Source organism: Orcinus orca, chromosome 13 (genome assembly GCF_937001465.1).
Source record: "Orcinus orca chromosome 13, mOrcOrc1.1, whole genome shotgun sequence".
NCBI classification, from domain to species: Eukaryota; Metazoa; Chordata; class Mammalia; order Artiodactyla; family Delphinidae; genus Orcinus; species Orcinus orca.
Genome location: NC_064571.1, coordinates 15,462,673 through 15,606,851, shown reverse-complemented (window position 1 = coordinate 15,606,851; position 144,179 = coordinate 15,462,673). Strand labels below are relative to the sequence as shown.

Sequence of the window (144,179 nt, the reverse complement as noted above, 5' to 3'; positions counted from 1 at the left end):
AAAGTCACCATCTGTCCGTGGGAAACTGTGGAATAGTCTGGGGGACCCTCTGTCAGAGACTGAAGTGGGAAGTCCAGTTCTCAGAAGAGCTGCAGAGTATAAATGTCCTTGGACTTAGGATAAAATACTTTGACTTTGAAATGTTGAACTATATATAAGCTAAGATGCAGCAACCAGAACAAAGAAGCGTCACTGAGCACAATGGGAAAGCTGCCCCATGCCAAGGCCTGGCCAAGGATAGTGTCACTGGAGCAGGTGAGGACATCTCACTAAGCCCAGAGAAAGGTGGTGACAGGTATCCTCAGATTTCTCCTCCCTTGGGACCAGCCAGACAGGACAATACAATAGGGATCAAACGGTATTCAGCTCATGAGGTTATTTCTTTAGCAATGGTTAGATGGAAAGTATGAGGTTTAATATAGTCCAGAGTAGTCAATGTCTTTGTTAGAATTACATGACAAATCCATTTCCCAGTATCTAGTGAAGTGTCTCCACAGCAGAGAGCATGACATTTAGCAAGGATTTCCAAAGTGTTCCTTGGAGACTCAGCCATGCCCTTGGTGGGGGGTAGAAGAGAGTAGAAGGAAGTATGCATATAAATCACGATGAAGGGTGGACTTCCAGGTAAGATTCTGTGTTGACAAATGTTACTGCAATGACACTTGTTTAGAAAGAGAATCACAAGAGATGGTTCTACCACCACCTCTGCCACTAGAAATTCTGTAACTACAAATGACTCACTTTACTTCTTTGTGCAGCTCACATTTCATTTAGACAAGAGCAAGAATTAAATAGTTATGAAAACATTTTATAAAAGTAACAGCATGGCCTGATAACAAAGCATTATTGCTAACATTAGTATCATCGTCATCATCATTGTTATTGTCATCCTCACCATTGGCCCAATTTGGCATTTAAGGTTTGTCTTGCTTTGGCTGCTCTTCCTAATCTCACTAATTTCATTTCTCCATTACTCCCTTATCCAGAAATTCAGTTCCAGTCCACATAAGTATAGTTCATTCATGTATCCACTTTCATATTTACTTGCTGGTTTGTCTGTTGTCTGTCACTGGACCGTAGTATCAGAACTATGCCTGTTTTGTCCCCTGCTGCACACCCAGTTTCATAATGCCAAGAACAGAGTAGATGCTCTGCAAGGATTTACTGAACAAATAAATAAACAAGTGAATCTAGTATGATCTGGGACTGGGTGATTTAGTGCCAGTTTCTAGATTAGTGATCTTAGAACTCAAGTCACAAAAAACTTAATTAAATTTCTGATGACCTGAATGTCACTTTGGTATCTTGAAAGACTTTTGATCATCAAAATAAACAACCACAGCTGACTGGCAAAAATAATAAGGATCCACTAGCTGCTTTTCAGTATCCAATCTCTTCTCCACCCAGTATATCCTCCCCTCTGCCACTAGAGATAATCCCCTGAATGAAAAAGTTGGATTTGCCAGTCCCTTTCTTAAAATCCTATGTGCCAGGCACTCATTTATTTATTCCTTCCTCAAATAGGTATTAGAAAAATTAAAAGAAATACAGAAAAAGATAGAAAGAAAGAAAAAGTATAGTTTTTAGAGTATTAGAGATATATGGATGACAGACAGTCAGAATAACCAGCTTAGAGAGTGTCATTGAGGTAAAACTTTAGGAAAGAAGCCATGAAATGAAATGAGTACGTCAAGACAAGGCCACATGAGGTTAACTCTCCTGGCAGATAGATCATCTGACAGAACTGTAGCCTGACTCCATAATCAATAAGGAGCCCAGAAGGTATTTCTCATGAAGGACCATTGCTTTCAGAATCTTCAAAACCCTTGATTGTGAAGTAATTCAGATTTCTGGCAGTCTGCTTAGAGAATAGTCTTCATGTTTTACAATGAACAAATAAATGAATTAATGAATAAGATGCTGGTCATGGTGAAGACAATACAAATGGAGAACGAAACACTCATCAGAAGTGGCTCAGATCCCAGGTCTAAAACTAGAAATCAGAGGGGCAAAGAAGTAAGAAGAAGTGGGAGGAGGGGCTAACATGAAATGTGAAGCCAGAAACCCTCATTTTTAGATGATTCACTTACTAGTGGAGTGGCTAACCTGAGACTTGGGTTTCTCCTCTGCACAATGGAGGTGACCCCATGGTCATAGCACACACTCCCCTGGTTATTTGAGGAAAGGATGAGATTGTATATGTAAAAGCCCTTCATAAACAATCATTTTACCTTTTTAACAGCTTTGTTTATTCATTCACATATACAATTGACCCATTTAAATTATGCAGTTTAATAGTTTTTAGTATATTCACAGAGTTATACCATCATCACCATGAACAATTTTAGAAGATTTTTATCACCTAAAAAAGGTGCCCTGTAATGATTAGCAGTCATTCTCCCATTTCCTTCCCTCACCACATACATACACACACCCCCACACACATACAAACACACCACCACCACAACCACCACCACCACCACAGCCCTAGGCCACCACTAATCTACTTTCTGTCTCTATAGATTTTCCTATTATGACCATTTCATATAAATAACTTCATACAGTAAGCGGTCTTCTGTGACTAGATCCTTTCATTTAGCATAGTTTTCAAGGTTCAGCCATGTTTTAGCATGAACCAGTACTTCATTCTTAGCTAATTTATCAACTAATAATATTCCTTTCAGGGATATACCACATTCTCTAGCCACTCATGTGTTGATGGACATTTGGGCTGCTTGTACTTTTGGCTATTATGAATAATGTTGCTATAAATATCTGTGTACGTCTTTGTGTAGACTTACGTTTTAATTTCTCTTGAGTGCATACTTAGCAGTAGAATCACTGGGTCATATGGTAACTCTATGTTTGGCATTTTGAGGAACAACCAATTTATTTTCCAAGCAGCTGCACCATTGTACAATTTTACATTTAGGGTGCCTTTGAGGAACGCCCAGGAGACCAGTATTCCTGGGCAGAGTGGGCAGTGGGAGGAGTAGAATTTGAAACATGTCCATAACAGGGGTCAGATCATGTAGTTCACTACAGGCTATTGGGATAATTTTATTTTTACTCTCAAATATCTGTGAAGCCATCAGAAGATTTTGATCAGGAAGGTAACATGATCTAACTAACATTTTAACAGGACTTTACTGGAAGCAGTATTGAGAGCAGACTGAAAGGGGAAGAGGTTGGAGCACAAGCTTGTTACAAGACTATGACAGTGATCCACATGAGGAATGCTGATGACTTGGACCAAAAGAGATGGAAAGAAACATGATTGGAATCTGAATATATTTGGTAGGTAGTACTTCATTTCTCTAATAAAGCTGAGAATCATTTTATAACTACCTCTACACTACATCTAAAATGTGATTAAAATTTTATTGATATTCTATTAATGTACTGAATTGGAAGGAATTCACTGAATTTATAGATTAACTTGGGGCACATCTGTTACAATATGGTTTCTCCTGCATAGACATTTATTCCCATCTTCTTTTATGCACCATGGTAAAGGTTTGCAGTTTTCCTCATGTAGGTTCTGTAAATTTCTTTTTAAGATTTTTTGTAGGAGAGGGGTGTGTGTGTGTCTAATTGGCTATGGCTAATCTAGAGAAAAAATACAGACTTTTGTGTATTTATTTTTTAATGGCCATTTTACTCAACTCCCATTAGCTCTAATATTTTTCCTAAGTTTTTCAGTTTAATATTCATATGCTGAGAAATTTATTTACCCATTTCCAATATTTAGGCATGCTAGTTCTCTACCTGGATAGGTGAGTTTTGGTGGTAAAAAGGATCTGAAATGGATCTTATAGGCAATGAAGGGTGGATTCCAGTGGTACATACCAACAGAACTCCAGGCTTTGGGGAGCAGCACAGGAACACCAGGTAGTCAGAATAAGAGTGCAGATGGGGGCAGGGAATGAGGGGTGGGAAAAATCCAGCAGAAGGGAATGCTAACAAAGGTCCTGACATGAGGACTTAGATATTTAAAGCAAGCTTGTAATTGTAATAGGTAAAAGCAAATCTGACTCCATATTAGATCTGTTCCTTTTACTTTAACCCTTGTTCTTTGTTGCCTGTTCTTAGTCATGCTGGCTCTGCACCTTTTGTAAAAGAATATTGCCTATAGCCTGAAATATACAGGATTGCCTATTCTCAGGGTTCTGAGAGTCCATTCATCTAGAGATAAAAAGTTGCAGAACAGAGAATAACATTTGTCTTGTTGGAGTTTTACAGGAACATCATGACCTGACCTACATGAATAGCTGTAAGAGCAAAGTATTCCGACACCAAGAAGTCTGCAACAGCTAACAAAGCCCCTCTCTCTCCTTGCCTTTAGAAGTGCTCTGCTGAAACCCTTTGGGGAGTTTGGGGTTTTTTGAGCCTGAGCCACCCATCCCCTTACATGGCCCTACAATATACCTTTCTCTGCTCCAAACTCTGATGTTTTGGTTTGTTTGGCTTTACTGTGCATCAGGTACATGAACTTGTGTTCAGTAAAAGGTTCACTTGGATTAGACTTATTAGGGAACTTGGAAGTTATAAGGCTGAGAGCCTCATTAAATCTATGAAGACAATGAGGTCCAAAGAGGAGAAGAGAATTTTCCAAGGATGCAAGGTTAACGGCTAAGCCTGTGCTAGAATGCTATCCAGGTCTCTTTCCATTTTCACTGTACCGAACAGTAGCCACCCTCACAGAGGAGGGGCCAAGCCAATAGAAAGTCAAGAAGCAGGGTCTTTTGCCCCATCCCATCACTTTTCTTTGGGAAGAAGGTAGAATACTTTATGTTCCCATGTCTCCACAGAGTGTTGGATTGGAAAGAGGGAGGGAAGGAAAACAGTATGCTAAACCATCACCTACTTGCCCTTCTACAATTACTGGACCTTGGAGAAATCCACTCATTTTGCTGGGCCTCAGCTATTATCACCTTAAATATACAGGAACCATTTAAATTGGCAGCTACATCCAGCTCACAGATGTGTTTTGTATTTTACTGGATTTGAAAGCAATTTTAATTATTTGACAGCATTTAGAAGTCATAAAAGTTTACATAAAATCCAGATTTCTGGCTTTTCTTGAAAAATGTGAAAGTCTTGCAACACCAGGACAACTTGCTGCATATTGTCTGTAATCTATTGTCTGTGTGCAGGGTTATCACTCACCATCTGCCATCATCCCTACTTACTCACTCATTTAGGCCACCCACATTCCCTCCATGGGCTTTCCAATATGATCTCACAATCTTCCTAGCTCCAAGGGTCTGTGACTCTGTGATGCTGTGATTCCCAGCATGGTCTTGGCAAACACATCTCAAGTAAGGTTAACCCACATGTCTGTCCCTCTGGATATGCCCTCCTCTGTGTTGTTTCAGGCTCAGCTGATTTCTCCACTTCCCTATTGTCTTAACACACTTCCTCTTCCTGATGCCCAGGTCACTAGGTCTTTGGCAGTACAATTCCAGAGCCTTTGCCAGTCATTTGGATGTTCTTTATTTTTCCCCTAAACTAAATGGCCTGGCTTCTGGCTTCTGCCCAGCATGGCTTGGGAAGAAGGAAGTGACAGACCTGCCTTCCCTGGCTCCCTCGCAGAACAAATCTCTGTGATCTCTCTTTATCCCTTCATTCCACAAACTCCAGGGTAGTAAATGAGTCAACAACAAATGGTGGACATTGTATATCTAAGGAAAAGAGCTTAGTGTTGACACTGGCTGCTCAGCCCGCTGGAGGCTCCTGCAGGAGTGGGAAGCAAACAGGAAGAGAAATCGTCCTAGTGCAAATAGAGGCCAGTGCCATCTGACAGAGCCCTGGGAACAGCCTTGTCCAGGGTGTGCTTAGGGAAAGATGAGACAACTTAGGATCAGGAAGACAGGAGACACTCATGCTGAAGTCAAGAATAGAGTTCCAAGAGCAATTTTTATAGTCTGGGAAAGGGTGAGAGTCTTAAGGACATCCAGGCAAAGACAGGAAGGTAAAAAGCACATTAAGAGTGCCAGGCCGAAGCAGTTATTGAAATAAGAGAAAATAAGTTCATTGCATTGAGTGTAGGATGATGTAATGAATTATGAGAAACAAACCTTAGCCATGAGGCCAAGGAACAAAAAAAAGTAGACACATTTGAGGATCACCAAGTAAACAGGTTGGGATCAGAGTTAAAGCCCCAAGATGGCATCTCCTCTATGTAAAATAGGCAGACACAGCTGGCAAATGCTCTAGGCTTCCCAGGGGTCTGAAAATAGTCCTAGTTCGATAGTGTGGCCAAGCCTCAGCTCAGCATGAATTCTGTGACTTCTCTTCTTCAACTTACCATGTTCTTAAGCTAATTTGATGCACATTCCTCCCCAAAACTGTTCTTTCCATTGTGATCTCAAGAATAAAATCCTAATCCTCCAATTACCTAAATAGGAACATTGTTTACCATCCTATCTTCTCTCCTTTACCATAATATCCCCAAGTTGTATAATTTTTACCTTTCTTATATCTATCAAACCTCCCCCTCCTTCCTACAGTCTCTATTCTTATGAATTAAGTTCTGAGTTTCATCATTCCTTGTGTGAATTTCTCCCGTAGCTTTCTAGCTCGACACTCTGCCCAGAGTTTATACAAATCCAATCCTCCCTCTCTGCACAGGAGGCTGAGTGATCTTTCAGAGATGAATCTAGTGTATTACCCCAGCTTAAAACCCTTCCAGGCCCCATCCTAGTTTTTAAGTGAGGTAACCATCTGACTTGGGACCCCTTTTTCAACCATTCTCCCCATTTCCTTCTCATGGTACAAAACTGCTGAAAATCTAAAGGACCTTACTTCTGCTGTGTCTGCATCTGGAATGCCCTCCATGCTTCATCATCCAGATAGCTCTTAACCCTCCTTCAAAAAGCAGCTCAGATTTCTCCATCTCTAGGAAATCATTATTAAAACTCAAGCCCATGTTGGATTACTTTAGCACTTGGCCACATTTTCCTGTAATCAATGCCTTCATGACCAGACCATCTTCCCACCAAGAATAGACATGTTACTGGTCCAATCACTTATCAACCTGGATGTCTTCTATACCCAGCATTGTGCCTGGGCAGAATCAGGTATAATTGTTGAATGAGTGAATAAATAAATAAAACATTTGAGTAAATGAATGACTCAATCACTCCATCATCAGTCTATCTACTCCTCCCCAAGGTCTCAGGCTGAACTGAATTCTCTATTAGTGGAAACTTACTCTGGGACCTTTATAAGGCACTTGGAGAGCCAGGTGAATCAAATACAATCAAATTACTACTCAATTTATTCACTTCTCCCTTCTCTAAAATTAGGAGCATGGGAATGAATATGTATGAACATGTGTAATTATAGACACTTATGCACATAAATTATCTGGCAGGGCTCCTGGTGCTATGCTCACAGTAGTGAGATGTTTATCTTCACCTGTCTTCACTGTAGAGTTGTCTCTGAAACACCGTACTCCAAAAGGAAAGTGGCTAAAGACTCTCCCCACTTTTATAACTTATTCATTGTGTGTTCTTTGATATTCTGCTCTCAAAAGCATCCGAATCCTCCAGTGGCACTCTTGGGTGGGGTAGATCTATGGGATTTGGGGAGATGAAATGTGATGTTGCTGGCTTTGAAATTTCATCACAAGCCCAGGAAACTAAATGTTCCTCTCATTGGTCTTCTTTTCAAATGATTAGTTGATGACACTTACCAAGTTCTCCACTCCTTTGATTCTTAAAAAGAAGATAGAAAAAAAATTTTTTTCCTTGTGTTGTTTTGTGGAAATTCTGGAATTGGTATATTCTATTTTTTTAAAAAAGTTCTCAAGGAACTCACACCATGTGCTAAACCTGAATGCTGGCCATTCATGGCTGCAGTAGTCTCCAGACCATGAGGAAGATTATGGACGAATCTATTCTAACGATGGTAAGAATGTTGAAAAGTACGTGTACTAAATGTTGGGGAAAGAGATCTGTCACCTTTGTAGGATCAATAATATGAAAAGAACAGACTTTTGAAACTGAAAGATACTGCTTCAAATCCCGGGTCCAAGACTTACTAGTTGTATGAATTTGAGCAAATTAAGTAACATTCTGAGTCTCTGCTTCCCAGTCTATAAATCAATACAAATAGTAAATATCTCATGGGATTGCTTAAAAGATTAAAAAATGTGACATATGTAAAACATTAGCAAAATTCCTGATATTTAGTGAGAAATTAGTAATATTCCCTTCCTCTCTCTCTCTCTCAGGTAATTACTAAATTGAAATCATAATCTTTGGTAAGTACTTGATTAAGTCCCCATTTCTTGGAATTAAGTGATCCACTGAGAGAGAATATGATTCATTTTACACTAAAATATAGTCTCATACGGAACACAAAAGCTTCCACGTAAAAAACATTTAAGTACTATTAACCATCAGACAATTAGTCCACAATAGGAACCTTGACATCTCTCTCCTAGTCTACAAACTTTCTTCAGTTGTAAGGTGAACGATAAGCCATTCTGTAGTAGACTCAGGTTTGCAATGATGAAGATGACTTAGAACTACTGACCTCCTATGGTAGTTATCAAGGGTTAATAGAACTTGAAAACTAGGGTATTACAAGAGTTTACTGGAGACTATATATAATTCAGTATTCTGCTAAGCCTTTCTGCTCTACAATTCTTGGTGATCCTGTGGGTTTATACGTGAAGATCATCAGTAACAAAGCAAAAGTGTTGTCAATATATTATCAGTGCTGTCTTCAGTAGGCCATGGTTTCCATTTGCTGACATTCTTATTTCTCAGTGTTGAAATATTATGAGTTTTATTTTATCATTATCAATTATGTTTGGTTTTAGTTTTCTTTTTTGTTTGTTTGGTTTTTTTTGTAAATCTACCATGCAGAGTGGTATACATGTTTATCAGGATTTTTGACTGATTATTTTCAAATAACCGGGCTTTAAGTTATATTTTCAAGTAAAAAATTACATATCACCAGGTCCCACTGCTAAGAGATAGATATGTAATTTCCCCAAATCTGCTTGTACAGTAACACTTCTTCTGCAATTAAACAAAGGTGAATTTTTTCCTCCTTTTGAAACAGAGCAAATGAGAAAGGTGGTTTTCATTTTTTGTGTTTTGCTTCATGTAGCAAACGTGAACTTCTGACAAAGAAGTTTGAGAGCTGCTATCCAACATGGTGCCCATTATCTTCGGAAATATCTAGGGAATTGGCCAATTCATCTCCTGATTCAGAGTGAGAGTTAATTTTTCATGGGCTCCTAATGAGTTTACTTTACTATTCAGGGAGCATTTATCCAATCCAACAATTTACAAAATCCTGCCCTGAGAACCTGAATGAGAATAGGTTATCTATGACCATGAACTCATAAATGGCTCTACTCCTGTCGTGTAAATCCAGCTAGATTTGTGGTTCATCAAGTGGTCATTTGAAAACCTAGCAAGAGGCATCATAGAAATATCTAGCTATTTTTCAAGCATAAACTTGAGAAATTGTGGTTCTATGTCAGCTAACTTTAGAAAAGGGTGCTGTGGGGTCAAGCACCCTTTTCAGCTTCAATTCAAATGCCCTTAGAGTTTTGCATATGTGTGAAGTAAGACCAGCAACTTTCTAGTGATGAAATCCTCCCTCCACTAGCACAGGATTTATTAGGTTGCCAGTGGCAAACCCCATAGCAAAAAAGAAAGGCATAGAGGATACTTTTCCAAGGATTTAAGGCTACCATTTTGTCAGATCATAGGCTGTTTGAGCTGGAAGGGTTCTTAGAGTTTATTTATCTAATTTCCTCTTTTGTAAAAAAAAATGAGACCACTGTGACCCAAAAAAATGAAGCAACCCAGCTAATTAATAATTTAAGTTAGTAAGTAATCCAATCACCTTTCCCATTTATTGCTTAATATACAAAATGCTATCCTGAGGTCCCTACTTAACTCTTGATAACCACATGTGGTAGGCTAGGCAAGTGAGATGGTCATTTTCCAGGCTGGGGAATGAAAGGTTAAAGGGCAGACAAAGGGAAAGAACACAGAGCTTTGGACTGTGATTCCAGGATTTTGGCATTTTCCTGCTACTATGTAAGATTTCCTTTGTCAAGTCTAGGACTCAGATCTCTAGAATAAGCCCAATGGGAATTAGACTGTGCTATAGAGTAAGCAGGCCAGAATTATTATTATTTTTTTTTAAAGCTTTCAATTGATGTATGTGAGTGTCAGTGTTGCAATTGTCCTGCTGTATCCAAATGGGACCTGAATATGGAGAAGTAGTGGAATTTGGTAATAACAGGTAACTACCCTCCAGCCAGCCATAGTAATATTGGAGCATACTCTCCCTCCCCCACCTCAAATCTGCAAATCCTATGATTCTTAGGGATTAAATACATGACATGCAGGGTAGAACCTTGTGCCTTTAGGCAAATTACTCTCCCTCTGTGGGCCTCAATTTCCCTGTCTGAGAGGAGGGGCTGCCCAGATGCTCTCTAATGGTCCTATTGTATTCCCAAGTGATTAAGTTGCACCCTCATGGTTTACTTCCTTCCATCCATGTCTCAGGGCCCACTCTCTCTGTAATTTGACTTATTGTGCTGCTAGTCTACATACCCTATGCCTCCTTCCCACTACAAGCAGTTTGGTCTTTTGAGCAGTCAGTGTAGAACTAACCAATCAGTGCAGTAATAGAAGCTATTTGACAATTTAGCGAGGGCCCCACATAGCCCAGTCCTACCATCCCCCATATTTATTGAATAAGTTCTTGAGAATTATCACTCAGGATAGACATACTTTTCCCCCATCTTAACAAGGCTGGCCTCTTTTTGTAGTTTGCTTCTCAACTGAAATGTCACTTCCTGAGGGAAACCATGTCTTACTATCTACTCAGTGTAAATCAGTCACCAAATCACTATCATATCCCATCACATTTTAATTTTTCTGAAGAACCCTCATCGGCATCACACATTGTTCATATTTATCAGTTTATTTATTGACTGTCTTTTACCTCCAAAGGAGAACAAGATCTAGGACATTGTCAGACATGTAGTAGAGACTCAAAGAATATCTGTTGGATGGATAGACACATGAATATATGGATATTATTGCTGGATAGGATGTTAAAATCTATTGAATCAAAACCTCTGATTTCACAGATGAGTATGTGATGCCCAAAGCAATAAAAGAGATTGTCCAAGGACTTAAACAAATCATTGTCTTAGCAGGATAGCAGCCAGGAACTTCTGATTCCCAGTCCAATAATCTTTCCACTATAACTTAAATTAGGAAGAGATAAGGTCTGTTTAGGAGCCCTAAGAGATCTAAAGAGAGGATCTCATTGACTATATCCAGAATAACATGGAAAGGGAACCTTTGTGATGAGAAGGGATTGGTCATAGGAGGGATTTTTATAGGTAAGAGGCAAAAAGTCTAGGTATTGAACAATTCACCTGCTTAAAAATAATTTTGACATGAAATTAATGAGAATTATCTCCATTTTGTGATTTTTTTTCACTTTCATAAAACCCAGAGAAAACCATAATTTAAAAAGACACATGCACCCCAATGTTCATTACAACACTATTTACAATAACTAAGTCATGGAAGCAACCTAAATGTCCATTGACAGATGAATGGATAAAGAAGATGTGGTACATATATACAATGGAATATTACTCAGCCATAGAAAGGAACAAAATTGGGTCATTTGTAGAGATGTGGATGGACCTTGAGACTGTCATACAGAGTGAAATAAGTCAGAAAGAGAAAAACTAATATTGTATATTAACGCATATATGTGGAATCTAAAACAATAGTACAGATGAACCTGTTTGCAAGGCAGAAATAGAGACACAGACATAGAGAACAAATGTATGGACATGAAAGGGGGAAAGTAGGGTGGAGCATAGGGGGTGGGATGAATTGGGAGATTGGGATTGACATATATACACTAATATATATAATAGATAACTAATAAGAACATGCTGTATAGCACAGGGAATACTAATTCACTTTGTTGTACAGTAGAAACTAACACAGTATTATAAAACAACTACACCCCAATTAAAAAAAAAAAGTCATGGCTTGATATCAGTTTGAGAAACTACCTCTCCTAAGAGAGCAGAGTAGAATAAATGAGAACACACAGAAAACTTGAAAAAAAAATCTATCATTTTAATTATTGCTACAATGGATTTGCTTCTTTCAGGAAAAAATAAACACTTTAAAATTTCTTCTTAGATGTCTTTTGTGCATACAGGGCACTCTTTCTTATGCCTATGATCATTCTTCTGATTCCTTTATTAACCTTCTTTGCTCCAATCAGGGCCCAGATACTGAAATGCTAAGTTATGGTATTTCACACTTCTGAATTGTTGTATTTGATATTCTTTCTTCTGGAATACACTTACTCCATTTTTCCTCCTAGAAAATTCCTATTCTTTGGTCAAAATCCAATTTATAAGTCACTTTTCCAAAAAGGTCATGCTTGAACATCAACCCTGTATCAGTAAGCATTGTCGTGGAACAACAATTCCATATCTAATTGGCAGACAATGAGGATTTACTTCTTACTCACAAGTATGGGGGTCAACTGTTCTAAGCTTGTTTAAAAGAGGTAACTTCTACTTCAAGCTTCAGATCTGTGGATCTGGCTCAGCTCCCTGTGTCTATGTGTCTATACACCTTCCTGCTGAGACAATCAGCTGAGCAGGACATGCTCTTCTCTTAGCTAAGCAAAAGTGCACAGTTCCACAAGCACTATTTAAGCCTCTGCCTTATGTTTGCTGACATTGTTGGTCAAGGCCAATAGCATGGTTGACCAAAGTTAAGGTACAAGAAAGTATAATTTTCCTATAGAGATGGAAAGAACTGTGTAAATTATATGTCAAAGGTCATGGACACAGAGGGGGTCAAGAATTGATATCAATACATGCACCTGGATGCTCACAGCAGCACTATTTACAATAGCCAAGACATGGAAGCCACCCAAGTGCCCATTAATAGACAGTTGGATTAAGAAGATGTGGCATATATATATAATACATATATGTTAAACATACACACACAATGGAATATTACGCAGTCACAAAAAAGAATGAAATACTGCCATTTGTTGCAACGTGGATGGACCTAGAGAATATTATGTTTAGTGAAGTAAGTCAGAGAAAGACAATACTGTATGATATCACTTACATGTGGAATCTAAAAAATAATACAAATGAATGCATATGCAAAACAGAAACAGACTCACAGATATAGAAAACAAACTTGTCATTACCAAAGAGGAGAGGAAAGTGGGGAGGGACATATTAGGGGTGTGGGATTAACAAACTACTGTATATAAAATAGTTAAGCAACAAGGACATACTATACAGCACAGGAAATTAGACCCATTGTCTTGTAATAAACAATAATGGAGTATAATCTTCAAAAATACTGAATCACTATGCTGTACACCTGAAATTAACACAATATTATAAATCAACTATACTTTGATTTTTAAAAAAGAATTGGTATCAGTAATTCAATCTACTTTCAGATTCACTATATCTCTAATTCTCTTCTATATTAATGTTGTATCTTGTAGATGTTTCTATGTTGCATTTAATCATGATGTAACTGTTTTGATAGTTGGTCTTCCCAGTTAATAAAACTTTAAAGATAACAACTAGTATTTTAAGGGGCACACTCTGTGCCAGGCAGTGCACTAAAATCTTTGCAGGTATAATCCCAGCTTGCTTCCAGACAACCTATGTACTATAGATATCCCAATTTACAGGTGAGGAAATTACACTGAGGTAGCATGTCTGAGCTTACAAAATTCAGAGTTGAGCCTCGAACTCCAGTCTACTTACAAAGCCTCCTGATTCCTTCGTTAGATTATACTCTCCCTTATTTGATTTAAAGATCAGTCAAGACCTTTAACTGATTTGCCTTTCATCAACCCAGTACCTATGGCAGTGCCTGGCACATAGTAGGAACTTGCTCATTGAATTGAGTTATACCAGCCCTAACTTGTCTTTCCAGCATTATCTCCTGCTTCTCTTCTAGGTAAACACTGCTCAGGATGACCTCAAATGTCATATGTCTCTGTCCTTCTTCCTGCCATTTCTAATAGTCAATCATTCAATAACTAATACTAAATCACTCTTCTAGAATTCATTCATCCCTATGTCATATAGACAAAACCTAGGAAGCTAGACTGGGAAATACATTGTTTTGCTTGGTTCTATCCGTGTCAGAGCCGAGCTTATCCATGATTCTGAGCTTCCAAGGCTACACACAACTGAGAGCCCCGAGGCCTTTATTGAATTCACTTTGTCTATTAAGTGACAAAGAATGATATATGGTGAGATGAATGTTTTGTTTATGTCATGATCATTCTTTCCAAGGTGACAATCATAAGGACCAGAATGACATGCCATATTTGATAAACATAGAAGTTTTGTTATAATAGAAAAATCACTGTATTTAAATTATCAGATCTGTATTCTGATGCTCAGCCATTATCTTAACACTGCCTCCTCTCACTAATCACCTCAACTCTCAGTTGTGTCATCTGTTAAAATGAAGGGTTGTTTGCTCCCCAATGGATAGGATTAAATGCTCCATGTGAAACGAGCTAATATATAATATGTTTGTGTAAGCAAACATACATGGAAAATGTCAAACTCACCAGTTATTAAAAGTAAAAACTATGTTTGTATAAGTGTACACATATGGTGATTATATAGTGTGCATGTATATTATATATATTGATATATACTTTATATTTTATTTATAAAGTTTAAATATAATGTTTATAAATATATAATTTATAGATAGTGTATTTATGTATAAAGTATCATATAATGTCAAGTAAATTTTAAAAGGGCAAAAATTCTCAATTTTAGAAAGGTGGATTATAACTTATACTCTTGAAATGGCTAGGGGCAATATAAACTGATACATGACTATAGAAAAATAATTTATCAACATAATTCTAAGGAAATATATTGTATGCAAAAAAGATATTCCCTAAGAAGAAAAACACAAGAAATGTCCTATGTAATATTTGAAAAATGGTGATGTTACTTTGACACATCACTTAACATGGACTATTCTTCAGGAATTAAAATCATAATTCTGTATCACATGCAAGACTGCATAGTATGTAGAAACTCTATATCCAGTAGCATCAAAATTTTTAAAGTAGAATAAAAAATTATAACTAGCTATGAAATTAGGTAAAATATATGTATCAAGGTAAGCCAAGTGCTGTAAAAATAATCTCAAAATCTCAGTAGCTGAAACTAATAAAGCTTAATTTCTCATTCACATCACAGTCTGATTTATGTCGGCAGGGAATGGTGGGTGTTCTCTGCTCCATGCAGTAAGTTAGGGTCACAGGATTCTTGTAACTAATAGTTCCACCACTTGCTGGTGCCTCATTGCCTGGATCCTTTTCAGTTGGAGGGCAGGTGGAGGAAATGAGACGTGAAGAAGGCTTACCTGCTCTTAACTACCTCTTCTTGAAAGTGACTAGCATGGCTTCCACTCAAGGACACTAGCAAGAAAAAGTCACATGGGCCCTGGTCAAACCTAGAAGAAGGGGGCTGGAAGACATGATATAGTCAGTACTCAGGAAGAAAAGAGGGTGGGTATGGTGAGCATCTGGCCAGTCTGTGTCACAATATGTATATGAATGGATAGTAAGAGGATATAAAAAGGGAAAGAGTAAATTTACTAAATAGCCAAGTTTACTTGATAAGTAAAAGGTTTATTTACTTAAGAGATAGGCAATTTTTCTTTATTATTTATATTACCTTGCATTTAAGAGCCACAAATATGTAAAATTTTAAAATATCATCCTAAAATACTGGAATTAGCTTAAATGGTGTACAAGGCTAATTCCATCTTTAATACCCAATGACTAGTAATTGCAGCATACTGAGATTTTATAATCCAGCCTCATTTTTGTCCATACCTTCTCAAGAACCTGGACCTCAAGAAACGTGGTCTAAGTTTTGCAGACCATTTGACGGAAGATCTGAAGCATGGACACTCATTAATAGGATAAAAGATTTTAATTAATTTCCATATGCAATTATAACTTTGCTGGTTATTAACATTGATGAGAAAAATTACACAGTTATGATCACTGGCAGGGCTATTAATGTGTTTCTTAATGATATAACATTTGTTTAATGGAAGTATTTCCTTTTATGTACAAGAACCATCCGAGGGTAATTTGTCATTGTTATTAATTCAAGATCGTTTATCTGTCACTCAACACCAGGTCCAATTAAGAGGGAGAGGATGGCATGAGACTCCACTGAGTATCCCTTCCAGGGAGAGAGGTCTAATAATAGAAATGAAAATGAGACAAATATCAAAAGTCTGTTTAAAGGGTCAGGCCCCTTATAAGACACAAAAGACCAGAAGATCTGTACAAAGAGAAATCTGACTTTTTTTCCTTCCAAAAAGATGAAAGCTGTTTATGCAGCTTGGGTCATTAGCAATAAAATTCTCTGCGTGAAAATTAAAGTGATAATTTCTTTCCTGCAATAAAGAGATGAGAGTCACTTTGGGGATGGCCAAGGCCAGACTTGAATGTTCTTTATTTACATGCTGCCACCAGGCTGTGATGGAATGAACACATTGAAAGCAATCACCTTTGAATAGATTTATAGTGCAAAGGTGAGTGTATTCATTTGCTAAGGCCGCTGTAACAACATGCCACAGACTGGGTGGCTTAAAAAACAGAGATTTATTTTTTCACAGTTCTAGGGGCTGGAAGTTCAAGATTAAGGGATCAGCAGGTTTTCTTTCTCCTGAGACTTACAGATTGCCACCTTCTGGATGTTTCCCCACATGGCCTGTCCTCTGTACAGGCATTCCTGGTGTTTCACCATCTTCTTAAGGAGACTGATCATACTGTATTAGATCCCCATTTTTATGACCTCATTTAACCTTATTAACCTCTTTAATAGCTCTTTCTCCATGTACAGTCATATTGAGGGTTTAGGGTTGCAACATACAAATTTGGGGAGACACAATTCAGACCAGAGTAGTGATTATATTATTTTTTAATTCCAAACACAGATGAAATGAAAGAGATCTACAAACTCCGGACATCCATCACAAACTGAACCTAGAAAGATAGGCAGAATAAACACACCCTCTCCCTCCTGCAAGGAAGTGTATCCTCTGTGATGATGATTTTTTGTCTACTCTACTTTTACACCTCATGCCTTCCTTCAGAGTCTTAACATTATCTCCATTTAACAGATGAAAGGATCAAGAAGGGAGATTTGCTAACCTCTCCAAGGTCCCACAATCACCAAATTTAGTTTCAGATTCTTCTTAGAACTGTAATCCTTTTTGGCAGAAGTTAGGACTGTGATAGAAGCAAAAAAGCACTCAGGAGAGAGAGAGAGAGGTTGTGAGAGAGAGCTTGGATGTTAGCTATATATGCCCTGTAACCATGCTTCTGCCTGAGGAAACAAGTCTCAGATGGGAAGTGGGAGTCTAGTTTGGGACACTGGGGGATGCTGCTGCAGTTAACCAGGCCCCTGGCACAAAAGGAAATGCAGATGTGAGGGCATGTGGAAGAGTCCAATTTCAGACATGTTGAGTGAGGTATCCATTGTTGAACCAGGAAGTACTCAAGTCACAGGGTTAAAGGGAAACACAATGAGCTGTGTGCATTATTTTGTGTAGGGGAGGAATGAATGTTTCCTCTACCCATCCTAGGTTCTTGGTTGTGTCTCTGTAATAAAAGACAGATTAACAAGAGAAAAACAAACAAGCTTATTAGTATGTATATATCATATATAATTGGGAGGGACTCAGGAAAGAGTAACTCAAAGAGGTGGTCTAGAATTCAAGCTTGTTAGCCTGAATAATAAATAAATAAGTAAATAAACTTGTAGACAAAAGGCAAGACAGAGGAAGGAGTTTTTGGGCTTCCAAGAATGGGAAACTGTGAGAAAGTAAACATATGGGAAACTGATAGTAGATAAAGGCTAGTTAGTAAGGTTGTTTATGTAGCATCCTCTGGTGCCATCTCCAGATTGATCAGAGTCTAAAATTGTCTCCCCTGGTAATTAACTTTTGCCCTTCCTGACGGAAAGGGAGGAAGGACACCTTTGAAAATGTAAGTTCTTCTTTTTTAGGCAAATAGGGGATGGGCAAGCAGATTTTCTTTGATCTGCTTCCTCTCAATTGTCAATTACATATTCAATATAGTCTTTATGCCAAAGTGCCATATTTTGGAGTGACATAGTCTAGTGCCCTTCAATTGATAGAGATCTGGAAGTTGAAGGCAAGGTAGGAAGAATCAAAGAGGAAAGTATAGAGGGTAAATAAGAGGGACCAGGACACTGAGAAAAAATATCTGGGTTCACCTCCTACTACCTTACATCAGAGGCAGCAGGACATAAGCTAAGGAATACGGTGTCCAATGAAGGCCACCTTGGGCAAAGTTCTGGCTCAATTACTTCCTAGATGGGAGAGGCTAGAAAAATTACTTTGACATCCTGTGCCTTGGACTCCTTTTGCCTTTCTCCCATGCCCTTTACTTTAAAAAAAAAAAAAAAAAAAGGACTGGGGCTTCCCTGGTGGCGCAGTGGTTGAGCGTCTGCCTGCTGATGCAGGGGACGTGGGTTCATGCCCCGGTCCGGGAGGATCCCACATGTAGCGGAGCGGCTGGTCCTGTGAGCCATGGCCGCTGAGCCTGCGCGTCCGGAGCCTGTGCTCCACAATGGGAGAGGCCCACGTACCACAAAAAAAAAAAAAAAAAAAAGGACTAATTATAGTATCTCGTCATAAGATTGTTGAAAGAATGAAAAGAAATAATAGAGGTAAACCACACAGCAAATGTACAACAAGCGTTTTCTACTTATTACTAGCTTTCTAGCATTGGGCAAGTGACCCAAGTTCTCTGTTTCAAGCACCTCATTTGTAAACTGGGGGTAATGATGCTTTTTTCAAAATGTTATGATAAACATTTTTATTTATATAACTTTATTCATATATTTATGTATTTAGTATAAATATATGTATAATTTACATATAAATATAATTTAACCTATTATATAATACATAGTATTCGTATATACTGATGGTAAATAATTTTATTTACATACACACTTACTTTATAATTTGGATGATTTACTTAAAAGCAGCAGCAGCGACATACCAAGTGGTAGCATGGGGATGGGGCAGGGTGGGAGTATAGAGTTTTGTTTTTGTTTTTTTTTTTTTGGCTGCATTGTGTCTTTGTTGCTGCACTCAGGCTTTCTCTAGTTGTAGCGAACAGGGGCTACTCTTCATTGCGGTGTGTGGGCTTCTCATTGCGGTGGCTTCTCTTGTTGCGGAGCACAGGCTCTAGGGGCACAGGCTTCAGTAGTTATGTCTCACAGGCTCTAGAGAGCAAGCTCAGTAGTTGTTCCATGGCATGTGGAATCTTCCGGACCAAGGATCAAACCTGTGTCCCCTGCATTGGCAGGCAGATTCTTAACCACTGTGCTACCAGGGAAGTCCTGAGAATTTTAGAATAATAATAAAACCAACCAAAAGTCAGCCTGATTTTTATTATCACCATGCCCCGGCGCTTCTAAACACAACCAGTGATGAAACACCCTCCCCACTGCCACTTCCACCATCCCATCATCTACCCCAACCTTCCCACCCCTGTTCCTGCTTAAGAGAGATGCCATACATAATTGTTTCTCTAGTCAGTGGTATGAACAAAGAAGACCCTGGATAAGTACTAGCTTAACAAATAGCAAATAGAATTTCTTATATGTGTGGAGGACTTAGTTTTGAAATGCATTTGGGCACATTTACTAATTTGGTGTTGTCAAGGTTGAGTCACCCTGATTGAGATTCAACACAAGTTCACTGCATGTTTGCTGCCTATTACTACTCAGCCCTGGCTGCCCCACGAACCTCCTGGGGAGCTATAAAAAGGATCAATGCCTATGCTTCGCTTCAGGCCAATCAAATTAGAATTTCAGAGGTGGGGTGGGTAGTGCTTGGTCAGTGGTACCTTTTAAAATTTCTTCCAATGATTCTACCATGCAAGCAGGGTTGAAAAGACCTAAGTCAGGCCATGTGCGTGATGGTTATATGCTTAGACTCTGACATTGGTCTCGAAGGTCCAAATGGGGTGTCTCTCCATGCCTCATTTTTTCATCTATAAAAGGAGAATTAAGAACCCACCTCAAAGGGCTATTGTGAGGGGTAAATGAGATAATCCATGTGGTGCACTGAGAATAGTACCTGGAACACAATAAGAATTCAATAAACACAGGCTATTATAATTATAACAGCACTTTTGCACATGACCCTGGCAGGATGCCATCACTGTCCATTATATGCATGAGGAAACAGGTTCAAAGAACTTAATTGCTTGTGCAATCAGAGCTTGTAAGTAAGAAAGGAAGAAATTGTTTATGAGCTTACAGCCCAAGAATAATTTGTACAATACAAAGCCAAGATACCTTGAGATTTATTACACCTACCAAGCACAAAGATTGGTATATGACTATCAAGCCTTTTATTTCAAGTATCTTAACCGTTCTTTGCCTATGGTATGTTTCCATCCAGCACCACACTTTAGACTCAGGTAAGCAGAATTCTGCCTGACCCCCACCTCAGGCTGCCCCATGTTTTTGAGCACCTTCCAGTGGCTGGGACTATGAGGGCTGGATCAGGGCAGTTAGATGGGGAACTCTGAGCCCACCTGGGTCCTGTGTCACCTCCAGTTCCCATTTGGACCAGAATATTCCTGCTATCCAGGGTGATTTTCCTTTAATGGAATTGCACAAGATTGGGTTGCCAGAATGGAGCTGACATGCCGATTTGGGGTGAATCAAATTGTTTCTCTAGACAGGAACCCCCCAAAACTTTTTGCTTGGCCCCATTACACCTTAAAGGTGGCCTTGTTTCCAATGATAAAAACTGTATATTTTAACTTTAAACAAGCAAACGTTTTTACTGGAGCTATTGATCACTATATTTCCCTAAGTCTGCATGGGGTTTTTTTACATAAGTCAAAGAAAACAATCCAATAAACATTATGCATATTCAGAAACAAAGTTACAGTGCCATGCAAAAATAGCAATACTATGCACGCTAGTGGATGTTAAAAGGTATTTGTGCATCTTATAAAAATACATTTCTGTATTTTATGACCTCTCAGACTGGTGAGATAGGCAAGTGAACACTGTGTGGGTTGATACCTGCATGTCGGCATCCATTTAATCTCAGTGTCCTCATCTGTAAAGTAGGGCTAATAACCCACCTGATGGAATTGTTGAAGGACATGAATTAGATAAATAGGTAAAAACTAGTTTAGCATAATGCGACCGTTAGTAACATTGTAGTATCAATTCTACTAATAGTTTCATGACTAACACTGTACATGCTTCCTAAACAGTGGCCTCAGAGCAGTCTGTAATAAGTAGGATGATGAAGCTACCAACAGTTTGTGCCAGGAATGCGTAGGAGAAAACAGCAATTTCCATGGGGATAATAGGGAATGACTTCTTGGAAACAGTATTTATAGGCTGGTCTTAGAAGAAAAAGCATAGTTCTTCCACAGTATGAATAACAATTTGGAGGTGGGATGGTAAGGAGAAAAGAGAAAAAGTCCCCATGGATTACCAGGAGACATGATGGGGGTGGAGAGTGGCGGGGGTGTGGGGTTGGGTAGGTGGCTGCACTCATGGCTGAGCGAAGACTTTAGGAGCAGGCAGGTCAGTAGATAACCCTAAAAACTTACTAGAGAAATCCACAGACAAGCTTCAATCTTTCCCTTACAAGTCTGCAATGACTCCGAGGGCAGAGCGAGCGCTTATAAAGTTTGACACCTGCCATGTATGTGATGAGCAGAGGAATTACGTTTCTGACACTGCAGACAGACATCACTGCCCAAAAGGCAGTCAAGCCTCCAGATACCAAGTAGACCATGTATCAACTAGGAAACCAGGTAAAAGAACGAAGAAAGGAGCCCACTCAGTCCAGGTGGGAGAGCTGGTGAAATTCAGGACTTGGTCTGAGCTCCCACATCCAGAAGCCTCAGCCAGAACTTCTGTCACTTTTTGGTGCTACTCCAGCTCCTATAGCCCTGCTGGCACCACTCAACAGGAGGCAGGCCCTGGTCTTGTGAGGAGCTGTTTCAAACACAACCTTCCTGTGCAGCTGAATTGCCTTCCTTCAGCATCCTTGTCTCACGCATCTTCACATCCTTTCTTTCCCACCCAGATCAGTGAGACTGAGTTTCCTGCCCAGCATACATCTGTGACTAACCAAAATGTGGCTAAAAGTTGCTTAAGCCAAAGTAGCAAAAGAAACAGAGAGAGAAACAATTTGTACATCTTAAGAAGCCTTCTCTCCTATAAGCTACTCAGCCTAATTTGGACCATAGGTGGGGATTCAATCAGATGTGGAGACTAATTATTACATGATACAGTAAGACTCTGATTCTCTAGCAGGCTCCACAGGAAGACTGTCCCAGGTAGAGCTAAAAATCAGATGCTACATCTCAGGATCTTGCTCCCCATTTCTAACTGAGGCATTTAGCAGGTCCTGCCAGGAGATTAAATTAGAATCAGTGGCTGCCAACATTGTGCCAACATAATCAGTGGCTGGACATACATTAGCATCCCCTAGGGAGATTTAAAATCTGTATGCCCAGACCAATTACAATGGGGTCTCTAGTGGGGGGGGAGAGTTAGGGCTCAGGGCCCAGTATTTTCTAAAGCTGCCTGGGTGATTCAAGTGCAACCAAGGTTGAGAACCTCTGTCTTAGCTGGGGCAGACAGCAGCCTCTGGAAATGGCATCCTCTCCTCCAACCCCTGATAACCCTAACCAGAGAATCCAAGCCCATCCTGCTATAACGTGGGAGTGAGTAAACCCCCCACCAAAAACAAATGCTCTTGAGAGAAGGAATCAAATGAATACTACTCACTGAAAGAGAATTGGATGTGAACAAAGTTTCTGGTAGAAAAGAATATACCTGATTCTGGGGCTCTGAAGAGATGACATGAGTGCACAGAGAGGAGAGGTGTAAGCAACATTAACTTCATTTGTTTGACACAGAGCCCCACGTCCCTGGAGAAGGCAGTCAACCCACCATAGCCTTTGGAGAAGCAGCTCAGTTTGAGGAGGATGCTCCTCGCTGGGAGTACCAGACCATAGCCTGTCACTTAATCACTGTGTCATCTTGTGCAAGCTGCTACTTACAAAGCATATTTTTTGAAATATAGCACATACACAGAAGACTGAACAAATGGTAAGTGCTCAACTCAGTTAATCATCGCAAAGTGAACACACACACATAACCACCATGAAGATCCAGAAGGAGAACATTGGCCAAGACAGTTTTGATATATTCTGAGCATCTCTTTTGTGCTGGGGAGCTACACATGCACAGATAATGACATGGAAATGACACAAAAGATCTCAGCCTTAAAAGAGTTCCTAGTCTAGGAAGAGACTAATATATCAACAACTGCAACACTGGTAGCCACATAATTTTACAATAAATTCCTTTTAGGAATTTAGTGTAATGGATGACAATAGATTTATTTAAAGAGTTCCCCATAAAGGAATTATCTATTTTAGGTTCATCCTATAGAGTGCCAGAACTGTGCTTAGGAAAGTCCCTTTGAGTATAGTAGGTGAGACCATGATTCAGAAGATGACAGTGGGTCAAAATGACAGCTAAATAGTTTTATATGAGAAAGGAACAGAAACAGTGGAACTTGAAGAGGGGGGTGGTGGGATGGGAAGGGAAGAGAGAAAGGCAAATAAATATTGCAAAAGTTTGGCTCCACATGAAAGTGACCAGTCAGAAAATCTCAATGACAAGGGTAATCAAAGGACTTTTAATAATAGGGATATTTAATATATCAATTTAAATTATTTATGTTACTACAAATCACCTTCTCTCCTCCTCTATGCTTCCATAAACTCTGTGACATTTGTAAATGCTTTGTGTGACTGGTTTAGGAGAAAAGCAAGGGGAAATGCTGAGTTCTAGAGGTGGATAAACATAGAGCAGAAGGAACGGAACAAGAAAATGAGATTGAAGGAGACTGAGGGTTGGGGAGACAGGTGCTCTGATTCAGAAGTGCCCATGAGAAGGAAACTCCCAGAAATGCACAGAAATCTTGGGGTGGACATTGAATTTCCCACAGGATGTTCAATGGGGTGTTAAAACAGTTTTACTCACATCTCAAAGCTCAGAGTGGCAGCAGCTGACAACTGCTTGCACATGGCATATCCTTGAATGATGTATTTGCCCTGCCCTGCTGTCCTGAATGCCAAGTACAATAAGGTTAGAGTACACAAAATGCTATGTATGCATACACTTCAAGGCCTGTTTGTAATGCAGGTGAGCACTGAAATTTCTCAGGTCACTTCATCCTCTGGTTCACTGTTAACCATTCACGTCATTCTACACAAAAATGGAAGTATGTGCTTCTTCATGATAAAGATCTCTGGTTTTCTGCTATCCCACAATACTTCTGATTAAGGCCCACCCTGGACACACTCCCAGGTATACTCTTCACAGCCTCCCCTCAAACCACAGCATCCTCCAGTTCCAACAGATGAGCAGAAAACCCATCCAGCTCAGCAGAATACACTCTCCCCGGTACACCGAGCAGGTTTCCAGGTATTTGTGATCTGCATCACTTGTCACGTTTTAGAACACAAAGCCCGTGCAGCCCACCATCTGAAATATGCATTAAAAGAATGTCAAGGGCAGGTGTGAAGGAGGAAAAAGTCTAAGGAGGACAGTATTTATTTTTGTTTGAGAGAGAGGTCAGGGTCTGAATCTCAGCTGACTGAGACATATGCTGCTTCCCAGCAAAGGGAAAATAGAAAAACAGAAAATAGAATGAGACCAAAAAAGAGCTGTCAGAATGGTCTATCCTATATAGGGCCAGAACTGAGACCAGTGGGAAGCAGATTTGGGTTCAGTTTAAGAATATTGTAATGGCTGCAGCTGACAGGAGTGGGAAGGCTTCCTTTACAGAATAGTGTGAAGCGGGAAACTCAAGAAAAAAGTCTGAATTGCCATTTGTCAGAAATTCTCTGGGGAGGGGCTGGACAGTCCTAGATGCAAGTCAGAGAGATGCAAAGGAGGCTTCCAAATATACCATGAAGCAACTCCAGCTCCTTCCATGCACCGGACCAATCCTGGTCAACCGGATGGTCCTGAGGCACTAAAAAATTCAAAGTGCTCTGTAACTGTCTTAAAAGGGAAAATTAAGTGGTCTATGAACAGATTATTCACAAAGTGAGCTGTGAAGAAATAATGAGAAGGGCAATTAACTGGATTCTAGAGCTTATGAAACCCCTAAGATTAACCCTCTATTTCCTTGGGGAACGCAGGCACAAGGCGGAGGTTAGGATGTTGTTTGCTGGGCCAAGAAGTGTTTAAGAGGAGTGTGATAGGAAAAATTCTAAAGATCCCCTCCACCAAGAAAATTTCTGTCCTGATATTATTCAATCAAACTAATCTTGGCACTGCTGTGAAAATATTTTATAATTGTAATTAAAGTCCCTAGTTGACCTTAAAATATAAAAAAAATCTGGATAGTACTAATCTGATCACATTAGCCTTTGAAAGCATAAAGCTGTCTCCAGCTGCTTAGTGAAAAGGAAGGCAGAGGGAAAATCAGAGAGATTCCAGATGTGAGAAGGACTCTATGACCGTTACCGATTTGAAGAAGGACAGAGCCATGAGAGTGATGTGAATGGTCTCTAAGAAATGAGGGTAAACTCTAGCTGACAGCCAGCAAAGAAACAGGAACTTCAGGACTACAACTGCAAGGAGATGATTTTACAAACAATCTGATGGAACTTGGAAGTGGATCCTTCCCTGGGCCTCCAGACAAGAACCCAGCCCAGCCAACACCTTGACTTTAGCACCTCATAAGACCATAAGCAGAGAACTCAGTCAAGAGCTCCTCAACTGCTGAGCTACAGAACTCTGAAATAATGAATGGGCATTCTTTTTAGTCCCTAAGTTTTTAGTAATTTGATACAAGCAATAGTTAATTAATTCAAGGAGCCATCATTCCCCATCAGAAAGGAACACGACAGTTCTTAAATTACAGACTTTTCCTAAACATCCCTAAGGAAAAGCTGACTCTGGTCAATATTATAATGTAGGTGAGTTTTTTGTACCCCGAGCTTTCCTTTTTGGCCCCCCCTTTCCCATTTTTGGTGATTCTCATGCTGTTCTATTTCCTTCCCCTAATTAGAGGTTTCAGTCAGGTTAAACTGTAAACAACTTAGCATAACCCTCCCAGGGAATTTGTGCTTTAACTGGAATCAAAGTTAAGCTAAAAGATTGCAGTTTAACAGTAGGATAGCAGCTGTCATTTTCCCAGGCACCCTTAAGATCACAAAACCTTGGCAGGCCCTGAATATATGAGTGACATAGGCAAATGACAAATTAAGAAGAAATAAGGTTCAACCTGGCAGTTATAATAGAGTAACAATAAGAATCTAGGTGCACCATATCCTAAGATCAGTTTTCAGCATCTTAGATGTCAGCTATGTCAAATGTTAACTTTAAATGTTTTTTAAGTAAAGTATGCAGAGAGAGCCAAATGAGGGAGGCAAAATGCATGAAAAAAATAGACTTTTAATTAGATTCTTCTCATTCAATAGACTATTCACCCTATTTCACCCTATAACTTCATTGATTTTTCTTTTAGAAAAGGAACAAAGACCCCCAAATATCAAAAATACCTTTGTCTTAATTAAAAGGAAATATCAAACTGCTGAGAAAACTATGCCTAAAGGGAAGATTGATTTTTTTCCCCTAGTCTATAACAAATATATTAGCACTAACTCAGTGAAAGATTACAAGAAAGATATACATTCTGGAAACTTCATGATGTTCATTGGAGTCTACTTTCCAGTGTAATGGGCTCAATTGCATCTCCCCAAAATATATATGTTGAAGTCCTAATCCCCAGAACCTCAGAATGTGACAATGTTTGCACATAGGGTTGTTAAAGAGGTGATTAAAATAAATGAGGTCATTGGGTGGAACCTAATCCAATATGGCTGCAGTTCTTATAAGAAGAGGAGACTAGGACATAGACACACACAAAGGGAAGACCATGTGAAGACACAGGAAGAAGATGGCCATCTACAAGCCAAGGAGAGAGACCTAAGAGAAAATCAACACAACCAACACTTGGATTTTGGAATTCTAGCCTCAGAATCATGAGAAAATAAATTTCTGTTGTTTAAGACACCCAGTTTGTGGTACTTAATCGTAGCCCTAGCATATTAATACAAGTAGTATTCCAGACACGTATATATTATCATCTCTCTTACCTTGAAAAATGTCTCCAGATGTTTACATAGTATCAGAAAGAAAAAGAATGTTGTACAACACCTATTTCATTAATTAATCTACTCTTTAATTCGACACATATATATTAAACACCACAGTATGCTCATGTCAGTACACTGTGAAGTATCTCTGTTAGGTAGGAAGACAGAGAAATATAAAGCCAGTCTCCAGGACTACTCCATTTTCAAAGTTTTGAAGTGGGCCCTTTCCTCCCTCCTCTTCCACCTCTCTGAGCCCTCGCTCTCATCCACAGGGGTGCAGAGACAGGTGTGGTCCACATGAGTGGGTTGCATGGGCTTCAGGGAAGAGCATGCAGCCACTCAGGGGCAGGTTCTTGGTGGAGGAAAGCAGGGAGGCCACCCACGGCACCCCTGCCTCACTGAGGACATTCAGGAGCTCAGTCACCTGGCCACCATGCACCAGGAACAGCACATATCTGAATGAGAACTCCCTCCCACAAATGGAGAGATGCCAAAACCTACAAGCAGGCTTAAAGACTTTATCTAACAAAACGAGAAACCGTGTGGTTGACAGGGTCTTTGTGCTCCAGCCAGGTGTCAGGCCTGAGCATCTAATGTGGGAGAGCTGAGTTCAAATCACTGGACAACTACAGACTTCCTGGCCCCACCTACTATCATTTGGTGAAAGCTCACTGAGAGATCTCCATCTCAGTGCTAAGACCCAGCTCCACCAAATGGCCAGCAAGTTCCAATGCTGCATGCCCAATACCAAACAACTAGCAAACAGGAACACAATACCACACATTAGCAGAGAGGATGCCTAAAATAATACTAAGTTTACAGACATCCCAAAACACACCACAAGACACAGTCCTGCCCACTAGAAAGACAAGATCCAGCCTCACCCACCAGAGCACAGGCATAAGTCCCCTCCACCAGGAAGCCTACTCAACTCACTGAACCAACCTCACCCACTGGGGCAGACACCAAAAACAATGGTAACTACAAACCTGCAGCCTGAAAAAAGGAGATACCAAATACAGTAAGTTAAACAAAATGAGAAGACAGAGAAATATGCAGCAGATGAAGGAACAAGGGAAAAATGACCAGAACAAACAACTGAAGAGTAAATAGGCAGTCTAACTGAAAAAGAATTCTGAGAAATGGTAGTAAAGATGATCCAAAATCTTGGAAATAGAATGGAGAAACTACAAGAAAAGTTTAACAAGGACCTAGAAGAACTAAGGAGCAAACAAACAATGATGAACAACACAATAAATGCAATTTAAAATTCTCTAGATAGAATCAATAGCAGAATATCCGAGGCAGAAGAACGGATAAGTGACCTGGAAGATACAAGAGTGGAAATAACTACCATAGAGCAGAATAAGGAAAAAGGAATGAAAAGAATTGAGGACAGTCACAGAGACTTCTGGGATGATAGTAAATGCACCAACTTTCGAATTATATGGGTCCCAGAAGAAGAAGAGAAAAAGAAAGGGTCTGAGAAAATATTTGAAAAGACTATAGTTGAAAACTTCCTTAACATGGAAAAGGAAATAGTCAATCAAATCCAGGAAGCACAGAGAGTCACATAAATATTAAATCCAAGGAGAAGCATGATGAGGCACATACTAATAAAACTATCAAAAATTAAACACAAAGAAAAAATATTAAAAGCAGCAAGGGAAAAGCAAAAAATAACACACACTGGAATCTCCATAAGGTTAACAGCTGATCTTTCATCAGAAATTCTGAAAACCAAGGGAGTGGCAGGACATACATAAGGGAGTGGCAGGACATACTTAAAGTGATGAAAGGGAAAAACCTACAACCAAGATTACTCTACTCAGCACAAGGATCTCATTCAGATGTGACAGAGAAATTAAAACCTTTTCAGAGAAGCAAAAGCTAAGAGAATGCAGCACAGCCAAACCAGCTCTACAACAAATGCTAAAGGAACTTCTCTAGGCAGTAAACACAAAAGAAGGAAAAGACCTACAATAACAAACAAAAAACAATTAAGAAAATGGTAATAGGAACATACATATCGATAATTAACTTAAATGTAAATTAAGTAAATGCTCCGACCAAAAGACATAGACTGGCTGAATGGATACAAAAAATGACCTCTATATATGCTGTCTACAAGAGGCCCACTTCAGACCTACAGACACATACTGAAAGTGAGGGGATGGAAAAAGATATTCCATGCAAATGGAAATCAAAAGAAAGCTGGAGTAGCAATTCTCATATCAGACAAAATAGACTTTAAAATAAAGACTATTACAGAGACAAAGAAGGACAGTACATAACGATCGAGGGATCAATCCAAGAAGAAGATATAACAATGGTAAATATTTATGCACCCAACATAGGAACATCTGAAAACATAAGGCAAAGGCTAACAGCCATAGAAGGAGAAATCAACAGTAACACAATACGAGTAGGGAATTGTAACACCCCACTTTCAACAATGGACAGATCATCCAAAATTAAAATAAATAAGGAAACACAAGCTTTAAATGATACATTAAACAAAATGAACTTAATTGATATTTATAGGACATCCCATCCAAAAACGACAGGATACACTTTCTTCTCAAATGCTCAGGGAACATTCTCCAGGATAGATCATATCTTGGGTCACAAATCAAACCTTGGTAAATTTAAGAAAATTGAAATCATATCAAGTATCTTTTCCAACCACAACACTATGAGATTAGATATCAATTACAGGAAAACAAAACCTGTAAAAATTACAAACACATGGAGGCTAAACAATACACTACTAAATAACCAAGAGATCATTGAAGAAATCAAAGAGGAAATCAAAAAATACCTAGAAACAAATGACAATGAAAACATGATGACCCAAAACTTATGGGATGCAGCAAAAGGACCTCTAAGAGGGAAGTTTATAGCAATATAATCCTACTTCAAGAAACAAGAAAAATCTCAAATAAACAACCTAACCTTATACCTAAAGCAATTAGAGAAAGAACAGCAAAAACAACAACCAAGAAAACCCACAACATTAGCAGAAGGAAAGAAATCATAGAGATCAGATCAGAAATAAATGAGAAAGAAAAGAAGGAAACGGTAGCAAAGAGCAATAAAGCTAAAAGCTGGTTCTTTGAGGAGATAAACAAAATTGATAAACATTTAGCCAGAAAAAGGGGAGAAGACTCAAGTCAACAGAATTAGAAATGAAAAAGGAGAAGTAACAACTGACACTGCAGAAATACATAGGATCATGAGAGATTACTACAAACAACTCTATGCCAATAAAATGGACAATCTGGAAGAAATGGACAAATGCTTAGAAAAGCACAACATTCCAGCACTGACCCAGGAAGAAATAGAAAATATAGACAGACAAACCACAATCACTGAAATTGAAACTCTGATTAAAAATCTTCCAACAAACAAAAGCCCAGGACAAGATGGCTTCACAGGCAAATTCTATCAAACATTTAGAGAAGAGCTAACACCTATAGCTCTCAAAATCTTCCAAAATATAGCAGAGAGAGGGACACTCCCAAACTCATTCTACAAGGCCACCATCACCGTGACACCAAAACCAGAAAAAAAGTGCCACAAAAAAAGAATAATACAGGCTGATATCACTGATGAACATAGATGCAAAAATCTTCAACAAAATACTAACAAACAGAATCCAACAGCACATGAAAAGGGTCATACACCATGGTCAAGTGTGGTTTGTCCCAGGAATGCAAGGATTCTTCAATATACACAAAACATTGTGATACACCATGTAAACAAATTGAAGGATAAAACCATATGATCATCTCAATAGATGCAGAAAAAACTTCTAACAAAATTCAACACCCAATTATGAAAAAAACCCTCCAGAAAGTAGGCAGAGAGGGAACTTACCTCAACATAATAAAGGCCATATATGACAAATCCAGAGCCAACATCGTTCTCAATGGTGAAAACCTGAAACCATTTCCACTAAGATCAGGAACGAGACAAGGTTGCCCGTCTCACCACTATTCAACATAGTTTTGGAAGTTTTAGCCACAGCAATCAGAGAAGAAAAAGAAATAAAAGGAATTCAAATCGGAAAAGAAGAAATAAAGCTGTCACTGTTTGCAGATGGAAAAATACTATACATAGGGAATCCTAAAGATGCTACCAGAACACTACTAGAGCTAATCAGTGAATTTGGTAAAGTAGCAGGATATAAAATTAATGCACAGAAATCTCTGGCATTCCTATACCCTAATGATGAAAAATCTGAAAGAGGAATTAAGGAAATATTCCTATTTACCATTGCAACTAAAGAATAAAATACCTAGGAATAAACCTACCTAAGGAGACAAAAGACCTGTATGCAGAAAACTACAAGACACTGATGAAAGAAATTCAAGATGATACAAACAGATGGAGAGATATACCATGTTCTTGGATTGGAAGAATCAACATTGTGAATATGATTATACTACCAAAAACAATCTACAGATTCAGTGCAATCCTTATCAAACTACCACTGGCATTTTTCACAGAGTTAGAACAAAAGATCCCACAATATGTATGGAAACACAAAAGACCCTGAATAGCCAAGACCATCTTGAGAAAGAAAAACAGAGCTGGAGGAATCAGGCTCCCTGACTTCAGACTACACTACAAAGCTACAGCAATCAAGACACTATGGTATCATCACAAAAACAGAAATATAGATCAATGGAACAGGATAGAAAGCCCAGAGATAAACCCATGCACCTATGGTCACCTTATTTTTGATAAAGGAGACAAGAATATACAATGGAGAAAAGACAGCCTCTTCAATAAGTAGTGCTGGGAAAACTGGACAGCTACATGGAAAAGAATGAAATTAGAACACTCCCTAACACCATACACACAAAAAAACTCAGAATGCATTAAACACCTAAATAAGGCCAGATACTATAAAACACTTAGAAGAAAACATAGGCAGAACACTCTATGACATAAATCACAGCAAGATCCTTTTTGACCCACCTCCTAGAGTAATGGAAATAAAAATGAACAAATGGGACCTAATGAAATTTAAAAGCTTTTGCACAGCAAAGGAAGCCATAAACAAGATGAAAAGACAACCCTCAGAATGAGAGAAAATATTTGCAAATGAAGCAACTGGCAAAGGATTAATCTCCAAAATATACAAGCAGCTCATGCAGCTCAATATCACAAAAACAAACAACCCAACCCAAAAATAAGCAGAAGATCTAAATAGACATTTCTCCAATGAAGATATACAGATTGCCAACAAACCCATGAAAGGATGCTCAACATCACTAATCATTAGAGAAATGTAAATTAAAACTACAATAAGGTATCACCTCACACCAGTCAGAATGGCCATCATCAAAAAATCTATAAACAATAAATGCTGGAGGGGTTTGGAGAAAAGGGAACCCTCTTGCACTGCTGGTGGGAATATAAATTGATACAGCCACTATGGAGAACAGTATGGAGGTTGCTTAAAAAACTAAAAATAGAACAACCATATGACCCAGCAATCCCACTACTGGGCGTATACCCTGAGAAAACCATAATTCAAAAAGAATCATGTACCATAATGTTCATTGCAGTTCTATTTATAACAGCCAGGACATAGAAGTAACCTAAGTGTCCATTGACAGATGAATGGATAAAGAAGATGTGGCACATATATACAATGGAATATTACTCAACCATAAAAAGAAATGAAACTGAGTTATCTGTAGTGAGGTGTATGGACCTAGAATCTGTGATACAGAGTGAAGTAAGTCAGAAGGAGAAGAATATATATGTACGCTAACACATATATATGGAATCTAAGAAAATAAAAGAAAAATGGTTTTGAAAAACCTAGGGGCAGGACAGGAATAGAGATGAAGCTATAGAGAATGGACTTGAGGACATGGGGAGGAGGAAGGGTAAGCTGGGACAAAGTGAGTGAGTGGCATGGTCATATATACACTACTAAATGTAAAATAGATAGCTAGTAGGAAGCAACCACATAGCACAGGGAGATCAGCTCGGTGCTTTGTGACCACCTAGAGAGGTGGTATAGGGAGGGTGGGAGGGACATGCAAGAGGGAGGAGATATGGAGATATATGTATATGTATAGCTGATTCACTTTGTTATACAGCAGAAACTAACACAACATTGTAAAACAATTATACTCCAATAAAGACGTTAAAATAAATAAATAAAACCAGTCTCCACCCTCAAAGTCTTTACAACCCAAAAGGTTGTGAAGTCTCAGAAAGACCTATTTTCAAGCCTTGATATATCCAGATGAGCTTGAATGGGTGACTTAAACTCTCTAAGCCTCGGATTCCTCATTTATAAAACAGGACAACCAGCACAGAGCAGTACTATGAAGATAAATCAGATAATTTATACAATACACTCAGTATAGGGTCAGATACATATTAAGGGCTCAAACAATATTAATTCATGTTAGTGTAATAATTATTTTATTAATGAGAAGTATATACCCAGGGCCAAAAGGAGTGGTCCAGAAATGGGAGACATTAATATGGGCTTGAGTCGTGTGGCCATTCACAAAGGGAAGGTACAGCTTAGAAAGGAGTTATTCCAACACTTTACATGAGCACAGGGTCAGAAAAGGACAGCAAAGAGGGTCGGGATGGAGAGCAGAGGACTCAGGCAGGGAGGAGGCACTGGAAGCTAACGTTTGGAGCAGGCTGGAACTTGGTGGTTCTCGGGCTCCTATCAGCTTTAGCACAGGGTCCCCTGAACTTGAGGGTTTCTTCTGTTATGTCTTTTCAATATTTTTATGAGATCCTGGCCTCGTGCATCAACCATATGGATGATGTTAGGCGGAAAAGAAACTTAATCTCCTATAATTCAGTTTCAAATAGATCTTAATAGGCTAGAGTGATGAGCTGAATCTTACAAGATGTCATTTTTACAAAGATGAATGTAAATTCCTACACTTAGGTCGAAACAGCCAACTGCACAAAGTACCTGTGGTACGAATATGGCCCAGCAGCAACTAAGGAGAAAAGGCCCAGAAGTTTTAGGAGACAAAGAATCTTAGTGGGTTGTGGCTGCCATCTTCAATGACACCAATAGAACCTGGGAAATAATTGTTGTTTTATTTTTAGTTAACATTTATTTGATCACATCTGATGTACTGTCTTTAAATTTGAGCATCACATTTCAAGAAGGAAATCAACAAATTAGAACATCCTACTCAGAAACAGATAATTAGAGCTGAAGGAACATCCATTTGTATGTGTATAGGAAGAAAAGGTAAAGAAGGCCAAATGTAAACTGGATTTGTGAGATTGAACCGGAGAGAAAAACACTGGGAAAGAAAGGTTAGGAATCAGGTGTATAAAGTATGCTCTGAGGACTCTGAGTAGCTTAGTCTAGTTGGAGTAGATATATAAAAAGCAATTATATCTCTTTTTTTTCCCTCTTCTTTGGATATGCAATGCTTTATGCCTCTACATTGTAAGATAAGTTTTTACCCCACCCCTAGCCCCACTGAACCCACAAAGTAGCTAACAATTTATAAACCAACACAGGAGGCAGCTCACTTAGTAATGGAAACATGGGGGGAGAATAATTTTTGTTCTGTGAAAGGAAGATCCATTGTATTATCTTGTACGCCCTAAGTTACTCTTTTGTACTGGAACCCCATCCCCTCAGATGGGCTGGTAAGGGAAAAAAAAACACTTTCTGGAAATCTCAGCTCTGCCCCTGTCTCACCGAGTTTCTTCCCAATCAGGTGAAGTGTGATAAGACCGCTTACCTTGATTGGCTGATGCCCTTGAATGACCCAAGATTGTACTGTAAGATCGAGATTGTCAGCAAGGACCTGTGATTTTTCCAATCTCCTTTTCCCTTTTACAAGCCATTTCTTTCCACCACCACCACTATCAACAGAAGCAAACACAAAGTGTGTTGCAGACACTTTCTTCAGTTCTCCAGAGCCCCATTTGTGGTGATATACCGTCCTAGGTAGGCCTTGAACCTTTCCTAGTTCCTGTCCCTCTGTCAGAAGTGACCTGTCCTACTAAAAAAACCTACAAAAGAATGAATTTTCTAAACTAATTTGTGACCAAGGTTGTTATGGCCAAATAATGGTTTGATGTATTCTTCACCTTAGTTTCATCTAAGATGGAAGGGCCTTTTATCCAGAACTCAAAGTTGGGAAGCTCTCTTCCAATCCCCCAACTGAAACACATACCTTAAGTCTGCACTCAGGTTGTTTGGGCCCTTAGGTTTCTGGGAACACAAAGCGTAGAAGCTTTTCAACTAGTATTCAAATCATTGCGAGAAATAGGCCTCTCACACTGCTGTGGCTTTAGACAAGTGTAGAATAATAATACACATGGTAGAAGCTATAAACTCTGGGCTAAAACTTGTCAGGAAATGTTCACCTGTTTTAATCAGGCCACACCAAAAAGAAAATAAAGATCACAGTCTAAACAGATAAACAAGAATGACAAACTAAGGAGCTAAAGGGTGCTAAAAACCGAGGCTATTTTTGCAAAGCTCATAAGCTCACCTTACGGAACAAAGCCCATCAAAACAGATGACACCCATATACACCCCCACATAAAGAAGCAGAAAACCAAGATTAAGCCAAGACTGCAAATGTGCACCTAGGGACCCCTGGGTTTCATGGTAGGCAGTAGTCAGACTGGTATCCCTAGCTGCCTACAAGGAAGAGGCATATTTGGGGCTAAGTCAAAAAGTCAGTCCAGACTTTTCCTCTCCTTCCAATGAGAAAGAAACTCTGCAACAAAGGTTGAATATTTACCCCAATTCCTGCCTTGCTCCTTTTCTGAGTGTGACTTTGTATATAAAAGGACTCTGAAGTCCAAAGACTGAGGAGATTTAAGAGGATGCTAATTGGATGACATGCCCATAAAGGGCACTGAAGGATTCTTCCAGCATCCCCTGGATGTTTTTTCTGATAAGGATACGGGAAAGGAACAAAGTAGGTGATTAAATAGTCAATTCCACTAAGGGGTTGTAAGTAAATAGAAGAGTATGGGAGACCCCTGTAAGTTAATGATCATTCAAGAAAGCAGGCTTCCTTTGCAACAAAACCATGCAACAGAAGCATGAGACATGCCCCAAAACTTAACAATGGTAAAATGAGACCCACATCCTGCCCAGTGAGGTCAGTAAGTTAATGATTCCTAGGACACGCTCCTCTGCACACACTAAAAGCAAAATTATAGGAAAGGGTGACATTATATTGAAAGCTGAGATGATTTACCATATTTTGTTACCAAAATATGTTACCATTTTTTTGCTCATTTCCATTGCACCATGACAGTCCTGGCTTGACCATGCAGAGATAAGAAAACTTCCTCATCGGACATGGAGGAGGAACTGATGATGGAAGCTCGACGTCTACTCAAGAATGAGGAAGAATGTGGTCTTCTCCCCCTCCCCACTTCTCCTTTGATTATAAAACTGTAGCCCACTAGATTCTCAGGTGTGGCACCCTCTCGCCTGCCCACTTGTAAGGCTCACAAGCATCCTATTCTAATAAATCACTTCTTATCTGTCACTTTGCCTCTAGCTGAATTCTTTCTACACTGAGACATAAAGAACCAGATCTCCTCAGAACACCCCCACACCCGAGTTGCCACCTAGCAATTTCAATGCTACAGTTGTTGGAAGGAATTAGAGGCCAGTCCCATATACCCTTCCTGAAAATACTGGCCTTCAGCCTTCCCCTCAGTTCCATCCCTCAGATCCCTGATATAACAACACACAAACACCTTTCCGCCAACAACCTACAAAATAGCAACCAGGAAACACACCACCTCCGACCTCAGCAATACAACACTACAGCCAACAAAAGTGACTGACACTTAGGAGCACTTACTGTGTGCCAGACACCATTCTGCTCATGTGAAATGTAACATCTCATTTAAACTCATTTTTAAAAGATGTACTTGGCAGGTGAGGGAACTGAGACACCCAAAGTTTAAAGGGCCTTGCCCACATCAAATGACTGACTAACGGAAGAGCCAGCCCTACTATAACTAATAAGCTCTACTGGCTCCTGATACCTATACAAGCTGATCCCAGTATTAACCCGCCCTGAAAACCTCTTTCTTGAAGCCACACTTCCTCTATCCAATATTCCACTTTCTCCCAATGTTCCCCTTCTCCCCCAATATCCTAGGACATTTCTTTGAGCACTCCTGCTATTTATTGATGGTAAGTGATGCCCAGTTACCCCATAATCCTGGACCTCATCCTCAGATACATCAAAAAAGTACTGCTAATGCATTTGACCCCCAACCTCCCAGTTCCTATCCTCCTTGCTTGCACTGATCCCTACCTGCAGACTCAAGCCAACGTCACACCTTTTCCTCACTCATAATTGCCCCACCTCCAAGGTTCCCATCTGGCAGCCTTCCCTCTGGATGACAGATGTGTTTCCATTCACCATAGCTATTCCTGCTGTACACGCCCTTCCCATCACAATTCCTGAATATTGTACTTTGCTCACTTCCCACAGCCTATTGATCCCCTGCCGACTACACCATGGAGAGCCAACCTAACAAGGCTTACATTCAGTCATGGTTCTCACTTTCACCCTGTTCCTGTGCCTCAATTCCTCTTGCTCCTCTTATCCTGGTGCAATCACAGCATCTTTATTCCACCCTGTGCTTGCTCAATTAATTAAAATTTTCACTAATGCATTATTAATTGAGATATGGTATCATCTATCACAAAGCAAATAAATATTTTTCAAATATAACACACTATGCTAATACAGTTATGGTGAAATAGCACTTTCACATATTGCTGGTTGTGATAAAAAAAATTAACACACTCTTCTGGAAGGTATATGTAAATCGAGTCCTTTTAAAGTCAAGACTATGTAAATTTGTGTCTAAATAATTTCATATTAAAATTCATACCACTTTACTTGGTAATTTGGTTTCTATAAATCTATACTAAGTAAATAATTAGTCCCCCGAAGTGGTGTCTGTGCCCCTCTAAACCTACCCAAATCTACACACTTATCAAGACCCAGAGCAATTTTCTCCACCTCCGTGAAATTTTAAGGCCACAAAAAGCTCTCTCTTCTTTGAATAGCTAGTGCACTCGGTGTCTCTGCTTCCCATGTCTGGCATTGCTGGCTATCAATTTATTCAGATTCAACAAGCTTTTATGCTACATACTCACAATGGACTGGGAGGTATATTAGCACTGGGGAGACAAAGGATAATATGATATGACCTATGACCTTGATAGATCAGCCCTTATCCTTCTCCCTAACCAAGCTGAGGTATCCTTGAAGGCAAGGACATTGGTTTACTTATTTTTTATATATGAAGAACCTAACATAAGGCCTCACAAAAATGCGACAGTTACTTAATAAACTTTTTCCTTAGAGATTCATTTAAGGATAAAAAGTGGTGTCATCAATCCCAGAACCTTTATTCCAAAAGGTTCTATCATGGTAAACTGAGTAACATGGTAACATGGTAAACATGGTAAACATGAATCAACTGAGATTCTCTCAACTGTGGATAGTCTGGCTTTGACTGGTGAATATTTGGGGAAGAATTTAATTTTCAGGGTAAACAATGATCTATATTTCCTCTTATGTATGACACAAAAATAAGGTTCCAGCCCCCAAAAAAATTTTACTTAGAAAATTATATTTCTACATACCTAGAATATAATTAAACCCCAAAGACAAATAGGAATACCCATCATTTATTAAAGGTCTATGGCTATATTACCAACACTTTTCCTATAGGCTATCAAACCTCAGAGAAGTTAACAGATGATAAAACTAGTAAGTAGTAGATCAAAAATTTATTCCCAGATCCCTTCCCATTGCACTATGCTATTTTCCTAATGTACATATGTGTGTGTTTTAGAAATAGACATTCCTAGGGGAAGTTTTTTCTGTGTATCTCAAAATACCCAAATGCCACTATAAGTAACTCAAAGATGAGAAACAGAAGACTTCCTGTTAGGAGGGTGCCCTTTCTTTTATCTCTAGCTCTGCCCACCTCCACTCCCACCCCAACATTCACATCATATTAACTTTTTATACTTCTCATTTTGACTGAGTTTTCCTTCTGAGGTCATTTTACTTATTTTCACTTTACAAAAGGTCTATTCGTAGAAAGGATAAGCTAGGACAGAGGCTGGTGCATGGAGCATGAACCTTTCAAGGTACCTGGACTCTTTAAAGGTGTCAATAGAAAAATAGGTCCTGATAAGAAACAAAAGGCTCACTCAGATTAAGATAAAGACGACTGAACAAAGGAATTGTTTACAAATAAAGTGTCTCTTTTGTAAATAAGTTTTTTTGGTAAACAGTTGTTACTTCTCCCAGATGTGAGGAGACAAGTAGAAGGAGAAGATGCAGGAAGGAGAGAAGTCCACCTTATGAGGAGCAGTAGAGTCAGCCCAAGATGACCTCATAGAGGGAGAGCCTGGAGAATAAATATCCTGGCCTCACTCTCTTCTCTCTCTCTGATTTCCTGCCAGGGATCCCAACTGGCCAAATCCAATAGGATACCTCTTCCTGTGGGCACAGGAGACCACTGATATAATTCATGCAGGTCAGCCTCTGCAGGCAGAGAGCAGGGTAGGAAAGTACAGAGAGGTATGAAAAATGGATTAAGTGGAGTGAGAGATATCCAGCACAAATAGTGAGAGTCATCCTCAAAGATTTGTCAAGTATCACATCTTTCACATGGAGGATAGAACTTTTAAATGCACAAAGTCGGTACTATGAAGGAATATTAGACTCAAGATGAGAAATGTCTAAGATATAGGGTGTGCTAATAAAATCCATACACATTTGGTTATGGATAGTTGGATATTAACAAGTATTATTATTATTATGTAATAATAATAATATTTGATTTTCTTATAATTAGAAATGTACAAAATACCCACCACCAGAACCAAAGCATTGTCAACAATGGCATACACAAGAGTAACACATATTTTGTCATATTAGCATCTTGGAAGAGTTCATATTTTATTGGGGGATTCTGTAGTGTATAGGGAATAGAAGCATGGACACAAATCATAGTGAGGACAGAGCACCAGATCTTGGAAGTACAAGACCAACTGATTCCTGTGGGGCATCCACCCCCTAAATCCTTTAGAAGTCCCACTCCTTAACACCTCTGTATTACTAGCCTCTGGTGTATCTATCACTTGAGCCCATCACAGTCGCATAGAAGGGAACTGCAAACATATACTTCAAGCCCTTTTCATCACAATCATGCTCGGCCTTTATTTTACCCTACTCCAAGCATCAGAATACTATGAAGCTCCATTCACAATCTCAGACGGAATCTACGGATCCACCTTATTTGTGGCCACAGGCTTCCATGGACTACACGTCATCATCAGATCCACTTTCCTCATTATTTGTTTTATTCGCCAAATAAAATTCCACTTCACATCAAGCCATCACTTCGGTTTCAAAGCTGCTGCTTGATACTGACATTTCGTAGACGTTGTATGACTATTTCTCTACGTATCTATCTATTGATGAGGCTCATAGTCCTTTTAGTATTAGTAAGTACAACTGACTTCCAATCAGTTTTGGTGCACCCCGAAAAAGAACAATAAATCTCCTATTAACACTACTAACAAATACAACGCTAGCCTTACTACTCGTATTTATCGCTTTTTGACTCCCTCAACTAAACATACACGCCGAAAAAGCAAGCCCTATGAATGCGGTTTCGACCCCGTAGGATCTGCTCGTCTACCTTTCTCCATAAAATTCTTTCTAGTAGCAATTACCTTTATTCTCTTTGATTTAGAAATCTCCCTCCTACTTCCCCTCCCCTGAGCAACCCAAACAAATAACCTAGGAACAATACTTACTATAACCTTATTCTTAATCTCCCTACTAGCAGCCAGCTTAGCCTACGAATGAACCCAAAAGGGCTTAGAATGAGACAAATATGGTACTTAGTTTAAAATAAAACAAGTGATTTCGACCCATTAGACTGTGATTCAAACTCACAAATACCAAGTTTCTCTAATCTGTATAAACATCCTAATAGCCTTCACCATATCCCTTACGGGCCTATTAATATACCGATCCCGCCTAATATCCACACTACTCTGCTTAGAGGGTATAATATTATCACTGTTCATTCTAGCAGCTCTCACAATCCTAAACTCACACTTCACCCTAGCCAGCATGATGCCAATCATTCTTCTGGTATTCGCAGCCTGTGAAGCAGCCATCGGACTAGCCCTACTAGTCATAATCTCCAACACATACAGCACTGACTACGTACAAAATCTCAATCTCCTCCAATGCTAAAATTCATCACTCCTACCATCATACTAATACTTCTAACCTGATTATCAAAAAACAACTCTATCTGAATTAATACCACAACTCATAGCCTACCAATCAGCTTTACAAGCCTACTCCTCCTTAATCAACTCAACGACAACAGCCTCAATTACTCCCTAACATTCTTCTCCGACCCCCTCTCCACACCACTCCTAATCCTAACAATATGACTCCTTCCCTTAATACTAATAGCAAGCCGATCCCACCTTCTCAAAGAACCACTCGTCTGAAAAAAGCTTTACATTACAATACTGATTACATTATAAACACTCCTAATTATAACATTCACCGCCACAGAACTAATCCTATTCTACATCATATTTGAAGACACACTAATCCCCACTCTCATCATTATTACCCGCTGAGATAACCAAACAAAACGACTCAATGCAGGACTCTACTTCCTATTCTACACACTAATAGGGCCCCTTCCCTTATTACTAGCATTAACATACTTACAAAATACAACAGGATCTCTAAATTTTCTATTACTACAACACTGAATCCAACCGCTATCCACTTCCTGATCCAATATCCTCATGACTAGCCTGTATAATAGCTTTCCTAGTAAAAATACCCCTCTACGGACTACACCTTTGACTACCCAAAGCACACGTAGAAGCCCCTATCACAGGTTCAATAGTCCTTGCAGCTGTACTACCAAAACTTGGAGGCTACGGCACACTATGAATTACATCAATTCTTAACCCTTTAACAGAACATATGGCCTACCCTTTCCTCATGCTTTCCTTGTGAGGAATAATCATAACCAGCTCTATCTGTTTACATCAAACAGACCTAAAGTCACTCATCGCATACTCTTCAGTCAGCCAGATAGCACTCGTTATCGCAGCCATCCTTATCCAACCCCCCTGAAGTTACATAGGAGCTACCGCTCTAATAATCGCCCATGACCTCACAGCCTCTATACTGTTCTGTCTAGCAAACTCGAACTATGAACAAATTCACAGCCGAACCATAATCCTAGCACGGGGCCTACAAATCTTTCTCCTACTAATAACGACCTGATGACTACTAGCAAGCCTAACAAACCTCGCTCTACCCCCCACCATCAGCCTGATCGGAGAACTACTCGTAGTTATATCAGCCTTCTCATGATCAAACCTCACTATTATCCTAATAGGAACAAATATTGTAATTACAGCCCTCTACTCCCTATATATGTTAATCACAACACAACGTGGCAAACACACTCACCATATCAACAACCTCACCCCCTCGTTCGCGTGAGAACATGCCTTAATAGCCCTACACATCATTCCCCTATTACTTCTATCACTAAACCTCAAAATTATCCTAGGCCCCCTTTACTGTAAATATAATTTAAAGAAAACACTAGTTTGTGAAACTAGTAACAGAAGATCAAAGCTTCTTATCTACCGAAAACGTATTGCAAGAACTGCTAACTCATGCCCCCACACGTAACAATGTGGTTTTTGCAAACTTTTAAAAGATAACAGTTATCCATTGGTCTTAGGAACCATAAAACTGGTGCAACTCCAAATAAAAGTAATAAACCTATTCATTTCCTCTGCTTTACTCACAGTACTAATTATCATAATATCCAACACAAACCTCTACAAGAGCAACAAGTACCAACACTATGTAAAAAATATTATCCTTTCTGCCTTCATCACTAGCCTAATCCCAACAATAATATTTCTTCACACAAACCAAGAAGCATTCATTTCAAACTGACACTGAATTACCATCCAAACCCTTAAACTAACACTTAGCTTCAAAATAGACTACTTTTCACTCATATTTATAACCGTGGCACTGTTCATCACATGATCTATCATAGAGTTCTCAATGTGATATATGCACTCTGACCCCCACATCAACCAATTCTTCAAATACCTACTCATCTTCCTTATCACTATACTTATCCTCGTTACAGCTAATAATTTCTTTCAACTCTTCACTGGATGAGAAGGAGTAGGCATTATATCCTTCTTAATCATCAGCTGATGATTTGGACGGACAGACGCAAATACAGCTGCCCTTCAAGCAATCTTATACAATCACATCGGAGATATCGAATTCCTCATGTCAATAGCATGATCTTTATTTAACCTAAACGCATGAGATTTACAACAAATCTTCACACTCAACCAAAACTCCTCAAATCTTCCTCTTGTAGGACTCGTACTAGCCGCAGCTGGAAAATCAGCCAAATTTGGACTTCACCCCTGACTCCCTTCAGCAATAGAAGGTCCCACCCCAGTCTCAGCCCTACTCCACTCAAGCACAATAGTTGTAGCAGGGATTTTCCTACTTATCCGCTTCCACCCTCTAATAGAAAATAATAAACTCATTCAAACAATAACTCTTTCTCTAGGTGCCCTCACCACCTTATTCACAGCCATTTGTGCCCTCACCCAAAACGATATCAAAAACATTATTGCTTTCTCCACCTCCAGCCAACTGGGCCTAATAATAGTAACAATTGGTCTCAACCAGCCTTACCTGGCATTTCTACACATTTGTACACACGCCTTCTTCAAGGCCATATTATTCTTATGCTCCGGCTCTATCATTCATAACCTAAACAACAAACAAGACATTCGAAAAATAGGAGGACTATACAAAACTCTTCCCTTCACAACTGCCCTTATTATTGGCTGCCTTGCACTAACAGGAATACCATTCCTCACCGGATTCTACTCTAAAGACCTCATCATCGAAGCCACCACTTCGTCTTATACCAACGCCTGAGCCCTATTATTAACTCTAACCGCTACCTCCCTCACAGCTATTTATAGCACTTGCATTATCTTCTTTACACTACTAGGACAACCTCACTTCCCTCCCTTCACAAACATTAATGAAAATAATCCCCTATTAATTAACCCTATCAAACGCCTATTAATCGGAAGTATCTTCGCCGGATTTATTCTGTCCAACAATATTCCTCCAATAACCACTCTTTTAATAACCATACCCTTGCACCTAAAACTAACAGCTCTCGCAATAACAACCTTAGGCTTTATTCTCGCATTCGAAATTAACATCTACTCACAAAACTTAAAATACGTATACCCATCAAACTCCACTAAATTCTCCACTCTATTAGGATATTTCCCCACAATTATACATTACCTACCCCCTCACCTAAACCTATTAATAAGCCAAAAACTAGCAACCTCCTTACTAGACCTAACCTGAATAGAAATCATCTTACCAAAAACTACAGCCTTTATTCAACTAAAGGCCTCCATAGTAAACTCAAACCAACAAGGCCTTATCAAACTTTACTTTTTATCTTTCCTTATTTGGTATACTCTTGGTATACCAAATATACTCTTGGTATACTTGGTATACTCTTATTTAGTTACCCCGAGTAATCTCCATAATAACTACAACACCAATAAACAATGACCAATCTGTAACAATAACCAATCAAGTACCATAACTATATAAAGCAGCAATTCCCATAGCTTCCTCACTAAAAAAACCCAAAATCTCCTGTATCATAAATAATCCAATCCCCCAACCCATTAAACTCAAACACAGTATCCACCTTCTCACTCTCTAAAACATATAACACTACTAAAAACTCTGCCACTAAACCTAAAAGAAACGCTCCTAACACAACTTTATTAGAAACCCAAACCTCAGGATATTGCTCAGTAGCCATAGCTGTCATGTAAGCAAACACAACCAACATTCCCCCCAAATAAATCAAAAATACTATTAAACCTAAAAATGAACCACCAAAGCTAAAGACAATCCCACACCCAACACCACCACCCACAATCAACCCTAAACCCTCATAAATAGACGAAGGCTTTGAAGAAACCCCCACAAGACTAATTACAAAAATAATGCTTATAATAAAAACAATGTATGTCATCATTATTCTCACATGGACTTCAACCATGACCAATGACATGAAAAATCATCGTTGTTATTCAACTACAAGAACATCAATGACCAACATTCGAAAAACACCCACTAATAAAAACCCTCAATTACACATTTATTGATCTCCCCACCCCGTCAAATATCTCTTCATGATGGAACTTTGGCTCCCTACTTGGCCACTGCCTAATCATACAAATCCTAACAGGCCTATTCCTAGCAATACACTACACACCAGACACGACAACCACCTTCTCATCTGTCACACATATCTGCTGAGACGTTAATTACAGCTGAATTATTCGATACTTACATGCAAACGGAGCTTCTATATTCTTCATCTGCCTTTACGCCCACGTAGGACATGGCCTATACTATGGTTCCCACGCCTTCCAAGAAACATGAAATATTGGAATAATACTACTATTCACAGTTATAGCTACCGCATTCGTAGGCTACTTCCTACCCTGAGGACAAATGCCATTCTGAGGCGCAACCGTTATTACTAACCTATCAGCAATCAGGCTCCATGTCACACCATGGACTTCAGAGTTGTCACCAGTAAAATGGGAGAAATACAATACACTCTTCTCCCCCCAAGAGTGTTGTTGTAATAGACACATGAAAGTCCTTAATAAATTATAAAGTGCTGCACACATATGCCTTTTATTGTTGTCTCATTATATAGGTATGTCAGCTCTTCCCAGTAGACTGAAAACCTTTTGGGGACAGAGACCACTCATTCTCCATAGTGTCTATGATACAGCCTGGCATATACTAGTTGCTCAGTACATAGTTTGTTGATACATAAATACAAGTCAGTACTTTCCAAATATTTAATGGGCTTCAGTCATGCCACCATCCCTAAATACAGTGGTTTTACTTAAAGAAACAAAGATACAAAATTAGAGACTCTTTGTGAAATTATTATGAAATTGTTATTAGTGCATGCCAGAGCATGTTATGAAGCAAGCTCTTTTTGCATAAAACCCATCAGTGCAAAGGATAAGCCAGAGGAGGGGCAGACATGTGGACTCATTGCTAGAAGAAAAAAGTATCAATCAAGGTCCCAAGAGGAAGTAGTGCCCTTGCCAGTCCAGGCACTCAGCACAAGCGCAGGTGCAGGTGTACTTGGGCCCAAAGCCACCTCACCTCCCTCCAGAGATCTTCTCCCCCAGAAAGCCATCCATGCTCTTGCAAGTTTTCTCAACATTATTCCTCTCAGCCGATACTCTTTTGTTGCTGGCTGTTAAAACGGAAATCTTTTATGGTGTATATAAGCCAGAGGTGACACAATTAAATGAAACTATTTGTCATATAAAATTTTTATCAGCAGGAATTAAATGTCAAATAACTTAGGACTGACAGCCTCTACTGAGTCATAAAGACTCTAAATTAGTCTTGTGAAGGGTATTCTCATCCAGTCCCTAATAAACTCTACTCCACCTAAGACTTACTTTCCAAAGTGCTGGAAGGAGAATGTCAAGGATGAGGTTGTCTTATCCCTCACAAAAAGTTAAGTGGAGATTCAATGTTCATCCTGTACTAACTACGGAAAGTGCAGCGTAAGAAAATGTAAATCTTGTTTCTGTTTTAATTGTGTGTCATTGGGCCAACTATACCACGTCTCTAATTTTCAGGTAATACCACCCACTATTCCTCACAGATTCAGGAACCTACTTTTTTAAATAATGGAGTCTATTTTCTAGAGCAATTTTAGGTTTACAAAAAAATTGAACAGAAAGTACAGAGAACTGCTATATACCCCTCCCTCTTCCATGCTCTCAGTTTCTTCTATGATTAACATCTTTCATTCATGTGGAACATTTGTGACAATTGATGAATCAATATTGGTACATTGTTATTAACTAATAATAACAGTTTACATTAAGGTTCACTTTGTGTTGCACAGTTATGGGTTTTGACAAATGTTTAATGTCATAAATCTGTCCTTATGGTATCATACAGAATAGTTTCACTGTCCTAAAAAATTGGCTGTTCATGAAAAAAATTTAAGAATGAAGTGAAATAATGAAGGGGTATTTTTTTGGCCTATAAAACTCCAGGTAAGTGTCAGACAAGTGTCACAGAGATGGGTTTCCTTCATCCATTTATTTAACATAATACTAAATATTGGAGACACAAGATGAATAAGACACAGCTCCATCCCATGGGCACTGGGAAATGTGCACATAAATGACACCACAGATTGCGATGATCTTCATAGTAAAGGTGTCTAAAGAACGAACACAGTTAACATGCATTAAGTATTGATTCTGCACCAGGAAGAATTCCATGCTTTATATCATTTTATACCATTAAAACCCCACAGCCACTGTTGTGGTAGACACTCTCTTCATCTACCTTTTATATATGAGGTCCCAATAGAAGTCAATGAGCATCTCTGCTGGGAGCATATATGAGCTCCAGAGAAGAGGTGACTGAGCTGAGTTTTTAAAACATTTGGAGTCCCCCAGCACATGGCAGGGGAAAGGGTATGCAGAACAGAAGGAGCAAACGGAAGAAGGGCACAATGAGGTCACAGTGCTCACATATGTTCAGATGTCCGAGTGCATCAATGTGTTCAGACAACAGGCAAAAAGGAGGTTGCAGCAAGAGGTGAGGGTGAAGACAAAGACAAAAGTCAACCATGGGAGGTTTGTTACCAACTCCAACTGCTCCAAGAATTCATACTGCTCACTGCACAACAGGCCAATAAGTCGAGAGATGAGTTGCTGGGGCAAGGAATAGTGACTTTATTCGGAAAGCCAGCAGACAAAGAAGATGGTGGACTAGTGTCCCAAAGAACCATCTTGCCTGGGTTTAAATGTTAATTTCCTTTATAGAACAAAGTGGGTAGGTGAGCAGGTAAAGTAAAAAAGATGATAAGTTGTTGCAAATATTTCCTTGTTCCACCAGACTCTGGAGGGAATGTGTTAATTTCTTCTTTCCTGCAGCCATTCACAGGATGTTTCCTGTGAGCTAAACAAAGGTATTTTAACTTAACACTCAGGCATGGGAGGCAGGGTTCCTGGAGATGGGCCATTATGTATTCTTTATGCTATAGCAACATCCCTTTAGTGATTAACTTGTAGCAAAAGCAATAGAATACAAAGGTTAAAGTAAAAGAAACAGATCCAATACAGAGTCAGATTTGTTCCGTGTTACAGTCTTGGGCATGCTGCTCAGGAGTTGGTTCTTTAAACTGTGGGAAGGTTTACATATTATTTATTTAGCCTTTTGGAGAAATTATTCTCAAGCAGGCTGTAGAACAAGTGGGAGAGCTGGAGGAAAACTAATGAGACTCAGTTTAGTTGGTAAACAATAGGTGAACACATACTATGGGCCAGGACCTCCACTGGACATGGGGATGACGAGATATATTTTAGAAATGTTAAGGAAACCAAAGGGGTAAGGTTCAGAGGTAGGTATAGACCCCAAGAGTTTATGCCTAATTCTTAGTGCAGAAAGCTGGAAACATACGATAGGAACAAAAGTAAAGCACGGTTCTGCTAAAGTCTTGAGAGTCATGGAGAACTTGGAACTAGAGCAGCTTTAGGGCCAACAGGCTCAGCAGCCAAGAGTTTAGACAGACATGAATTCTGGGCATCAGTTAGGACTCTGGTGGGCATCAGCTTCAGAACTTGGAGTCCAGCATGCATCTTTGCCAGCATCAGCATTATGGTCTGTCACATCATCAGCCAAACAGGGGAGACACTGTCAGATAAGATTAGAAGATAATATTTTTAAATATATCCCAATTTATTTTTTCTCAGGGATTATTTTATTATCACCATCATCATCATTTGGCTTCCTCCAATATTAAATATAGAGCGAAAGTATGTGACTAATTACCTCAGAGAAGATAATATGCAACAAGAAAAGGCTGTAGGTAGTCTTTTGTAAACCTATAGTATGTGCAAACACACACACACATGCACACACACAAAAAATATCTCTTGAAAACCATGATTTTCAGATGCAGGAGCCAGGTGCTTGATGGAGGGCAATATTTTTGTTATTCTAAAAATCTTGACTTAAATACTAAATAACTGTCATCTCATGGAAAAAGCCTAGCATTTCTAGATAAATAATTTATTGGAAAGAGAATGCAGAATATGTAAGAGCCAGGTAGGTCCCACCCAAAAGTTTCACAAGTTTTACCAGCTGGAACAAGGTCTTACCCTTCCAAGAGAATGTGACTGCACCAGGCCAAGAATTCTGGAGAATAATTGAGAAAGGCTGGGACCTGGGACCCTTTGCTGCAGTGTTTGACCTGGACAAACATCTCCTCAAGCAACAAAATAGAAAGAAACTATGAGGGACTAAAAATAACTGTGTGCATGCACAGTTGGGGCAAATTAAGGACAACAAAATACAAAGAGACCAAAAACCCAACTGCCATTTCTGAAAAGCCAGGAAAAAACAGTGTACATGCCCCCTACACACAACAGCACCAAAGCGGTGGGCAAACTACCTAAGCCACCCCTCCGGCCTGACCCCTGGACCCACCACTACCTTCATCCCATATAAGGAACCAGCTCCCCCCCTAACCCCCCCAACCCCTGCTCAGGGAGTGAGCAGGCAAGCAAGGGAAACTGTTGCTTGTTCTTGCCCCCATTTGCTGCAGCAGGGGCCCCAATGAAGGCTTGCCTGAATTTCTTGTCTGGCCTCTGATCAATTTTTATAGATTAAGGGAGCCAAGAACTCTGGTCAGTAACATAGTGGCCCCTGCAGCAGCCTTTGGTCACAAATTAAATGGGAGATGGTGTGTAAATATCCTTCATCCCTTGGTGGGGGGGGGGGGTAGGGCAACTCTCACACGTGTTCTCTGCTGACTCTCAGAATTGCCAGCAGGATTAAGCCCCAGTTACTTACACAGGAAACTCACTCTATAACACAACCCCCACTGGCTGCCTTCCCTTCCTTGTATGCGTTCCATTTCCTACTGAAGTTTCCTGGGGTCATCTCCCAAATAAACTATACACAAGAATCCTTGTCTCAGAAACTGATTTGGAAAGATATCTTGTAACATGAGTTAAATCAATAAATCTGTAGCATTAGGAGAAGAAAGATGGGGAGAGTTCATGTCTAAGGGCCTTAACTTTCGCTGTGATAATAGGAAACAAAGCCATCTTTGCAGAATAAATTTGAGGAGTGGCTGGAGTTGCATAAGTGTTTTGAGGAACAGATGACGATACCAACTGGGACCATGTAGGAAGATTGCAGAGCAGCACTGAGAATCTAGCTAAAGTTGGAAACCACACCTGTACAGTCATGTGCTTTTCCCCTACCTACAGCATCCAGCCATCTGGAAGTTGGAGCAGAGAAGCAGATGGTCAAATTGATCAAAAATGTTCGGGAATGTGTAGGAAAGTTGCAGCATAAGGACCATGGAGTAAGATAATTGGTATGTTCTTGGCAAGAGAGTGACCAAAGTGATACACTATGGCCCAGCAAAGACAGAAAAAGGGACAGAGGAAGGAGTAGAGATAAGGTTGTCGAGTATGTGTGATAATGATAAGAGAAAAGAAGCAAGAGGGCTGGAGAGACAGAAATGTTTGCTCAGAGATGGGGAAAGCTGTGCATAAAATTTTAGATACAGATCAGTTCTAAGGGATGACAAGGACTGAGACTTGGCTTTGGGAGGGGACTGTCAATGTCCCAGAACTAAACAACCCAACATATGTGGTCCAAGTATTAAAGCCTGGATTCAGTATAGGTCTGCTTTGGATTTCCCAATTATCATCATGCGTTGGGTTCTCCTTGAGCCTTTAGAGAAGAGGAAGGATGACATTTTTCCTCTTCATTTGATCTTTGCCCCCTCTGTCTTCTCCCAAAAAGTGAGGAGTTGGGATTAGGTGCTGTGACCCATTGCTCTGTCAGTCTAACCATAGTCAGGAAAATATGGGTAAGCACTTAGAAGTACATAGAAAGGATTCCTGCCCAGAGTGTCAGGCAATACAGGCTCTAAGATTCCTTCCATCTCCGATTGACCTGCAAGGACCCCCATTCCCCATCAACTAAATGCAAAAAACCTGAACTCATGGGTCATGTCCTGTTTTATCACCTACGCATAGGGAATGCTCAATAAGTTGGGATGAACGAAGTCCTTCAAAGCCCCTGGGCTTGTAGAAACCAAGGGCAGCCCACAATCAGAGGGAATCTAAACATACATTTTAAACAGAAGAATGTTCCCTCCAGCTCCCTCATCCACTTCAGCCTATGACGTCTTGAATTCATCAGAGAATCTAGAGGATGTCTGTCCCTGTGGCTCCTGAAAATAGGCACATCACCAATGCCACAAAGGCACCCCCCTTCCCAACTCGACTGTGCAGCTTTTTGTAACAGTAAATATTGCTAAAAGAACAAAAGTCCCATCGACGCCCCCATGCCTGACAAGGCCTTGATTTGTGGGTGTCAACGCTGGGCCCCTGACTCCCTCTTCATTAATTACACATCAATGACACATTTGCCTGTGTGGCTCTGTGGGCCAATATTTGCATGGTGACAGAGAGCAGAAGAGGCTACATCTTAACGACTTTGGTATGCCTGGCCCTGGGGTGCCCCCGGAGCCTGTGTAGGGGCAATTATAAATCTAAGCACTGCTTGCCTAGACTGACAGAGAAAATGAAATCTCTGCTCCAAGAGAAGGAAATTGCTGATGTATATTCAACATGCTTATGAGGAGGGGCTGGGAGAGAAGCAGCTGCATGAGAAAGTAAGTTGCATTATTAATATAACATGATCATCATCACCATTTACATGTTTATTACACTTTAAAGTTTAAGGGGTAATTTTAAATCAAGTATCTTATTTGATCCTCTCCATTAGGGCAGGAACTATTTTTGTGTTATAAACAATACCTAAGTCAGTGCTACGCACAAAGCAGATCTTTTATGAATATTTAGTGTTACAAATGAATAAATGAACTAACCCAAGAATGGTGATGTAAGACAGGCATTATAACTGTCCATTTCTCAGATGAAGCAACTGAGGTACAGAATGTTTTAGGGACTTGCTCAGAGTCACACAGCTAATAGGAAGCAGGGCCAGAATTCAGTCCTGGACTTTCTGCTTCCCAGACACATGTTCTGTCCACTCTACTCACTTATCAGGGAATTTTGCATGGATGTGGCAATTATGAGTATACATGTCACAAAACCTCAACACCATCAGTGGGGCATGCTCCAGAAGGATGCCTACAAAGCTCGGAACTCTACTGACCTCCATGAAGGGGAGAGTTTTGTCCAGTCACTGGTCCCAGCAGATGGCGTAGTGATTTCTTGCTGACAGTGGGCTTGGGGGGACCTGGCTCTTCAGGACTACCACTCACAGAGCAGCATTCACTGCCTGAGGCTTTGGGTAACATCCTAGCAGTGGAGTTCCCAAGGCTTTGTTAGATACAGCATGTAGGGACCATGTTACCCCTCTGCTGATTTCTTCCTTAGCCCAGGCTCATCCTTTCCCTCTTACGGTTCTTCCTAGCCCCTGCACTACCATGATGCTCTGGCATCCCCCACCTGCTCTGAACTGCAGGTTTTTGCTCTCCAGCACCCCCAAAACATGGTCAGGGTCCACTTGTCATAACCCCTAAAGCCCATCAAAATGTTGTTGCTAGTGGGGTCAATGTGCCCTTTAGGCTCTAGGCATGCTTCTAGGATGCATTCCTAAAGATATGGGTCCTTAACTAGCTATACATGGCTTGGCCCTTTCTGGGACATTCATGTCTACACTGAATATAAGAGAAATCCCAAAGAAATCTGGATAAAATGGATGTTTTTCCTTTTAGCCCCAGAGAGGCTGAAGCCCTGGTTTGGGAGCCAAATGAACACATTCATCACAATCTTCCCAATGGAGGTTGACACTGGATCTTTTAGATACCATTTCACTTACCATATGAATAACTGAGAATGATTGCCGGAGATGTATGGAGAGGAGATTTCATTGGTGGCCTTTAATAAGCTTCTGGCAGTTGAGGGAAGGTGTCTTCTCTTACAGAACTACTCAAGGCTGCCCCTGGATTATCATTTCCCTTTTAGTAATAGCACCTAGATTCTACTGGGAAAGCCCTTCCTCATTCACAGTTCACCATGTTTGGATGGAATTTAACCCCCATGTCCTCAGAGCTCCAGGGGTAGGTGTGTGACCAGTCAGAATTTTTCACCCTGGGCCAGTGACCACATCAGGGATGGGCATGTGACCCAGGTTGGTCAAATCAGACTCAACCCCTGGACACTTGCTGTAACTATTGAGAAAGAGTAAGTCACTTTCAATTTGGTGAAAAATAAGTCTAGAATGCTTAGTGGTCATATTACCTGTGGGAAGAAAGAACCTGATAGAAAATTAAATCAAAGTAGAATGAAACAGATCCAAAGATGAAGAAAGAGTCCTAACGGTGAGGGATTCTTTGACTTAATTTTATAATGACAACAGATGACTCAAGAATGGAATGGGAGTTACATGTATTTCATTATACAGATAACATAATAGAACTATATTCAACAAACTACATATTCCATACCTGTGCTGTTCAATGCAGTAGTTATTAACCATATGTGGCTACTGAGCACAGGTGGCTCGTCCAAATCGAGATAAACTGCAAGTGTAAAAGCACGCTGAATTTCAAAGCCTTAGTGTGAAAAAAAATGGATGTAAAATGTCTCGTTAATAATTATATGTTGACTACATGTTGAAATGACAATATTTGGGGTATATTGGGTTAAATATAATATATTATGAAAATCAGTGTCCCCTATCTCTTTTTTTAACGTGGCTAATAGGACATTTAAAATTATTTACATGACTTGTGTTTTATTTCTACAGTGCTATTCTAAGTGGGGATTTTGATATTCATTACAAATAGTTCCCTAAAGGCTCCATAATAAATAGTCTCTAGGAATATTTGCTAAGAGTAGAATGACTATATAATTTATCATTGAAACCAGGACACTTTAAGAATAAAATAGGATGCTATAAATGATTATGTCAGAACAACAGGTATATTTATATACCAGGACAGTCATGGGTAACCCAAGATAGATAGTTACCAGGCTAAGATTCCTCTTTTCCTAAAATACAGATTCTTCTGATCCTAGCCCCACACAATTACTATCTTATGTTAGTCTATGGCATATTGCTTTTGGTAATTCTCTATTTCTTCTTATGTAACTGTTTAAATTTTGATTTTCAGATCTTTGATTGAATATGTTGTTAAGGATGGTTTGTTTCACATATCTCCTTTAATTATTATTCATTAATTTGACAAATATGAATTAAGTTCCTGTGATGTTCCCGACATTTTATATTCTAAAGATATCTCTCTTTCTACATATGAGTGTTATGTTTCCTACTTTCTTCTATGCATTGTACGCATTCTGTCAATCTTAGGTGATGAGAACTTCCCTCAAAGATTTCTGAACTGAAAGCAGAAGGTCCTTTTGAATAGAAATATGGATACCAAGACATTTTCTGGGTAACACATTAAGCATCTCCTTACCAGTGGTATGTTAGTAGTGTCACTCTTTAATATGTCATGGAGGCTCTGCCACATCCTTGTGCATGCTGCTCTTGGTCCACATAAACCTGAAACATTTACAGGGAAGGAAATATCAAGATCAATTTTCCAGCCCCTGATGTGGGATTAGAAAACAGTACAATATGGACAGAGGTGCCAGCATCCCTTTTGAGTCCCCACTTACTTGGAGAAAATGATAGAAGCCCAGAAAAGCTTAAGTATACCACACAGAGGAGTACAGGAAAGCCTAACTGTAATAATAATAATAATAATTTAAAAGGCTCAACAGGGGAAGGATCCACTTTCAAGATCATATAGTTGTTGGCAAGACTCAATTTTTCATTGGGCTATTGGACAGAGGATGCAACAGAGAAGAATAAACCTGACTCCGTGTTAGATCTCTTCCTTCAGCTCTAAACTTTGTGCTCTGTTGTCTGTACTTAGTCATGCTGGCTCTGCTCCTTTGTAAAAGAATGTTGCCTATAACCTGAAATATACATAATAGCCCATTCTCAAGACTCTGCCTCCCAGGCTTGACCTGTAAAGGTATAATATGATAAAAAGTTGCAGAACAGAAATTGTCTTATTGGATGTTTATAGGAACATTGTGGCCAACCTATTTGGACAACTGCAAGAACAAATGATTCCAAAGCCAAGAAATCCGCAACAACCAGCTACACCTTCTCCACTTTTTGATATAAAAGAAACCTGAATTCCAACTCAAGTAAGATGGTTCTCTTGTACACTAGTCAGCCACCATCTTGGTCTGATAGCTTTCCCAATAAAGTCACTATTCCTTGTCCCAGCACCTCGATTTATTGGCCTGTTGTACAGCAAAAAATACTACCTTGGACTTGGTACCAAGGACCTCAGTTCCTAGCTGGCAGGTGGCTGGAGGCCACCTCTCATTTCCTTGCCATGTGGACCTCTCTGATACGGACTCTTGCTTCAACAAAATAAGCAAAGCAAAAAAGCAATAGCGGGAGTTTGCTAGCAACATGAAGTCACAAACTTTTGTAACCTAAGTCACAGAAGTGACATCCCATGCTCTTTGCTGTATTCTGTTGTTAGAAGCAAGTCAAAACATGTTGCACATTACCCCAGCCTAAGAAACACTGCATCCAGCTTTTTGGGAGGGCCAGATGCCCCAGCATTCAGAGGAACCTATAGATCCTCTCAGGAGTCTGAGAGGTAACCAATTATAATGTGGGTACTTCATAAACTTAATTTCAGTAATAATATACTGAGACAGTAAAGTGAAATGTCTTCCATCCCCTGTGAACATCATTGCCTTGTCATTTCCCACCATATTTAATCAGGGGAGGAAGGATCCAGCCTAAAATAAAGGTGTCCTTGCCCAATGCTGAGTTTTCAAATTGGGGTTTTTGAATCAGGAGTGAAGTGGTAGTCCTCAAAGGAAGGACAAAATGACTTTCCAAACTCCAAAAGCTTCCCTCTCCATATCAAGAGCAAACCTTGAGCATAGGGACAGAGTCATGGGTGGAGAGGGATAAGGACAGGCAGCCCAGCTACTCAGCACAGGGGAGAACCCCTTCACTTCTGGGGGAAGGTGGGAGAGAGTTCCAGAAGGACCCACAAAAGTGAAATGTCAGCAGTGTCCTCACTCTCTCCTTGCACTTAGAGGCTCCAGGAGTAACAGCCTCCAGATCAGGAGGGAATCTGTGAACACTGAGGATGCTTCCTCCACCTCCTGGACATAGCAAAGGGGATGTCCTCTTTTGCCTTTGTCAGCTGTTCAGTCCAACGTGGGGTGGGAAAGGCAGAGCAGCAATGGCAGTGGGAGGCATGTGGAGGACTGAGAGTGGGTCCCAGTTGTTCTCAGATGACCCCAAGGAGGCCCAAGGTTGTGACAGGGAACCAGCAGACTGCAGGGTCCTAGAAATTCTTGGTGCTTATGCAACTCATGTTTTGGCCTACTGTTGGTAGATTCAACAATCTCATCAAAAAGCCCACACCCATAGTGTTTGCTAGAACCATTATTGGAGCTAGAAAGGGGAATTTTGAATGTCTCTCTCTGCAGAGCCTCATCTAGTGTTTTACAGACTCTTAGCATCTTGTAATAGTGAAGAAAAAGTGAAGCTGTCTGGAGTCCAGTCACATGAAGCACGGGGACACTTCAGGCACATCTCACATGACTGCCAGGGGCCACCTCAGGGCCCACCATCTCCACTGTGTTTCTGTCAGCCAGATGTCTTTGGTGGAAAACTCTCCAGGCCCCTAAAGCTGATGCAATGTGACAAGGCTGCCACCAGATGTGCCAGACAGCCAGAGGGTTTTGCCTGGGAACCTAGAGATTCCTGCCCAAGTAGTCCCTGGGGATCCCCACAGAATTGCCAATATGAATTTCACTAATTGTGCTCACATGCTCCCTGCCCTCTCCATCTCTCTTTTCCCCTTTCCCCTTTTTTTAAATAAATTTATTTATTTTATTTATTTATTATTTTTGGCTGTGTTGGGTCTTTGTTGCAGCACGTGAGCTTTCTTTAGTTGCAGTGTGCGGGCTTATTGTGGTGGCCTCTCTCGTTGCAGGGCACAGGCTCTAGGCACGCGGGCTTCAGTAGTTGTGGTGCGCGGGCTCTAGAGTGCAGGCTCAGTAGTTGTGGCACACGGGCTTAGTTGCTCCGTGGTATGTGGGATCTTCCTGGACCAGGGCTCGAACCCGTGTCCTCTTCATTGGCAGATGGATTCTTAACCACTGCGCCACCAGGGAAGCCCTTCCCTTTCCCTTTAAGATTGGCTAATCTCCAGAATAAGCCTCATCTTGGCAAGTGGGACAATGATCTTGGCAAGTGGGACAATGTCCCATGCATCTCGGCTCTTTCTAGAAGCCCTTCTTCTCACCTGGAGGCCCACAGAACATAGAGCTCAGTAAGATGAGGCAAAGAGAAACTAGGGGAGACCCTCACTGTCCTGCACGCCATGATCATCATCTGTGGGGTGGAAGACGTGCCAGCACTGTGGATCTTTTCACCCGTGGCCCCCAAAAGATCTAATCCCAGGTTTACTATTTTCCAGGTTGTTTTTTTTTTCCACACATCTGGCAGTTGTCCAAGTTCCTAAAACATATATGCATTGATGCTTGCATGTGTAATGAGACCTCCAGAGCTCTTCTCTTCCTGTCTACATGGTAAAAAATAGGTACGCATAAAAGTTAGCTGAGTGAATAGATGACTTGTGGGCAAGGAAACTCCTTCACAGTGGGGGACTGATGGCCCTGAGGTCCTTTTCTGTACAATGATCCTTGGTGTTACTGCTCCAGGGTCCCTCTCTTAGTAAGGAACAGTGGACTCTGGTGCAGTCTGGCCTGGGAATCAGTATACTTAATTGGCCTCATGATGCTCTTGCCATACCCTGGGAGCAGGAAATGTGATGACACTGATGTTGCTTGAAAGTTTCATAAGCTACACTTCCTTCAATATGACTACTTCTTTTCAGTCCTCTCATAGGTTAGCTACCTGCTGTAAACAGCGCCACCCATGATCCAGAAGAAATCATAAGCACCTTTATCAAAAGTGGTAAATTGGGGGGAGGTTTTGATATTTCTTTCTGGACAGACTCCATTTGCATCTTGTAGATTCTTATCAGTTTGCAATAAATAGCACTTGCCAGGTGAGCACTGTTGACAGTCCCTATATGTAATCTGTCACTCTCAACATCTCAGCATGTAATGTATCACTTAACCTCTATGTGTGGGCTCTCCATGGCCTGGTAGCTGCACATCCAATTTAGATAAGCCACAGGAAAACAATTTCCTTACCAAATGGGGGGAAAGGAAAGATACCATCTCCAAACAACTAACAAAATGAAACTATAAAAGTGTGGTAAGATAAAAGGGAAGTTATCCTTACCAGGTAGAGAACATGGACATGTTTTATGGACCTAATTACCAGAAATGTTAATCAGTGAAGAATCTCATACAAAAGGCTTCCTCCACTCCCTGGCCAGGAGGAAGGGCTCTGTAATAAAAGGAATCTTTGTGCTATGGATAGAAAGAGGGAAACTAACCCCTACATTTTAGACCCATTATCCTATAGTAATTTCCTCTTTACTTTCATGGTTACCGAACACAAGTTGTGTGCCCAGCGCGCAGTGAGACCAAACAAACCAAAATGTCGGAGTTTGGAGCAGAGAAAGGTTTATTGCAGGGCCAAGCAAGGAGAACAGGTGGCTTGTGCCCCCCAAAATTCCAAACTCCCCAAAGGTTTTCAGCAAAGCATTTTTAAAGGCAAGGTGAGGGAGGGGCGTAGCTAGTTGTGGCAAACTTATTAGTGTGGGAATCCTTTGTTCTTACAGCTGTCCACATAGGTCAGGTCATGACGTTCCTGTAAACCTCCAACAAGACAAATGTTATTCTCTGTTTTGCAATTTTTTAGCTCTATATGAATGGGAAAGTGTTATACTCTTAAAGGTCAGAGCCTTGAGATTGGGCTATCCTGTATATTTCAGGCTATAGGCAACATTCTTAACTCCAAGCAAAGGCAATAGGATACAAAGGTTAAAGTAAAAGAAACAGATATAATATGGAGTCACATTTGTTCTTCCCTATTACACCACCTGTCTTCACTTCGAACATCTCAGACCCAAACAAAACCCATCATAAGTCCCAAGCTTCCACAAATGACCCATAGGAGTGTTCCTCCTCTAAGATGAACAAGGAGATGGGAACAGTTCACGTGTGATGCCACCACCCCTCTTCCACTAAAGGGTTCAAGGCACCACTCTCTAAGATAGGCCATCTCTGTATGAACATACAGTTGCAAATTTTAGTCGCTTGTCCATTTTCTTCTTGGCCATTTTGTTAAAATTATACTAAAATAGCAACAACAAACACAGCAAAATATTCTACCTATAAATGAAAAGAGATTTTTGTTTATAACCCTGAAGCTGAAGCTTTAGCAATAGAGGCCGAAGCTGGTGTTATAGGCACAGTGGACAGATGTAGAAAGCAAGAGAGACAGGAAGACAGTGGTCATAACTGCAGAGACCATGAAGCAGAATCCAGCTCTTCTTCTTAGGGGTTAATATCTGCTTTCTCCATCTCTCCTGGGACTTGTTGTCCAGGAGTAGAGAACTAGGGAAAGCCTCAAGGATTTTGGTTGGAAAAGCATGAGCCAAGTCAGACTTGGTTATAATGCAGGTCAGTATTGCACAGGGAAAGAAAATAACACATATACATAGAGATGCCATCATGTTTTGGGGGGTGGGTTGGGGTGAAAACAAGAGGCATTAATGCTGCAGCGGGATAAGCTGTTACCTGAGGCTGGAAAAGCCAAGTGAACTTTCAAATAGGGACCCTCCCTCCCCAAATAGACATTAGTACTGATTAGTCTCACACTCTGCCTCACATCAGCTTGCTGGCAGCAGACACTGTAACATGCTTTATCTCTCTTGTCCTGAACTTTTCCCAACTCAACATAGTGTGAAGGGTGAAGAAATTATTTTATCATACAAATGGCCTGGACTCCATGAAAGCTTTGTAATTGCCAAGTCCTGTGACATGGGATGTGGGACTTAACCTTTGGGCCTCCGTTTTCTCAGCTACAAAATGGGGATGATTACAGGTGCTTTCTCGTTTTATTGAAACAATAAAATGGAAAGTATTTGCAGTCCAGTGTGTTGCCTCTCATAAGCAATCAATAAACTTAGTTCCTCTTCTCATTCTCTGACTCATCAAGAGTAAGCCCAGCTCTGTGTCACCTGGAAGCTAAGTAGCTCAGTTCTCTAATTCAAAAAGAACTTCTTTTCCAAAGGACAATTAATGGAGAAAGCACTGAGCCAGGAGCCACGCAAACAGGAGGCTAAGTCTCTGGTTTGCAAACATCTTTTAAGCAGCTTAACTCTTTCTTAAAAGAAATCCTACGTAAAATGCATGCAGATCTAAGTTGAAACCTGGCTATTTGCCTTTCTACTCATTTGCACCCAGCCCCACCAAGAAAAGCCCTCAGCAGAGTTCAAAAAGCGTGGACTTGATGGTTTTCACTTGTCCCTTTTATTTTTTTGCAGTACACGGGCCTCTCACTGCTGTGGCCTCTCCTGTTGCAGAGCACAGGCTCCAGATGCACAGGTTCAGCGGCCACGGCTCACGGGCCTAGCCGCTCCGCGGCATGTGGGATCTTCCCGGACCGGGGCACGAACCCGCGTCCCCTGCGTCGGCAGGCGGACTCTCAACCACTGCGCCACGAGGGAAGCCCTCACTTGTCCTTTTAATCTATGAACACCATTCGCCCATTTTGTATGTGTTTCAGGTTTTTAAAAACATATATTAATCTTTCTCTAATAACTATAATTTGTTAAAAATTTATTTATTTATTTTTGGCTGTGTCGGGTCTTTGTTTTTGCGTACAGGCCTTCTCTAGCTGTGGTGAGCGGGGGCTACTCTTTGGTGCAGTGCGTGAGCTTCTCATTGCAGTGGCTTCTCTTGTTGCAGAGCATGGACTCTAGGCATGTGGTCTTCAGTAGTTGCAGCACGCGGGCTCAGTGGTTGTGGCTCACAGGCTCTAGAGCACAGGCTCAGTAGTTGTGGCGCACGGGCTTAGTTCCTCTGCGGCATGTGGGATCTTCCCGGACCAGGGATCGAACCCGTGTCCCTGCACTGGCAGGCGATTCTTAACCACTGCACCACCAGGGAAGTCCCTTTAATAACTATAATTTAAATAAAATTTTAACACTCAAATAAAGCTCAAAAACACTACAATGTCCGGAATTCTACCATTAGAAATTTGAACCTTGAAGGCTCTTTAGTTTTCCGAGAGTCATCTATAAATCGCAAACTCCTTAAAAGGATTGGTACCATTTCTGTTTTAATCACAGGGATTTTGACCAGTCTGTGAAGACAAGGCCCAGACTGCCCAAATGAGAGATGCTCAGGATAGAAGAAGGAGGATCCAAGAGTAGCAGAAATATAGAAGTGGAAGAAAGACTCCCTCAGCCTCTGAATAAATCCCATCATCTTACTCTCAGAATTCTCCATTATCCTGTAAAGAAAACCAATTTCTTTTGATGCATAAAACGAAGCCTGCTCCCAAACTCACATTTATTATTATTATTTAAGGCAAAAGATGAGTTTTAGGTGTTATTTCAAAACTAAGGATATTGTTTATTGTCTTCTTGCTGTCAGAGTAAATTTCTAAGCACCAGTTATTGTTCTGTAATTTTGTTACTTATGAAATATACGTCTTGAGCATATAAACTAAGACAAGTGATCAGTAACTCAGTATAGGAATGTTCCATAGACGAACTTGTGGCAGGCCTACAAAATTGAGGAAGTGTCATCTCTTTTTTCCCTGCCATGTGGAATCAAGGGAAAAGGCCCATGAAGACAAGAGTGGACATGTAACAAAGAGTAATTTCTTAGTCACCCCATGTAAAGATGCATAATTATTTTCCCCAAAGCTTCCCCTTTTTACTCCCTCTTGATAAAGGTCTTTCCTAGTTATTATGCTGTGTGGGTTCTTCAGATAATAAGTGGGGTAAAAGCTGTACCCCATCTTCTCCCTGCAAGAAATTTTGACTAAGTATCCCAAAACTTGGATTGCAAAATGGTACAGTCAGTTATGTTCTAACAGGACCTATGTGTGCCTGAAAATCATCATGCTATGCAATTTTGTGCAATAAAAATTATAAGACTCATGGCAAAAATGGAGTTGGGAGCACAACATTCAAAACCTTTATCAGTGACACAAAAACAGAAGCTAAGAAACAAATAAAAATGATAGTCCAGTTTGACACATCTAACATGGTTAAGAAAAGCATAAATACAACAATAAATATGGGTCTTTACCTTGAGAAAGACCTGAAGTTTGCCAGGGTACATGGGTATTGGAAGAGTTGCAGATGTGAGTTATTGTGAAGTGGTAGAGAAGGGTTATCTCACATCAGAAGGTTGAAGAGCCCAATGAGGAGAGATGTGGCTCATAGCACAGGCTGCACTGAGGGAGCTGGTAAGTGTGTGTGTACTTTCTGTGCCTTCTTCCATGTCACCATTCAGCAACGTGCAGTTTCTGCATTCACTTAGTGTTTGTAGTGGACAAAATTGTGCACAAGCAAACACTCAACTCACATTGTGCTCAAATCATGCTCTAATATTTCAATCATGTTGGAACAAATTTGTATTCTCAAAACAAGCATTATAACAGAACTGACTTCTTATCTCTTATTGTCACCCTCCATTCCACCTGTAGAATAAGTTATCCTAAACACAAATCTCATATTTTGTTTAATATGTCTCCAAAAAAAATCAAACAAACAAAAAGAACCAGGCAGTCTAGAAGAACGTATACTTTCTGAAGCATAATTGAACCTGACATTGAAGAAAAGTAAAGTTTGGAATGATGGCTAAAGGTAGACAAGCAGGGGGGAGTGTATGAACCAAAGACTAACCCAGACTTAGGACCAAGCTCTGTATCTCAGGAAAAGAGTCTCATTTCTGATGGGGTCAAGGCATCAAGGGACATGCAGCAGGGAGCATCACCTGCTGCCCTGATGTTAAATTGAAGAGTTTAGGGACATGTCCCAGATATCCCTATCTGCCTTTTCTAACTTGTTAGAATACCATCCATGAAGTCACCTAAACCTTCCTTTGAAGCCTCTAGCTATCTTCAGGAACACCGTCATACAAGAGCTAGGAAAGAGCCAGGGACACAGTAACTGGGGCATTCGCTCACCATGTATTTAATTGAGCGATCACCATGTACAATGTCTAAGTAGAAAAAGAAGACTGAAACCCCATTCTTAAGAATCTAGCAACCTCACCGCAATCCTCTCTGGAGCTTACAGCTACCTTAAATTACAGAGCTTCTATACCCTGTATTGACAGCTGCTTCTTCCCTAACGTGTTTCTCAACTACTGGTACTCCGAGTCATGCAATTCTTTATCATGCAAGACTGTCCTGAGCATCACAGGACAATTAGCATCCCTACCTAACACTTGCCAAATGCCACTTGTGCACTCCAGTCTGAATGTCCAAAATGCCCCCACCATGTGGGAGGGGGTGTGGAGAAAAGGGAACCCTCCTACACTGTTGGTGGGAAGGTAAATTGATGCAGTCACTATGGAAAACAGTACAGAGGTTCCTCAAATAAATAAAAATAGAGTTGCCATATGATCCAGCAATCCCACTCCTGGGCATATATCCGAACAAAACTATAATTCGAAAAGATACATGCACCCCTATGTTCACAGCAGCACTGTTTACAATAGCCAAGACATGGAAACCACCTAAATGTCCATCGACAGATGAGTGGATAAAGAAGGTGTAGTACGTATATACAATCGAATATTACTCAGCCATAAAAAAGAATGAAATAATGCCATTTGCAGCAACATGGATGGACCTAGAGATTACCATACTAAGTGAAGTAAGTCAGAAAGAGAAAGACAAATACCACATATCACTTATACGTGGAATCTAAAATATGACACAAATGAACCTATCTATGAAACAGAAACAGAGTCACAGATATAGAGAACAGACTTGTGATTGCCAAGGGGAAGGGGGTGGGGGAGGTATGGATTAGGAGTTTGGGATTAGCAGATGCAAACTATTATATATAGGATGGATAAACAATAAGGTCTTACTGTATAGCATAAAAAACTAGATTCAATATCCTGTGATAAATCATAACGGAAAAGAATATGAAAATAAATAAATATATATATATATGAAACAGAATCACTTTGCTGTACAGCAGAAATTAATACAACATTGTAAATCAACTATACTTCAATAAAATTTCTTTTAAAAATGCCCCCTTCACATGTTCAGACAAATCTGGTAGGGGGCAAAGCCTCCAACTTCCCCTCACTCAACTTCATACTTCCTTCTCCCTGAAGACGCAGGCCTGCCCACTTCCTGAGACAAGTACTCAAGCTGTTTCCATTCATTTACCAAGAAGAAAACACACCTGCCTGGGTCCAGCAGGAGAAGACACTACAGCAGGGAAGAGGAGAAAAAGAAAAACAGGAGAACTTTCAGGACTCCTCACCTATCTCCTCACTCTTATTACCCATAAAGCTTTAATATCATTTAATCCTCAGAAAAATTCTATAAAACTGGCTTTGGTAAGGAAACTTAGACACATGTTCTTGATCAGGCTTGAGGTTAGAATCCAGTTGTCCTAATTTGTATTCCTCTGTTCATTTCACTACTGCTCATTGCTGTTACCTAGGATTGGGAAAAGAGCCTGAAATCTCTTTTACTAGCAGCTGGCTTCCCTGTTCCAAGTTCAATGGTAGTTTGAGTTTGTCATGGATGCTGTTCGTGAAATATTTCCAGCTCTCTACCTTTGGGGGCACAAGGTGGTATTAGACTTCCAACACATCTCTGATTCTTTGAGGCTGCATGACTAGTTCTGGCCAATTAGCTGTGAGCATTTAATGGCCAGTTCAAGAAACTCACTCTCTTTTTCCTCTGACATAACAACTCCCGGCATTCAAAATTGTGTGGGTCCAAAAGGAAGGAAGTGTTGGACAGAAGCAATCACTGACCTGAAGTAGACAAATAGTGTAAGCAAGAAAAGTCACTTGCTGTAATAAACAGCTAAGATTTAAGAGTTATCACTGTAGGTTGGTGTGTCCTATCCTGACTCATATCAAGTTACCTCCTTTACCCATATCTGCCCATGAGTTAGTTCTCAGACATTTGGATGGAATAAAAGAACTCCTAAGATCTAACTGTACATCACACACACACACACACACACACACACACACACACACACACACAAACATAGCATGGGGCCCTAATTTCTTGGCAACAAGTGCCTCCTCTGTCATCCTCCCCCCGATTTTTAAATTTCAGTCATTTCACCTCTCACACTCCTTTCTCACCCCTTTTGAAGCATCAGTCATAATATAGAGTGGAATCAGCTCCAAGATATTCAGTTATTTCTCTTTTGGTTTCCCCCTCCCCTGTTCAACTGCAAGCTCTGGGAGAATAGGTAATGTGCCTCATTCAACTCTGTCGACCATAGAACCTGGCCCTGAGGAAACAATACACAAACATTTGTTAAATAACTGACCTTCATAATCTAGTGCCAACAATAAAAGGAGGAGAAAAATTATCCAGGAAAATTCACTTTTCCTCCAACAATGCTGAGAAGAATAAGAAATGAGGAGACACCTAGGTAGAGGGGAATATTTATGGAAATATAATGCATGCAAAATCTTTGGGAAGTTAGAGGAGAGTATAAACATATAATCAATTACTACCACAATATAGAAGGGTTTTTTTTCCTTTATCACCAGGAAAACTTTTCATTAGTTACATCGTGCCCCATAAGTTATACTTTATCAGCTATCAAATAAAAGACTTTTTATCTCTTTCTGGGTCTATGGTCAACAAAAATTCGGCTCCTGGTTTATATCTGATGAATACCAGGATGACTCCAGAGGGAACCCGCTCAATAATCCTATAGCTCATTTCCCTCTCATCCTACTCAGCTATTCCAGATATCCATTGTTGACAAAGTGAAATATGATATTGATCTAGCACTGCACTGTTCAGTCTCCCTGAATCTTTGGGGGGTCATTGGCTGGCTGATAGATTAACACAAGTGTGATAATCACTTTTGAAGTAAACTGTCAAGTACATGTACCACGCTACATGCTGTACTGAGAACCCAGGGAAATTGGTTTCTCCCTAGGGGGGTGCTGTCATAGAATCACACTTAATAAAACTCAAACAAATGCTGGAGAAGCAGAGGTTATTACCAAAGCATGCTACTACTTACGTCCTCTGTGATGGAAATCATCTTATCCCAGCCTCTCAGCTTTGGTTCTCTCAGTTTTCGGGGGACATTCTGAACCATCATAAGAGCTTAACCTGAGACTAAAATAATAGTAATAGTGGTGCAAAGGGAACATTGTGCCAGGCACAATAGTACATAATTGTACATGCAACACCTTGGAAAGGTGATACAGTGGTTGAGAATACAGACTCTAGAGCTCTTGTCAGACTTCAAATCACAGCTTTCTGTTTATTAGTTGAGCAAGTTATTTAACCTCCCTGTGCCTACTCAGAGAGAGAGAGAAAGAGACGGACATAAAGATACCTATAGTTGTGTATGTGTATTTATGTATTTATATATGTTTACAGATGTCCAATGAGATTAGTATGACCAGCACATCCATTTCACAAAACAGAACCTGAGAGTCAGTGAGGTAACAGGAACGAGTTTACAGTAAAACCAGCAATCAAATCCAGAATTTTTTAATGCTAAGGAACATATTCTTAAATTGTAGGCATGCTGGGCTTCCCTGGTGGCGCAGTGGTTGAGAGTCCACCTGCCGATGCAGGGGACATGGGTTCGTGCCCCGGCCCGGGAAGATCCCACATGCCGCGGAGCGACTGGGCCCGTGAGCCATGGCCGCTAAGCCTGCGCGTCCGGAGCCTGTGCTCCGCAGCAGGAGAGGCTACAACAGTGAGAGGCCCGCGTACCGCAAAAAAAATAAAAAAATAGTAGGCATGCTGTCAACAGATATTTATTAGTCAACAAATATTTTTTGGGCACCTACTCTGTGCCAGGTACCCTGCTAGGCACTGAGCCATGGGGCTCTGTCACTCACAGCCAAAGCTGGGCAAAATGATGGAAGAAATTCATACCCAAAATGTGTTTTTGGTATTCTTTCAATGATGCTTTAACCACTAAAGCTATATCCTTACACCCTCTACCCTCACTCTTATAACTCACTCAAGTAGATTCTCCCTGGTCAGCATCCTTGAAACCTTTCCATATTCTCAGACCTATTGTCCTGATTTCTATTTCTGAGAGCCCTCCCCTTTGTTAAGTGACAGCAAGCTACCCTGGATAAATCAGATGACAACTAGTTCTCCTCATGAAGAAAACATTAGGAATCTGTTAAGGGTCCCAAAGGCAAGTTCAAACTAAGACTTTATGGTGATGGTGGAATAGATTTCTAAACTGGATTACAGGTTGGACTCTTTCAAATCTAAGATAATACAATTCAATATGCTAAGATCATATCCTTGAAACTGACTCTAATGGTGGGATTTCTTGTACTGTAGTCACATTAGAAGGAGAAGCCATTGGATAGAATTGAACTTTAGGGATTACGTATTTTCAGTGTCATTTTATCAACCATGAGAGATGGTAAGCCTACTCAGTATCTCTTACGGTGGCCCATTTGAACTTGACAACATCAAAGGCTTAGGGTTGCTACATGTTATTCTTGTAACAGAGGAGGGGAATCTCTCTGTGATGGACATGATCCCACTTCCAACTCCTAAATAGTAAAATCAGGAAATCACTGTGATGAGTTGAAGACAGAAATGCAGTTCACAAAGTCAAGTACAGCCAGTTTTAATTAAGTAACCTCACCCTTTTCTTCCAAATTGTCTAATTGTCCAATCCTCATCCAGGTTAGTTAATGCACTGTGGTTTTCAAATTGATCTCCTAGTCCCTCTAAGCGTGTTAAACTCTTTCTTTCTCTTCATAGGCAAATTATTAGAAAAAAAGCACAGGCTTACTGTAAATCTTCCTTCCTTGCCTCTCTTTCATCCTTTGCTCATCAACTGATGGCAAGATCTGTCTCCCCCTCTCACTTTAAGGCCATTGAGCCTGTCTGATATGTAGTTTTAGACTGCTGCTCTGCTATCCTATGTAAACTGTACTTGCATTCCCTCTTTGAGCTTTTTCCAAAACCCAGCCTTTTTGTTTATGACCCCAATGCTAAACATATCACTGTCAGTGCAGAGATACTGTTCTTCAAGTTTCTATCATAGAGTTTGACTATAAATAAAAGCAGGAAAATAGAACATTACTTTCAGAGGGAGGGTAATGTGAAGACTATAGTTTTTTTAAAAAAAAAAAGAGATGTAAATTATTTTAGCATCTTTGATACTGGAAATGATCCAACAGAAAATGAGAAAATTAATCATGTAGAGGGAGGGGGTACTTGCAGGAGGAAATTCTTCACAAAGAGAAGAATTCACAAAAAACAATCAGTTAAGGGGGAAAATTTAATCTTTCCCCAGAAAAATGGAAGATCTTAACCTGGCAGCTTCTGATATCCTGAATGATCTTTTAAGAATTTTTGATTTTCACCAAAAAAAAATTCTTTCACTGTTATGATAGTTTCTTCAATGTGTCTGTACACAAAACCATTCAACCAACTCACCGGTCAAGTGTTTATAAAATGATTGCTTTCAAATTGAGAAAGGTAAAAGTCCCTCAAGATCCCCAAACACTGACTCACAACAAAACAGAGGGAGGCAAAGCCTCTGACATCTCAAGTTTATTGCAGTTGCCTGTGAATCCAGAGGCAAATTTTACCAGCATCCCTCCTGCTCCTAGGAAATCAGATCAATGGTTCTTACCTTTTGCCTCTGTCATAACCACAAGTGCATATTTTCAAACATTCACATTTTCGTGCTTTACCCCAGTCTTGATGAATCAGAATCTCCTGGGGAGAATGGACACAGAAGGGCAAGATGCAGGGGTATGCTTTATTTATTTATTTTTTTGCAAACTCTTCCAGCTTTCTTAGGTGCACTGAAACTCAAATCCTAAATAGAGGAGCACATGTAGTGGTCTTTATATTCATTGTTTTCCCATTCTTGTTTTTCATAAGCCCTTGTTATATATCTACCGTGTGCCAGGCTCTGTGTTCGGTTTCGAGTATACAAGTTGAAAAACTAGATGGTCCCTGGGGTTTCCCTGGTGACACAGTGGTTAAGAATCCATCTGCCAATGCAGGGACATGGGTTCGAGCCCTGGTCTGGGAAGATCCCACATGCCACAGAGCAACTAAGCCCATGTGCCACAACTACTGAGCCTGTGCACCACAACTACTGAAGCCCATGCACCTAGAGCCTGTGCTCTGCACCAAGAGAAGCCACGGCAATGAGAAGCCTGCGTGCCTCAATGAAGACTAGCCCCTGCACGCTGCAATTAGAGAAAGCCTGCATGAAACAATGAAGACCCAGCACGGCCAAAAAAATAAAATAAGTAAATTTTTTAAAAGACCAGTAGAATATTAGAAATGAAAAATATATATATATAATATATATTATATATATAGTATATATAATATATATAATATAATATATATATTATATATATTTTTTTATATATATAAAACATCTTCTTAAACCAATCATCTGTTGATGGCCTCTGGGTTGTTTCCATGTCTTGGCTACTGTAAATAGTGCTTCTATGAACATTGTGGTGCGTGTATCTTTTTGATCGCAGGATCATATGGTAGCTCTATTTTCAGTTTTTTAAGGAACCTCCATACTGATCTCCATAGTGGCTGTACCAATTTACATTCCCACTAACAGTGCAAGAGTGTTCCCTTTTCTCCACACAGTAGAGGCTGAATTTGAGGAGTCAAGAGAGAGTATCTGTGAAGGATCAAAACTTGACTGTTGACTAGACATGAAAGTTTTCTTTCAGTATTTGAACTCTACATAGTTTCATACTAAATTTATTCACACATAAGCGTCTAAATTGTCCCTTTTTTGACCAACTTCTCTGATCTCACCCAGACTTCCAACAGCTGGCAGTACCTTGGTTAAAAATCTTCTGGTAGAAGCTTCCACAGCCTACACAAAGAAATGTCACCTCCTTATGAATAATGACCCCACATACCATGACTCCATCTACATCTCCAATTTTGTTTCCCACTACTTCTCTGCACTTACTGAGAGTAGGTACACTGGATTTTTCACTGTTCCCTAAGGAATGGCTTTACTCACAGTGTTCTCATCATTCAAAATCCAATTCCACATTTAAGACTCAGTCCAAATTCTACCTTGTCCATGAAGCCTGCCCTAATTGTTTAAGCTGGTGGTAATCTCTCCCTCCTTTTCACATAGCCCTGTGGTTTAATATCTCTTGTTTACCTTAAAAACATTTATCTCCACTCCATACTTGATTCTAAGCTGTTTGAAGGTATAACAAGTGTCCCTCACCCTCGTATCTCTGTCCCTAGTCTGATGTCTTCTGCATCATAGGCAACCATGAAGGCCTCCCTGGACTGCAATCATATTCATTAATTACAGATTTGAAAGAACTTCTTCAGCTTTCTCCAAGAGCAACAAAAAAAATCAAAAGATTTATAGTTGTAGAGAGTAATATTTTGGCTAAACATAAGATATTTTAATAACTAACCATTGGAACTCTACTTAATATTCTGTAATAACCTATATGAGAAAAGAATCTGGAAAAGAATGGATACATGTATATGTATAACTGAATCACTTTGCTGTACCCCTGAAACTAACACAACATTGTAAATCAACTATACTCCAATATAAAATAAAAATTAAGTTAAATTAAAAAACTAACTATTGGATGGTTTTACCCTCAGCTCCTGCTTAATGGGAATATGATTTCAGATCGTATATTTACAGAGTAAAATTAGGCCATACCACAACTAAATTTAGCTAACTGGTAGCATTAGATATCATGGGAATTGTTGTATAACCCAGAAAGTCTTATTAACTTTACTTTAAGAATATATATATATAAAACCAAGCAGGACCCTACTCCCTTCCCCATATCCTCTGCTTTAGCTCCTCTCTGAAGTACCTAGATAATAGTATCTGATGCACATTTCCTGAGTTGTTTTACAGATGCTAAAACCACCACCAAATGGAAGAAATTAACTACTTGATGGTCATGAGTCCCCTGACCTATATGTGCCTAAGGATTGATAATATTAACTGCTCTGTTACCCCAACATCAACCAATCAGAGAATTGTTCATGAGTTGATCTCATACCCTGTGACCCCTCTCCCTCACTTGGCTTTTAAAAATGCTTTGCTAAAATCCTTCAGGGATTTCCAGGTATTTTGAGCACAAGCCACCCATTCTTTTTGCTTGGCCCTTCAATAAACATTTCCCTCCTCCAAACTCTGACATTTCAATTTGTTTGGCCTCACTGTGCATCAGTAACATATATAATGGGGATGAGTTCAAGGAACATACCAAGTTTGCTTAACCCAATATTCCTTTGCTGGGAAAATTCTCTTTCTCCTTTTTTTTTTCCCACACTGTGGCAAACTGCTGGGAAAATTCTTAATCAGAAAAGGGGGCAAGAGACCTTCACAGAACCAGGACCCATCTCCAAGTGCCAGAATTTATTATTAAGCTCTGTCCCACTAGATCCTCTGTGATTCTTGGTAGGCAAGTGTTATACTGAAGTCTTTTCACTTACAATGACTAAAGGAAAATTTTTTGTAAGATTTAATAAGAATACCAGCTTCTTTAATGGTTTTCTATATGTGCTCAGGTAGCTCAGATACTGCCATCACAGCATAAAATTCCAGACTTTTGAATATATTTCATGCTTCTTTTTAATGACCTCGTTAGACAAATCAGATTTTTTGCAAACAAGACAAAAAAAAATTATCTTACAGTGATTTGTGGCCTTCAGTGATCAGACAATACAGAATACATGCTTTCAGAATTGTCAAACTATTACAATAATGAGAGAAAAGGTGCAGACAGAATAAGAGCAAGATATTTACCTTACCCTTGAGGAGTTTATAATCTAGGTGTAGAGATGATATGAACCCAGAATATATAGCAGTGAATGAAAACATAACAGCTCATAACCAAGAAGCTATGACATAGGAGGGTGGGAGGATAATGGCTTACAGTTAGAAGAGTAAGGTAGAGTCTCAGTTTTGCTTCTTGCTTGCTGTACATCTTCAGAACAATTACCTAATCTTTCTGAGCTACTGAGTCCTCTTCTGGAATAATATTTGCCTTACAGAGCCATTTTGAGGATTTAATAGAGAGATAATGTGTGTGAAAGAAAACTTGATAAACTGTAAGCTCACTATATGCCAAATACCATCCCCGGCACTACAGAAATCTGAAGATTTAAAAGATATAGTCCTTTGCCTCAGAGAGGTCAATGAAGCCAGGTGGTCTGACAGGCTTCCTTTGGAGAAAGAACTGGGAACAATGAGAACTGGGGTAATGAGAGGAATCAAGAAACAAGAGTGAGACCTGAAACTTCTAGGTCTTGTAGGATATGTACAGTATAGAGAGTTATCAGTGAAAACAATGTTGCCTGCCTGTCATATCCGTAAACAAAGGATGTTACAGCCATCAAGCCATCACATTACAGCCAGCCCAATGGTGAGCCCTGAGGGAAATTAGGATAGAAACAGGATGCCCACTCTCAAGCCATCAGCCACTGCAGCCACCTCACATTGGTGCATCCTGAGGAGACTCAGGATGAGAAAGCACAGGATACTGGCCCTAGATAGCCGAGGTGCATATCAAAGGAATGATTTCAATGAGCCCAGACTCTTGCATATTCCCATACATAGAAAATCACTAAATTCCTTAAGATATGTGGTTTTCTTTAATTAACAATAATCTTTTGATGTTCCGACTACCTGGTCTTTGTTGCAAAAACCCCTCTATATCCTGGCTCCCCTCTTACCTCTTCAGAGCAGTCCCTCAGAGGTATCTAAGAGGCTGCATCCTGGGCTTAAGTCCTCAGTGCCGTCTGCCAAATAAAACATAACTCTCAACTTTTACATTGTGCAATTTTTTCTCTATTGACAGAGTTTGGAAGAAAGAAGGGGTTTTTCAGGCAACGAGGATGTATCTCCTAGAGATGGACAAGTCTGGCATTTCTTGAGTGCGGATCCTGCCTAGAAGAAAGAAAATAAACCATGTGTCTACTGCGAGACCAGGATTATTGAACTCAACCAATGCGAAGTAAAATAGTTGAATTATTCAGTGAAATCAATAGTAACACTCTAAGGTAAATGCATTTAAGCAGAAGAATCTGCTGACTATGCTCAGATTTGGAGAAGTCCCTGCTTGCTTAGGCCAAAGGAGCTCATCTAAGAAAAGCGAACGGATACCAAGAAGTTAGTCAAAAAGGTGGTTTTCGAGGACTTCTGTGGCTCATTTAAACTAAGCTGGCAAACAGACTCCATCTCAACTGCCACTTCCCATCAGTAGGTAGCGTCTGCCTGGAGCACCCCCTCCAGAAGAATGCTAAGGCTTTGTCTGAGCTCAGTGGGAGAGCCCTGTTGTGATACTATATTAATGGTTGCCTTGAACACTGGCTGACAGAGTAGGCACGCAAGCCTTCTCTTTGCCAGCCCTGCTTATACCTGCCCTAACTCCCTCCTGAGACCTGAGCATGGAGAAGTGAGGTTCAGAATAATGGCTCTGAAGGCTTTCACAGTCAGTTTCACTAGATTAGATTCAGTAAAGCAGGAAAACCCTCATATCACCTACAATATTCACTAAAATGAAAAGATTTTCAACTGAGCTTTTAGCAAAGCAAACCACAGTTTTCATTAGAACCTCCTAGTAGAATAGAGTATAAATAGTATAAATGAAGGTTTTTGCTTTTACGAGGATAGCTCATCTAAAGACACAGATGAAGGGTTACTCCTGACCTTGAATAGCTCACAGCCTACTGGGAGAAAACAATATGAAAACAAATAATAACACAAGAAACAAAGTGTTATATAACAACATTTTTCAAAGGGTTCAGTGCCCTTACTTTGCTTACGTTATTTGAAGAGCAGTGGCACAGAAAGGAAACATCAAACCCATTTTCTCATCTCCAGGCTGAATCCACATACAAATATGTTTTCTAATGGGTCCTGGAGCAGTAGAGGGTTAATAGCAGGAGTCCCTCCCATTTTATGTTGGTCCAATTCATAACCTCTTGTCAGGGAGAAGCCCTCTCTTTACTCTCTTGCCAGACTACCCCCAAATTCCTGGATAACCTCAACTCTAGAGTGAGATCACATAACTCACTGCCCATGTGTGAACGCCTCAGACATAAAATCTTTGTAAAAATTTACCATGACAGAAGCAGCACGGTATGCATAAACAGAGAAGAAACGAGTTTAAAAGAGCAACGTTTCTAAATAGGCATGTTTCCCCTCTTCAAAATCATGGAGGCAAAATTCCCAGGGGCCCAAAACACCTACACTGTGGACAAGTGTGTTTTCTAATTCAAGATGGTCAGTATTGCTCCACGGAGCCGGAGCTGTGGAGAAGGACAGGAGATGAGCAGGGGATGAAGGACATGGGGAAAAACAGACAAGGAACTGACCTGGTTGCGCTAGCAACGGCTGGCCCAGCCCCTCCCAGGGGCCTGAGGCCAAGTGGCCTGTGACTGGATAGGGGGCAGCAGGAGACCAGCCACAGCTGCCACCTGGTGTTCTCAGGTCAAACAGCACCCGCAGCTTCTTGGCTGAGACTGACAGGAGGCACCTGCTACAGAAACTGCCTGTCTCAGGCAGAGGACAAAGAAGGACTCTGGTGGCGCTTGCCTGGAGCACAGTCCTCAGAGGATCCCCCTGGGCTCAGTCAGAAAGAAATTAAACATCACCTGCCCAAGGGCTGGAAAGTTTTCCTGCCTTTCAGAAAGAAAAGAAAAAGCAAGGTCTCCGAGAAAAACACACTCCCCAACTAACATAATGAAGAGTGAGAAAAACAAATGCAAGATACCGCCACTAGCTACTGGACACCTACTATGTGCCAAGCATTTTGCTAGGAGCTTTCCATGTGTTATATTCCATGTTTTCACGTGTGATTAACCCCACTTTGTCCACAGAGAGACAGAAGGTGAGTGAGGTTAAGTCACATGTGCAACTGGCATAGTCAATAATGGTTGACTTGGGATCTGAATCCAAATGCAAATGATACCATATACTCTTTATTTTCTCATTTGGGGTCAAGTTGCCACCTAGTGTTTTTTTCATTTCAGCCTGAAAGTTTTCCTTTATTATTTTTTTATCTGGCAGGCCTGCCCCTGATAAATTCTCTAAGCTCTTGTTGTTGTTTTTAGTATCATAATTTCTTAATTTCTTGTTCATTTTTGATCACTCATTTTACTAGATATAAAACTCTTGGTTGACAGTCTTATTGTTTCTCCAGCATAGATCGTATTCTACACCACTTGGTCGTTGTGCATAACATCTGTTGCTAGTATTCTGTTGAGGGTTTTTGTGTCTAGATTCATAAGCTATATTGGTCTGTAGTTTTCTTTCTTCTAGAGTTTTTGTCTGGTTTTGATATCAGGGTAATACTAGCCTCATAAAATAAGGTAGGAAGTATTGCTTCCTCCTCTATTTTTTGTAAGAGTTTGTAAAGAATTGGTATTAATTCTTCTTTAAATATTTGGTAGCATTCACCAGTAAGCTCATCCGGTCCCAGGTTTTTCTTTGTGGGGAGTTTTTTTTAATTAATACTGCAATTTCTAGCTTCAGACTTTCTATTTCTTCCTGGCCAGTTTAGGTAGTATCTTTCTTTCTATGAATTTGTCCATTTCATCTAAGTTACCTAATCTTTGGCATACAACCATTCATATTACTCCCTTATTATTCTTTATGATTCTGTAAGTTTGGTAGTAATGTTCCCTTTCAGTTTTTACTTTAGTAATTTAGCTGCTCTCACCTTTTTCTTGGTCAATCTATCTAAAGATTCATGTATTTTATTGTTCTTTTTAAAATCAACTTTTGTTTTAATTAATATTCTCTATTGTTTTTCTAGTCTCTATTTCATTTGCTTCTGTTGTGATTTTATTTTCTTTCTCCTGCTTACTTGAGTTTCATTACCTCTTCTTTTTCTAACTTCTGAAAATTGAAGTTTATGTTACTGTTTTGAGGTTTTTCTTCTTTTCTGATATAGGTATGTACCACTATAAATTTCTTTTCTGACATAGGTATGTACCATATAGGTATGTACCACTACAAGCACTGTTTTAGCTGCATCTCATAAGTTTTGGTGTATTGTGTCTTCATTTTCATTCATCTCAAAGTGTTTTCTAATTCACCTTCAACCCATTGGGTTTTTTTTAGTAATATTTTGTTTAATTTCCACATATTTGTGGATTTCTCAATTTTTTCCTGTTTCTGATTTCCAATTTCATCCATTGCAATCAGAGAACATACCTTGTAAGATTGCAATCCTTTTAAATTTATTAAGGGTTTTTTTCTGTTTTTCTGTTTTTTTTGGCCATGCAGCACAGCATGTGGGATCTTAGTTCCCGACCAGGGATCGAAACCACGCCCCCTGCAGTGGAAGCGTGGAGTCTTAACCACTGGACCACTGGGGTAAGTCCTAAGACTTGTTTTAAGGTGTAGCATATAGACCATCCTGGAGAATGCTCCATGGGTACATGAGAAGAAAGTGTATTCTAATGTTGTTGGATGGAGTGATCTAGAGATGTCTATTAGAACTACGTTGTGTGTAGTGTTGCCAAACTTTCTATTTCATTGTTGATCTTCTGCCTACTTTTTATTATTCATTATTGAAGTAGGGTATTGAAGTCTTATTATTCTCTGTTCCTTCACTCAATGCAATCAGCTTTTACTTCACATATTTTAACATTTTGTCTTAGGTGCATATATGGTTATGGTTATTATAACTTCCTGATGGATTGAAACTTTTATCATTATACAATGCCCCTCTTTATCTCTTGTAACATTTTTAAAGTCTATTTTGTCTTATATTAGTATAGCCACTCCAGCTTTCTTACGGTTGCTTCTTGAATAATATATCTTTTTCCATTCGTTTGCTTTCAATCTTTGAATCTAAAGTATTTCTTCTGTAGATGGGATACAGATGGATCATGTTTATTTATCCACGCTGACAATTTCTTCATTATGATTATATTGTTTAATTCATTCACATTTAATGTTGCTATTGATATAATTTGATTTATATCTGACATTTTACTTTTGTTTTCTGGACATCTCAGGTCTTTTATGTTCTTCTGTTTCTCCTTTACTGTGTTCTTTCTCATGAAGTGAATATTTTCTAGTGAAATGTTTTATTACCTTGAATGGTTTTTTTCAAATAATTTTCTTAGTGGTTGCTCCAGGGCTTTTAACACATATTTTTACTTACTGACTCTACTTCAAATTTATACTACCTTAATTCAAGTGAGATATAGAAATTTTACTCCTAATGCCTCTATTCCCTCTTACCCCTTTTTGTTCTATTATTGCTACATATATATTACATTTATAGATGTTACAAACCCATCAATATTTTGTTATAATTTTTACTTCTATGTCTATAAAAGAAATTGAGAAGAGAAAGGGGAACAATTATATAGTTATAAAGTTTGTTATATTTACCTTTTTATTTACCATTTCTCATTCTTTTCATCTGTTCCTGTGGGTTTGAGTTATTATCTGGTATTATTTCTTTACTCCCAAGGTAGAACCTCTACCCTGTGGTTGGGAGCTAGATGAAGGAAGGGACCTAATGACCACACTCATCAGGAATTTAACCTCTTCAACTTGGAGTTGGAGGGGATGAGAAGTGGTAATTGCCTGCCCTTTTTAGTGAGACAGGTAAGTTTTAGTGAGAGCTGAGGGGAAAGGATGCCCCATCTTCTTGGCTACACCCACCCAGAATAGAGCTTTAGTCAAGCTGAGCTGGGATAAAGATAATGAGGAAGAGGGCCATGGATCAAATGCCACAGACTCTCACTGTTGTTACAAAATTTTAGTGGGTTTTCTTGAGTATGCTATTTCTTCATTTTTTGTATACCTGAAGGATTATTTACAAAGACTTTACATTTTTTTAAATAGTTTTCACATCTCTGGTTATTTTGCTGAGGAATGAGTCTGTAGAGCTCCTCATGCTGTATTTTCAAAAGTGAACCCTCTCGTCCTATATTTTTACCGTCCTTTTTTGTTACATACATCCCTTTTTTCTTCTTAAACATGTTTATTGTTCATTTATTGCTCTCTGGTTTGATCATATTGACAAGGCTTTGACAATTTTATTGATTATTTCTAAGAAAAAGATTTTAGTTTGACTAAGCATCTTTTACTTTTTACTTTCTATTTTGTTAATTTCTGCATTCATCTGTACTGATTCCTCTCAGCATATGTCTATATCAATATTTTTCCTCTACATTTTTTTTTTTTCAGTACGTAGGCCTCTCTCACTGTTGTGGACTCTCCCGTTGTGGAGCACAGGCTCCGGACACACAGGCTCAGCGGCCATGGCTCACGGGCCCAGCCGCTCCGCGGCATGTGGGATCTTCCTGGACCGGACCGGGGCACGAACCCGTGTCCCCTGCATCAGCAGGCGGACTCTCAACCACTGCGCCAAAAGGGAAGTCCTCCTCTACATTTTTTGATGTACTTTTTTATGCTGTTTTAGCTTCTTGAGCTGAAATCTTAGCTCACTGATGTTCAGTCTTTCTTGTGTCTAATAAATGAATTAAAACTATCAATTTTTCTCTGAATAATACTTTAACTTGAGACTTTATTCCACATATATATATAGTCCTCTTTTGTATTAAGCAACTCATGGATTCCATCTTAATTTATCTTTAAATCGTATGATGTTCAAAAGTTTTGTTTTGTTTTAGGTGAATTGACAGGGCTCTCTTTTATTTCAAATGTGAATGCATTTTAAATAATGATTCTAACCTTATACTTTTTGCTTTGGGGAATTTGTTATGATTTTATTTGCAAACATCTACATGGCTACATTTTATAAAATTAAGGTGCAGACTGTGGAGGTGCAGTTAATTTCAATAAAATTGACTTCTGGGGAGGAATCACTTTATGAGTTTCTTACAATATGCTGTGGATATAAACATTCTCAGTTTTCAGAGCTTTTTCTCAGGTATATATCAAAACTGATTCTGTCAGTAGCCTCTTTTTTGCTGCTTCCCAGCCTTTACGCCTTTTTCTAAGGTATAGCATAGGAATGATTTTAAAAAAAAAATCAGTGTCTTGTTTCCTTTTCTGGGATAGATCCATTATTCCTGTTTACAGTGAGGCTTATTAAAGAAAGATAAAATACTTGATTGCCTTTCACACAATTATGATGAAATTATAAAACATTAAGCAAAATGGCTAAGCAAACCCCAATCCAAGAGCTTCAGACATAGGATCTGCAGTTAAGAATAAGTAGAAAATTCACCCATGCACCATCCCACATGCCTAAAAGCAAGCTCACATCCCTTTCCACAAACAAGAGACCAGAGAGTGGAGGAGTTTATTAGTTACTAAAGAAATACCTCCTGGCCATGTTTAAGTGATTGGGCAAATACATTTTTCTTCAGAAACCAGTAACCCATCAGTCCTGGAAGTCAATCTCTTTGGCTAAACTACCACTTTACTTAAAAAGGATTATGATTTAAGGAGCAACACTGGAGATAGCTGTACTCAATGTAAAAAAAAATGTATAGATATAAATATCTTTAAATTTAAATCAGATTCATAAAGGTGGTCAGATGGCAATTTACTATGACTTCCAAATGAGTATTAAAAATCCTTGAATAAAGCTGCATTGGAGGAAACATGATTTCAAGCAGCAAGGGTTGGGGGTCCTTCCCAAGGGACGCCCTTCCTAGGGTGCGTTAGAGGAGAGCACAGAGTTCTCAAGAACTAAGAGAACTACTTGTAGATGGGGATAGTCCAGCTCAGACCCTAGACCTTTCAGGACTCCATTCTAAGTATCTGCTCCTTAGGTTGGATACAAGGCAACTATACTCACACTGCCTACTGTGCCTTACTGATAATGTGCCAAAGGATCCTGGGGCATTTCCTGGGAGAGAGTAAGCATCTGGCCATCCTCACTTGCTCAGTCTCAAACTTTCCCATCCTTTGCCCCAGCCCTCAGGATACTGGTTGTATCTGGTGACAGACCATCATTCATTTGTTTGGGCTAATAATAATGACTTGACATTCTAGGGAGGATAAACACTTTACATTTTAACATAGGATTCCTGGAAGTATAGTATATTATCTCAAATAAATAAATTTCTAAAGTTAGGATTTGGAAACACCAAAGCATTTCTCTGTTGGTTCTATATCACATTGTGGAGGTTACTTGGGGCAAACACAAGGCCTCCTGTTCTGCTGGCTTCTTGCAGCTGAATTCCTCACTCACTGTCCCATAGCAAATACTAATTCAGTAGGCCCATCTCCTGAAGACATGTGACTAGGAAGATGCAGCATCACTGGCTCCATGGCTGAGCATCTCCATTTGCCAGGCGCAAACCATCTACAAAGTAAGGCATTGAATCATATCAGTTGAGCAACAGGAACAGAGAACCACTTAGCATGCAGATAAGGACCATTGGCTTTTTCGTGTGCAGCAAGAACTCCTCTCTTTTACTCTCTCTTTCAATGCCTAGCAGACATTTACCTAACCCTTAATCTATAAACCAAATATTCATAAGACTAATACTAACTGACATGTTATTGTTAATTTTAGTTTGCAATTGCCAGAGAAAGATAAACCACATACCTCTGTAATTTTGAAGTCAATATTAGGAAGTTCCGTGACCAGATCTCACTTCAGTCATCCCTTGATACCCTTGTCACTGCCGTAATTCTGGGTTGGCAGGACCATGAGGCATAACCAGGATGGTCATTCAGAAGGTGCATTCATCCCACGGGGAGGAACAAAATGGCTAAAAAGCGTAGAAGTAGTGAAAGGCAGACTGCTCAGGAAAGAAGGGAGTAAATTGATCAACTGGATAACTTTGGTTGAATCCAATGCTCATTATGTGTACTCATAATGAGTATTTGTATGCTCAAAAGTGGACAGTAATATGTGAGGCAGGCAAAAATCAAGTTATAGAAAGAAAGGGCTTCTAAAAAGGCAGGAGAATTTGTAGCAAGAATTTTGGATGAATTCATATACCATAAGGCAGCATTGCATTTTTAGCACCTTTCTCAAGAGGAAAAAGAAAAGTAACATTCTGTAGCTCTATATCAAGGGAATTTAGGAAGGATTGAATTATAATAAATGAATTTACATGAGGAATCGTTTTTATCAAACATGAATGCTTAAGATGAAAGAATAAGACATTATGCAACCAAAGAGAGCTAAGCCTCTTTAAAATAATCCTGTTAGAATGTGAATTTTAGGATCTGATAATTTATGAATGTCACCAATCCCTGGCCTGTAACCTGTATCTTCGACTCCATGACAGTCTATTCAAAAGAAGGAAATGCTCATTCCCAAATGTGTCTGAATTTACATTTCATCTACTTTCTCATTCCAAGTCCAGCAGCACGGGCAGAAAATACTGTCACCCTGAAATACACTCTAAGGGCCTATGTGAGTTCTGCAGGAGGCTGTGATGTGAACAGTGCTTAAAGGGCTCCCCACCACCACGACAACTCACATACAGCCCCACAGGATGACACAGAACCTGGAATGGTGTCTTTCTTTTAATCCTAGCATTGCCCCAAGAAGTTCTTTGTTAACACATACAAATACCCTCTTTTGGAGCAGTGGTATATTAAACGAATCACCCCACCAAAGTCAATCATTGATTAGTTCCTAAATAGGAACCTGAAAGAATATGACAAGGAAAATGTAAGTTTTAATGGTAGAGGAAGATATTGGTAAAAGTCTCGAAAGATGCTTCTCAAACTTGGCTGATCATCACAGTCACCTGTAGGACATATTCAAAACACAGAATCTTGTACTCTCCTCAATGAAGTGCTGATTCATTAGCTCTGGAGTTGAATGACGAGTATGGTTTAGGATCCAATTCAGGTCAGTCCTGGAAGGGTCTCAACAGTGGTGAGCCCTACGCAGCCATCAGGCAGCACCTAGGCAGTGGGCACACTCGAACACCAGTTACTCCTCTCCTCTCCCTTACAGGCGGGTCAGGGCACAAACACAAGGAACTAATGACAAGATGAGGGATCAAAGCATCAGCCTCATAAATGAAAGCCTGAAGTGCAAGGTAAAGCCCATTTACAAGCTTAATCAGCAAAATAGAGGCCAAGAACACGAGTCATGGGCAAGCATTGTCTTTTCAATGCATTAGCCTCCTTGCCTAGGTGATGAGGTCCAAGAGAAGTTAGCCTCCCACCAACTTCACCAATCAAATGTCATTCTTCTGGGGCAAAAGATGCAGTAAAGAGGTTACAAGAAGAAACAGAAATGTCACTCCAATGCCACCCCCATTCTGCTGGGAGGAAAGTGGATGTCTCCTTCTAGAAAAACATGAATTAACAAAATACAATTTCTCTAACAAAGACCAACAGAGTTTACCTCTAGGATATGCCCATGGTCATATCAGCCCAGCACTCTGATTCTGGTGGGTATCACCAGAGGAGAAAAAGTGATGGGCAAGCTTGGCTTTGTCCTTGATCGTATCCACAACGTGTAGGGGAGATACGCACCAAAAACTAAACAAAAGTGAAAACAACAAAAACAAAAGTAAATTGGAAGATTTATTAGACATCTTTCATCCAGTTTTAAAAAATGACCACAGCCTTTATGCCAGGTGTAAGCAAGTTGCTTCCCCCAACCCCTTAGGGTGAAGCCTGGTCTTGCCCGTGGGGACTCACCCAGCTCCAACACAGGACAAACCCAATTCCTGCCTCACAGCATCAGGCCCACTCCTTCCTTTTTTGTATGTGCCTATGTCTTACCAGCACTATTTTATGATTCAATTCAATGCTTTTAAGGGGAAGATAAAACAAAAATAACGTAACATCAAATATCAAACCCTGAGGCGCATCAATGTAAGCATTGAGCAGCCTGTAAATATACATGGGAATGTGAGCCTGGGGAGAATGGGGATGCTGAGAAATGTTCACCAAGAATAAAACCGGGGCAGGCTCAGACAAGGTTTCAATGCTTTGAAAGTGTCCATGAAGACATGCAGGGGTCTCTCCTCTTACCATCCTCCTAGTCCCAACAATTTCTCAGTGACTGTTTCTCACTGCTGATCACCTTAGTGATTAATGGCTCTTCCATCTAAACCAAATTGAACATCGGCCATGTTTAAAAAAAACAAACAAAATCTAAACTTCCTAGCTTCTCCAACAAATGCAAACATTAAGAGAGGCTTCCAGATTTCTCTCTCCTCCTTAACTACCTTCCTAGATCCTCACTCTGTGAGAGCATCTATCGAAATCCTCAGCATCTCAATAGATAAACACAGCAACCCAGGGCAAACAAAAGCCCTGCCCTCCCTCCATGAATTGATGAATCTAGACTGGAGAGTCCAACATATTCACTCGATGAAGCTTTCAGTTAAGAACCAACAAGAAAGCTGAAGATGAACTCAAATATTAGAGAAATGAGAAACCTGTCATGTATTAAGCAAATATTTCCAATGCAAAATTCACCATGTGAAAATGAATGAAAATCTAAATGCTGCAAGATGAACTAGAAGCAGATGAATTCAAAAGAGAAAGCATGTACACTAAAAAAAAACAAAAAAAAAGTTTAAAAGTGGGGCGGGAGGGGCACTTTACTTCTCTTCTACTAGCTGATAATAGTATCTGTTCACGATAATACTTTGATGGTTTGACCCTCTCAAGAGATGACCAAATGGAATTTTGATTTGATTCAGGATATATTTTAGGTGTTTTATATCTTTGGATTTTGAATATATTTCAATCCAGGTCCCATTCAAACTGGTTCCCTGGTTGGTTAAAACAGACAAAAAAGACAAATAGGTTTTATTTCTTTTGGAGGAAAAGTATATATTTAGAGTTCATTTATAAACTCAACAAATTAATAGGGTTAGTTCAGGCATTCAGGACGTAACCCACAGTTTCATTTAAGGTCAACTTCTACATAAGATTTAAAACTTAGAAAACTGTGGCCATATTTTATGGATGCTTTATTTCTTGGCCTCACATTCGCCTCATATGATGGCGGCACACCCTTTTATAGGAGACAATAGGTCATTTTTATTTCTCCACATAAAAGTCGCATGACTTTTTTTTACCATAATGCTTTATTTACACCTCCCAATTATGATACACAACACTAGAATTGTTGTATTTTATCCAAGAACGATTTGTAGCACACAGAGGTAGGAGCTGACAGTTTAACTTATTTCTTTTCCAAAACCCTCACATCACTGCTTTCTCAGTTGTAGTTCCATAAGTGTCATGTATCAGTAACTTTTTAAATATACCATATTTCTTATGATGGCCACCTTACTCTACTCCTTAAATCCCTAGTTAGGGATAGTAAAGCTGACACAAAAATTACCACCATTCACCATTGCATTATAACAAAGATAAGATACACAGCCATATTTATTTATTGATTTTGCTTTTTTTCTTAAAATTATAGGCATTGCCAGACAGGGTTTTAAACAGAAAAACATAATATGACACAAAATTCTGAGGTTTAGAAAAATACTATTCCGAGCAGAATTTCTCTTCATGTCTATTATGACATATGTGAGGGTGCTTTTCTTTCAGGATCCTGGATAGTATTTCTGTCCTAGGGCATTTATCTTGTCCACATGTTCCTAGTTTATCAAAGGAAGGATTTACGCAGCTCTGAAAGGCACCGTTAGTGCATTATTGCTTGGGTGCTTTCACATATAGCATGGAGATGGTAGCCATAAACCATGGAGGAGAGAGCAATTCTTCACAACAGTCCTTTAGGTGGGTAAAAACCACTCCTGGCCAACTCCACCCTAGATTACAGCACATGCCATGGCACAAATTCAAAAGCACAGGATCACAACTCATAAACAGTGACACACGTCCAGGGTATGCATATGCTGATTGCTCTAAGTTCCTCTGAAGGGATCTTCAGGTCCTGTCTTTCTCCCCAGTTTCACTGATGATTTCCTGAAGTTCTAAAAGACTACATATCTCCTATGTGGTTAATAATTATCCCTGATCCTTACTCCATCCTTGAGTCTCACCCTCATTCTTGACACCCACCCACTGTTCAAACACATCCTGAGGTTCCCTCCAAATGGATGCTGGTTTTGCCCAATGACTGACAACTTTTAAAAGGTGAAAGTTTAGTGGTTTGTTTTTCAGAGTATATCCAAATGTGCCCATATTAAAAATGACTGAATTAAACTATCCCTACAACTTGTCAAAATAAACATGTTCCTGGATGCAGCTGGGAATTCTAATCTTGCCTAATACTCACCGGGACCTTGTACCACGGTAACTCACCCAGATCTTTCACAAAGCTCTCCCTCTCCTCCAGAATAATTCTCACCATCCTCTATCAAAACTCACCCATCATTGGTTACATCTACTTGAGGCCCAGTGCTGTGGTGATATAAGATATGATTGGAGCTGATATGTGTGTGGTTAGTAGGGAAATGCAAAGGAGGGATCATTTTTAATCACCAACTTTGCCCTTTGCAAACATTAAATAATTTACTATACACACACATAAATGTAAGGTGTTATGGTACTCATTTTACAGATGAGAAAACTGAGGCCAGGATATTCATATTCATTCCCATATTCACTAATTTAACAAGTGAGAGAGCCAGAATTAAATGTAGTTTTGTCTGATTCTAATATCTATGTCCTTTGTACTACATTATGCTAATTAATCCATTAATCTTCTCAAAGAACATTTGCATTTTATCCAAAGCTTTAACATCTTAAAGAACATGAGTGGGCTCCATAATAAATGCAGGTTAAGAGAAAGAAATGTCTTTCCCCAGAGAACCAAGATGAACTTCCCATCAGGCCAACAGTAGGAGCAGAATATGAATGGCCCTCTATCAGCCTCATTCAGATTGCCTTCAGTGACGTTCCAACACATGTCTCTCTGGTTCATTCAAGGGTTGGAGGACAATGAGTCTAAGACTGCTGGCTGACTACCAATAAACTTTCTCTCCTTTCTAATAGAATTTTGGGTTTTTTAAAAAGCTCAGTTCATGTCTGCCCAGAGGAAGAAAAAAAAAAACAAAACAACTGTTTCTCAGGCTTCTTTGCAATGGGGCCAGAGGCCTAAGTACTGCCTGATTAGGCCTAAAAAAATGATGTCACACCTCTAGAGACCAGTTGATATGTACCCCTTGCCCCAGCATTTCCTCCTTTCTGTAGACTGGAATGTAAACCTGATGGCTGAAGTTGGGCAGCCATCTTGGGCCATTGGTTGACACTAGGAAGAGAAAGCACAAAAAAGTGCATCAACAAGTTGAGGGAGCCTGGCTTGCTCACAATTTGTAGAGCAGAGGCACCATAACTTAGACTGCCTGCATGCCTGCATACTTCCATCTCAAAGAAAAATAAACTTCTAGCTTACTTAGTTTGGATGACCTTTTTCAACAGATGAAACTAACAAAGAGGATTGATACTAAATGTTCCCCAGTCTTGTGGGCTTTGTGAAAAATGATCTAGCCTAAGAGAGAGCAATTTTGTTCAATAAACTCTATCTTTGAATATGAAGATTCCAAAAAACGTTAATGAGGAGGAAAAAATTTAAAAAATAATGAAATGAAATTACCTCATAGTGGCCTTTTTTTCCATTCTTAATGCAACCAGCATAATCTGAATACTGTTGTGTCATTCCCTATAACCAATGTATTAGCATAAATAGAACATTCAAGTGTATGTAATAATTATTCAATTATAATGATCAAAGGGAAGAGGCTGCTGAAAACCATCTCCGGTGCTGAATTCCTGCCTAAGAAAATATCATTACATTTTAAGAAAAGAGACCAATCTTGATGCCATTAACAGAAGTGTGCTATATTCAGAACTGTGTATCTACGTTCCTTAATAAGAAAGAATAAAACATCATTTTACCTTCTTAAGGGACAGAGAGAGATGGAATATTCCATCATCTCTGAGAGTTTTGTAACTATGACCACAAATCATTAACTTTAGGGGGATTTAGAAACAGATCTGGAGGCCTGACCCTAGGGTCAGAAGGTGAGATTACCTGGTTGGACCAGATTTAAAGTTCCCAAAGATGATGAAGCTGTATCTACTGTATGTCTCTGCAGTTATATTTGGAACCAAGCCCAGAAGCCATGGTTCTTCATCCTCTGGGAATATTCCTTTGCCTCAGAAAGGTGTTGATTACAAGAAACTAAGAACAATGTACATTTTTGAAACATCATGAAAGCCTCTCTTTCAGATCAAGGTCCAGACGGTACAAAATCACCTAGGAAGCAACACTCTATCACTATTCCATACACCTTCTGTTGCAGACATGTGGGGAAGCAAAGTTGTGAGCTGCTCCAGGATTTCCCTGAAGCCAAAAATCTGTGCATTTCTTCTCTGGGCAGATTTTCAGCTGCTGTAGCCCAATTTAGGGAAGGCAGCTGTTGGCACATTTGGCCACACACCTAAATGGGAGTCTCTGGCACTCTGAACTAAAAAGTGACATTGCTGAGACAGCAGGAGAGAGTACACAAAAATGGGGGCCTTGGTAAGGACTAGGAAAATCAAAGCAGTTTTTCTAGATATTTTTTTTTTGAAAACTGTTGGCTAAGCCTAAAATCAGAAACAATCTTCTGAACAAGTGCTTCAGTGCTTGCATTTTGGAAGGGCAAGCTTCTGAAAGCATGTTAAGAGGCAGAAATAGATAATTCCATTGGCTTCTCCTTAAAAAAACTTAGAAAACATTTAATTTCAAGATACCTGCCCAGAGAAAACCATAATTCAAAAAGACGCATGCACCTGAATGTTCATTGCAGCACTATTTACAATAACCAGGTCATGGAAGCAACCTAAATGCCCATCAACAGACGAATGGATGAAGAAGATGTGGTACATATATACAATAGAATATTACCCAGCCATAAAAAGGAACGAAATTAGGTCATTTGCAGAGACGTGGATGGATCTAGAGACTGCCATACAGAATGAAGTAGATCAGAAAGAAAAAAACAAATATCATATATTAATGCATATATGTGGAACCTAGAAAAATGGTACAGATGAACTGGTTTGCAGGGCAGAAATAGAAACACAGATGTAGAGAACAAATGTATGGACACCAAGGGGGGAAAGTGGTGGTGGGTGGGTGGAGGATGAATTGGGAGATTGGGATTGACATATATACACTAATATGTATAATAGATAACTAGTAAGAAACTGTTGTATAAAAAACTAAATTAAATAAAATTCAAAAATTCAAAAAAAAACAAAAAAGATACCTGGAAAACTTACCACCATTTCCAGTAGGAAGTTTTAGAGGATTGTCTGTTGAAAAGAACTGAGAGAAGATGACATTAAAAGGAATAAATAGTAAATTGGAAACCATTTACAGTCAGAAAGAAACACTAGAAAGCAGGTTTTTGGAAGAGGAGGCACAGAAGAAACAGAGAGAAAAGGAAATTACCTCCTTGACTCAGGCAATAATGAGGGTTAAAAACCTTATATAGAGAACCATGAAAATTGGTCAGGGAGAAATAATCACCAATTCATAAGCATTCTGGAAGACAGTTAAAGAGAAGATATGGAGGAAATAAATAATAGAAAACTTCACCACAATTATTCTTTAAAATTAAACAGGGAAGGAAGAAATCATTATTTAAAAGACTTTCAGAACACATATGAAATACAGATGATGTCAGACAAGTAATGTTTAAATTCTTGAATTAAAAATACAAATAATATTTTTTCAGAAGCATGAAAAAGAAGGACATGTGGTATTATGGACAATTTTTTTTTAATTCAAAAATTATTCTGTCTAAAAACAGTCTCTCTTAGGTGGATGGGGAGAAGGAGAAATATAAACCAATCCTCACATAGAACAAACTTTTAGAAATAGGTGCAAAGGCTTAGGAGAAATCTTTACCTAAATCTGTGTTATTAATTAATTAAAAAATAAAATTATTTTCAAAGCTCAAGAATTATTTCTAAAAAAAATGGTATAAAGTAAGCATGCTGGGTATTTGATGTAATAAATAAGAAAATGTTTCTAAAAGAAATTAACAATATGAAATTTAGTGTCTACAAATACAGGATCTTGTCCTTAGATCCAAAATTCAAGTGCACAGGTACAAGGGAAACATGATTTAGCATCTGAAAAAGAGGGGGAGAGGGGATAAAGAAAACTTAGAGGTTTTAATGAATAAGGGCTGTGATTCTCCTCTGCTCTGCTCTGAGCTTGATCAAACCATACCTGTAATATTGGGTTCAAATCTAGAGATGACACTTAAAGAAGATATGATGAGCAGAATAAGGTGATGGAGGCCTGGAACTTTTGTCAAATGAGGAGGTGATGAAGCAGCGTGAGGGTGATGACTGAAATGGAGAAGAAATCTATGGGAGAGAAAATGGTTATAATCAAGATCTGAAGGGTGGAAAGGTAAGGTGATTGATTGTTTCCTCACAGGATATACTTTCAATATCAGTGAGTGTACTGACCCCTGGGGTTGTAGTTTCCCCATCCCTGGGGCTGTTCAAACAGATGCTGAGAGATATTTTCAGGATATTGGAGGGGGAATTAAACATAGAGCAGATCACTGGACTACCTGGCTTTCAAGATTTCTTCCAACTCTGAGATTTTATAATTTTACAGTTGGGATGACATTAATTTATTGAGTGAATGTCTCTGCAAGATCTTCATAATGGAACTGTATTAATAGACAAAAAGTTGGTTATACACATACAAAAATAGAAGTTACCACCCTGCAGCCCATTCCTTAGGGATGGCTGCTGTGCTTCCTTTCATTTCCTAGGATTCTGTTGTAATCAAGCATTCCTCAGTGATATCTTTCTAATGGCCTTGGGGCTAATCATCAGAAAATAACATAGCAGTGTGTACAGAACTGCAGAATCAAAGGGAAGCAATTGATGAATCTTACCTAGGGGATTTAATGCCCAGCTTCTGCTTGTGAAAACACATCCTAGTGAGGTTAGCAATAAATATTGGCATAAAGCTTGTACTGAAGGAAAAGATGACTCTAAGGTCATATGGACCCAACAAAAATATTTCCAAGAATCAAAGAAACATTACAAGTGTGTCTTAAATTTACAAAACCCAAATCTAAATAGGTAAACTGACAATACAATAAATTTGAAAAGAATAAGGAGCTGTAATTATTCACTTAAAAAGTTTAACAACAAGTTCCCATTTCATCAAGGTTAAGAATGCTCCTCATCAAATATAGGGAACCTCAACTTGCAGGCTAGAGTCTATCTTGGATCTCATGTCATCTCATATGCAGAATTTTCCATCATGCCCATCTTTGGAAACTTTCAATATCACTTGATAGCCACATAATTCCAAAAATTTACAAGAATTTTTCACCACTCACAAAGATTAAATCAAAATGGATTAAAGACTTAAATGTAAGACCTGAAACCATAAAAGTCCTAGAAGAAAGCATAGGGAAAAAATCTCCTTGACATTGGTACTGGTAATGATTTTATGGATATAACAGCACAAGCAACAAAAGCAAAAATAAGTAAATGGGACTACATCCAACTAAAAAGCTTCTGTGTGGCAAAAGAAACAATCAAGAGAATGAAAATGCAACTAATGGAATGGAAGAAAACATTTGTAAGCAATTCATCTGATATATCTAAAATATATAAGAAATTCATGTAGCAAAAAAGCAAATAATCTGATTTTAAAATGGTCAAAGGACCTGAATAGACATTTTTCCTAAGATACTATTCAAGTGGCCAACAGATACATGAAAAGATGCTCAATATTACTAATCATCATGGAAATGCAAATCAAAACCATAATGAGATAACACTTTAGACCTGTTAGAATGACTATTACCAAAAAGACAAGAGACAACAAGTGCTGGGAAACATATGGAGAAAGGGAACACTTGTGTACTGTTGGTGGAAATGAAAATTGGTGTACCTACTGTGGAAAACAGTATAGAGTTTCCTCAAAAAATTAAAAATAGAACTACCATATGATCCAGAAACTCCACTTTTGGGTATATATCCAAAAGAAATGAAATCACTATCTCAAAAAGATATCTGCACTTCCATGTTTATTGCAGCACTATTTAAAATAGCCGAGACATGAAAACAACATAAGTGTCCATCAATGGATGAATGGATAAAGAAAATGGGGTGTACATACAGAATGGAATATTATTTAGCCATAAAAAGAAGGAAATTCTACCATTTGTGACAACATGGATGAAACTTGAGGAGATTATGCTAAGTGAAACATCAGACAGAGAAATCAAATACTATATAATCTCCATATATATGGAGGGGGGAAAAAAGAACTCATAAAAACAGAGAACAGATTGGTGGTTGCTAGGTGGTGGAGAGTGGGAGTGGGAGAAATGTGTGAAGATGGTCAAAGGATACAAATTTCCAGTTATAAGAGGAGTAAGTTCTGGGGATGTAATGTAATGTACAACATGGTAACCATAGTTAACAAACCTCTATTATATGTTTGAAAGTTGCTAAGAGAATAAATCTTAAAAATTCTCACCACACACACACACACACACACACACAAATTATAACTGTGTAAGGTGATGAATGTGTTAACTCACCTTATGGTGGTAAGCACTGCACAATATATGTGTATAGCAAATCAAAACCATCACATTGTACACCTTAAACCTACTCCATGTTATAGGTCAATTGTATCTCAATAAAGCTGGAAAAAATATTTTTAATTTACAAGAGAAGCTATAGTATCATGAAAGTGATCTTCTCTGTAAAATGAGAGGAAATATTTACCACTAATAAAAAAATTTTTGAAATGAATTGTGCTTAAACGATTTCAAGATTTTCTGTGCTAGGCTTTAGATAAAAATGGAAGACAGAGAGATAGATGATAGATAGATAGATAGATAGATAGATAGATAGATAGATAGATAGATAGATAAATAGATAGGTAACACATACATACATATATATAGATAGATGATAGATAGATCCTGCTTGAGTTTGTGTTCATTAATTAATATTATATAATTACATAGCAATATACACAAACTCCAGAGAGACTAGGTTCTCCTCAGTTTTCCTAGTTTTGATAACTAAGGATACAGCTAAGAAAAAATAGTAATAACATTCTCTACTTCTAAATTTATTATATATCCATTTTGGGGGGCAGGAATCTTCTAAGTACTTGTTAATTTCAGCCACAGGGTAAACAGGCCCTCTGAGCAGAGGATTTTGGGGGGACTCCTCTAGCCGAGGGTCAATCAGAGGATGTGACCTGTCCCAGAAAGGACCACCTGTGCCCAAGAAGCAATTTGGGTGTGAACAACTTTTCAGCAACCAGTCACATTAGCCCACAGACAAATAACTAGATTAACGCTAAGGATGAGCACAGGAGAGGGGAGTGACCTTGCTGTGTAAGTAAGGACCTCAGCCTCCTCTTGAAAGCAGGACACTGTGGGGCTCCTGGGCAGGAAGGCTTTCAAACAGTTGCTAATCAAGGAAAGGAGCAGATGCATAGAAAAGGGAGGAGCAGCCAAGAAACAATACTGTAACCTTGGGGCAGGGGCAGGATTTCACCTCAAGGGATACACATAACAATGTCTTTAAGCTCTTCTGAAGAACTAAAACACCCACAGAATGGAAGATGTTCCAGAGAGGAGGTCAGTTTGATAAACTTGAAGCTCATCAGGAGACCACCTGAGGCCAGATTAAAAAGTGTAGGAGGAGACCTTCAAGATGGCAGAAGAGTAAGACATGGAGATCACCTTCCTCCTCACAAATACATCAAAAATACATCTACATGAGGAACAACCCCTACAAAACACCTACTGGAAGCTGGCAGAAGACCTCAGACCTCCCAAAAGGCGAGACACTCTCCACATACCTGGGTAGGGCAAAAGAAAAAAGAATAAACAGAGGCAAAAGAATAAGGATGGGACCTGCACCAGAGGGAGGGAGCCATGAAGGAGGAAAGGTTTCCACACACTAGAAGCCCCTTAATGGGTGGAGACTGTGGATGGTGGAGGGGGGAAGCTTCAGAGCCACGGAGGAGAGCGCAACAACAGGGGTGCAGAGGGCAAAGCGGAGAGATTCCCACAGAGGATGGGTGTCAACCAGCACTCACCAGCTGAGAGGCTTGTCTGCTCACCTGCTGGGGCAGGCGGGGACTGGGAGTTGAGGCTCGGGCTTCAGTCAGATGCAGGGAGAGGACTGGGGTTGACTGCATGAAAACAGATTGAAGGGGGCTAGTGCACCACAGCTAGCCAGGAGGGAGTCCGTGAAAAAGTCTGGAGCTGCTGAAGAGGCAAGAGACTTTTTCTTGCTTCTTTGTTTCCTGGTGCGTATGGAAAGCAGATTAAGAGCGCTGATTAAAGGAGCTCCAGAGATGGGTATGAGCTGCGGCTATCAGCATGGACCCCAGAGATGGGCATGAGATGCTAAGGCCACTGCTTCAGCCACCAAGAAGCCTGTGTGAAAGCACAGGTCACTATCCACATCTCCCCTACTGGGAGCCTGTGCAGCCTGCCATTGCCAAGGTCCCATGATCCAGGGACAAATTCCCCGGAAAAACACAGGATGTGCCATGGAAATAATTACTGCAGAGAAGAAAAAAGAGAAAAGAATGAAAACAATTGAGGACAGTCTCAGAAAACTCTAGGACAACATTAAACGCACCAACATTCGAATTGTAGTGGTTCCAGAAGAAGAAGGGAAAAAGAAAGTGACTGAAAAAATATTTGAAGAGATTATAGTTGAAAATTTCCCTAATATGGGAAAGGAAATAGTTAATCAAGTCCACAAAGCACAGGGACTACCATACAAGATAAATCCAAGGAAAAGCACACCAAGACACATATAAATCAAATTAACAAAAATTAAATACAAAGAACAAATATTAAGAGCAGCAAGGGAAAAACAACAAATATAACACATAAAGGAATCCCCATAAACTTAACAGCTGATCTTTCAGCAGAAACTCTGCAAGACAGAAGGGAGTGGCAGGACATATTTAAAGTGATGAAGGAGAAAAACCTACAGCCAAGATTACTGTACCCAGCAAGGATCTCATTCAGATTTTATGGAGAAATTAAAAACTTTACAGAAAAGCAAAAGCTAAGAGAATTCAGCACCAACAAACCAGCTTTACAACAAACGCTAAAGGAACTTCTCTAGGCAGGCAACACAAGAGAAGGAAAAGACCTACAATAATAAACCCAAAACAATTTTAAAAATGGTAATAGGAACATACATATCAATAATTACCTTAAATGTAAATGGACTAAATGCTCCAACCAAGACAAAGATTGGCGGAATGGATACAAAAACAAGACTCGTATGTATATTGTCTACAAGAGACTCACTTCAGGGCTTCCCTGGTGGCGCAGTCATTGAGAGTCCGCCTGCCAATGCAGGAGACACAGGTTTGTGCCCCGGCCCGGGAAGATCCCACATGCCGTGGAGCGGCTGGGCCCATGAGCCATGGCTGCTGAGCCTACGTGTCCAGATCCTGTGCTCCGCAACAGGAGAGGCAACAACAGTGAGAGGGCTGCGTACTGCAAAAAAAAAAAAAAAAAAAAAAATAGAGACTCACTTCAGACCTAGGGACACCTACAGACTGAGAGTCAGGGGATGGAAAAAGATATTTCATGCAAATGGACATCAAAAGAAAGCTGGAGTAGCAATTCTCATATCAGACAAAATAGACTTTAAAACAAAGACTATTACAAGAGACAAAGAAGGACACTACATAATGACCAAGGGATCAATTGAAGAAGATATAACAAATGTAAATATTTATGTACCCAACATAGGAGCACCTCAATACATAAGGCAAATACTAACAGCCATAAAAGGGGAAATCGACAGTAACACATTCATAGTAGGGGACTTTAACACCCCACTTTCACCCATGGACAGATCATCCAAAATGAAAATAAATAAGGAAACACAAGCTTTAAATGATACATTAAACAAGATGGACTTAATTGATATTTATAGGACATTCCACCCAAAAACAACAGAATACACATTCTTCTCAAGTGCTCATGGAACATTCTCCAGGATAGACCATATTTTGGGTCACAAATCAAGCCTTGGTAAATTTAAGAAAATTGAAATTGTATCAAGTATCTTTTCAGACCACAATGCTATGACACTACATATCAATTACAGGAAAAAGTCTGTAAGAAATACAAACACATGGGGGCTAAACAACACAGTACTTAATAACCAAGAAATCGATGAAGAAATCAAAGAGGAAATCAAAAAATAACTAGAAACAATGAAAACATGATGACCCAAAACCTATGTGATGCAGCAAAAGCAGTTCTTAGAAGGGAAGTTTATAGCAATACAATCCTACCTTAAGAAACAAGAAACGTCTCAAATAAACAACTTAACCTTACACCTAAAGCAATTAGAGAAAGAAGAAAAAAAATCCCGAAGGTAGCAGAAGGGAGGGACTCATAAGGATCAGATCAGAAATAAATGAAAAAGAAATGAAGGAAATGAGAACAAAGATCAATAAAACCAAAAGCTGGTTCTATGAGAAGATAAACAAAATTGATAAACCATTAGCCAGACTTATCAAGAAAAAAAGGGAGAAGACTCAAATCAATAGAATTAGAAATGAAAAAGGAGAAGTAACAATGGACATGGCAGAAATACAAAGGGTCATGAGAGATTACTACAATCAACTATATGCCAATAAAAGGGACAACCTGGAAGAAATGGAAAAATTCGTAGAAATGCACAAACTTCTGAGACTGAACCAGGAAGAAATAGAAAATATGAACAGACCAATCACAAGCACTGAAATTGAAACTGTGATTAAAAATTTCCAACAAACAAAAACCCAGGAACAGATGGCTTAACAGGCAAATTCTTACAAATATATACAGAAGAGCTAAGACCTATCCTTCTCAAACTCTTCCAAAATATAACAGAGGGAGGAACACTCCCAAACTCGTTCTACAAGGCCACCATCACTCTGATACCAACACCAGAAAAAAATGTCACAAAGAAAGAAAACTACAGGCCAATATCACTGATGAACATAGATGCAAACATCCTCAACAAAATACTAGCAAACAGAATCCAACAGCACATTAAAAGGATCATACACCATGATCAAGTGGGGTTCATCTCAGGAACGCAAGGATTCTTCACTATACGCAAATCAATCAATGTGATAAACCATATTAACAAATTGAAGGAGAAAAACCATATGATCATCCAACAGATACAGAGAAACCTTTTGACTAAATTCAACACAAATTTATGATAAAAACCCTCCAGAATGTAGACATACAGGGAAATTTCCTCAACATAATAGAGGCCATATATGACAAACTCACAGCCAACATCGTCCTTAATGGTGAAAAAGTGAAACCATTTCCACTAAGCTCAAGAAGAAGACAAGGTTGCCCACTCTCACCACTATTATTCAACATAGTTTTGGAAGTTTTAGCCACAGCAATCACACAAGAAAAAGAAATAAAAGGAATCCAAATTGGAAAAGAAGAAGTAATGCTGTCACTGTTTGCAGATGACATGATACTATACATAGAGAATCCTAAAGATGCTACCAGAAAACTACTAGAGCTAATCAATGAATTTGGTAAAATAGCAGGATACCAAATTAATGCACAGAAATCTCCTGCATTCCTATACACTAATGATGAATAATCTGAAAGTGAAATTAAGAAAAAACTCCCATTTACCATTGCAACAAAAAGAATAAAATATCTAGGAATAAACCTACTTAATGAGACAAAAAACCTGTATGCAGAAAATTATAACATACTGATGAAAGGCATTAAGGATGATACAAATAGATGGAGATATATACCATGTTCTTGGATTGGAAGAATCAACAATATGAAAATGACTATACTACCCAAAGCAATCTACAGATTCAATGCAATCCCTATCAAACTACCACTGGAATTTTTCACAGAACTAGAACAAAAAATTTCAAAATTTGTATGGAAAAACAAAAGACCCCAAATAGCCTAAGCAATCTTCAGAAAGAAATACAGAGCTAGAGGAATCAGGCTCCCTGACTTCAGACTATACTACGAAGTTACAGTAAACAAGACAGTATGGTACTGGCATAGAAACAGAAATATAGATCAATGGAACAGTATAGAAAGCCCAGAGATAAACCCACACACATATGGTCACCTTATCTTTGATAAAGGAGACAAGAATATACAGTGGAGAAAAGAAAACCTCTTCAATAAGTGGTGCTTGGAAAACTAGACAGCTACATGTAAAAGAATGAAATTAGAACACTCCCTAACACCATACACAAAAGTAAACTCAAAATGGATTAAAGACCTAAATGTAAGGTCAGACACCATCAAACTCTTAGAGGAAAACATAGGCAGAACACTGTATGACATAAATCACAGCAAGATCCTTTTTGACCCACCTCCTAGAGAAATGGAAATAAAAACAAAAATAAACAAATGGGACCTAATGAAACTTAAAAGATTTTGCACAGCAAAGGAAACCATAATCAATATGAAAAGACAACCCTCAGAATGGGAGAAAGTATTGGCAAATGAAGCAACTAACACAGGATTAATCTCCAAAACATACAAGCAACTCATGCAGCTCAATATCTAAAAAACAAACAACCCAATCCAAAAATGGGCAGAAGACCTAAATAGACATTTCTCCAAAGATGATTTACAGATTGCCAACAGACATATGAAAGAATGCTCAACATCATTAGAGAAATGCAAATCAAAACTGCAATGCGATATCATCTCACACTGGTCAGAATGGCCATCATCAAAAAATATGAAAACAATAAATGCTGGAGAGGGTGTGGAGAAAAGGGAACGCTCTTACACTGTTGGTGGGAATGTAAATTGATATAGCCACTATGGAGAAAAGTATGGTGTTCCTTAAAAAACTAAAAATAGAACTACCATACAACCCCACGATCCCATTTCTGGGCATATACCCTGAGAAAAGCATAATTCAGAAAGAGTCATGTACCAAAATATTGCAGCTCCATTTACAATAGCCAGGAATGGAAGCAACCAAAATGTTCATCAACAGATGAATGGATTAAGAAGATGTGGCACATATATACAATGGAATATTACTCAGCCATTAAAAGGAATGAAACTGAGTTATTTGTAGTGAGGTGGATGGACCTACAGACTGTCATACAGAGGGAAGTAAGTCAGAAAAAGAAAAACAAATACCATAGGCTAACACATATATATGGAATCTAAAAAAAAAAAAAAAAGAAAGGAAACAATGGTCATTGTTTTGCCCCTTGCATCTAGGGGTAAGATGGGAATAAAGACACAGACCTACTGGAGAATGGACTTGAGGATATGGTGAGAGGGAAAAGTAAGTTGCGACAAAATGAGAGAGTACAATGGACATATATACACTACCAAATGTAAAGTTGATAGCTAGTGGGAAGCAGCTGCATAACATGGGGAGGTTAGCTCGGTGCTTTGTGACCACCTAGAGGGGTGAGATCTGGAGTTGGGAGGGAGGGAGATGCAAGAGAGAAGAGATATGGGAACATATGTGTATGTATGTCTGATTCACACTGTTGTTAAGCAGAAGCTAACAGACCATTGTAAAGCATTTATATTCCAATAAAGATGTTAAAAAAAATAATGAAAAGAATTGAGGACAGTCTCAGACCTCTGGGACAACATTTAACACACCAACGTTCGAATTATAGGGGTCCCAGAAGAAGAAGAGAAAAAGAAAGGGATTGAGAAAATATTTGAAAAGACTATAGTTCCAAACTTTCCTAATATGGGAAAGGAAATAGATAATCAAGTCCAGGAAGTGAAGAGAGTTCCATAAAGGATAAATCCAAAGAGAAACACTCAAAGACACATATTAATCAAAGTATCAAAAATTAAATACAAAAGACAAACATTAAAAGCAACAAGGGAAAAACAACAAATAACACACAAGGGAATTCTCATAAAGTTAAGAGCTTATCTTTCAGCAGAAAGTCTGCAAGCCAGAAGGGAGTGGCAGGACATATTGAAAGTGATGAAAGGGAAAAACCTACAACCAAGATTACTCTACCCAGCAAGAAGCTCATTCAAATTCAATGGTAAAATTTAAAACTTTAAAGACAAGCAAAAGCTAAGAGAATTCAGCACCACCAAACCAGCTTTACAACAAATGCTAAAGGAAAATCTTGAGGCAAGAAACACAAGAGAAGGAAAAGACCTACGATAACAAATGCAAAACAATTCAGAAAATGGTAATAGGAACATACATATCAATAATTACCTTAAGTGTAAATGGATTAAATTCTCCAACCAAAAGACATAGACTGGCTGAATGCATACAAAAACAAGACCCATATATATGCTGTGTAAAAGAGACCCACTTCAGACCTAGGGACATATACAGACTGAAAGTGAGGGGATGGAAAAAGATATTCCATTGAAATGGAAATCAAAAGGAAGCTGAAGTAGCAATTCTCATATCATACAAAATAGACTTTAAAATAAAGACTATTACAAGAGACAAAGAAGTACACTACATAATGATCAAGGAATCAGTCCAAGAAGAAGATATAACAATGGTAAATATTTATGCATCCAACATAGAAACACCTCAATACATAAGGCAAATGCTAACAGTCATAAAAGGGGAAATTGACAGTAACATAATCATAGTAGGGGATTTTAACACCCCACTTTCACAAATGGATGGATTATCCAAAATGAAAATAAATAAGGAAACACAAGCTTTAAATGTTACATTAAAAAAGATAGACTTAATTGATATTTATAGGGGTTCCATCCAAAAACAACAGAATACACTTTCTTCTCAATAGCTCATGGAATATTCTCCAGAATAGATCATGTCTTGGGTCATAAATCAAGGATTGGTAAATTTAAGAAAATTGGAATCATGTCAAATCTTTTGTGATCACAATGCTATGAGACTAGATATCAATTATAGGAAAAAAAACTGTAAATTATACAAACTCACAGAGGCTAAACAATACACTACTAAATAACCAAGAGATCACTGAAGAAATCAACAAGGAAATAAAAAGTACCTAGAAACAAATGAGGTAAAAACACAACCCAAAACATATGGGATGCAGCAAAAGCAGTTCTAAGAGGGAGGTTTATAGCAATATAATCCTACCTCAAGAAACAAGAAAAATCTCAAAGAAACAACAAGATCAGATCAGAAATAAAGGAAAAAGAAATTAAGGAAATAATAGCAAAGATCAATAAAACTAAAAGCTCATTCTTTGAGAAGAAAAAGAAATTGATAAACCATTAGCCAGACTCATCAAGAAAAAAAGGGAGAAGACTGTAATCAACAGAATTAGAAATGAAAAAGAAGTAAAAACTGACACTGCAGAAATACAAAGGATCATCACGATTACTAAAAGCAACTGTATGCAAATAAAATGGACAACCTGGAAGAAATGGACAAATTCTTAGAAAAGCACAACCTTCTGAGACTGAACCAGGAAGAAATAGAAAATATAAACAGACTAATCACAAGCACTGAAATTGAGACTGCAATTAAAAATCTTCCAACAAGCAAAAGCCCAGGATCAGATGGCTTCACAGACGAATTCTATCAAAATTTAGAGAAGAGCTAATACCTCTGCTTCTCAAACTCTTCCAAAATATAGCAGAGGGAGGAACACTCCCAAATTCCTTCTATGAGACCACCACCCCCTGATACCAAAACCAGACAAAGATGTCACAAAGAAAGAAAACTACAGGCCAATATCACTGATGAACATACATGCAACCATCCTCAACAAAATACTAGCAAACAGAATCCAAGAGCACATGAAAAGGAGCATACACCCAGGAATGCAAGGATTTTTCAATATATGCAAATCAGTCAATGTGATACACCATGTTAAAAAACTGAAGGATAAAATACATATGATCATCTCAATAGATGCAGAAAAAACTTTCAACAAAATTCAACACCCATTTTTTACAAAAACTCTCTAGAAAGTAGCCATAGAAGGAACTTACCTCAATGTAATAAAGGCCATATATGACAAACCCACAGCCATCATCATTCTCAATGTTGAAAGACCGAAACCATTTCCACTAAGATCAGGAACAAGACAAGGTGGCCAACTCCCACCACTATTATTCAACATAGTTTTGGAAGTTTTAGCCACAGCAATCACAGAAGAAAAAGAAATAAAAGGAATCCAAATTGGAAAAGAAGAAGTAAAGCTGTCACTGTTTGCAAATGACATGATACTATACACAGAGAATCCTAAAGACTCTACCAGTAAACTACTAGAGCTAATCAATGAATTTGGTAAGGTAGCAGGAAACAAAATGAATGTGCAGAAATCTCTTGCATTCCTATACACTACTGATGAAAAATCTGAAAGAGAAATTAAGGAAACGCTCCCATTTACCAATGCAACAAAAAGAGTAAAATACCTAGGAATAAACCTACCTAAGGAGACAAAAGACCTGTATGCTGAAAACTGTAAGACACTGATGAAAGAAATTAAAGACGATACTAACAGAAGGAGAGATATACCATGTTCTTGGACTGGAAGAATCAACATTGTGAAAATGATTATACTACCAAAAGCAATCTACACATTCAATGCAATCCCTATCAAACTACCACTGGCATTTTCCACAGAACTAGAACAAAACATTTCACAATTTGTATGGAAACACAAAAGACCCTGAATAGCCAAAGCAATCTTGAGAAAGAAATACGGAGCTGGAGGAATCAGGCTGCCTGACATCAGACTATACTACAAAGTACAGTAATCAGGACAGTATGGTACTGGCACAAAAACAGAAAGATAGATCAATGGAACAGGATAGAAAGCCCAGAGATAAACCCATGTACATATGGTCACCTTTTTTTTTTTTTTGCAGTACGTGGGCCTCTCACTGTTGTGGCCTCTCCCATTGCGGAGCACAGTCTCCAGACGCGCAGGCTCAGCGGCCATGGCTCACGGACCCAGCCGCTCCACAGCATGTGGGATCCTCCCGGACTGGGGCACAAACCCGTGTCCCCTGCATCGGTAGGCGGACTCTCAACCACTGCACCACCAGGGAAACCCTGGTCACCTTATTTTTGATAAAGGAGGCAAGAATATAAAATGGAGAAAAGATAGCCTCTTCAATAAGTGGTGCTGGGGCAACTGGACAGCTACATGTAAAAGAATGAAATTAGAACACTCCCTAACACCATACACAAAAATAAACTCAAAATGGATTAAAGATCAAAATGTAAGGCCGGACACTATAAAACTCTTAGAGGAAAGTATAGGCAGAACACTCTATGACATAAATCACAGCAAGATCCATTTTGACTCACCTCCTAGAGAAATGGAAATAAAAACAAAAATATACAAATGAGACCTAATGAAACTTAAAAGCTTTTGTACAGCAAAAGAAATCATAAACAAGACATAAAGACAACCTCAGAATGGGAGAAAATATTTGCAAATGAAACTACTGACAAAGGATTAATCTCCAAAATTTATAAGCAGCTCGATATCAAGAAAACAAACAACCCAATCCAAAAATGGGAAGAAGACCTAAATAGACATTTCTCCAAAGAAGACATACAGATTGCCAACAAACACATGAAAGGATGCTCAATATCACTAATCATTAGAGAGGTGCAAATCAAAACTACAATGAGGTATCACCTCACACCAGTCAGACTGGCCATCATCAAAAAATCTATAAACAATAAATGCTGGGGAGGGTGTGGAGAAAAGGGAAACCTCTTGCACCCATGGTGGGAATATAAATTGATACAGCCACTATGGAGAGCAGTATGGGGGTTCCTTAAAAACTAAAAATAGAACTACTATATGACCCAGCAATCCCTCTACTAGGCATATACCCTGAGAAAACCATAATTCAAAAAGAGTCGTGGACCACAATGTTCATTGCAGCTGTATTTACAATAGCCTGGACATGTAAGTAACCTAAGTGTCCATCGACAGATGAATGGATAAAGAAGATGTGGAACATATATACAATGGAATATTATTCAACCATAAAAAGAAACAAAATTGAGTTATTTGTAGTGAAGTGGATGGACTTAGAGTCTGTCATACAGAGTGAAGTAAGTCAGAAAGAGAAACACAAATACCGTATGCTAACACATATATATGGAATCTAAAAAAAAAAAAAATTGGTTATGAAGAACCTAGGGGCAGGACAGGAATAAATATGCAGACGTAGAGAATGGACTTGTGGACATGGGGAGGGGGAAGTGTAACCTGGGACGAAGTGAGAAGTGGCATGGGCTTATATCTACTACCAAACATAAAATAGATAGCTAGTGGGAAGCAGCAGCATAGCACAGGGAGATCTGCTCAGTGCTATTTGACCACCTATAGGGGTGGGATAGGGAGGTTCGGAGGGAGACACAAGAGGGAGGAGATATGGGGATATATGTATATGTGTAGCTGATTCACTTATAAAGCAGAAACTAACACACCATTGTAAAGCATTATACTCCAATAAAGATGTTTTAAAAATAATAAATAAATAAAAAGAAGTGTAGGCCCAGTGCACACCCTGATCCTTATCAGCAACCCCGCCCTTGAACCATTGCTATAAAACTCACCAAACCTTCCCAGGTTGGGACACATAGTTTCTGAGGGGCAGGAGCCCGTTGTGTCCCCCTTTGCCTGAAAAAGCAATAAAGCTATTCTTTTCTACTTCACCCAAACTCTATCCTTGAGATTTGATTCGTCACTGGTGCACAGAGGCCGAGATTTTGGCATCACTCTCTCCTTCATCTTCTGATCCAACTCCAAGAGCTAAGGAGGGAATGACTTTGATTTATGCATGAGAATGAAGTTTTAAAATAATCAGGATTGAGTCTCATTTACTTGAGGCTGCTTTGTTAACAAAAAGTATCTGAGAAATTAGGAAAGCAGACTGAGTCCATAACAATCTTTGCTATGAGGCAGAAAGGTTGGACAGTGCACAACTGGTAGCAGTTGTTTAGAAAAGCGAAACTACTTCCTGTTTATACCCCCAATGAGGTGAGACTCTTCACTAAACTTGTCACATATGATGTATATTCAGAAAATTTCCTAAACAAGTATAAGCTTTGCCTCCCCTGCTGTTTCTCAGTCTAATGCTATATGTATCTAACTACATCTCTATAAAATAACTAAAAATAACTTACATTTGTATGATGTCTTCGATATCACATGGTTCTTTCACCTTTTTTTTTTTTTTTAAATCTTACAACAGTAATTTTGGCAGTTTGAATTACACACCTAGAAAATAGTAGATCGGGGACTCATTCTCAAATCCCACAAAACTCAAATTTGGAGTTTCTGTTTACATCTCGAGCTGGTTTCCCCTCCCCAACTATCTGGTTTTGTGTTTTGGGGGTAGCTGATGAGACCCAGTGTGGTCACTTGCTGTGCATCTTCCCCCTCTCTCTTTCCTCTTCCACTGCTCCTTGGACTGTTTCCACCTCCTATTTTTCTTCCTCATCATTGCCCCTTCCCCCCCACACACACACCCGCTTCTGCTCACTTCATGTCTTATTCATCCTCATCGCAAAGAAAAGTCACTGAATCCAAATGCCATCATCAGTGGTGGGCCCTGCAGGAAACAAGCACAGAAGGAGTACTCAGCACTCAACAGAGGAAAAACTTGGTTCTAAAGGGAATAGTTCACAGCTGTTGAGAGAATCAAGATTTTGGTAGGTTGTTTCTCCCCCACTTTGGTGAGAAGGATAAGCTTGGCAAATCAAAGCTGGTATTTCTTCTTTAGTGTCTGATTTAGGAGATTATACATTAGAGGAAAGCACTTGTAAAAGCATTATAGCATTATAGAAAAATAATTGGAATGCTTCATCTTTGCATATCATAGCTTGTTAAAGTAGCTGTAGGGGCTAGCCAGATTAATTAGAAAGAAGGACTATGCAATTTCTCTAGCTCAGCACTCTGATGGTCAGAGATATTCCTGTTCATCCTAGTAAATGTTAAGGCTAAAGATAAACCAAAGGAGTGAATTGAAGGAATTAGCCTAAAAAACGTGGCAGCTTCCTACCACTTACCCTCCAAAAAATGATCTATTCAGAATATGTAAGGAAGAAGTTGGGTTATAATGTTTCCATTGTCCACAATGCTGTATCCTACATAGTCAGGCATGGAAAGTGATGGGAAATAACATTTGTTGAGTGTGCTCTCTGAGCCAGACACTGAAATGGGAGCTTTATTAACGTCACATCTTTTAATTCTCCTCAAAACCCCATGAGTTTATCTTCATTTTCAGAGAATGAACTGACACTTGGAATTCAAACTCAGATCAGTCTTATTTCATAGGGCTGCACAGTTTTTCAGTTCTACCAGGTACCATCTGGGATGAAGGTCTTTATCAGTGATAATGGCAGAGATCATGCCACATATCTGTACCATTTTCTGTCCCTGGGCATTGTCCACTTCCTTTGTAGTTAAGTTGGGGCCACTGGACTTAGTTCTGGCCAACGGGAATGTAAGTGAAAAGGATGCACCTCTCCCTGTTGGAGACAATTAGAGTGGTTGTTTCCTCCATGTTACACTTCTCTTTGGAAACCACATGGCAGCATAAGGGAAGCAGGCCCTGGATGACTGAGTTGGCAGGTGGAAGAGGAACCAGCTAACCCATTCTTTTCCACTTCACCCAAAACTCTTTCTCCGAGATTTGATTCGTTACTAGGGCACAGAGGCTGAGTTTTCAGCATAACCTTTGCCACCCTTCAGATCATACATGAGCAGCTGCCCTCAGGCCCACACTTGTGACTTCACTGCCTTTCACAGGGAAGGCTGAGCTTCTCCTCTGAATGAGCCTTCCTGTGTGTTAGGCACATTGCCACTTTACTGGCTCTACATTGGGAAGACTCTCACCTATGAAAAACAGAAAAGAAACGTATCCCAAGTTCCCTTTAACTGTAGAATTATTCCTTCCCTCCCTCCTACACCTCACAGACCAACAATCCCAGTGGAATCCCCCTGCCCCACATTGTTCTGAAATGCAGGTTCTGTGGACCTTAGGTCTTGGCTCCAAAGAGTTCAAACACTTAACTTATTTCACGGTAACAAAGGACAAGGAATGTGTCTGGGGGTGGGGGTAAATACTAAACTGAAAAGTAATAGAAGAAAAACAACATGAAGAATCTGGACTGCCTGAAGGCAGGATTAGAAAACTAGATGACTGAGCAGGAAAGAAGGCCACTGACAGCCAGGCTAACTACTTGACAACTTTGCCTCAGGCCAGCCCTTCCAGGAGACAGGGAATGTGTCTTCTTCCATTACTGTCAAACACTCAAATCACTTTTTAAGATGTCTCTCTAAAGATCACCATTTTTTGCCTCTTCATTACTTCATTTTTTGCTCACTCGTTCGGCCATGCACAATGTGAATGAAAGTACTATGGAAGATGCATTGTGTTAAGACTTCATGGTGGAGTCTGGCCTGCGCTAGCTGTTACACATAAGCCAAAGACCAGGTGCCGAGGTCTTTGGTAACAGATGACCTAGAGGACAGGGATGTGGTTTCAGTCTTAAGTGTCCATCTCTGTGTTAGAGCAGGCAGATAACTAGATATGGGCAGAGAAACATGGGCACGGGCCAAACGGCAGGAAACCATACATCTTGTAAACAACGGGGTCCTGGGGCAGACAAGGAAAAGTAGAAACCTCCAGACTGACAGGAAAGCACACACTTTGGGGGACAAGTGTCCTGGAGGCAGACAAAGAAAGGTGGGAAAAGGTTGGAATCTCTGGCACCCGAATGTAACCTTTTGCCCATTTTGCTCTCATTATGATAAAATTAGCCTTGCAGACAACAAGTTCCCATTATGCACCAACACCATGAAGCTTCTGATCAAGACTGAATAAGGACAAAAATCCCTCCTCTTCTCGGAAAGGTGGAGCTGGGATGAAAATCAGGGAATACGACCCCCAAAACTTTCCTTCCCCAGTGAATATTTTACCCACTTGTTTTCATACCCTCCATAACTGGCTTGCCAAAGAAACTCAGTGCAGCTACTCACCTCTCCCCTTGAGAGCATACTGTCACTTAATCAAAGCTTGCTTTGCTTTCTTGACTTCCCTGTCTCATCTCTGAATTCTTTCTGCAACGAGACAAGAACCTACTCTCCGGTAACACTCGTACACACACACACACACATGCACACACAACTACCATAAATAACTTCACTCCCTCCAGCACCAGAGATGCTCAGGTCTCAACAGAGAGAGGCCCAGAGAACACCAGCATATGAAGTAGGAGAAAACAGCCCATCAGGGTACACTTAGCACATAGGGGTGAGAAGGACCAAAGTAAGTACTGCAGCCTGTGTTGACTTTCAAAGCACAGTGACAGAGTCCGCCTGCCGATGCAGGGGACGCGGGTTCGTGCCCCGGTCCAGCAAGATCCCACATGCCGCAGAGCGGCTGGGCCCGTGAGCCATGGCCGCTGAGCCTGCGCATCCGGAGCCTGTGCTCTGCAACGGGAGAGGCCACAACAGTGAGAGGCCCGCGTACCGGAAAACAAACAAACAAACAAAAAACACCCAGTGACAGTGCTCATTAATAATTGATTCCCAGCTAGTGAATGCTCAGAGTAGTGGCTCCACGACTCTTGAGAACAGGATTGTTGATGAAAATCATCAATAAACAATCTATAATAGGAATAGTTTGAGCCAAGTTGAGGACTACAGCCCAGAGGACAGCCTCTCAGATAACTCTGAGGAACTGCTCCAGAGAAGCATGGTTTTCAGCATAGTCTTATATCTCATCAGAACAAAGAACATTAAACAAGTCAGGATACAGTCCTTCAAGGATTCAAAAAAAAAAAACATACATAAATAAAAAACAGATCTGCACGTTACAGCAAACAGTATAGTCTTGGCACCTGCGATGGGAGTCTTATCATTGAAGGAGTACCAGCATTAGTGTCCCAGGAAGGGAGTCATTTAATCTTTATTTAACATGGACTTCCTTTACTTCTAGTCGATGCACCCTTTTCTTTAATAATTAAAGCAGATGTACAATGCATGTTTGATAGGCCACAAAGAGGCTGTTCTAGTTAGCAACAAATTCAAGTTAACTAATGTGTAAGCCAGGATGTCTTCCCCATACATCAATATGTGAAAATGTCTTTTATCAGGATGCAGGGTAGAGGAAATGGGAAGGAACACATGCAGAGGAGCAGAAGTAGGGGGGGAAAGAGTAGAAAACTTGTCTCCACAATACAAGGAAGAATAATGTGGAACAGGCTCTCAAAATAGCTAAAAAACAAATTGCAGTGATCAGAAACAGGACAGGATGAGAAATAGTCAATTGAAAATGAATAGTGTGGATAAGTTCCAAGAGTTCAGAGGAAGAAGAAATCAGAAAAACATCACGTGGAATTATATAGGATGATTGCTGAAGGGGATGAGACCTTTTATAGAAGTGACTAAGAAGTAACACTTAAAAACAGTAGGCAAAACCAGGAAAAAGGTCAAGTGGTCTTGCCAACCCATGCAGGACTGGCCTTTCATCATTTTCTCCCCAGATCTGATCTTACATGTGCCACCAAGAACGGAAGCAGCATGAGTCTGTTTACCTTTCCTAAGGGTCAGCTGCCCTCCCAGTCACATTGCACAAGCCTCACCATGGATCCAAAATGAAATGTTTTTTTATCACTGCTTCTCAGAACTTGGTTAAATAATATTCAACTCTCAGATTCAGAGTGTAATATCTTCAGCTTTCTCCATTCCCGGAGGAGCATGTACCTTTTGGTTTTTTACTTCAACAAAACACATAAAGGTATAAATTTAATAAAAGGTCATATTTTGTAATTTGTTGATAAAAGTTCAAGAGGCAAGGGGCTTCCATGGTGGCACAGTGGTTGAGAGTCTGCCTGCCGATGCAGGGGACACGGGTTTGTGCCCTGGTCCAGGAAGATCCCACAAGCCACAGAGCAGCTGGGTCCATGAGCCATGGCCGCTGAGCCTGCGCGTCCGGAGCCTGTGCTCCGCAACAGGAGAGGCCACAACAGTGAGAGGCCCACATACCGCAAAAAAAAAAAAAAAAAAAAAAAAAAAAAAAAAGTTCAAGAGGCGAGACCTGAGAATTTCCACCATGGTAGAACCTTAGATGCCAAGCTAGCCAAGCTCCCTCAAGCACACTGACCGTGTGTTTCTAAAGCTAGTGCTTGAGGATAGAGGTGCCTGGCTCCTAATCTAGTCTCTTTGTGAACCAAAACATAGGTCCAATGTGTACCACATTTTATTATCATTCTCAGAACTTGGATCAGAGAATATCTGGGATCAGAGGTAGGAGGTCAAGGTCAGGGTTGAAGATGTAACAAATCAAGTTCCTGAAATCAGCCAATACTGAGATCTGAGACACAGATGAACTGACTCAACCAGAATAAGGATCCACAGCCAGCACTGAAATAGAAGGTGATAGAAGGGTGGGTGAGCACAACATGGCAAGTGACAGAGGTGTAATCAAGAAGATTCTCAAGAGCTCTCTCTCTCTCCTTCCTTGTAGGAAAAAGAAATTGGTAGCTTGGATAGGTTGCAACCGCCTACCTGAAAGATACATGTCAGAGGGTCATTCTGCACTGATCAGCCCAAATGTTACTCTTGAAGAATCAGCCTCATTACCATGCTGTTTTTGCCCTTATTACTGATCTAAAGGAGATCACTCTGGAGCTCTATTGAGGAAATAGCTAATTTCTCTAGGACTTTCCCTGAAACCTAGACGAAGCTGAACAAGTCCCTTCAGAAACACTGCTTACTGACTGACCCAGTTGTACAATGGCAGAAAGGGCCCAAGAGAAGGGTCTCAGCAGGAAGAAGACTCAAGAAGTGGAGCTGACCTGACCTCCTGCCTGGTTGGACACCTAACCATTGTTTCCAGAAGCTCCCAGGGTCCACAGCCAGCATCTGTCACCAGTGGGAGGTAAATCTGAGAGAAGCAGAAAGTCCATCAAGATGACAAGGACTCAAAGTGTGGAGGACTGCCTGCTTCAAAATCCACCAGGGACCCCACCCTTGATCCATTCAATCAGAAGACCTGGATGTGGGCTCAGGAATCTGCATTTTAAGAAGCTTCCCCTACTTCTACCCCTTAACCCCACTCCACTGACTTAGGGACTCATCCTGTTCTGTCTTCCCAGCATCACCACCTGCAAGAGAGAAGTGTGTTAAATCCTACTGTCTAGCTAATATCATGGGAGAGTGTACAGATCATCACTCACTTCATCCCGCAGGGAGTAATGGAGTCGGGGGGACAGGATACCAGGAAACCCTGGAAGAGGATAGGAGCCAATTACAGAGACCCTAAAGTGCAACCTATCCCAGAAGGGTAGCTCCATTACATTCTGAGCAATTTGAAATTTGGAACAAAGGCTCCCAGGGTATGGCAATATTCAGTAGGTGCTTAATAAAACAAGGAGAAGAGAGAAGGAGGGAGAGAGAAGGAGTGAGTAGAACATGACCAGTCTTACCCCAGTGTTCATTTTAGTCCCCCTGTGTTCTGTCCAGGTTGTACTATCAGCTCTAGCCCACTTGCAATCAACCTCTCATTTTCCTGTGGGTACTGGGGACTCTCATTCATCATGCTGACTCATTTTGATGAAGGAAGCTAAGAGATCCTCAGTCCGTGTTGATTGCCATTCCCTCTGATTCTACAATCAGTCAGCTGCTTAAAAAAGAAAGCTCTTTTCTTCTGTTTTACATAGAAGGTACTTCTGGACGTCACAGCAGCTGGGGAGCATGCACAGAGAACAAGATGTGGATGGATGTGAAACAGGAGGGAAGGGAGCAGGGCACAACCTTTAAAAGAATGACATAGCCATAGGACATGACATAAACTGGTTAGAAATAACTAGGTCCAAGATGGCAGAAGATTCAACTTCCAGTGGACCTTGAGCTTCATTATACACTCATTGAAATACATCAGCATACTAAATGACACACCCACCAGTATCATGAGAGTTCTGAGGTTAACTGTAAAAAGTCAAAAAGTAGACAGTGGCCTGATTCCTTGAAATTTCTGCCCCTTCCCCAAAATAGTTGGAATAATCCTCCCACTCTATGAAATTACCCAGCCCATAAAAACTAACCACCCCATATTTCAAGGCCTCTCACCTTGTGAGATGGCCCACATTCTGTCTGTGGAGTGTGTTTCTCTCTAAATAAATCCACTTCTTACCTATCACTTTGTCTCTCACTGAATTCTTTCTGCAATGAGACATCAAGAAACTGAGCTTCATTAAGTCCTGAGACCAGGTGTGTGATCTCAATTAAAAGAGTGGGGGAGGAGCTTCAAGATGGCAGAAGAGTAAGATGCAGAGATCACCTTCCTCCCCACAAATACATCAGAAATACATCTACATGTGGAACAACTCCTACAGAACACCTACTAAACGCTGGCAGAAGACCTCAGACCTCCCAAAAGGCAAGAAACTCCCCACGTACCTGGCTAGGGCAAAAGAGAAGAGAAAAAACAGAGACAAAGAATAGGGACAGGACCAGTGGGAGGGAGCCGTGAAGGACGAAAGGTTTCCATACACTAGGAAGCCCCTTCGCGGGCGGAGACTGTGGGTGGCAGAGCTGGGGAGCTTCGGGGCCACGGAGGAGATCGAAGCAACAGGGGTGTGGAGGGCAAAGTGGAGAGATTCCCGCACAGAGGATCGGTTCCGAGCGGCACTCACCAGCCCAAGAGGCTTGTCTGCTCCCCCGCTGGGGCGGGCGGGGCTGGGAGCTGAGGCTTGGGCTTCCGTCGGATTGCAGGGAGAGGACTGGCAGCGTGAACACAGCCTGAAGGGGGCTAGTGCGCCACGGCTAGCCAGGAGGGAAACCAGGAAAAAGTCTGGAGCTGCCGCAGAGACAAGAGACTTTTTCTTGCCTCTTTGTTTCCTGGTGCACGAGGAGAGGGGATTCAGAGAGAGGCGTAAAGGAGCTCCAGAGATGGGCACAATCCGCGGCTATCAGCACGGACCCCAAAGACGGGCATGAGACGCTAAGGCTGCTGCTGCTGCCACCAAAAAGCCTGTGTGCGAGCACAGGGCACTATCCACACATCCCCTTCTGGGAGCCTGTGCATCCTGCCACCGACAGGGTCCCATGATCCAGGGACAACTTCCCTGGGAGAACACACGGTGTGCCTCAGGCTGGTGCAATGTCACATCCGTCTCTGCCACTGCAGGCTCGCCCCACATCCGTACCCCTCCCTCCCGCCAGCCTGAGTGAGCCAGAGCCCCCGAATCAGCTGCTCCTTTAACCTAGTGCTGTCTGAGCGAAGAACAGATGCCCTCAGGTGACCTACATGCAGAGGTGGGGCCAAATCCAAAGCTGAACCCTGGGAGCTGTGTGAACAAAGAAGAGAAAGGGAAATTTCTCCCAGCAGCCTCAGGAGCAGCGGATGAAATCTCCACAATCAACTTGATGTACCCTGCATCTGTGGAATACCTGAATAGACAATGAATCATCCCAAATTGAGGACGTGGACTTTGGGATCAATGATATATATATACTTTTCCCCTTTTCCTCCTTTTGTGAGTGTGTATGTGTATGCTTCTATGTGTGATTTTGTCTGTATAGCTTTGCTTTTACCATTTGTCTTAGGGTTCTGTCTGTCCATTTTTTGGTTTTTTTTAATTATTTTAAAATATTTTTTTTCTTAATGAGTATTTTTTATTTTAATAACATTATTTTATTATATTTTACTTTATTTAATTTTATTTTATCTTCTTCTTTCTTTCTTTCTTTTCTCGCTTTTATTCTGAGCTGTGTGGAGGACAGACTCCTGGCACTCCAGCCAGGCATCAGGGCTCTGCCACTGAGGTTGGAGAGCCAAGTTCAGAACATTGGTCCACAAGAGACCTCCCAGCTCCACGGAATATCAAGCAGTGAAAATCTCCCAGAGATCTCCATCTCAATGCCAAGACCCAGCTCCATTCAACGACCAGCAAGCTACAGTGCAGGAAACCCTATGTCAAACAACTAGCAAGACAGGAACACAACCACATCCATTAGCAAACAGGTTGCCTAAAATCATAATAAGGCCACAGATACCCCAAAACACACCACCAGACATGGACCTGCCCACAAGAAATACAAGATCCAGCCTCATCCACCAGAACACAGGCACTAGTCCCCTCCACCAGGAAGCCTACACAACCCACTGAACCAACCTTATCCACTGGGGACAGGCAGCAAAAACAATGGAAACTACGAACCTGTAGCTTGTGAAAAGGAGACCCAAACACAGTAAATTAAGCAAAATGAGAAGACAGAGAAACACACAGCAGATGAAGGAGTAAGGCAAAAACCCAACAGACCTAACAAATGAAGAGGAAATAGGCAGTCTACCTGAAAAAGAATTTAAAAAAATAATAGTAAAGATGATCCAAAATTGTGGAAAGAGAATGGAGAAAATACAAGAAATGTTTAACAAGGACCTAGAAGAACTAAAAAGAAAACAAACAGAGATGAACAACACAATAAATGAAATTTAAAATCCTCTACAAGGGATCAATAGCAGAATAACTGAGGCATAAGAACGGATAAGTGACCTGGAAGATAAAATACTGGAAATAACCACTGCAGAGCAGAGTAAAGAAAAAAGGATGAAAAGAATTGAGGACAGTCTCAGAGACCTCTGGGACAACAGTAAAAGCACCAACATTCTAATTATAGGGGTCCCAGAAGAAGAAGAGAAAAAGAAAGGGACTGAAAAAATATTTGAAGACATTATAGTTGGAAACTTTCTAATATGGGAAAGGAAATAGTTAATCAAGTCCAGGAAGCACAGGGAGTCCCATACAGGATATATCCAAGGAGAAACACACCAAGACACATATTAATCAAACTATCAAAAATTAAATACAAAGAATAAATATTAAAAGCAGCAAGGGAAAAACAACAAGTTACACATAAGGGAATCCCCATAAGGTTAACAGCTCACCTTTCAGCAGAAACTCTGCAAGCCAGAGGGAGTGGCAGGAAATAATTAAAGTGATGAAAGAGAAAAAACTACAAACAAGATTACTGTACCCAGCAAGGATCTCATTCAGATTTGATGGAGAAATTAAAATCTTTCGAGACAAGCAAAAGCTAAGAGAACTCAGCACCACCAAACCAGCTTTACAACAAATGCTAAAGGAACTTCTCTAGGCAAGAAACACAAGAGAAGGTAAAGGCCTACAATAATAAACCCAAAATAATTAATAAAATGGTAATAGGAACATACATATCGATAAACAACTTAAATGTAAACAGATTAAATGCTCCAACCAAAAGACATAGACTGGCTGAATGGATACAAAAACAAGACCTGTATATATGCTGTCTACAAAAGACCCACTTTAGACCTAGGGACACATACAGACTGAAAGTGAGGGGATGGAAAATGATATTCCATTCAAATGGACATCAAAAGAAAGCTGGAGTAGCAATTCTCATATCAGACAAAATAGACTTTAAAACAAAGACTATTAGAAGAGACAGAGAAGGATACTACATAATGATCAAGGGATCAATCCAAGAAGAAGATATAACAATGGTAAATATTTATGCACCCAACATAGGAGCACCTCAATACATAAGGCAAATACTAACAGCCATAAAAGGGGAAATCGACAGTAACACAATCACAGTAGGGGACTTTAACACCCCACTTTCACCCATGGACAGATCATCCAAAATGAAAATAAATAAGGAAACACAAGCTTTAAATGATACATTAAACAAGATGGATAATTGATATTTATAGGACATTCCATCCAAAAACAACAGAGTACATATTCTTCTCAAGTGCTCATGGAACATTCTCCAGGATAGATCATATCTTAGGTCACAAATCAAGCCTTGGTAAATTTAATTGAATTCGTATAAAGTATCTTTTCTGACCACAATGCTATGAGACTAGATATGAATTACAGGAAAAAATCTGTAAGAAATACAAACAGATGGAGGCTAAACAACACACTACTTAATAACCAAGAGATCACTGAAGAAATCAAAGAGGAAATCAAAATACACTTAGAGACAAATGAAAATGAAAACACAACGACCCAAAATCTATGGGATGCTGCAAAAGCAGTGTTAAGAGGGAAGTTTATAGCTATACAAGCCTACCTTAGGAAACATGAAACATCTCAAATAAACAACCTAAACTTACACCTAAAGCAATTAGAGAAAGAAGAACAAAAAATCCAAAAGTTAGCAGAAGGAAAGAAGTCATAAAGATCAGATCAGATATAAATGAAAAAGAAATGAAGGAAACGATAGCAAAGATCAATAAAACTAAAAGCTTGTTCTTTGAGAACATAAACAAATTGATAAGCCATTAGCCAGACTTATCAAGAAAAAAAGGGAGAAGACTCAAATCAATAGAATTAGAAATGAAAAATGAGAAGTAACAACTGACACTGCAGAAATACAAAGGATCATGAGAGATAACTACAAGCAACTACATGCCAATAAAATGGAAAACCTGGAAGAAATAGACAAATTCTTAGAAATGCACAACCTGCCAAGACTGAATCACGAAGAATATGAACAGACCAATCACAAGCACTGAAATTGAAACTGTGATTAAAAATCTTCCAGCAAACAAAAGCCCAGGAACAGATGGCTTCACAGGCAAATTCTATCAAACATTTACAGAAGAGCTAACACCTATCCTTCTCAAAATCTTCCAAAATATAGCAGAGGGAGGAACACTCCCAAACTCATTCTACGAGGCCACCATCACTCTGATACCAAAAACAGACAAAGGTGTCACAAAGAAAGAAAACTACAGGCCAATATCACTGATGAACATAGATGCAAACATCCTCAGCAAAATACTAGCAAACAGAATCCAACAGCACATTAAAAGGATCATACACCATGATCAAGTGGGGTTTATCCCAGGAATGCAAGAATTCATCTATATATGCAAATCAATCAACATGATACACCATATTAACAAATTGAAGGAGAAAAACCATATCATAATCTCAACAGATGCAGAGAAAGTTTTTGATAAAATTCAACACCCACTTATTATAAAAATCCTCAATGTAGACATACAGGGAATTTTCCTCAACATACTAAAGGCCATATATGACAAACCCACAGCCAACATTGTCCTCAATGGTGAAAAAATGAAACCATTTCCACTAAGATCAGGAAGAAGATAAGGTTGCCCACTCTCACCACTATTATTCAACAAAATTTTCGAAGTTTTAGCCACAGCATCACAGAAGAAAAAGAAATAAAAGGAATCCAAATTGGAAAAGAAGTAAACCTGTCACTGTTTGCAGATGACATGATACTATACATAGAGAATCCTAAAGATGCTACCAGAAAACTACTAGAGCTAATCAATGAATTTGGTAAAGTAGCAGGATACAAAATTAATGCACATAAGTCTCCTGCATTCCTATACACTAATGATGAAAAATCTGAAAGTGAAATAAGAAAACACTCCCATTTACCAATGCAACAAAAAGAATAAAATACCTAGGAATAAACCTACCTAAGGAGACAAAATACCTGTATGCAGAAAACTATAAGACACTGACGAAGGAAATTAAAGATGATACAAATAGATGGAGAGATATACCATGTTCCTGGGTTGGAAAAATCAACATTGCAAAAATGATTATATTACTGAAAGCAATCTACAGATTCAATGCAAACCCTATCAAACTACCACTGGCATTTTTCACAGAACTAGAACAAAAAATTTCACAATTTGTAGGGAAACACAAAACACCCTGAATAGCCAAAGCAATCTTGAGAAAGAAATATGGAGCTGGAGGAATCAGGCTGCCTGATATCAGACTATACTACAAAGCTACAGTAATCAAGACAGTATGGTACTGGCACAAAAACTGAAATATAGATCAATGGAACAGGATAGAAAGCCCAGAGATAAACCCACACACATATGGTCACCTTATCTTTGATAAAGGAGGCAAGAATATACAGTGAAGACAGCCTCTTCTAGTAAGTGGTGCTTGGAAAACTGGACAGCTACATGTAAAAGAATGAAATTAGAACACTCCCTAACACCATACACAAAAATAAACTCAAAATGGATTAAAGACCTAAATGTAAGGCAGACACCCTCAAACTGTTAGAGGAGAAAATAGGCAGAACACTCTATGACATAAATCACAGCAAGATCCTTTTTGACCCACCTCCTAGAGAAATGGAAATAAAAACAAAAAATAAACAAATGGAGCACAATGATACTTAAAAGCTTTTGGACAGCAAAGGAAAGCATAAACAAGACAAAAAGACAACCCTCAGAATGGGAGAAAATATTTGCAAATGAAGCAACTGACAAAGGATTAATCTCCAAAACATACAAGTAACTCATGCAGCTCAATATCAAGAAAAACAAACAACCTAATCCAAAAATGGGCAGAAGACCTAAATGGACATTTCTCCAAAGAAGATATACAGATTTCCAACAGACACATGAAAGAATGCTCAACATCATTAATCATTAGAGAAATGCAAATCAAAACTATAATGAGATATCATCTCACACCGGTCAGAATGGCCATCATTAAAAACTCTACAAACAATAAATGCTGGAGAGGGTGTGGAGAAAAGGGAACCTTCTTGCACTGTTGGTGGGAATGTAAATTGATACAGCCACTATGGAGAACAGTATGGAGGTTCCTTAAAAAACTAAAAATAGAACTACCGTATGACCCAGCAATCCCACTACTGGGAATATACCCTGAGAAAACCATAATTTAAAAAGAGTCATGTACAAAAATGTTCATTGCAGCTCTATTTACAATAGCCAGGACATGGAAGCAACCTAAGTGTCCATCGACAATGAATGGATAAAGAGGATGTGGCACATATATACAATGGAATATTACTCAGCCATAAAAAGGAGCGAAACTGAGTTTTTTGTAGTTAGGTGGATGGAGCTAGAGTCTGTCATACAGAGTGAAGTAAGTCAGAAAGAGAAAAACAAATACTGTATGCTAACACATATATATTGAATCTAAAAAAAAAGAAAATGGTCAGAACTTAGGGGCAAGATGGGAATAAAGTTGCAGACCTACTAGAGAATGGACTTGAGGATACGGGGAGGGGGAAGCGTAAGCTGGGACAAAGTGCAAGAGTGGCATGGGCATATACACACTACCAAATGTAAAATAGATAGCTAGTGGGAAGCAGCTGCATAGATCAGCTCGGTGCTTTGTGACCACCTAGAGGGGTGGGATAGGGAGGGTGGGAGGGCAGGAGATACAAGAGGGAAGAGATATGGGGACATATGTATATGTATAACTGATTCACTTTTCTATAAAGCAGAAACTGACACACCATTGTAAAGCAGTTATACTCTAATAAAGATGTTAAACAATATAAATTTTTTTTTAAAAAAAGAAAAAGGCACTGGGTTCTAGCTGGGTTCATGTCCCAGCCTGTGGGTTCAATCCCAATGTAGGTTTTGGCTGGGTTCGAGTCCTAGGCACATGGATTCAAGTCCAATCTGAGGTGCATGGCTTCAAATGCACAGCACCATAGCTCAGCCCATTCGTGTTTCACCAGCCCTTTAGTTACCCTACAAACCCTACAGTGGGTGGGGAGGGTTGAGGAGAGTAGAGAACAGGGAGAAGGATGTGATTTCTGGACTATTTTACAAATTCTTCACACTCCCTGTCCTATGGGGCCTCTGGGTCTTTCAGCCTGTCAAGAATCAAGGGGACCCCAGTCCTGGCACCATCCTCACTGCCATTGACATTCTTGTTTCTGGACTTTCCACTCCAATTACTAAATTTTTTTTAACTTATTTATTTATATTTTTGGTGGCATTAGGTCTCTGTTGCTGTGCGAGGGCTTTCTCTAGTTGCGCCGAGCAGGTCTACTTTTTGTTGCTGTGCACAGGGTTCTCATTTCAGTGGCTTCTCTTATTGTAGAGCACGGGCTCTAGAGCACAGCCTCAGTAGTTGTGGCACAGGGGCTTAGTTGCTCCACGGCATGTGGGATCCTCCCGGACCAGAGCTCGAACCCATGTCTCCTGCTTTGGAGGGTAGATTCTTTTTTTTTTTTTTTTTTTTTTTTTTTGCGGTACACGGGCCTCTCCCTGCTGTGGCCTCTCCTGTTGCGGAACACAGGCTCCGGACGCGCAGGCTCAGCGGCCGTGGCTCACGGGCCCAGCCGCTCCGCGGCACGTGGGATCTTCCCGGACCAGGGCACGAACACGTGTCCCCTGCATCGGCAGGCGGACTCTCAACCACTGCGCCACCAGGAAAGCCCTGGCGGGTGGATTCTTAACCACAGCACCACCAGGGAAGTAAGCATGCTCTGTGCCAGGCACTGAGATTAGGCTGTTGAAAATGGAGTGTATATGTTTTATTTTTCAATTTGAAGTTCTTGGTAGCAGACTTGAAAACTACAAAGAATAAAATTAAAATAATCTCTAATCCCATCACCCATCAATAATCACTGTTAACATGTAGATCTATGTGCTTCTGTTATTAAATTTTTAAATATGTACACAACTGTAAATTTTTCATATCGTGATATCATACCCAAATATGGTTCTAATTTATTCTCTTTTTTCTTCTTCAATGTAAAGTAAATGGAGGAATATTTTCCCATGGTCATTAAAATCTTATACAACATGATTTTTTATAGGCTACACTTTTTCTTTCTTTTTTTTTTTTTTTTTAGTTTTTACTCTTTTTATTTTTCTAACATTTCAAGATGGCCCCAGTAAGCCCTTCATGTTGTCTAGTTAATACATTCTGAGTGAAGATGTTTTATCTTAAATGCCTTTTATGGACTATATTTTTCCCCACTCTGTAATTTTTAATAGTAAGTGTCTTCATGATTTCAGGCTTCAGGACTGAAGCCACACAGTCACTAAACATCCCATGACCTAGAGTTTATTTCTCCAACCTGAAACTGCTTCCCCACATAATAGTTAAAATAATATATAATGTCTAGCATTTAGGGAGAATTACAAAATACTTCATGTTACATAATTTCATTCAACACCAAACAGACTCCAACAGTACTCACGATTATAGTCTTAGGGTCTCCCATTTTGTAACTATGCATTGGAATTTGCCATGTCTGGTGTGATAAAGGAGCTCAAAGTTTCTCTTCCTTGCTTTGTTGTGTGTTTTGATTCTTTTCTGCCCAGCCCTCCAGTAAAGAAATGGCTCAGTATGATTCCTCAAGCAGATTTCTTACTTAAACTCTCCTCATTTTATTCTATCATATAAATTTATTTGACATTCCCATTTTCAGAAATCTGGTTAATTTCTAATTATTGACTATTATTTGTAAAACCACTGGGGTAAACACATTCATCGATAAGTCTTTGCACACAATTTTGATCATTTCCTTAAGATAAATTCCTACAAAAAAATAGCAGAGTGAGCATAGCATTTTTAAAGCTTGTAATGACTATTATTAAATCACTTTTTATATGTAAGTATTTAAATTCTCATTAACACTGAAAGAGCATTTTTACTTTCCTCACCTTTATCAATACCAAATATTGTATTTTTAAAATTCTTTACAGATTTGATAAGCAAAACAAAAATGTTTCAGCATTCCTTTTGTTTGCCATCTTTTGCCAATTGTCTATCATATTCTTTGTCATTTCCCTGCTGTTATACATTGATCTGTTAAAACTTTTTTATATATTAAAGATCTAACCGTCTGAATTATACATAACAAATACTTTTCTATATTTTTCACTTAACTTATTTTATTCACTACTTTTTTGTATTAAATTATAAGCATGGTAGTCAAATATTTTATGTGATAATTTATACCTTTGCTTTGACGTTGAAAAAAAAATGTTTTTCCCTCAAACATAAATAATTGCCTGTATTTTCTTAAAATGTTCATATGATTTATTACTTTACATTTACTCTTTAACATTAATGTATTTTAGTATACTGTGTGCTATAAGAACGGGAAAATTTTTCCATATAGATAGTTAATTGTCCCAGCACCATAAATTAACAAATCCTTCTTTAAATTAAAAAATCTCTCTTTAATCATATACTAAATTCTTATATGTAAATATCTGTTTCAGGGCTTTGTTATTTTTTTCTATTCAATTTGTTTATATGTATTTTGCTTCAATATTATAAAATATTATGTATTTTAGGTTTAAAATGCATTTTACTATCCAGTAAGGTAACACTCATTTTTTTCAAAATTCCCTAATTTTTTGGCTATTTATTCTAATGGGTGAACGCTTAGAACTACATTTCAAAAAAAAAGAAAATCCTGTTGGAATTTAATTGGAATTACATTAAACCTATAAAAATTGGGGAACCCACAATATCTTTACAAATTGAGGGTTCCCATTCATGAACATTTTATTTTCATTCATTTAGTCAAATCTTTTTAATAACCTGTTTTAATAACTTCTATAGCATTCTGTAGTTTTCTTTATCTAGGCTTTGCACCAAATTTGTGATTAAGGTAAATCCTAGGTATTTTACATTTGTGTTGCTCTTATGGATAACATTTTCCCACTATATCTTTGAAGAAGTACTAGATATATAGATAAAAATTATTGATTTTCCTATATTCATTTTAGATTCATTTATCTTTTTACACTCTTTTTACTCTAAATTTCTTTCCATAGCTTCCCTTAGTCTCTATCTCCTTTTGACAATTCGTCTTTCTGTTTGCCCCATACTTCATATAACAAGAAAATTTTCCTGCATATCTTTGTAGTTTGGGGTGTCTATGGTCTGTGGCCTCCCACAGAAGATGATTTGGTTGAGATAATCTAAAGGACCCTTTGCATTTTTTAATATGAGCATATCCATCAGACTGAGACACAGAATGGACATCCCTTTTACATTTCCTCCCACACTCACTCTGTTATCCTACAGATTTTCCTCTGACAATTCCCTCTGCCTTGAATTTCTTCTCCAATCCATTTCTGCTCTCTTTACCCTTTACCTTCTGCTCCCTTTCTCCTAGTAGGCTTCTCCCATTTCATGATCAGAATCACTCCTCGTCCAGTGTTCTGAAGGAATATCTTTGTTCCTTTATTATGAATCTATATGTATATCTGACTCCACACCAAAATCTAAACTAGAGAACGAAGATTCCCAAAACTTAGCACTGTGTCTGGCACACAGTAGGTTCTCAATAAATGTTCATTAAGTTGAATAGAACTGAGTGATATTCTCTCTTATATGTGGCTAAGCCAGTTAATAAGAAGAGAATCCAGTGGAACAAGAAATGAACTCTCACATCCTTAGCCATATTGATATGTGCAAAAAAAAAAAAAAGTTCTCCATTTCCTTATTCTGTTTAAGCTAGTGTTTGCTTAAGTCCTAACCACCTGCTGCTCTGCAGCTGTATCAGGGAATAAGTCTGTGCTCTAAATTACCAACTCAGAGCTTCCTGGTGGCTTTTCTACTAACACGCTGCCAAGTCCAGAATGATGGGGTTTCTGTTTTAGCTGACAACCAAAAGAAAATCTGGCTGCACTAAACATGCTCTTTTCACTCCACCTGCTGCTTCTGCAACTAAAGTGGAGAATGACATACGAACCGTCAAAGTCTGAGGCCAGTATTGTTCTGGGATTCCATGGATTTCAACAGGAGGCATTGAGAAATTGCTTGCATGTTACCTGTTTACTCCTGTAGAAATCACTCATGTAACATAGGAGAAAACTTAAAAACCTTAAAAGCTCTCTGTGGTCCTTCCTGCCCAGGAGTCCATCTCTGATGATAGTACCAAGAGCTGGGACACAGGAGGGCTCAGTAGTCTGCCTGTTTTCTCACCTCTAAAAGGGAAGAACAAACTAGTCAAACTCGTATTTGCTTCTGCAAAACTTCCCTTGCTGTTAGGCAGAAGAGTGGGGATCCCAGACACTGATACAAAATGAAGAGGCATTTGGGGACCAAGAGGCCTTTCAATACCACTCACATCAATCTTGGTGTCAACTAAGACTCAGTCAGAGTGTTTGAGAAAAGTATAGATGAAAAGGTCATCATCTTCACACTGGCTCAACTTGATAAGTCTCTCATCTGCTTTGGGTGAACCCTTCAGGTGTGGGGACAAGGGAGAGGAGGCCTCAGAAGGCCACAGCATCCCCATCAAATCACCCAACCCCCACACTACATAGCACTGGGGAGAGACAACACACTTTCAATTGTCAGATAGTTTTAGTAAATCATAAATAAATAAGAACTGTGGTCAAAAAGAGTAATTTGAAAATTACAAAACATTACATAGTTTATTGAGTACTTACTATGTGTCCAGCACTATGCTAACACTTTAAATGCATTACCTCAAAATCTCACCCTAGGTAACACAACTGGTAAAAGTTCCTCTTATTTCATCCCAACCCAGCAAAGTTAGAAGCTGACTTCCCAGACTCTCCCAAGTTACAGGTTAAAAAATTCCTCCTAATCCCAATAGGGACAAATGGAAAAGAGAGGTTGTCCAGATAGGCCAGATGGATTTTCAGGAAGGTTTCTCTTCCAGGGACACTAGAAATGCAACCTATAGGTAAAGGGCACAGACCTTGGGCTCCATCAGCCTTTGGGGATGTCTGAACCTGAAATGAATTTCTGAAAACATTTCTCCAGATATAACTCTCTCCCCTCCCAATAAAATACCAAAATTGCCTGCCTCACTTGTGGTAGTCCCCATTGTAGGTGTTTTCAGTGAGCTTTAGCTTTAGATAAAGGAAGCTTTATATTATTTAAAAGTGCTAATTTTAAAACACAATGCTAATTTTAAAACACTGTTCATAGAAGCATGTCTTGGGTACATGATTTCTAGACTAAGTTGTCTGGGCTAAGCTATTTATTTAGTTAAATTGACAAAGACATATGCACATATTTTGAACAACTGTTTTCCAAAATACAGTATTAATATACTCTCCCTCAAATCTTTGTTTACTGCTGAGTTATTATTTGGTTCCTAACAAAGAAATCTAATAGTAGAATGAATTCCCTTCCTAGAAATTTTTATTTCCGACTAATATTGTTTGAACTTAGGTGGTACCAGTATGTATTCTCTCACCTAAGTTTAATAAAGGTCAGTTATTTAAAATGTCAGCTACTCAGAACAAAATAATGTTTATCTCTTTGTTTTTAATGAGAGCGAGAAAAGATAGAGGTCATAAATTTTCAAAATATATATTATAGACATATACACACTACTATATATAAAATAGATAACTAATAAGGACCTACTATATAACACAGGGAACTCTACTCAATACTCTGTAATGGCCTATATGGGAAAAGAATCTAAAAAAGAGTTGAGATATGTATATGTGTAAGTGATTCACTTTGCTGTACACCTGAACTTAACATTATAAATCAACTATATTCCAATAAAAATTTTTACAAAAAGATACTATAAAGTCCATTAGCTAACACTACTCATGACTTAGAGAAATGTGCTATAGGCCCTCATTGCAGAGTCTGTTTACTCCTATTTTAGAGACTATTCTAATAAGTTTAGTCATTTGGTATCTTAGCCTATACTTGACTTTCAGCAGGAAATCTAAAGATTTTGTGATAAACAAATTCTAACAATAGTGAGCTCCTGCCCCTAATGACAGTCAAAAGCAGCTATGAGAAGTAGGCATAAGAAATCCAGAAGCAGGTCTGCCTGTGCCCACTGCGGCTGTGCTGCGAGTACTCAAGGGTCAGCTGGAGTCATCTACAGCATTCCAAACACAAAACAATACAAAACAGATAGTGCTCAGTGTACAAGATTATATAAGGATTTACCCAACGGTCTGTTTTTCTTTGTTAATATTTTAAATGCTACTTAAAGGAGTGAGCTTAATTTATAAGCTCCCTGCGCTGAGACTTGGACATTTCATTTTCTAATCACCGGTTGTTCCTGCTGGGCCTCGGATGCCAAATCAACATAATTCCTGCTGCAGTCCATGATGTGGGTGGGGAGTGGTGAATTAAAGGAAGGACCTCCGTGAATTTGAAGTCTGGTGATTTTTAGCTAGACAAACCACTAAATGCCTCTTTAAAATAGCACTAATAACTACTGATAACCAAGTCCCATACATTTCTCTTCTGTTTTAATTTTCTTTGCACATACCCTGAAGACAAAGGAGAATGATGCATCGTCTTGGTGGGGACACTTGCCCTCCTTTGCCTTCTATTTCTGTGCAAGAGTCCCTCGCTTCTCCCCAAAGCAAGAAGAGTCCAGGTTCCCTCCCTCTTACTCCTGCCTCCCAGGGGAGGGGCTCCTAGAATTAGTGAGAGTGGTCACTGATTGGGCAGAAGCTCCAGGGGGTGATGCCAGGGCGAGGTCCTCTGCACAAGCTCAGAGTGGAACTGAATCTCTGGTTCTTGGCTGGAGTCTGTGGGTGGGTTAAGAGCCACTCTACTGGCAGGCTTCTTGGTCCAACATTTCAGTTAAATGTGTAAGTGGAGCCTCTTCTCAGTGGGTGAAAGAGGCCCACTGCTTTCCATGTGCCCCGGAAAAAAATTGGGAGTATGAGAAGTGCCTACTGCTGGCTGGGGAAGTGTGTTTCAAAGTCTCCTAGGCAGATCTCCCCACTCACCGAGTCCCAATGCTTAAAGGGCCGGGGCCGGGGTTGCGGGGGGAGGGGGGAGGGGGTGGAGAAAACCCCCATCTAAGCCACATTCCCCCACGCACATGACCAGGCATTTAGGTGTGATTTTGCAATAGCCTGCATATTAACCCAAGACTTTGATAACAGTATGGCGGGTGCCCTTCATGTCTCTGTTATCGATCAGAACCAGAGAGCTGAGTATTTGGTTTCCCCAACTTAGCTATCATGCAAGTCCCTCACCAGGCAGGAGGCAGCGAGAGGATCTGAACTCAGGTCTTATTGTTCCAAATCCAGCCCTCTTACAAGTTATTCATGATGCCATCAGGGCCAAGTTTGTAGGAATAAGAGGTTGGCGATGGAATGTCCCATTTCTACTGATTGTTTTTTCTGATTGGAGTCCCTGATGAAAACAGTTACCAATCTGTTTTTTTTTTCTTTTTTTAAAGATAGTTTAGAGTAGTGGTTCTCAAGCGTGGGCGGTCTTGCCCCACCCCAGGGCCATTTGGCAATGTTTTCAGACATTTGTGACAATTTTAGTTGTCACAGCTATTGGCTAAGGGACAGACATGCTGCTAAACATCCCTACAATTCATGGAACAGCCCCCACAACAAAGAACTGTGGGCTCCAAATGGCAATAACACTGAAACTGAGAAACCCTTGTTTAAGAGGCTCCGTGAAACATGGGTGCTGACTATAAATTCAGCGTCACATGTAAATGCATCAGAACCGCAGACTGGTGAGAAGGGAGCCACCCTGTAGTATAGTTACTGCAGCTTTTTCATCAGTCACTTTGGATCTCTTAGCCTGGCCAGGTCATCATCAAAACTATCGGGTAAGTGAAGCTTGTATTTGCCCCTCTCTATTCCCTTTATCTTCTCGCCTTCAAAAATCCTCAGCCCATCTGCACCCCCTACCCATCCAGAATCTCTCTGGAGACACTATAACTCCTCCATGCCTAGATTCAGTCCTCCAGTCCTCTCCAGTTCCTGAACTAACACTAAGCAGGACCAAAAAAAAAAAAAAAAAAAAAGGCAAATTAATAGATTTTCCCCAACATAAACTTTCCATAACTAGGAGGGAGTGCCTCATTTTGCTAGCTAGCTGCCTTACATACTGTAGCTCATTAAATTTAACAATAATCTTATAAGACACCCATAATTTCCATTTTAAAGTTAAGGAAATGAAGGCTCAGAGAGGTTAAATGATATGCCCACTTTCTTAAAGATGGTAAGAGGCTGGTATCTGTTCTGTTTTAATTCCAAGGCATACTTTATGCCCCATTTAGTCTGTACCTGACTTTCCTGTTCTAATGTCATATCAAATTGGATACAAACCATTTTTCAGGTTTCTATTTTAAATTATTGGAAATGAATCCACAAGCCAAATAAATCACCAAATTTTTTAACATCTTTATTGAAGTATAATTGTGTTACAATGTTGTGTTAGTTTCTGCTGTATAACAAAGTGAATCAGCTATATGTATACATATATCCCCATATCCCCTCCTTCTTGTGTCTCCCTCCCACCTTCCCTATCCCAGCTCCCCACCCCTCTAGGTGGTCACAAAGCACCGAGCTGATCTCCCTGTGCTATGCAGCTGCTTCCCACTAACTGTTTTAGTTAGGATCCTTTGATTGCAAGTTACAGAAACCAATTTGATCTAGGTAAAATACATTGGAGCAATATTACAGGGATGTAGGGATTCTCACAAAAACCAAGGAGAAAAAAAAAAAAGTGAAAAGCTGCTGCTGTTTTTTCTCACTGTTTACACCAGACCGACTGTCTCAGCTTTTTCTCCGTTGACTGTAGGGGACCACGACCACTCCACAGCCCCATGTTTTCAGTCTGTTCTCATTCTCTCTCTCTCTCCCTCTCCCACTCCCTATTCCAAATCCTGGAAAAGAATGTTCCCAGTTAGAGACAAATTTCAACTTCTGATAGAGTTAGTCCTCCCCAAGGGAGAAGAGTCATGCCAAACCAACATGGAGCTGGAAGCCGACTCCTGTAGATGAGGAGGAGAGAACAGTTCCTGGAAAATGGGAAAAGTCACTGGGTCATGGGCTCGGCTGGCCCATTACAATGAGAACATCTAATGCCCCAGAGGCCTTTTGTGAGATGAACCCCAGCCCGGAACTGACCAGGTTGGTTTTCTTCTTTACAGAGAATCATGTAGGGCCAACCAAAAGAATTTATGTAGTGAAAGGCGATTATACTAATTTATTCTAGTTTCCTCTGAATTTTGATGAGTTCAATAAGCAGAATAGCAAACTGATTGGAAGACCCTCTGCTTTCTGAACTGTGAGACCTCCTGCTTTCCACTTCTTCAGAGGTTTATTTATCATTTAAATGCATGTCAGCTAATGATCCTGTTAGCACTCTCAGGCCCTACAAGAGTCTCTGAATCAGGGCAGGGGGAGACTAAAAGTGAACAGCTTTCTCTCTGTAGGCATACAGCAGCACCTTCCATGGAAAAGAGCTTTAACTGACTATGTAAATGCAACCTGAGAGTAATCTTACTAGTGGACACAGTCCTTTTCCTGTTTCATAAAACTACTGTATTTATTCTTAATAAGGATGCCTGGCGACATTGAGATTAAAAAATGAGAACAAATGACTGAAAGTTTCACTTCTAGGGTCAGATAGACATTTTGGTCAAAACTATAACACCAGGTCCTGCCTTTTCCCCCATCTTCACACTCAGATTAGTCTTCTAAGCCAAACTGCTTCTTGGTCATTGTAAAACTAAAAGGAAATACTTTGGACACCAGAAAATGGTGTTGAGACATAGAGTAAGTGCAATGAATACAGGATAAGCCAGGGTAAGTGAAGGCACTCTCTCTTCTATCCTATAAAATGCAGATAGCTGAAGAGCTACTGCAGACATCGTAAAGTGGCTATATTTTTAGCCCCTACTCATTATGGCTTTTAGTGAATAGTCTCTCTGTTGTCTTAAGCCATTCATCTTTGAAGAAATATGGCCCCATTTCTGTATTTATTTATCTCTTTAGAAATGGGAAAACATAAACTGTTGCACTATAATAAATTTTCTCACTTTTAATAGTTCAGATGATTCAACAGTAAAATGAAAGTCAAGCATTATTTTTATTCCTTGGATTTTTGTCATTTTGAGTATTCTTAGAACCATTTAATGCCATGATTCCCTAAGAATGGCCTCAATTTGATGATCTATCTTCTGAAGATGGTTTTCTCAAACTTCAGACAGTTAAAAGTAGACTAGAAAAGAGCTTAATCATCTCTTCTTTCTAAAAGTACAAAGAAAGCAGGTGTTTTTAGATAACTTATTTCTAACTCATGCAAATTTCAAAATGTAGAAAAGCAAAAACTGAGAAGACTAAAATTATCCCAAAATAATAGGTTTATCTAGGACACAAAGAGCTAAACAACTCCAGGTTATTCTTAACATGAAATTTAATTGGAAAATATAAAGTTAACAGGATTTTGGATGTACTAAGAATATGATTTAGTGACACCTTTGCTATTCAGGCAAAGAATTAATTTTCATATGTTTTCATATGAAAAGATCGGCATTGGGTTCATCCATTCCTTCTGCCTCACCTTGGTGCCCGAGAATTATAGCACAAGAGATGTTTCAGATAAATGCATACTCTCCATCGCTGGACAGAGCTTCTACCCCAAATCACTGCCTCCTTTCCTGAGCCAAGATAAACAAACTAGGAGGTCTGAAAGTTCCCATCTCACCCTTGAACTCAGTACCACAACTATGTAGCCTGCTTTCTTGTCTTCTCTGAGCTTTCCAGATTCAAAGGGGACTCTCAGGAGGAAGGCATTTAAACAGGGAAAATAGTAAAAGTGAAAAAGCAACAACCCCACAAAAGCACTCAGGCCAAAATATTTCCAAAAATATAGGCCAATAGCCACTGTCCTCCACCCCCAGATTGAATCTCCGATCGAAATTTCTGATTCTAAACATTTTCACATGCTTATTACCTTGCTATGTCCAGGATGAAGAAGTAAGGAAAGGAAATATCCATCTCACTCTCCAGATGGAAGAATAGCCTATCTCCTAATTTTTCCCTGTGTAAACCATAAGCCTTTAATAAATTGACCCATGTTCTGTGCTAACACTTTTTCGTATGTCACATCCAATATGCCACCAAAGTGTCATCTCACCTTGATTCAGCCTGTGTGCCTTAGAGTGTAAGCTTTCATTTCTTACTAGAGTATAAACTACTTGTAGAGAAACCTTTGGTCTCCTGCAGCTCAGTAGTTAAGAGCATGGATTTTAAAGTCAGACTGCCTGGTTGTTGATCATGGGTCAGGTCCCTGACTGTCTGATTGTGTTACTTTACCTCCTGGGGCGTCAGCTTCCTCATCTGTAACATGAATGGGAATATTGCCGATAACTGCCTCGTGGCAAGGCAGAGAGGACCAAATAAGAAAATATGTGTGAAGTACTTAGAGTACTATGACACCTGGTGAGTGGTCACTTAATGTGAGCTGGTCATATTTCCCTAGTGTGTGATATATAATAGCCACCATTAGTGCGTTGGATGAATGAATGAATCCTGAGAAGCATTTGAGATCTCTCTCAGAAGAATAACTGGCATTATTGAAAAAGACATGGGTGATGCTACAGAGCCCTTTTGTGGCTTGAGAAAGGCATATCCAGGGAGAATGGCAAAATAGATACATCTTCCCAGACAAAGGTTTTTGACCCACCCTAAAGGATTACATATTTTCCCTGTTGCTTTGTTTAGCACTGTTTATGACCCAAGAAAATTTCCTTTGAAGGAAACAGAATTCAGAGCTAGGGTGAAAGTAACGTGAAAGGGAAAAGTCTGCACCTTTCATGGGTGCTCTTTCTCTCCTGTCCAGCCTGAAAAATGGTCTCTATCCAGGAAAGAAATGAGGTGCAGAGAAAATTAAGAATGCAAGTAGAAAGTTGATTTGGGTTTCTGCGGGCACTTGAGGGGTATCTCAAAAAATTTAAAGGCCATCTAAAAGTACCTCCTCTTATTTGTGGTCTCACTTCCTGAATGAAATACTCTCTACATTAATCCCGTCTGGAATTACAGGGCTTTTCTATGTTTGATGCCTCCAGAAACTTAGAACACAAACACCAACCAAAGAAAACTATATGCGCGAACATAAATTAGATGTTTTCCCCCCCATGGGATGCATCCATGCATCGTAGCTTATAAATTTAGATTACATCTCTACTGTCATCTTGTGATTGAATGGTTTTTAATGAAGATATCCCTAAAACGAGAGTCCAAAACTCAGAACACAAGGAGCTTTCAAGGCAAAAAGCTGAATACTTCTTTCCCCTGCCTAGCAAGCAATGTCACACTTTCTGATGCTTGGGATCAAAGCAAAGATTTGGGAGGCATTCCAGAAACAGGGTAGGGAGACAGCATGTAGGAAACTAAGAGAACATGAAGACAGTGTCCACCTGTTTTTCTCAGTCGTGTGCAATAAAAGGATTCTATTTTGTCTCACTTTAGATGTAAAAGCTCTAATTTTAGAATTATAACCGCCACCCATCCCCACAGAGCTGTTCATCCCGCAGTCTAGAACACTCTGCCATAATGGGATCAGGTCATACGAGGGCCGTTCTTCTCTCCTATATTCCTGAATAGCCTATCTCCCCACTGGACCTGGGCATCCCCTTTCACGTTCATAATTACTTCCATCCCTTTGAGTCACCTGGAAATTTGAGAAGTCTGTCTCCCACGTACTTTTACAAATCATTGAGTCAATTCTTGACCTGGCTCTGAACACAGACCTCTCTCTTCCTCCGCCTGGATGTGCTGACCCCAGGTTTCTCCAATTCTGGCATAATTGGGAAATATGTGAAGCTCATCTTGGGCGCTCCATCCCTCTTCCCTCTCCCCAAGCCCTAACCCTCCATCACAGCCTTCCGCTGCCCATAAAATACTCCCTGGCTTCTCCTTCTTCCCACTGCACCTGGTCTTTCCACTGCCTTTATCCTAAACCTACCTGTCCACTGTCTCCTGTCAAGCCTGCTTTTAGAACTCAGCCTCTGTAAATAAGAGAAACTAATTCACATTAAGTAGCTAATAACAACTGATTATGAATTCTCTGTTGTCTTTGCCATGGAATATTTGTATCCAGCAGAGGAAAATGGACTGAAATACACTATGGGAATTCCCTGGTGGTCCAGTGGTTAGGACTTCTCGCTTCCACTGCAGGGGGCATGGGTTTGATCCCTGCTCAGTGAAATAAGATCCCGCATGCCGGGAGGCACAGCAAAAAAAAAAAAAAATTAATACGTATCTCATTGTCTGATGGGATTAGTTTAGCTCTTCCTGCAGCCTCCCACCTTCCCACTTTCTTACCAGATTTTTCATCTTCATCTCCTGAGTCAGTGACAAGTGTTACCCACTGGGAGGAATTATCCAGAATACAAAGAAACAAGAGGCTCGTAATGCTTTAGAGCTTCTAAATAAATTTTGAAAAATTGTAGCAAAGACTTAAAAGTCATGGCTTTTTATTTGCAAAGCTTTAGGTTGTTTTAGTTGCAAGCCTAAGCCCTAAAGAATACAGAGCATGAAATGTTAACATCCTCAAATAAAAAAGAATATACGAAGTGCCAGGGTCCCTACCAATCTAGACTAGACTGGCTGAGGGGAAATTAAAGTCAGAGAGTGAAAAAACAGGTGTAAACTTTCCTGTGGATCTCAGAGTCCTGTGCTGAGCTGGGGGTGGGGTGGGGTGGGGTAAAAAGTAGTGGGCCCGAGTTCCAGACACATATGGGGGATTTAAGAACAAAGGCCCCCAGTGCCTTACGTCCTAGGAAAGAACAGCTGCCTGCACCAGCATGGTGAATAGCAAGTGAATAGAGCTTGGAGTTTGATGTGTTTTGGTAGAAATGGGAATTAAGAGAGATTTCTGCTCCCCCCCAACCCTGCCAAGAAGTGAAAGCTCCTCAGAGGGTCTTAGAAGTTAGGCTGCAAAGAGACAAAGAGAATGTGATATGTTTCCCCAAAATTCATATGTTGAAATCCTAATCCCTAAGGTGATGGCGTTAGGAGGTGGGTTCTTTGGGAGGTGATTGGGTCATGGGGTAGAGTCCTCATGAATGGGATTAGTGCTCCTTATAAAAGAGACTCCAGAGAGCTTCCCAGTGCCTTCCTCTATGTGAGCACGTGGCGAGAAGTCGTCAGTCTGCAACCCGGACCATGCTGGCACCCTGGTCTCAGCCTTCCAGTCTCCAGAACTATGAGTAATAATATTTCTGTTGTTTATAAACCACACAGTCTGTGGTATTTTGTTAGAGCAGCCTGAACTGACCAAGACAGTAGCTAAAGCTACTCAAGTGATGTCTGGGTTGGCCTTAGAGGCTTCATCTCTTATTAAGCAGCCCAGGGCTCTTTGCCCTGCTCTGAGTACCCCACAATTCACTGCCTCCTTCTGATGCATTGGTCCCTATGTTATCCTTATGTCACTTCCAGCATACCACTCAGGCTTCCGAACCAGACATCAGCATTCATGGGGGTTAGGGAAGGATCTCAGCTGTTTCATTTTTCTCTCCCAATAACAGGTAAAGACCGCAGTGATGGTGGAAATATGTTCTTCCCACCAGGAAAGCAGGGTCCACCTTGCTACCAAGGATAACCTGGATCTCGTGATTTCCAAACAGAAGGGAACAATTCCTTTCAGCCCTCCTTCCTAGAATGTCACCATAGCCTGAAGTTCACTGAAGTGCCCATTACTGACAGCAGCTGATAGTCTTGCGCCCTATGTAGCCATAATTTGCCCAGCCCCCGGCAGACTGAACTGGCATTGCAGGTGCCCAGCGAGGACCAAGTGGCAAGAACGCTTCACCTCACTCCTGTTGAGAGGAGCATTAACATGTAGAATTGCACTCAAAGGCAGAAGGGAGGGGACAGTTAGTGCTGAGGTCACTTCATTAGGCTGACAAGCCAGAACTGGGACGGGAGAGAGGGAGGCAGGGGGAGCAGACAGATGTTACATTAGAACAGAGGAAGGAGGCACAAAACTGGGTGTGGGGGTCCCCTGTTCTCTTGACATTAACAGTCACAGGGGAGCCTCACACTTGGGGGTCTGTGCACACTGCCTTGCATCTCCATCTGGGTACCATCTGAGGTGTCAGGGATAAGACCCATCTGTTTCCCTCCACTAGGCTTGCAAGAAAGGACACCAGGAAACTATTTGCAGAAATGCTTCCAGATCAACAGGGGCTCAGAGGCTGAAGGTCTGGCCCTAGGACATTGGGATTATAACGTTTGGACAAAGAGGAAACTGGTGGCTAACCAACCCACAGGGAGGATTCCACTAAAGAGGATGCCCCAAAAAGGCAGAGAGCACCCTGGAAATAAGAGAGAGCCGAAGGGACCCAATACAGTCCACGGGTGTGAGGGTGGTTCTGGTAGTGTCACAAGTGTCAAACTCCCTTGAAAACTTGTTGGACGTCTCATAAGAGAAGCCATAGTAAATTTTAAAATATGGTTGAGATCTATCAATTAGATATTAGATCATGCCATGATGGCAAAAATCTGTAGTCTCTTGTGGGGAGGCGGGGGAGTTCCTTTACAGCTTGCAGAGCAGTGGGGTCCTGGAGGTATAAACAGAGTCCTCTGCTGAATGAAGATGCCCACAATAATAGGAAAAAGTAGGAAAGATCGCCAGCCTTTCAGTTCCTACCCAAGTCACCGGCCCTATATGAAAGGCTCCCGCCTTCCACAGATCATTGCCTCAAAGATCTTTCCTCTGCCGCTCAACCTCTTTGGTCAGCATGCTCTAGGTTTTGCTTCCTACCCAGGCTACTAAACTCTCCACTGGATTTACATTATGTCTGAGATGCTGCCTTTGGTTCCCCTTTGCTCTACAGCCCACAGCTAGTTCTGCCCTACAGCAAGTTCAGGCTGGAACCCCAGACCTCCTGCTAACCCAGGAGGGCCATTCACAGAAGACCAGAGGATCTGGGATAGGAAAGCTGCCCACCACCAAGTTACCACCGAGGACCTGGAAACCACCCCCGAGGAGTGCGTGAGCCACCAGAAACCAAAGATAAACATAAAAGAGTCCTGAGAACCAAATGGTGCAGACTGTCAGAGTCAAAAAACATGTCATCATCAACCCAGGCCAAGGTTATCCCAAGATCAGGAAGGGCCTGGGGAAATAAGCATAACATACAAAGGTATGAGGATCTCACTATGTGGGGTGATCCTATCTACCCAATTAGCATTCAGTTCCCTGAACACACAGTCCCAACTTCTAGGATGGGGTTCTACACTGTATATATTTTTAAAAGTCTGTTCTAATAACAAGTAGCTGTTGAGTTAAACCAACTCAGTAATTTAAATAAACTAATACCTGGACTTAGGTATTCCAAGAAGTTAGAAACTTGACAGATTTTATTTTAATAGTTTATTTGAAGCCAGACATGAGTGTGGACCAAGGTGATATTGATAATGTTTAGCAGGGCATCTATCAATCACAGTGGATCAATCAAAATGTGTGCTGGCTGGTACACTGCTCTGGTGCACAGTAACAGCTAAATATACCCTGGTGTGGGAATCTAAGGAGAAGACCCTTTTACTGAGTGATGAGTATGTAGTTATGAGTTATTACAAATATTTATAACAGATACATTATATGCCAACAATTAATAATAATTTAACAATTTTCCTTATCATTACTAGATATCATAATTGTTGTAATAGGTGTGAATTAGCAGATCAGTTGTAACTGAAATGGCCAAGGATTAGTGAGTTAAAGTGTCTTCTTTTTAATGGACCAATAAGAAAAAACTGTTTGGAATGTAAACCTGGGGGTGAATATTTGAAAAAGTAAAATCTGTGTGCCATAAAGGAAAAAATGTTACTAATTTTAAATATGGAAACTAAATATAATGCTTCCTATTCAAAGGGGCATGACAATATTCAAGGGAGGGAGGGGGAAGTTTGCTTTTCTGTTCGGTAAACACCCCAGTGGACATTTCTTTCTGGTGTGAAAGGGCAAGCCCAAGGTTGTGCTGGAGAAAATGGTCGAGACACAGGGAAGGTAAACTACCCTGAGTAGTACAGGAGTAGGATTTGAACGTTCTTTTGAACAACATGATAGGCAGGGGTGGAGGCTCTAATTTCAGTGATGAACAAGGTGAAGAAACTGTCTCTGAGAAGAAAACCCAACTCACTAACCCAGCATCAGGATGGGGCTCAAATAAGACGTGATCAGAGAAAGATTCTTTTGGGTGACGGCTAGTCAATTTGGGACAGTTTCAAGATACTTCTCTTCTGTACTAGAATTTTTCTTGGTGGCCTCAAGATTTCATTCTGAGACTGTTAACATCATGCTGGTGGTGCTAAGGAGAAATAAAGTGTGGGCCATGGGGTGCATGGGGGTGGGGGACATGCCCCACGCATTGTCCCCCAAACACACTCTGTCTTTGGGAGATTAAGTATGGGAAGACAGTGTCTTATTGAGGGAGGGCTCTCAATAAGGGCCACATCATCAATGACAAAGACTACAGAACTGAGATGCAGAAGGGCCTGACCGTGGGGAAGCGAGCTAAAACAGTTCAGGAACAGACATGAAAGAAATCCATTTTCTCCCAAATATGCTCAAAGATGGAGAAGGGATTGAAAGTAGTTATGTTGGGCTGGAGACCAGGCAGTGATGGCACATGTGTAATACATAGGCATGCGAGAGAGAGACTGAGAGCCTGGGGGCGCCTACGTGGTATGAAGTAGCCAGAGACCCACTAAAAGTGAAATCTGACAAATGGAGGATTTCAAGTACTTATCAAAAAACATTCTTTCACTGAGAGGGTTTTTGCAGAATTCAATCACACCTAAAAATGGAAGCAAAGTAAGCACTGGAAAAAACTTCCTGCATCCACATGATAAGATATCGGGGCTTTCTAGGTAGACCAGAAATATTAGGTTCGTAGAATAGCAATGTGGACAGCGAGCCGTCAGATCGGCTGACAACTGTAGTAAGCAGTTCTCTCCAGCTGTGCACATAGGGGAGAGGCGTGCCACAGCTTCGGACTAAAGAAAAGCAGACAAGAAAATAAAATGCCACTGGGGCGTAATGTCAAAACTGCAGCAAAAGTTGCCTCAACTTCTCTGTCACCGGTAGGCCTCATCCTGGAGGTCTGTTGTATAACCAGCAAACAAAATTGAGACACACTGGAACTGTGTGTACAAAAGAGGAAGAGTGTGTGTGTCACACGTGCCCACGAATGCACATGAGAGCAAGAACGAAATGTAGAAGCACATAAATACATTTACAAATCAGAATGTTGTTCCTATTGGTATACATGTAAACTGTTCTCCTTTAGATGCTATATTAGATCAGATGTCAGCTACTCTACCAGAAGAGATATTAATATATTCATTCATTTATTCATTAAGTAAATTAACATATATTGAACACCCTGTAGGTGTTCAGCATTCTTCTAGGTAGCTTCTTAACATCACAATTAGTTTCCAGAGTTCTGCAGGATGTATAAACCCTCTTTTTTCCAACAAGAAAACCAAAGCTCAGTGAAATAAGTGACTGCCCACTGTGGCAGCTACTGAGTAGCTGCAGATTGAAAGACACGTCTCCTGATCCAGGGGACACCAGATTGCATGCAAAGGACTTTAGACTGTAAGACAGCAGCTCCCAAATTTTTTCACTTGATTCCACATTCAAGTGAACCCCAGAGCTGCCCAAGTGCAAATATTACATGTAGTGTGATTACATGTAATGTATTATATGTAAGAAATTATTTAAGGAACGTTTGCTGAATTCCACCTGTGGGATATGCCTGCATTTTAACAAGTACTTATTCTCAAATTGCTCATAGTATCGATGGGAAAGGAAAACGTAAGCAAAAATATAAAATCGTAGCACCATGTCATCGTTTGAATAACCGAAATCAGTACCAGAGACAACACTAAATAAAGTTAATATGATGATCTCAACTCAGGTGCTAAGAGGGGAAATAAATCATGTAAAACATTCACAGAAAAGGTGAAAATTAAGCTCAGTCTTGATAAAAAAATTGGAATTTCTAAACAGAACAATAGAAAAAGAATATTCCAGGAAGAGGGAAAGCTCTTGCAAAGGCACAGAAGTGTGAAACCTCTGGGCTGGAGGAATTGCAGAGAGTTTGTTAGAGGTGGAACACGGCATGAGGGGTGAGATGAAGATGGGCTGGTGAAACAGCTGTGAGTTACACAATGAGAGATCTTGAGAGACATGGAAGTAGCTGGGCTGGATCAGCTAGAGCTCGCCCTCAGCCTTATCTGAAGCCTGGAATTAGGTGACTTTCCCCACCCCCACGCAGAGGCTCAGAAAACTCCTCGGAAAAATACTTGAACCCTGTCCTTTAGTAGGGTTTGAAAATGTGCGAACATGTCATACGACTTCAAAAGACAGCAGAAGGAATTCCCTGGTCGTCCAGTGGTTAGGGTTCAGGTTCAATCCCTGGTCAGGGAACTAAGATCCCAAAAGCCATGTGGCACGGCCAAAAATTGAAAAAAAAAAAAAAAAAAAGACAGCAGTTGGGCTGTATGGTATATTTGAAAATTGCTAAGGGAGTAGATTCTAAAAGTTGTCATCACAAAATAATTTGTTTTGGAACTATATGAGGAGATGAATGTCAACTAAACTTATTGTGATAATCATTTCACAAAAATATGTATGTCACATCACCACGTGGTACACCTCAAACTTAAAAGATATATGGCAATTATATCTCAATAAAAGTGGAGAGAAAAAAATACAGCAGATGGAAAAAGAGACTAACAAAGTAGTTTCCATCAGGGAAGGAGGAAGGTGGCTGAAGCAGAGCCTGAGGATCAGAGCAGAGGGGAATCTGGGCGTGGTGTGGCAGCTTATTCCAGAACCTCTGCTAACCCAGGCATCCAGTTCAGCCAGAGCTGTGTTTATAAACTAAAAGAACTGGATCACAGATTCCCGAGGATACTTAAACTACTCCAAAATTTTGCTCAAATGAAGGAGGCCAAGGAGATGGTGTTCTGTTTTTCTCTTCCTTGTTCCCTATTCTCTATCTTATAAAAAAATCCTGCCTTCTACCCCATTTTGCAGCTCTCTGCACCCTTGGGAATGGAGACTGCCTGTTTCATGAAGTCTTAAACAAACTTTATTGTATCACTTTTAGTCATTTTTAACACACACTTACACACGGAAGGAGAGCTGGAATCTCCAGAATTTACTTCTCCCCATGGCAGCCCTTGACTGACAGGAGTGGGGACTTCACAGCCCAGCTCCCTGGTGTCCCATGGGGTAATGCTGGGGCATCACCTACACTCTAGGGCTCCCCAGAGGACCTGTATGAACCCTCCCTGGGAGGTTCCCGGAGGACAGATCTGTGCTTGGTTCTCTCCCCATTACTGTCCTACTTCCCCAACTCTTTATGCCCAGAAGCACTTTCTTTAAAACATCACTTACCCATGAATCCTAATGTTAGAGTCACCTTCTGAGGCTTTCGAGGTGGTCACTGTCTAGAAATGGGGAGAAGAGAGTGAACAGATGGGTACGGTAGGAGAGAATGGGGGAAATAGAGCTAGAGGAGTGCATGATGGATTAGACTCATGGAGAGAGAAAGGGCTTCCCAGAGCCTAGGAAGTCTACGCTGATGCTGGGGAGATGAGCAGGGATCAGCCTAGCAAAGGGAGGAGATTTTCTAACAGAGGAAGAAGACCATGCAAAGATCCTGAGAAAAGAAACAGCAGAACTAGTTAGGAAAATTACAAATAAACCAATATGACTCAAGGACCAGATGTGAGAAGGGACTGGCAGGCAGTGGGCAGTGGCTGAGTTCAAATGGCTTCATAAACCAGGCAAAGGGATTCGGACATCCTGAGAGTACTGAGGTGACTTTGGAGATCCCTTTGGCAACAGTGAAGAGAGTGGATTAGAAAGGATAAGGTGGAAGGTAGGAGATGGAAGACCACTTAGGAAGGTGCTGAAATAATCCAGCCAAGAGACGATGGTGGCCTGAAATGAAGTAGAAGTCAAGCCAAAGAGAGGAAATGGATTACATTTGAGAGACCCCTTGGGATATTACAAGGTCAAAGCTAGTGAACCAGCCAAGGCAGAAGGTAGCCTGAGGGAATGAGCAAGTTATGGAATATGAAAGTAAAGGCAGCAATTGGGTTACATTTTTTGAAGCTTGACCATAGGGAGAGGGAAAGAAAATTCAGGGTTAAAGAAGAATTTGGTGGGGTGAGGAGGGGGCTATGCTTTAGATGGGAGAGAGCTGGGGCATCTTTATAAAATTCAAGGAAAATGAGACACGTCAGCCCAATTCCCTCCCTACCTTTCTTGCTTGTATTTTTCTTCTTTTTTACCTGCCTGAAGACCTGTAATGACGGATAGTCTCCTGATCCTGTGAGCAAGAATGTCGGCAGCAAAAAGGTAGCAGGACATAAAAAAACAAACACTTCAAAGTTCAGACTTATTCCTGTCTAAATATTTCTTTGCACATAATTTGCCTTTTCCATTCTGGGCCTTGTAAAAGGGCCATAACGGCACAATCAGTCGTGTTATAGCTGTGAAGGGCAGAAGGTTGGAGGAAAAGTTCAATTAAAACACTGCCTTCCTCAGCCTGATAATGGCTTTGACATTGTGGAGCATTCTTAGGCAACAATGCCTACCATCGTGAACCCCAAAATTGAGAAAGGCTTTGTGTTGCAGGCTGAGAAAGCACCGAACAAAAGGTCTCAGGGACCATGGCTTTCTCATGTTTGAAGGGTCGTTGGATTAGCCCCCGTCTGCCTCGCCACGCATGTCACCCTCTCCTCTGAACCTCCCCGGAGATGATGCTTTGGATGGTTCCTCCCAGGTGAGCCCAAGAGAAAAAAATAACCACTGCCTGCAGGCCTGGTGAAATAATTCCTCCCTTGGATTTTGCAAAACCCAAAGAGGCTTCTGGTTACCTCAAGAATATATTGAGGTGAAATTGAAACCAAAAGTGAAGAGAGAGTGATTGACAGTGCAAAGGAAGGTGTTCTCCAAGATAATTCAACTGGATGTTTGCCTAGGAGTTTTACAGTTTACAAAATAGACACATGATCTTATTGGACCCTCACAATAATTCTGTATTTCTCCCATTCTAGAGATGAGAAAGAGGAGACTCAAGTATTATTTTTGGACATCTGCTCTTTTTTGGTTTTTGTTTTTCATTCTACACTTCTCCCAGAAAGGAATAGATTGAAAAGTTGAGGTGGCATATCTCACAAATGGGTTGGGAAGACTGCTATAAAGATTAGATGAGATAGATCAAGGTGAGGGCTGATCTGAGACAAGAATGTAAAGCCTTTTTGTCCCTTATCCTCTGATGCCCAGGACCCTCATTCCGCCCCTTTGTTAAACAAGCAACTCTTCTGTGTTGCCCATGTGAGTGGCACTCTATATTCTGATGTCACTCACTCCTTCCCTTCCTTCAAAACTTACCTATCCTTACCTGTGTCCTACTCTCTTGGCCTCTCTCTAAGGAACTGATCTACTCTAATCTGATCATTAGACTTCCTAGGAAGCGTCTTCGTCTCTGAGGGTCATGAGTCCCCACGTGTGTGCGAAGGTATTTAAGAAGAAAAGTCATTCCAGTGTTACGCCTCCCTGAGAGTACTGCAGTCTTGATGAGGATCCTGTTGACTCATCATGAACCCCACAGTGATGTGAGAGTTTCAGACACTGCTGTGGCTAATGAGAATAGATACTACTGGGTGGGGACTGAGACTATTTTCAGCCCCCTTCAATCAGAGCATCACTGCCTACCCATCACTCTGACCAAAATCATGGCTGATGCCCCCAAATAATCTCAAAATAAAAACAACACATGAAATAAAGAAAAAGCTAGCCCAGATAGCTTTGAGTTTGCAAAAGCTCCACATACTCTTTGTTGCTTCTGTCCAGAGGTATAAACGTCACCTAAGTAATCAATGGTACTTTTCTAAATACTCATTGTGGTTGTCATGATCAGGTCCAGCCAGGTTCTGGCCAAGAAATTAACACCCGGTCAGGTCCTGGCAGCTAGAGCTGGCTCTGAGGAAGCAGTTACCTGAAATAGCCAGAAACAGGTGCAGGTGCGGGTGACTATAAGCCTATGCTAAGGAATACCAAATCAAAATAGCACTAGTCAGATGTTGCCATCTTCTTAGAACTAAGGGAGAGCATGAGATTGAGAATAAGGAATGGAGGTAATAGAGAAAGTTGCTCTGGTGAAGGAGTGTTCCAAGAATAAATGAGAGAGAGAGAGAAGTCAACAAGTCCAAGAGAATTACCGACAAAGTTGAGAGGCACACACTTGTTCTCCTGCCTGATGGCTGGGTGGGATTTGGGGTCAGAATAGATGTATAGGGTCAGGGGGACATCATCCAAAGACATCCTCCCTAGGATGGGCTAATAATTAAGCTATTGTCTTACTGGGGGAAATGCCCCCCATGGGACTCAGTGACCTTCTTCCCAGGATATCATACGACAAAGGCTTTGCTGAGAGTCAGTACTAAGAACCAGTTAGTATGGCTAGGAGGACTCAGCCAAGTGGAGATGTGCAGCCAGTATAGACAACCCATCCTGCAGCCTGTGGCCAAGGCAGTCTTGACTATGCATCTGGGTTCTACTATGACACTGGAGCTAATGGTCTGAAGCCAAATGGAGAGGACAGCCAGAAGGTGGGATCATGACATGTGAATGTACTCCTTAGGGCTCAGTGACCCTGGGAGCTCAGCACCCTTGGGAGACCTATGGAGAAGGCTTTGAGCCCCTCCAGGGTACCAGAGATACCCCAGGGGCACCACCTCCAGCCAGCACTGACCACAGCTCCAAAGACAAAGCCCAGATGATGGAATCTGTATCTGACACTGAACTATTCTTTCTTTGACTCTGAGAAATATAAAAACAATTTTTAGAAGGGAAGAGTGAAGGCCAAGAAACCCTGGGAAGGAAGATGAGAGGTCTCAGAGCTTGAAGGTATGCGCTCCAGTCTCAACTCAACCACTTGTCAGCGGAGGGGCCTTGGGCAACTCACAAAACTTCTCAGAGCCTCTCACTCCTCATCTGCAAAATTGAATAACAAGATCTTGTCTGCTCACAGGTCTGTCCTGAGCTCCAGATAAGAATGGTGCATGCAAAAATGCACATGAAACTCTACCACCACAACATACTTGCAAACTTTACTATTACCTAACATGTGAGAAGCCTGTGGCCTGAGGAAAGTAAGTGACCCACATGTCTATTGTCTTAGTTTTGGTTCCCCCAGAAGCAGATCCTGCAACAAGGGTTCATGTGCAAATAGTTTTTTTAAGAGATGCAAGAAAAACAGAGTAAGGAGAAAGTGAGCCAAGAAAGAGAAAGCAGCCAGTAAAGGGTGTGTTATCTGTCCAGCTGCCACAGTGGGCAACCGAAGGTGGATCCCCGAAGAAATTCTGGAAATAGAGTGGAACACACACCTCAGAATGATGCCACTCACATAGCGAGGGAGCTGCAAAGTTTGTATGCCTCCTCCCCAGAGTCAGTGGTTGAGGGCCGCTGGGACAGGGTGTGGGCAGAGTGGCCTTCCATGGCTCTTTAGAAAAAGGCTGCAGACCAAGGGAAGCAGAGGCTGGCAGTTGGAGCTTGGCCAGAGTGAACTGAAGTGGTAAGGCCCGCTGCATCTGTGTTTGGCATCACAGTGGCTTGGACAGCTAATAATTGGCAGGGCTAAGATCAGAACTCTGGTTGCCTGACATTCTGTCAGGGTCTCTCCCACTATACCATATCAAACTCTCTCTGACATTATGGGCGAACACTCCTGACCTCATGAGGTGTCTACCCAGACAGCTTCCTACCAGGGTCATTCTTCTCATACATGGCAGCACCATTGGGTCAGAGCTGGGAGATGGCATCTCTTGGCCAAACTGTCCTCTCCAGGGCTTCTGACACTCAGTCCAGAATACCCAGTC

General features: G+C 40.0%; 1 long non-coding RNA gene and 1 pseudogene across 3 annotated transcripts; one reads left to right on the top strand and one right to left on the bottom strand.

Moving 5' to 3' along the window:
* Positions 1–42,706: 42,706 nt before the first annotated feature.
* On the top strand, positions 42,707–47,590 carry LOC117201991 (NADH-ubiquinone oxidoreductase chain 5-like; annotated as a pseudogene).
* A 7,472-nt stretch (positions 47,591–55,062) lies between these two features.
* Positions 55,063–143,872, bottom strand: LOC125960909 (uncharacterized). 3 transcript variants are annotated; one of them, XR_007471073.1, is made up of 4 exons: positions 143,688–143,872; positions 105,214–105,296; positions 73,524–73,737; positions 55,063–55,148 (listed from the first exon to the last, which is right to left on the bottom strand). It is a non-coding gene; the product is annotated as an uncharacterized LOC125960909 (long non-coding RNA). The 3 variants fall into 3 exon arrangements; XR_007471072.1 differs by having other exon boundaries at positions 105,228–105,296; XR_007471074.1 differs by lacking the exon at positions 55,063–55,148 and adding an exon at positions 69,510–69,524 and having other exon boundaries at positions 105,228–105,296.
* Positions 143,873–144,179: the final 307 nt, after the last annotated feature.